This window comes from Cavia porcellus, unplaced genomic scaffold, assembly GCF_034190915.1.
Source record: "Cavia porcellus strain 051 isolate PalLab524CR breed Dunkin Hartley unplaced genomic scaffold, mCavPor4.1 scaffold_27, whole genome shotgun sequence".
Classification (NCBI taxonomy): Eukaryota; Metazoa; Chordata; class Mammalia; order Rodentia; family Caviidae; genus Cavia; species Cavia porcellus.
The window spans coordinates 12,384,353-12,528,531 of record NW_026947510.1 but is presented as its reverse complement, the minus strand read 5'-3'; the positions used below and the strand labels follow the sequence as shown (position 1 = coordinate 12,528,531).

Genomic DNA, 144,179 nt, shown 5'->3' with positions numbered 1-144,179 from the left:
GAAGACCCCAGGAGCTCATGCACTGGTGTTTAACATCACAATGAAGGCTGGGAGTCAAAGCACAGTACTGGCGCTTTAAAAAAGCATTCAGTTACTGTGGCTAGACTATTCCTCCCTTTAGTGGAAGATCTGAGAGATTGAAATTGCTTCCTGAGGACACAGTGAGTTCAGTCTTTGGAAAACTACACGCAAAGATCACAAACAAACTTTTAAATAAAGAGATGGGAAAAGAAGTTCCACTTAAACAAAACTGAAGGGTTAATCTCTGCCCTAAACAAAATCCAAGTTAACAAGAAATTTCTTAGAGAAGAATTTTAAACAAACTCCTCACAAATACATGATGGCTGAGACACAGAAACAAAATATCAGAGTTGGAAGGTGGGCGGTGAAGCAGTCCTGGACTCAGCCAGCAGTAGAGCCCTGAAACCTTCCACTTAGCAAAGTCAGAAAGGAAATCACCTGCTTCATAACTGAGAGCAAGGAGAGAGCTGAAGATACCAGATAGTTACTCTTGGAAGATGCTAAATTAGATGCTCTCAGGACTTAGAAATTCAAGAATAATTGAAAATGGTGTTTAAATGTCAAAATATCCTATTTTAAACTAAAATTTGAAATTGGCTTCTGTAATTTTAGTTTGTGAGTAGGCAAATCCAAAAGCTGTAGGGTAGGCCATTAGATAGGGCATCCTCGAAATACTGAGCATGAGCTGAAGCTGCTATCCACAGGCAGAATTAATTGTGCTCAAAAAGATGCCTCAGCTCTTCTCTTAAATTCTTTCAAGTCATTTCAAGCCTATTTATTTAAAGTCAACTCATTATAGACTCTAATCATTTTAATTCCAGTTACAAAATGCATGCACGGTAACATCCAAAGCACTCTGGACTGAATAATGGCACTGAAACTTAGCCAAGACTATGCATTAAACCAACCTCCTAATATAAGGAGGATGTACCTACAAAATGACCAGGATACTATCCTGAAGCCTTGATATGATTACCACCACCCATGGACATAGAATATTCATTGAGATTCATAACCTCACTGATTTAAAAATGACCAAAAACAAACGATAAAAATTTAAGGAAAATGTAAAACAGGAAAGTCAGAATCAAAACAAAGGAAAACTTCAATAAACAGACAAATTCAGAGTGTGTACATTTTTGTTCAAATGAAAAAATAAATATGAAATAAGACAGTGCTATTTTAAAGAAATCTTCAGAGAATTTCAAAGAGAATTTTTTGTTTTGTTTTGAGACAAGGTCTCACTGTGTAGTTCAGGCTAACTTTGAATTCACTATGCAGCCCAGGCTAGTCTCAAATTCATGGTGATCCTCCTGCCTCATCCTCCCAAGTGCTAGGATTACAAGCATGAACCATCAGGTCCAGGTAGAATGTGGTATTTTAGAATGTAATAGCATAAATTAAAAATTCAGCCAAAGATGTGGAACAATAACTAGACAGATTTTCCAAGAGATTTAAGAAAATGTCCTAAAATAGTGGAGTATGAATTTTGAAATAAACCCTGTTCTCAACACAAGTGAAAATTTGCCATACTGATTTATCACCAGAAATCTTCTGATTACCATGGATTAAAAAGGTTGTAAAAGTTTTCAGAAGAAAAATATCCACGCAAAGGATTGGTGGCCAGTTTGAAATTGGATTTGTTAATAACCTTAGAAGTTAAAAGTAGTTGTAACCATGTTACAAAATTATGAATTGAGAATAATTTCTAAACTTGAATTTGGTGTAACTTTAAATACTCAAAGTTAAGAATAGAATAATGACATTTTCAGACAAAGAATGTCATAAAACCCTTATTTTCAAAGCAACAATTTTCAAGAAGCAAACAGATACACACTTTGTGCAAAACAAGAAGAGAAAAATCAAAGGTCTAGGCTATCCTATTGAAAACCTGCTCCTTGCTCTTGGGAGACGTCTATGTGCAGGATTTGAGATTCTTTCTGTGCCGGTGTTCTGGGATCTTGTAATTAACCAATCATGCCCACGTCACCAGTCAGTTTTATGACACCCTAATCTATCTCAGTAGGACCTGGCGTTTTCAATTACACATACAGGAATTTTGCAGTTCCGTCGTAGAAACCTAAGCCAACAGGAGTGGAAGAAAGCAAATATCCTCAAAGAAAAACAAAATTGTACACCAAAACTAATTTTATCAATGAATACAATATCATGTATTTGCTAAAAATATATACATGTTGACAATATTATCAAAGAGTTGGGACCGGGAAATTCTTTCAAAAATTATAATCTCTTTACCGCTACTTGATTTTTTAAATTATGTGCAGGTATGTCTTTGAATTTTTAAAAAATTAAATTTAAAAGTATACCTGTAATACTATTCACTTGGGAAGCTGAAGCAGTAGGGTTACCATGTTCAAGGCTAGCTTGGACAAGTTAGTGGGAACATGTCTCTAAAAATTAAAGCAAGCTAGATGTCTCAGTGGTAAAGCACTTGCCCAAGATGCGAGAGACCCTGGGCTCAATACCTAGCACCTCAAAATAATACGAATAATTTTAAATTTTAATTTTAAAAGTCAGGAAAACAAGTTAAATTAACAAGTTTCTGATTTTACTCCAAATACAATTAATTTCCTAACTCTAAAATAAGAAGCTAAGCCGGGCATGGTGGCTCATGCTTGTGATCCCAACACTTGGGAGGCTGTTGCGAGTTCGAGATTAGCCTGGGCTATGAAGTGAGCTCAAGGCCAGCCTGAACTGCACAGTGAGACCTTGTCTCAAAAAGACCACACAAATAAATAAGTAAATAGCTAGCCAGGCGTGGTAGTGTACTTCTGTAATTTCAGCATTTGGGAGGCTTAGGCAGGAGAATGGTTTGCAAGTTCAAAACCAGCCTGGTCTACAAAGTGAGCTCAAGGCCAGCCTGAACTGCATAGCAAGACCCTGTCTCAAAAAGACAAAATAAAATAAAGCAAAAGGCTAACTCAAATTATTTTCTATGTTCTCAATTCTATTTATTATTTATTCTAAAGATATATAGATCTACATGTATACAAATTTATCACATAAAATCATAAAAATAATGATTTAATGAATTTATAGTGTCTTCTTTACAAAGAATTGGAACCACTGAATTCACTGTTTGAGCTGCTGCTAAGAGATTCTCTTTGCTGAGTTAATAGACTTTTCAAATCCATCTAGGCATCGTCCTCAGATTAGCATTGTTGTAATAAAGCTAATCTTCATCTCTCAATGCCAGCATGTAAAAAGCAGCATATTCTTAAAAGCTGGTGAATACCCAGCAAATTTCATGATAGGATGATCTTTTAAGCAAGAGACTATTTCCTCGGTTACTGGATATCCTATAGTTCCCATTCCTAAATTTTCCATATTCCCTCTCAGTGATTTTCATCAATATACTTTTTTCTGAATTTGTTATAGAACTATATTTTTAAAATGGAATTTTGTACTAAATCCTATTGAACAAGCAGCCCCAACTGGTTTATGACAAGATAAATTCCAGAATCAAAGAAACACGATTTGCCTTAATACAGAAAACTTTTTTCTTTTTTTATTATTTCTTTTTATTTTAAAGAGGGTAAAATAAAACATAAGAAAACTGAATAAAGCAGATCAGAAGAAAACAATGCAAGTGACCCAGGATTTCAAAGCAAGACAACAAACAGAAGATCACCTTTATATCTTATTCCATGCCCCAGAAACAAAAGGTATTGATCATGAAAGAAATTTAACATAGTTAATTCTGTTTTTCAGAAAAAACTACTGTCAATTCACCATGAATGTGAAACATTAGACTAGAAGTATCTCTGGGTGATAGAGCACTTGCCTACTTGGTCCTGAGGACTACAAAATACTCAAACAAACAGGAAATTCTCTGGCTCCCCGCTATGTTCCAGCTATAACTGAAACTTACAGAAATAGATTGTTCACTTGTTAAGGTGCAATATTTTTTTTACTTTAGTTTGAAATTATATAATAACCAGAAAAAGATGCAGTAGTGGACTACAATTTTTTCTACCATATCAAAGTAAATAATTTATACTTTTATTATCCATAGGGCAGGTCTACAAGGAGTAGGTATTAACAGTTCACAGAATTTTCAAATGGAGTTAAAAGGAACTGATGATATACACTCTTTGGGAACTAGCATGGGGTGATACGTCTAAAAATATTCCCAGTAATATTTCATATTTAATATTCTAAAACGTCTACAAATGAAAACCATAAAATTACCTCCCTTAGTTCCTTTGAAATAAAAACGATCACGTGGTTGTATGGTAGCTGTTACTTACACAGCCAAATTTATTAGCAGCTAAGGCATTTTATAGGCTGAGAAGTTTTGGATCAATGAATGGTATTTCTGACTATACTAACACATTTTAGCGTTGTAAAATACTATGTGACTCTTAAAAATATGACATTCTACAAGCTGTAATAGATATTCTGTTTTTACAATGTTTTACTTCTACCTTAAGATTTAGGTTTTTAAAATATATTTTAGCCCTGAATTAAGTGTTAATCTGATGGCAACTTGCTTTATTTTTACATTTGTATTATATATATATATATTTTTAAATATATATAAAGGGGAAGATTAAGATGAAAGAGGACATAACAACACAAGTCAGAACAGAACAATTTAAGCCACATCTCAGGATAACCCGAGTGTCTCTTTCCTTGAAATATTTGAGTATGCCTTCGAATTCTAGCAAACATAGCAAGACAGTGTAAAACCATTCAAGAGGGTAGAAAGTGCAAGATCTCAGCCCGTTGCTGAGAACACAGGAAGCAGAACATTCTTAGAACTATTCGCAGTTAACAGGAGGAATACTGAACAGTCAGACACCTGCTGATATGCAGCCTAGCTAGAGGTTGACTTGTTTACAGCATCTGCCTCTGGCATTTCATGTTCCTGGGACTGGCTCTGCTCTAGCCCCAAGAAGTTCCCGGTCGCCAGCTCAGCAATTCCTCACAGACCATTGAAAAACAAAAGACTTAGCTGTGTTGGTTACTTTTTTCTCATTGCTGGAACAAAATATCTAACAAATTAGGGAAGGAAAGGTTTATTTCTTACAATTTTTGGAGGTTTCAGTCCAAGGCAGGCTGGCGAGGCTGAGGGACTCCAGTTCATGGCGGCCTAAAGCAATACGCAAAAGCTGGGAGAACACGCATGCTTGGCTTCCTTACGTTGTATGCAGGCTCCGCCCCTGGGCGGGTGCAGCACTCACACCACCAATCCCAGCGCTAGACAATGAGCCAATCATGAATGCTAGATTCTGCCGCCTTCAGGATTCCGCGAGGGCCTCTGTCTGAACTGGAACCAAAACATTTGCTCAGTATATCATAGGGGTCAGGCTCCAGCTACTTTTTGTTTGTTTCTGATTGATTCCAAGTGATCTTTGTGTGACACAATTCTGAAACAACCACCAGAAATTTTGCAGATGCAACTCCAAGTACCCATTGTTTTGTTTTGTTTTGTTTACAGCGTATTATATATACATAGCTAATTCTCATTTTTTGCCAATAGTTATTTTCTATAAAACCACTTCAGACGGCTGGGGATTTAGCTCAGCGGCATAAGCGCCTGCCTTGCAAGCAGGCAGTCGTGAGTTCGATCCCTGGTACCCATAAAAAAGAAAAAGACAAAAAAAAATAATAATAATTTAAAAAAAAATAAATAAAACCACTTCAGGGCCGAGGGTTAGGGTTAAGCAACTGCCTGGCAGGCACAAGGTCCTGCGTTCTATCCCCAGTACAAAAACAAAAACAAAAAAACAAACAAAAAACACTGCAAATCCTGAATTAACAAATGCTGAAGCTTTGCTCATAAGAGACATGCATAAAAGGTTGTACATATAAGGTTACGGTTCTGTGAGTTTCTGGTCATGACATCTTCCTCAACCATTTAATTAAAGCTCTTGTTTTATGTATATTTGTTTTAAAAACTATCTAGTTCTTGTTCGTTCGCTATATACTTCTATACGTTGCTGACTCATGAACCCAGAACTCGGAATAAACCATATTACAGTTCAGGCCTGACTGAGGTACATCTCCATAACACACACTACAAGGTTCTTGTCCTGAGAAACACCAAATGGAACTTCAGCAGTCCATTTGGGGGCCATTCTATAAATTAAGTAACCAAGGAAAAGCACAAAAATGAAAAAACATGGCACTAACTATATCTCAAAAAGGACACCTTTTTTTCTCAGTGTAAAAGCTGAAACAATAAAACAGCATTGCTTTGTTCTAGCTCTGCTTGCAACATGTACGTTTGGGCAATTTAATTTTTTGCTACTCTGCATATTTATGCATGAATATAAAGCATTGTGAATATTGATTTGAGGATCTTCTATACATTTAACCAATGTGGCTAATGTGCTGTATTATAGCTTTCTTGTTGCTGGACCGAAACACCACACTCCTGCAATCTAAAGGGAGAGAGGCTTATTTTGACTCTCAGGATCAGTTCACAGTCAGCATCCTTCAAGATAGAAGTTTCTGGGTAAAAAAGCAAGGAGGAAAACAGAAGCTCACCGCCTGGCGGCCAGGAAGGAGAGAGACAAAGCGGGGCACCCTTCTATGTCATTCCCCTCCAGCGCTGGGAACCGCCTCAAACTCCTAACAGCACATCCAACTATGAACTCACCCCGGGATTAACCTATTGATGAGTATGAACCCCACGATCCAACCACTTTCCCAAGGCCCCACCTCTGATCACATGAGATTTGGGGAACAGTTTAGCCCCAAACTATATAACATTTGCAAATATGGCATCCACAAGTAATGACAATAGAAGTATCTTCTATCTATGACTTAAAAGTCTTTATTCAACATTTTATACCTTTTCTTGCCATCCACTATGTGAAACAATATTTTGCTTCAAATTAATTTCTCTCAAAATTTTGATACTCATTTTTCATTTGTTCCCTTCTGCTATTTTTAAAGATTTTAATAAAAATGTATGTTGCTTTTTCTTATTTTCTAACTCCATTTTGGAGAAATTAGAAAAAAACTGATGTGATGATAGTTCCCAAACATGTTGTTCTGTCTAACTAGATTTTGAGGTGCCACTTACTTTGATTTTGTCCATTTTCAAGCAACAAATTGTACACTGATAAGCTGAAATTTTTAGGCTTCTCTAAAGAAATAGCTTACTAGTGCCTAAAGCCAAAATGAGATTTGCATGATCTTGCATTTAGAGGACAGAAGCTAAGCTGGAATTGAAAACTTACTTGTGAGCTGCTTCTGCATTGCTATCTCTTTCCTTTTAAATCCAGGTGAAAGACAGAGTCAACAGATTCCTGAAATTAGAAATATGAAACAAGTACCAACTTTGAAGTGTTTCAGGCCTCTTTATATTAAAGAGATTATTGTCTTTCTTACCACAGAGTAGGAGGAGTCACAAGGAATTGGAACTTTTAAATTAGGTCTCAGAATCTATTTTAATGCCTGTAATAACTTTTTTAACCTCCTGGCCTAATTCAGTGTATGGGAAAAAAGTGAGAAAATATTTGATGTGCTAACTTTTTAGTAAAGAATCAATGTGAATTTTAAGTGTTCTATCGTTCCTACCAACCAAAACTATTTATTTATAAAGGACTATAATGATTATGTCATGTATAGTTTTGATTGCACCCTGAAGTATTGGCATTAAGAGATGTCAAATAAGAATCTTTTGACTGAAAAGTATTAACACAATTTCTTGAAATTTCTTCATAGTTCCTGACTGTTTAATAACATTCTTTAATCCTATATGAGCTTTTCGCCTGGTATGATTTCATTTGCTACTTAGTGAAACTAAATTTCTGTCATGGACAATCAGCAGCATATCAGAGTCAAATTGATGTTGCTTTATCTTTGTTACTTGTGTCTGAACTTTGGCCTAATAATCCACAGCACTAACCACAGCCATGGGGATGATCACTTTGAGGGCAAAGGTAGAGTTAAAGTTGTAAAAGATGGTCTTAAAAACAACATTAGCAGTGACTTTCATTTTATATTTTACCTCTCTGACTGGTTCTTATCAAAATGGCAGTTAACTGCTTATTACCTTGGATTTTCCATTTTTATATGATTCACTCTTTGGGCAAACTGTCTCCTTTGTTGCTAATAATTCAGTCTTGAGAATTAATATGCAAATTATTTTAATAGTGTAAGAAAACCAGGTAAATTTGAAATATGAGTGTACACTAATCTATATTATTTACTCCATGAAGTACCACAAAATTGTAAGTGTACTATCATAAGTATAGTAAATCTTAGATTAAGTCCTTTATCTTTCAGGCCCACACACCTGTAGTTTTATCACCACAGATATGTTAGCATTTGGGAACTATGACAAAATATGTGAGAAAAATTAACTTTAAGGATAAAAGGTTTATCTTGGTTCATGATTTCAGAGATTTCAGTTTATAGTTGGCTGATCCTATTGCTTTGGGACTGTATGTTAGTTCATCACAGTGATGACCATGTGTTGGGACAAAGATGTTCACCTCCTAGCAGCCAGGAAGCAAGAGAAAAAGAAAGGAGAAGACAAAGTCAATATTCCCTTCAAGGGCATGACTTACCTTCACTGGAATAGACCTCACCCCTTAAAAGGTCCAACACCTCCCAATAGCACTACAGGTTGGTGACCAAGTCTTTAAACACATGTACCCCTTGGGTTGACACTCAAGATTCAAACCACAGCATACCCAAAGAATCCTCCTGCACTGTTGTTACTCAGTCTCTTTATGACCCAGTAATCCACACGCTATGAAAACTAAAGCTATATCTGGATTTATTCACTATTATATATCTAGCTCACACAAAATGACTTTCACTGCTTAATGAATCAACAAATATGTAAAAATTACATTTGGTTTTTCTACATAAAGCATAAACTGTGATAGTGTGTCATTTCAGTCTAAATTTCTTTTGACAATTTAATATTTTATGAAGATAAAATAAGAATGAAAAGTAGATTATATAAATCTTTTTCTATAAGTTTGTAAGTGTTCTGTGTGATTGTGTGTGTGTGGGGGGGGTACTAGGGATTTAACCCAGGGCCTTAATACTGAGCTTCATCCCCAACCACTTTTTCTTTTGAGACTAAATCTTGTTATGTCACTGAATTACATAGGCTGGGCTTGTGCTTACAATACTCAGCCTCCCAAGTGCTGAAATTGCTAGTTTTTTCCACCATTCTCGGCCCATGTGTCCTTTTTTTTTTTTTTTTTGAAAAATAAAATACTAACAACTGATCTTATGCTTTCCTTTGAGCATTTATTCAACAAGTATGCATCACATATCTAAATAACACCATGCTTGATGCTCAAGAGGCTCAAAATTGAGTAAGTCACAATTGCAACCATAAAAATAAAATAATCTATGCTGGGCATGGTGGTTCATGCCTGTAATCCCAGCACTTGGGATGCTGAGGCAGGAGGGTAGCTGCAAGCTTGAGATCAGCCTGGGCTACTAAGTGAGCTCAAGGCCTGCCTGAACTGCATAATGAAACCCTATCTCAAAAAAAGGACAAAGAAAATCATCCCATGACCTTGCCCAAAATTCCAGATGTCCTTTATGCATACCATGGATACAAAGTATAAGGAAAGAATGTGTCTTCTGAGTAAGCCAAATAATAGAGTGCTGTAGGTACAAGATTTTGCCTAAGGAAAGCATGAGAACAAAGAAGAAAAAAATGGCACCAAGAGAAAAACAGATAAAAATAGTATGACTAAGAGACAAAAACAAACAGAAATGAAGACAGCCAAAAGCGGGTAAGTAGGAATGAACTAGGTGCTTCGCTATGAGCATCACTTTTAAAATCACATCTTAAAAACAACCAATCATTTCCAAAATCTTTTTCTGTAAATACTCTTACTCACAGTAATGACCTACAGTTGGCTACAGCTGCTGGGTTCTGCACTGAGACCACAGATCTAAAAGAGCGGCACTCTTACACTGCATTTAAGCTGTTGCTACTATCGCTGCTATTAATTTGCTCACTTGTGTTATTGAGCCCACATCTCGGTATTTTCATCTGAAAATGTAAAAATGAAGAATTTCCAACATTCTAACATATGATGATGTTAGAAAAACTAAATAAAATTGTGCCTTTGAAAATACAACATATACATGGCAGACTTCACCTACATTAGAGAAAACCAAGAAGTCATTATATCAGGAGAAATCTTTTCTAGTGAAAGAACCAAAAAAATCATCAGAAATACTGCATATCAAAAAAAGATTCAGTTTATTCAAAGTTCAGAAGTTTCTTTTTTGTCCTAATTCTACAAACTCCTCCCAACTGCAAACATGGATCAGAAACTCTCTGGAGGAGATATTGAAACAGAAATCCATGGTTATGAGAAATCATTCTTAGGATAACAGGCTGCAGGTATGTCTCAGAAAATTTAATGAGGAGGGAGAATCTTCTTTCGCATGATCTTTGATCAGATACAAAATCATAAGAACAAAGAAGAGATGAGTCTTGCTGGCCTCTAGCAACTTACAGAAGAAGTCCATACTCACATCAGCATTGGTGGGACAATCACTGTGCCACTGTCAGGTGACATCTTTAGACCCCAGCAACTGAAAGGATTGAACTAAAGCTGAGGTTTCATATACATACTTTAAGAACTGATAAAAACAATAGGGACAGTATGGTACATAGAAGAGATTCAGAAGTGGATGACACAGGATCAAAATGCAAAAAAGAGCAGAGATAATGTTATAGGCAGCTGAGTTAGTTAGAAATATTACAGGCAGTGAGATAGGGCTGGGTCCTCCAAGGATATTAGAAAATGGAAGGATATGCCTTGCTCTTGGCTAGGAAGAACCAACATTGTGAAAATGGCCATACTCCCAAAACTGTTATACAGATTTAACACAATGCCAATCAAAGTACCATTAACATTCCTCACAGATCTAGAATAAACACTCCAAGGCTGGGGATTTAGCTCAGCAGCATAAGTGCCTGCCTTGCAAGTGTGTGGTCATGAGTTCGATCCCCAGTACCAATAAAAAAGAAAAAGACAAAAAAAATCTAGAATAAACACTCCTAAAATTCATTTGGAAACAGAAGAAAACTAGAATATCAAAGGCAATTCTGAGCAATAAAGACAAGGCAGGAGGCATCTCAATTCCTGACTTGAAACTATACTACAAAGCCATAGTAATAAAATCAGCATGGTACTGGCAAAGAAATAGAGCTGAGGATCAATGGAACAGGTTAGAAGATGTAAGCACAGCTACAAAGACACTCAGCCATCTGATATTTGACAAAGGAGCTAAATATGCTCATTGGAAGAAGGATAGCCTATTTATTAAATGGTGCTGGAAAAATTGGCTCTCTACATGTTGAAGACTGAAACTAGATCCAATGCTATCACCATACACAAAACTAAAGTCTAAATGGATCAAAGACCTAAATATTAAAACAGAAACACTAAATCTCCTGGAAGACAAGATAGGTAGAAGTCTTGGAGACATAGGGGTAGGCAGAGAATTCATGAACAAAACACAAACTGCATGAGAAACACTTCAAAGAATCAATAACTGGGATCTCATATTATTGAAAAGTTTCTGTACTTCAAAAGAAATCACCACAGAGTGAAAAGAAAACCCACAAAATGGGAAAGAAATTTAGCCAGCAACCCCTCAGACAAAGGACTTATATCCAGAACATATAAAGAATTGAAAAGTCAGATTTGAGGGCACAGACATCTGACTCAAAGGGAGCAGGTTATACCATGGTAACTATCCTTACTTTCCCATTAACTTAAACTGAAATCCTGTATTACTTACATTGTCTTACTATGACTGATCTTAATTGAATCCGATTCATAAGACCACGGGTTTGCCTTGGCTGATTTTATTTGAATTTGGTATGCTTGTTAGTATCAACCCTAAAAGTAGAGGCAACTACTCTGAAGATGAGAGGATGTAAAGGATATCCATACTGGTATTAATTATTAACAGCTCTCAAATCCTACAATGCTTTCAAGGTTGTGTTTTTATAAAAATAGGTAATACTATGTTTAACTATATTAAGCCAATGATGTGGACAAGTCTATTGAAAATGACAAGAGAAAATATAGTAACTATGGAAGATCACCTATATTGTGGTTTTATATGTCTTATCCATTGCATGTTTTTCTGGGAATTTGTTTTGCTGTCTTGTTATGATTTGTTTTTCCCTATAATACAGAGAGGATAGATATATATGTAGAAATTCACACATGAGACTTTTTTAAAAAATTATTTATGGGAACAGATTATATAATGCAAGATGTAATGAACAGATACTCTGAAGAAGAGACACTAAGAAACCCAATGCTAATTTTGTAGCATTATGATATAAATTCTAACAATACTATTATTCACTGATCAGAATGATATTAGTCTAGTCTCTTGGGTTCAGTTTCAGCATATGTAAAGATGGGGACAGCTACCACGAAGAGAATGAGAGCTGTGATGGTAGTTATTATTGTCTTCCCCAGTGGTAGATCTTGAAGACCTGGAAAGCCTTCATCATCCTGTGATGATCTGATTAGTTCTATAATATGCAATATGTATATAATGTGGGTGAAGATGGGGACAACTATTGGTAAGAAACTAGAGACAGTTAGATAGACAGTGAAAATCTCCAGTGAACTTGCTTTGAAATCTGTATTTTTTTTTAATTTTTTTTAACTATTTTGTTCTGTTTTGAAATGTTTAATCTTACCCTCTTTGAGATGTAAAACAAGTGTGTAGGACTGATAACCATATTACTGAGTTTTTGTTCGATCATTGAGCAGAACTGTTTGCAGTGTCACTTTTTGAATGTCATTTTAAATACTTTAATTTTGTAACCTGAACAGCTATTTCTAAGATGACAATATGTAACTAATCAACCAGTGATTTCTTACCGTTTATTTTTCTGTAATTTTGTATTATTTCTACTCTTTTTATCTCCATGTATTTTTTGTTTCCTTTTCTTTAAATAAAAAAAAATTGAAAACATCAAACCCCCAAAATTCAAAGACCCTCTCCAAAAAATGGGCATCTGAGATGAGCACACAGTTCTCAGATGAAGATATACAAATGCAAATAAATACATGAAGATTATTCACCATCACTGGTCATTCAAGAAATCCAAATTAAAACAGCATTGAGATTTCATCTCACCTCAGAAAGAATAGCTACCATCAAGAAATCAACTGATAACAAATGTTGGCGAGGCTGCGGGGGGAAAAAGGAACACTGCTCTACTGTTGATGGGAGTGTAGATTGGTGCAGCCACTGTGGAAATCAGTATGGAGAATTCTCAGAAGACTAGGATTGGAAGTTCCATTCAATCCAGCTGTTCCCCTTCTGAGTACTTTCCCAGAAAAACTGAAAAGGTCATATCATAGTGATATGTGTGCACCCATGTTCACAGCAGCACAATTTGCAATAGCTAAATCTTGGAAACAACCACGATGCCCATCAACAACAGAATGGATGAAAAGTATGTGGTATTTTTATGCAATGGAATATTCACAGCTATAAAAAGGATGATCTTGAGGCCTTCATAAGCAAATAGAGACAACTTGAGGCTATCTTCATTAGTGAAATAATTAAGAATCATATTTATAAATATCACATTGTGTCTCTAGTGTGAAAAGTAATAAGAAATGTAGGAGTAATAAAACCCAAAATGTGTAATTGCTATTGTAAAATAGAGAGGAAAAGAAAGTGATCTAAAGGATATAACTGCATGTGTGTTTAAGTGTATAGGATTGATGACCATATTACTACATTTTTGTTAGACAGTTGAACAGTACTGTTTACAGTCTTGCTGTTTGAATGTCCACTTTGTATGCTTCACTTTTATAACTTGAACAACTATTTGTAAGAGGACAATATGTAATTATCAACTAGATTTCTTACTGTTTATTTTTTTTGAAATTATGTATTATTTCTACCCTTTTTCGTTTTTTTCTTTAAATAAAAAGAAATAAATAAAAAATAAACAAACCCCTACCAGTCTTTAAAAAAAAGAAGGAAAACAAAGACCCACAAAAGTGGAATTAGAAATGAAAAAGGCAAAATCACAGCCCAAAGTCCGAATATTATGAATAAGCACGTTGAGAACTTGTACCCAACAAATTGGAGAATTCAGAAAAAAATGATAAATTCTTATACACATGTGAATTAACTACCAAAATTTAACCAAGAAAATATAAAAACCCTGAACAACTCAATAATAGGCAATGAAATTAAAGAAGTAATTTTTAAAAATCTACCAACTAAGAAAACCCAAGAGCATTCTCTGCTGAGTTCTATAAAAACTTTTGGAGAGATCTGTCACCAAACTCCTCAAACTCCTGAATGAGACTAAAATGGAAGGAGGACTCCCAAAGTCATTTCTGGAAGCTTGCATTTCCCTGATACTAAAACCAGAAAAGGGCTCAACAAAATAAACAATGTCTTAGTTACTTTTTACTGGTCGCTGAAACAAAATACTTGATGCCCAAAGTTGGGAAAGGAGAAAGGTTTGTTTCTTAAAGCTTTTGGGGGTTTCAGTCCATACTCAGTTGGCTCCAAGGCAGAGTGGCCTGGTGGGGCCACAGTTCATGGTGGCTACCAACAGCAAGGCAGCAACTGGCAAGAGGGAGAGAGAGAGAGAGAGAGAGAGAGAGAGAGAGAGAGAGAGAGACACAGAGAGAGAGACAGAGAGAGAGAAGCCTCCTTCCTGCCATTACATTGTATGTTGGCTCCACCCCTAGGTAGGTGTAGCACTGACGCCATCAATCCAAACACCAGACAATGAACCAGTCACAAATGTACAATGCAAACACATGAGGCCTGGGGACTACAGACATAAACCATGACAAACAACAACAAAAAAACCTACAAACCAATATACTAATGAACATAGACCAAAAAGTCCTCAGCAGGAGACAGATAAACAGCATGCAGCAAATCATCAGAAATATACATCTTGACCAAATAGAATTCATTACAAGGATGTAGGGATGGTTCAACACATACAAATCAATAAATGCAATATATCACACAAACAGAAGCAGGAATATAAATCAATTAATTGCAATTAATGCAAAAAAGGCTTTTATAAAATCCAAATTCTATTGGGAAAAAAGACCCTCAAGAAAATGGATATAGGAAGAGCTTATCTCAATCTGATAAAACTCATTTATGACAAATCAACAGCCAACATCATATTAAATGGGGAAATGCTAAAATCTTTCCCTACAAAATCAGGAACAAGATAAGAATATCCTCCATTCTTGTTCAGTATACTTCATGAAACATTTCCAGGATGATCAGACAAAAGAAAAAAAAAGTGGGAGGGGTGGTATTTAAATAGGAAAGAGAGAAGAAAAATTATTATTATTTGCAGATGACATGGTCTTCTACATACAATAGACAAACAATTTCACCAAATAACTCCTAGAATTAATAACCAAATTCAGTAATGTAGCAGGATACAAAGTAAACACAAAAAATCAACAGTGTTCCTGTACTCTAATTATAAACCTACCAAGAAAGAAATTAGAAAAATCAATATAATTCATGCTAGCATCAAGAATAAAATAAATACTTATGAATTAGTCTACCCCAGAATACAAAAGCTCTACAATGAAATCCATCACAGTCTGCAAAAGGAGATCAAAGAGAACATCAGAAAGATGGGAAACTATCTCCTGTTTCTCAATAGGCAGAACCAATGACAAGCAAAATGGCCTTCCTTCAAAGAGCAAAAGCAATCTTGGTTATTAAGAGCAGAACAGGAGGTATCAGAATCTCAGACTTCAAATTATACTCAAAAGCTACAGTGATGAATAAAAAAAGAATGAAAAAAGAAAATAAGCAAGCATAGTATCGGCAAAAAAAATTTTCTTTAAAACAGACATGTGGATGAATGAAACATAACAGAAGATGTAGAAATAACTTCAGGCACATTCGGTCAGCCAGCTGATCTTTGACAAAGGAGCCAAAACCACATGGAAGAAAGTTAACCTCTTTTACAAACAGTACTGGGAAAACAGGCTATTCACATGCAGAAGACTGAAGAGGACCATTTCTCTCATGATGTACCGAACTAAAACCAAAATAGATCAGACATCAAAATGTTAAAACAGAAACATTTAATCAGCTGGAAGGTAAATCAGTAAAACTCCTGACAACATAGGTGTACACAAGGACTTCCTGAACAGAACCACAACTGCACAATAAATAATACCCAGAGTCAACAAGTAGGTTTGTATCAAATTAAAAACTTCTGCACAGCAAAGGAAACAATGAACGGAATTAAAAGACAACCACAGAAAAAAATTTTATCAGATATTCCTTGGACAGAAAACTAATATCTAAAATCTATAAATAACTTAAAAATGTCACCCACAAAATAAAAATCCAATCAAAATACAGGCAACTGAAATGAAAGACACTTCTCAGAATAAGAAATACAAATTTCCAATATAAGTACATGAAAAAAATGTTAAACATCTCTGATCATTAGAGAAGTGCAAATTAAAACAACACTGAGATTCCATCTTACTTCACGAAAAATAGTTACCACCAAGAAATCAAATATTAACAAACACTGGTGAGGCTGCAGAGAAAAAGAAACTACATCGTTGGTGGAAGTGTAACCTAGTATAACTATTAAAGAAACCTATATCCTCCTAAAACTAGAAATTCTACCCAACCCAGGTATTTTCATTCTAGGTATCTCCCTGAAAGAGTTAAAGAAATCATATTAATTACAAATGACACAAACATATCCACATTTATAGTAGCACCATGCATAATGATTAACTCTTGGAAGTGTCCTATGTGTATATGAGTAGACTAAGAAAATATGATATTTACACCAAAATAGTACAACTCTGCCTTAAGGATAAATGAGTCATTTGTAAGAAAATCATAACTTTCTTTAAAACATAATTTAAATGACATAGAATATAATTTTAAGTGAAATAAATCATATGCACAAGTTTAAATATCACATGGCTTTTCTTATATGAGAAACCTAAAATATAAATAAAAGCCAAAATTAAAAACGTAACAGGAAATAGATAATTTTTTTCCAAATAGTAATGAGACTATGAGATGGGTAGGGGAGGTAAAAAAAAAGAAGAGGATTTTTTAAAAAGAGCATTAAGATTGTGTAATTTCATATACCAATTCTCCATGAGAAATACCAAAATGTATACTAATAAAAATTAAAATTGCAAAACAAAGATACATGAGATCATATGAGTGGGGCTCTAATCCAATAGGGTTGCACATGCACAGAAGAAAACCTTAGTGAGAACACAGGGAAAATGTAGCTGTAAGTCACTTTCTCACCTCTGGGGCAAAATACTCAACCCTTGCAACTTAAAGGAGGAAACTTTATTTTGGTTCACAGTTTCATAGTGTGCAGTCCGTCGTAGATGGGCTCTAACACAGAAACAGCATGGTTGAAGGGCGGCAGAGAAAACCTGCTCATCCCATGGCAACCAGGTAGTAGAGAATGAAAGGAAGAGCCAGAGACAAAAATATACCTGAATAGGTTACAACTCTGGTGAGACCCAGTCTCAAAATAAATTTTAAAAAAGCACTGACTTCAATCTCCAGTGAGAGAGAGAGAGAGGGAAGAGTGGAGAACAAAAGAGGCAGAAAAAGAAGTGAGATTAGTAAAGTGGACCTCAGTGAGAATAGAATAACAGCTCTAGTACAGCACCATTAAAGGCTGGGTGAGCCAAAGGAACTTCCTGCTGGTTTCTCACATTAATAAGCCCCAAACAGGTTCTCTGAATTTACTCAAGTATAAAGAAATGACAAAAGCCAGAAGTCAGAGATTTCAGTGATAAACCTGACCTGTAGATTCTTTGGAAGAGTTATCAGTCTGGTGACTTAAATCATTTTTATAAAGTTCTCTTCAGCCTCTTTTTATAGATTATTGTAACTTCAATTTTTCGATACTCTACTAAGTTCAACTTTTCAATTTTTTAAAAAAGAGATTTCACTAAATTCCCCAAGCTTGGCTCAAACGCACCATCTACCTACCTCAGCCTCTCGAGTGACATGGATTATAGGCAGACCTCACAGTGCCAGCGAACTTTTTGTTTAAACATTTGACTTTTCCCATTTCTTGCTTTTTGTTCTGTTTTGTCTTGCTGATTATCTGTCCTTTATTAACTTTAGCATTTTCATGTGAGTTTGTAACAGAGACTATTACCTGGGTTGCTGGAAACATTGACTTTCAGACACGCAAGCTAATTAATTGACAGTCTGTACACTCTTTAATGGCACATGTATATTCTCTAGAAATCTTAGTATTTATATTAGATTGGAGCACAGCAACTGGCTAATCCTGTGCTTTCACGTTAAAAAAAATGGTCACAATGCCAGGTGACTACTAGGGAGAATATAATTTACCTATTTGAAAAACATTCAATTGATGGGTACATGCGACAGGGCTAGTTTATGGGAGGAATTCAGATAGTCTGCCTTAAGTCTATGTTCTGATAACCAGGGTAAACAATAAACAAGTAAAAAGTGTGATATGGTTGTAGTGTATGATATGTGCTCTAAAGAAAGTTCACAGATTGAAGGGACAGAGAAAGTTGGGGAAGGAAGTATCTAGAATTAATTAATGAGCAGAATAGAAGAGCAATTGAACCAAGATGTAGATCATAGGCCATGGGAGTTTTAATTTTGTTTTGAGGGTGAGGACGAATAGAGACAAATGTTGATTTAAACTTACTCTGTATGTGGAGACCAGATAGCCATGTGGGAGCAGAGATAAGCATGCAATCAGGCATACTCTTGGGAGGAGTTTGCAATCAGAGTTTATGGTGACCTGCGCAAGGCAGAAGTAGAAGAGGTGGAAAGTAGACTAACTCTGTACAAGTTCTAAAGACAGGTCTGTACGATTTGCTGGAAGATTGCCTCAGGAGCATGAGGAGAATAAAGCATAAGGATGATTCTTCATTCTCTTTCTCTCCTTCCGCCTCATCACTATATTTTGCATTTTTATGTGTTAGACAACATGGAAAGTCCAGTCTGTCACAGACATTTTCCTTCCTATTGTCTATTTCACAAAACATATCTACTTCTTCAGTAAGGAAACTGATTCAGAGAAATCAGCCCAAAGGTTAGTAGAAAATTCAAAGTTCAGTTAGCCAAGTGTGGTGGTGCACACTTGTAATACCAGCACTCAGAAGGCTAAGGCAGGAGGATAGCCACAAATTCAAGACCAATCTGAGCTGCAAACTGAGCCAGACCTTGTGAGAGACGCTGGGTCAAAAACAAAAACAAATAAATAAAGTCAAAGTCCAGATTTAGCCCCACCACCAAATCCTAAATTCTTCCCACTGTATCTTTCACTCCCTTTAAGTTACTTATTCCTCTGCTATCATGGACTCACCGTTTTCTTGAGCAGTAGTTGTTCAGCCTTCCCCATTGCTGATATGGCTTATATATAGATGTGGGGACACATGGACTCATAGATGGGGCTTCTCAGAGCTGGTTAGAGCTACAGTCTGTGATACTGAGATTAAGGGTGTGTAGTTCTGGATTGGTCCACCACCCAAAAGGCTTATAATCTGGATGGAATAAAAGGGAAAGTGAGGCTTGCTGCTTGCTGCCTGCTGCCTGCTGTTTGCTACACCATGAACTGTTTCTCTGCAATATCCATCTACAATCCTGCTTTGGAACCTTCTGACTTGTACTGAAACCTCTACAAACTGTGAACAAAAATAAAACTTTCTTCCTTAAACTCTGGTGTTGAGTATTTATTTCAGCAACCAGAAAAATAACTAAGATATTGACTGACCAAAAGCAACTATTTTATCTTTTATTTAATGAGGTTCAATGATGAGTCAACTTATGCAAAAATTTTGTGGTACAGTTTAACATTGCAGACTTTTAAATCAGATTTTTGTTTATTCATTTACCTTCTTTAAAAGTAACACTGTGCTTTTATTCATAATTATTAGGTGGCAGCCGTTTGCAAAATATTTCTACATTCTACTGGCCAAAAGTATATAGTTTTAAATGAATGAGAGTAGCAATGTGAACTGTGTTATATTTTAGTCTCCAATGCACACCAACATTTTATTTTTAATTCCCAATACCAGCAGCTGGCCTGAAACTCACAAGCAGGACTTTGTTATGGTTCTGTTGAGCATAAACAATTATATAAAGCTCATTATCAGGTAGAGACATTCTGTAACTGGAATATATCAAAGTAAAACAAGGTCACTGTTTATTTGGAAATGAGCAGAACACATACATTGGAAAGTCATGTTAATGATTAAAGCTTCCCTATTCTGGCTAATATAAGTGAATGCCTTGCCAACTCCAACTTTGTAAATATGGCTTTTTAAAGATATCTTTCATAGACTAAACTTTGCCCACGAAAATTCTTATGTTGAAATCCTAACCTATAGTAACTCAAAATGTGACTGTATTTGGAGTATGATAAAATTTAAAAGAAGCCATTGTATTGGACTGAGATCTTTCTCAAAAAAGACCAAATAAAAATTGGAATTACTCACACTAAGTGTCATGCAATCAAATTAAAACTTTAAAGAAGCTAGAAGTTTGGGTCCTGCAGCTGTTGTCGCTGGCTGGAGGACACATTGGAGTTGGGCAGAGCCCGGCACTGCAGCAGCATCAGTCAGCTCCCCCTGGCACAGAGAGGACTGGTGGAATCTACTGGAGCTGAGCTACACCTCTGGTTGGGACCCAGTAGCCAGGGGCAAAAAGGTCACAACTCTGTGATGTCCACAAGGTACAGCCTAAGTCCCTGAAGGGAATTGCCTGTCAACTAGCTCAGAGGCGAGAGGCTAGCCTGCACCATCCTTGCATCTCTGCATGTACCTCAGATAACAGCAAATTGGGGAGAGCAGCAAAACCCCAGTCAGCACACTTTGGAAAGACCCTAAGCAATACTGAGAGAGCCAGAGAACCCCAGGATACACCTGAAAGAAACCAGAAACATGACAAGAGATAGAAACAAACAAACAAAAAAAATCTCCAGCCACTGACCTTGGGAAAATAAGCCCAGAAGAGGTAAATACAGAAGAGAACCAGTGCAGTAATAATGCAATATTAGACACAGCATCAGTGGACATAAAGAAATACCTTCATGACCTCAGAGACAAATTTAAATCTGCACTTCTGATCCAAGTAAGGCAAGATATAAAAAGCTTAATTAAAGAAATGATAAGCCCCTCCCAAGAGAACACAAATGGAAGAACAGAGAAACTCAGAAAAGGAAGAGAAACCTTTGATGAAGAATATATACAAAATCTAGAATACATGAAACAGATCCAAAGAGATTACCAGGAAACTAAAAGCTCCATTGAAAGCTGGCAAAATGCCTTGACAGAAACTAAAGTTAGCCTTTTGAAACTCGAAGAGAGATTTATGATGTGTGGTTGTGAAAGAAAAGATCTCTTAAAAATAACAAGGAACCAGGAAGAAACAATTCAAAGGCTTGAAGACAAAAAAAAAAGGATTTATAACTTAAGAATAAAAAATGTGAGTGAGGAAGCAGGAATAACTACAAATGAACTACAAAGACTATTCACAGATATAATTAAGGAAAACTTCCCAAGCATAGGAAAGAGAAATGATATCCAGATAAATGAGGCATGCAGAACTCCAGCCACATCTACACCCAGACATACAATAATCAAGATTCCAGAAATCCACCACAAGAACAAAATATTAAAAGCAGCCAGAGAAAAGAAGCAGATTACCTACAAAGGACAAATCATCAAAATAACGACAGACTTATCAATACAAACTCTCAAATCAAGAAGAGCCTGGCAGGAAATAGTCCAAGCCCTGAAAGAAAATAACCTTCAAATAACACTGATCTATCCGGAAAAACTCTCTCTCAAAATTAATGGAGAAACAAGGTATTTCCAAGACAAGCAGGAACTGTAGGAGTTCATGGCCACCAACTCAACCCTACAAAAAATACTGAAGGACATTCCAGAGAGAGAGAGGAAAAAATACCAGGATTCCAGCAACAGTGACAGAGAGGCCTCAATGAATGGGGCAGACAGTGGAATGAAGCAGTAAAGTGGACAAATAATGACAGAAGAATAAAATATCAGAAATGAGGCAGACAGTAAGCTGTAATCTGTAATATAGACAGCCCTGATACACTAACAAAAAAAAAGAAACACAAGCAGAGCAGATTAGGAGGCAGGATCCATTGAGATGCTCTGAATAGGAGATACACTCAACCTGAAAGAGGTTAATAAACTGAGAGTCAAAGATGAGAAAACAATGGTATATGTGACAGGAAACCAGAGAGAAATAGGGACAACTCATCCAGCAGCCACAGACAGACTGGAAAGCTATGACACTTTTGGGCAGTGTAGAACTACACAGCTGGAAGGAAGGACAACCCTGTGACTTTAGTAAGTAAAGGAGTACAGCTCAAGATCAAGCTCAGGGATAAAAAGGTTTAGCAACACTCAGATAGATAACAGGTTGGCCCCTAATCTAAAAACTAAAAGAGCTAGTGGGACCCAAAGTATACAAAGCATTCTGACAAAGGGAAAGGTGAAGAATTGCCTCAAAAAGGAAGGCAGAGGACCTTGTTAAAAGTGTATCAGGAATTAAAAGCCATAGTAGTCTTGTTGCTCTGTTTAGCTTGATTATATTTCATTCCAGTCTGTCTACTCATAGGACATTTGAGGGCACAGACTCCAAAAATAGCAGGTTATACCACGGTAACTATCCTTAATTTTCTATTAACTTACACTGAAACCCTGTATTACTTACATTTTCTTACTATGACTAATCTTATTTGAAGCTAGTTTGTTAGACCACTATTTTGCCTTGAATTATTTTATTCAAATTTGGTATGCTTGATAGTATCAAGTCTAAGAGTAGAGGCAACTACTCTGAAGATAACAAGATGTAGAAGATACCCATTCTGCTTTTGATTATTAACTGCTTTTAAGTCCTACAATGTCTTCAAAGTTGAGTTTTTATAAAAATAGCTATGTAATGCTATGCTTAACTATATAATGCCTGAATATGTGGACAATTCTATTGAAAATAACAAGAAAAAGTATAGTAACTACTGTAGATTACCTAATATTGTGGTCTTATATATATTTTTCATTTCATGTTTTTCTAGGAATCTGTTTGTTGTCTTATTTTGATCTGTTTTTCCCTAAAATAGAGAAGGGATAGACATACATAAAGAGATTCACACATGGGAAGAATTTCTAAACTATTTACAGGAACAGATTATATAATACATGATGCAATGAACAGATACTCTGAAGAAGAAGAGACACTAAGAAACCCAATGATAATTCTGTAGCACTATGATATAAAATCTAGCAATATTATTATTCACTGTTCAGAGTGATATTAGTCTAGTCTCTTACGTTCTATTTCAGCATACATAAAGATAAAGACAGCTACTATGAAGAGAATGAGAGACATTATGGTAGCCATTATTACTTTCCCCAAATCAGGTCTTGAAGACCTAAAAAACCTTCATCATCCTGTAATGACTTGATGAGTTCTATAATGCTCAGTATATATTCAATGTGTGTGAAGATGGGGACAACTATTTGGAAGAAAACTAGAGACAATAAAATAGACAGTGAAGATCTCTGGCAGACTTGCTTTGAAATCTGTGTTTCTTTAAATTGTTTCCTTATGAACTGTTCTGTTCTATATTGTCATGTTTAATCTTACCCTCTTTAAGATAAAAAAAAAATAGTGTGTAGGACTGATAACCATATTACTAAGTTTTTGTTGGATTATTGAGCAGAAATGTTTGCAGGTCATTATTTGAATGCCACTTTGTATGCTTTAATTTTGTAACTTGAATATATTTCTAAGATGACAATATGTAACTTATCAACTAGTGACTTATTACAGTTTATTTTTCTGAAGTTCTGTATTATTTCTACCCCTTTTTTCTATTTTTTATCTCTTTAAATAAAAAAATTAATAAAGAAGCTAGAAGATCCCTAAACATACCAATTTTTCCTACATCAGTGTTAAGTAATCTGCATGATGATGAGGATGATGGTACCTAGAGATGCTCAAGGAACTCTCTTCGGAATGGATATCTTTTACATCTTGTCATCTTCAGAGTAGTTGCCTCTACTCTTAGCCTCCTTTGTCCTGTGGGCCTGCTACCTAATCACCTGGGGTGGCCTTGTGCCTTTTTGCAAAAGTAAGTCTTGCCAGAGTTTCTTGATGTCTGAGTGTTTTATTATCTACACTGACAAGTTAGTCTGCGGGCTCATTTCCAACACACTGACCTTTTTTTAAACAGTAAGGACAAAACTTTTTCTTGTGCTTATAATGGCATAAGAGGATACAGAAATAATAAATTTTAAAAGGTACTTGCAGAAACAAAGAGAAACAACAACAGACATTTGAATCACCCTTTCAGTTTCTCATATCCACAAAGATGAAATTTTTTGTTTCTTCTTTTTAAATTATTTATTATCATGATGTCACTCAAAAGCAAATAGCAAATCTATAGCCCAGAAAGGTGCAAAGCATAGCCTTGTTCATAGATTTGGAGGATGGTCACTTGTTTACAGCCCTTCTATGCGGTCCTATTCAGGCTGCACCAAAAGCTCTCCCAATAGCTCATAGCCTCAGTTACTTTCAGTGAAACAAAACTTTTCTCCCCTATGACAACCATTACAAATTTACCAAATGCACAAAGGCTTTTAGCATCAAGTTTGTCCCCTTCGTGTTTCTAAGATCTCTCTTGGATGTCACCAAAGAAAAGCAGGTATTTTCTCCTAAAAAGTATACATTTGGCAAAGCCATGGATGAGGTGTGATCAAAATATACAATGAATGAATAAATTGTGTTTGTGTTTGTATATATATATATATATATATATATATATATATATATATATATGAGAGCTAACTATATTACTAATCTCTGTTCATCAAAAAGAACAGTTTGTGCTGTCATTGCTTGATTGCTCATTTTTTATGCCTAGATAAGAAAAACCAAAATATGTTGGAAAAAGCCAGATATGGTGGCACATGCCTGTAATCCCAGCATTCGGCAGGCTGAGGCAAAAGAATTGCCATGAGTTGAGGCCAGTCTGGGGTATATAGTGAGTTCAAGCTCAGCCTGGACTACAGAGCAAGGCCCTGTCCCAAACAAAAAAAGAGGGCAGGTGTGAAATAGCTTTGCCAATGTTTAGTGAATACTACATAAAAACAATATCCTGATTTACTAATTTTTCTCAGTAATCAATAGGCTCATTCTCCATTGTCTTATTAATTCTCCCTGCATTAAGTTCTAGAATCACAGATTCAGGATTTCAATATCTGTACTCTCTGTAACCTACTCAACTGGGCAATGTGTTTCCAGTATACTCTGAGCAATTGCTACTACCCCTGTATTTCACCAGCTCTCTGCAAAGATGTCCTTGGTTGATACACTAATCTACTGAGTAACGAATGGAGAATCACAAGCTTGTGTTTCAGTGAGCCATAAGAACCTGAGAAAGGCCAAGGATACAACTCAGTGGCACAGCACCTGCCTGGCAAGCACAAGGTCCTGAGGTTGATTCCTGGTAACAAAGAAAAAAACAAAACTGAGAAAGTTCAAGAAGGTAAGCAAAGGAAACTTGGTAAGTTTGAGTGAAACACCCAGACAACCTCCTGCACTGCTGAATCCATCAGACTGCGTGGTTGAGACACAGACTTCACTGGCATTAATGTCTTCTGTGTTCACCTTTGACTTTCAAACCTGTATCTTGATGTAGGCTGTCACAAACTTTCAAAGCCAAGATTGAGGGGGCATTGATGGCAAAGAAGATCATGTGCAGCCAGGAAAGTTAAGTTTGGCCCTATAGGGGCTCTTCTCACCTCAAGCCAAACCTAAGGTCTCCTACTCAATGGGAAGGTGTCTGTATCCATTCATCTGTTGATGGACATGTAGGCTGCTACCAAGAACAATTCTATATGACACTAATTTAATGGGCACATTCCATTATACAATTTCCCACTGCACATAGAGTACACATGGCCAACAGTGAGTGCTGATGTGTACTATGGACTCTGGACAGTGACACATTGGTATCCTCAGCTCACTGATCTTAACAACTGCAGCCACGCGATGAGGCCTGTGATGACGGAGGCGGTTAGCACCTGGAGAACTCGCTGTGCTTTCTGCTCAACTGTGTTGGGAACACATCGTTGTTCTCCAAAACATACTATTTTCTTTTAAAAAAAGAAAAATGTTAACCTGTAATAATAAGTGAAAAAAATTTGGCAAGAAAGCAGTTTAATCCTTTTTGAAAAGTAGTGCATTTATCTGAACCTCTGAGTCATTCATCCTCCAAGAAGAGCATTGTACATGCAATTACATCGGAGTGAGGTAGCTCCTTTTATAATTACTGCTTTACAAATGAAGAAACAGATTTGAAGATTTAGGAACTTACTGAAAAGAGAGAAACCATAAGGACAAGCAGACTGGTTCTTTCTGAAAAAATAAATGACAGGACTCATTTAAAAATTAACTTTCTTTCCTTTTGGATTGAAGGTTATAGCAGAATTTGAGGGAATTAGAGAGTACTAGTCATAATAAACATCATGAAACTTTACATTTATTTTGCTAAACTACAAGTTGGATTGAAGAATCAAATTGTATATGGAAATACAATATTCTCAACAGAGAAACACATTGTTTTCTTGAGGATTAAGAAAACAAGTTGATACACAACTTACACTTAACTTTGCATTACCAAGGAACACCATTTCATAAGAATGTCTATTTTGTGCTAAGTAATTATAAACAAATTAAATTACCAACATTTAGCATATGATGTGATGGCGGGAAGTGTGTGTCACTCTTAGCGGAGCGAGCTTGCTCTTTGTAGCTGCCATGACACCCTGCCTTGTAGCTAGCTGAGTATGGACTGAAACCCCCAAGAACTATTCCCACTTTCCTTTTGCCTTTGAAAATGCTCACAACCAGGCCTCTCACCTGACTTAGACTATGATTCCTCAAAAGTTCAGAGACAATACCCATCTTTTTTGAGAAAATGAGATAAATATCGACTTCTCAGATGAAGAAATGCAAATGACATATAAATATGAAATATGCTCAACATCATTGACCATTCAAGAAATGCAGATTAAAATAACACTGAGATTCTATCTCACTCCAGAATGAGTGGATGTCATCATGAAATTATCCAATAACAAATCCTGGCAGGGCTATGGAGAAAAAGGGATTCTTTTTAACTGTTGTTGAGAATGTAGACTGGAGCAACCAGTGGGCAGATCAGTGTGGATATTCCTCAAAAACTAGTATGAGAAGTCCCATTCGACCCAGAAATTCCCATTCTGGGTATCTTCCCAAAAGAATTAAAACCATCATATTTGTGCCAGGGGTTTAGCTCATTGGCACAAGTACCTGCTTGGGAAGCATGAGGTCGAGAGTTCAATCTCCAGTACAAAAAAAAAAAATCATACTGCTATATATGTGCACTCATGTTTACAGCAGCACAATTTGTGATATTTAAATTTTGGAAACAACCCAAGTGCCCGTCAACTGAGGAATGGATAAAAAGATGTGGTATTTTTATACAATAGAATATTACTCAGCAATAAATAAAGACAAACTCAAGGCTTTTACAGGTAAATGGATGCAACTGGAGACCATACTTGGCCAGTGGTCTGAGCATCTATGTGAAGGATAACAATATGCAGTATAGCAGCTATGGGGAATTTCCTTCTGAAGGTGGAAATTTATTTTGTTTTAAAGCCTTGCTTCATTTTCTTTTTTTGGTTTGGTTTTATTCTGTTTTGATTTTATTATATCTGATGGCATGGGTAGCTATTTCAAAGATAAGACATACTATGGTAGCCATTGTCAATTTATTATCTTGTTTTGAAGTCCTGTATCATTTTCATTTTTATTGGTTTTATTCTGTTTTGTTTGATTTTATTGTCTTATAGAATCAGTAGCTATTGTGAAGATAACAAAAGGCATTATGGTAGTCATTATTGATCTATTATCATGTTTTAAAGTCCTTTATCACTTTCATTGTTTTGTTTTGGTTGGTTTTATTCTTTTTTGTTTGGTTTTATTCTTTTTAAATAAAATAAATAAATCAAAAAAGAGAATAGGGAAAAATAAATAAATAAACAAATAAATTACTAACATTTGACCAAAGGTAAAATTGATCTACAAGATACTTATTCAAAATTAATGACTGGAGAAGCTCAAGTCATTAGAATATTTATTATAAAGATTATTCTCTTTGTATCTATCACTTAGAATATGTAAATGTAAGTTAACAGTGGATAGTAAATTACCTCATCAGGACACACAATTCTGTACTTCCTTCCCAGAATTATAGCAAGTCTAGAGATAAGGCAAAAGGAAAAAATGGTGAGCTAAGCTTGATAAGCTTCTTTTAATGAAAAGCAACTCATTCATCAGTGGTACAGATAAGGAAGGAACAGGAGAGAACAGAGAAAGAAGAAAGGAAAAATCACTAGTTTTATCCCTCCTTGTTCTTTGCTTTTGATACTGTCTCATTACCAGCAAAATAAATTCCAAAGTCTTTAGATATTAAGCTAGTTTTTCTGTCATTGATTCCTAGGCTATATTTTCAGGCATGATTCCTAGGTTACAAAATTACTGAAATTTCCAAGATTCATTCTTTACCTCTGGCCCCAAAGCCTTGGCTCACATATCCTCTTACCTTAAAATGTCCCTGTGCAACATCTAATGCCAAAGCCATAGGGGCTGGAAAGTTTCCCCAGATCATAGTTCATTGCCCAATAAAAATACATCTCTCCTCTCTCTTCCTCTATAACCTGTGCATTCTATGTGTATAAAAGCACTCATTGCATTCTGTATAATGCTATGATTAACTCAGACTGTCCCATGCCTTTTGCTGAACTTTAAATGAGGGCAGAGACAATTTTTTATTTATGATTCTGGAGATCAAACCCAGGGCCGTGTGCATGCCAGGCAAGCACTGTACCACTGAGTTACTTCCCTAGCCTTAGAGACTACATCTCACTCATTACTCACAACACCGGAAGATCTATTCCAACACCTGAAATGCAGGAGAATCCTATAAGCGTAAACTTAGAGTTGGAAGGAAACTTAAAGATCTAACAGGAAATGTCATAAAGTGTTAAGAAATATTTATGCAAAAATGATAGAGGAAAGATGTAGGGAAAAGCCTAGGAAAAGAAAATCATAAAGTCCAATAATAAAAACAATACTTTTTAAGAGCTTATGTGCCTCATAATTCTAAGTCTTTTGCATACATTATCTCATATTGCATTACAGCAGTTCACCAATTTAAGTACTGTTATTCTTATTCTAACAGAAAACCAAACCAAGACACTGAGATGCTAAACAATTTGTGCAAGATGGTGCAGATAAAGAATGATGGAGCCACTATTCAAACCCAGGCCATCTTTTTTTATCTCATGTCTCTGCTAGTGAGTAAAAAGGGACATTTCACCCAGGGAAGAGGAACCGAACACAAATGCAATTTCCACCCTGCTAACCTTTTAATACCCATCCTGAGTTAACAGAGTATAATTATCTTAAAGTTAAAATCCTTGTCCCAAATGGTCTACCTTCCCACAATGTTATAAAACATTCATATAAGCACCTTTCTTTGATTTTTAATGCCTAAATTTCCATGAAAGCAACGTATTTAATAGCCAGTTCAAGCAGCAGAGCTACAATACAGGAAACTCAGAAAATTTAATCAAAAGCAAGTATCCCTCCATCAGGCCCTTTCATGAATTCTTGCTAGAAAAATCACAGAGAACCTTCTTTTTCTATCATCTGTCCCTAATGTAGCCTATTTCTTCTGCTTGGTAATAATTCAAAGCAGGTTGCCTGTAGGAACAATTTTTAAAGTCTATTTTTCATAACTTCAATGCTGGGCAAATTTTTCAAATGTTCCTATTCCAATGGAAGCTTAATAAAATATTTATAAACTACTGAATGTGATGGTTTGTTTTGCAATTTTTAACCAGAATAGAATAACAACAGCTCTTGAGGTCATGTACATTCTCTGTGGTCATAACTTGAACAAGATGCTAAAACTATTCAACTTTAGGGAATGCATGTTTCAGGTCAAGTTTCCCAAAACTCCTGAAACATAGCTCAGTGTAACAGCGTGGGAGCATGGAAATTGGTTTAGAAATTCCTTGACAAGAAAGCAAAGTATGCCTTCAGTCCCTGCCCCATTAAACACACATTGCCTCGATTCCTGACTCACCCTGTGTTGGAAAGTTAATGGGGATAGGGCATCGTTCACACTGCAGTCTGAGGAAATGCTGCTACTCTGGGCCATTTTCTTTCTTTACCTACAGATTCTTCCATCAAGTGGCCTCACAATACTACTATTTCCTAGCAAAACCATATATCTTACCTTTCATATTACAGATAACAGAACTAAATGATCACTTAAAGATATAGCCTTCCTGCTGGCTATAGGTGTGCACACATGTAAGCCCAGCACTTGGGAGGCTGAAGGAGGAAGAATGCTACAAGTTCCAGGCCAGCCTGGGCTACACAGCCTGAACTATGTAGTGAAACCCTATCTCAAACAAATACAATAATAGCAGTGAATAAAACCAAGATATAACCTTGCATTTTTCATTTTTATTTTTTCTTGCATTTTAACAACAAAAAAGACAAATCTCTGACAGAACTGTCAAAAAACATCTAGGAACATGCAAGCAAATCATTCTTTACAATAAGTCATCTAGATGAGTACCTCATCCTCTTATATTAAGCCAACACTTCTTTTCATGAACGCTCAGAGTCCTTAGCTGATCCGGCCTGCAGATCAACAAGTTTGGAACTCCTGGAGGAGAAACGGGGATTAAACAAAAGACATGGGGGAGACAAAAAGAGACGAAGGCAAGTTGATGTTAACCCAATCAAGCCTCCGGTTTATTGAGAAAATAATCACACCTTTTATAGGCTAAGGGCGGGAGCTGGGACAGGAAGAGGTTAAACAGATGAATACAACAGGGTTACCATCACATCCGGATAAGTGACGTAAGCAGAAGAGGATTATGGTTAATGTAGGCAGACGCAGTGCCCATAGGAGAGAGAGAGAGAGACATCTAGGCAGCAATGCCTGTCACTCGGCTCCCTACATCTCCTCCCTTTTTATATTATTTAATTAAGAGTATGGCAGGCCCTGTGAGGACAGCGTCTGTCTTAGGTCAAGGACCTCATTGCATGAACCCAACCAGGCCTTACCCGTCATGGGCTTGCAGAACAGCAGTTGGTCCTGTGCCTGTCTTAGGTGGCCGTTGGAATTAACATGCATGTCCTAGTTGCCCGTCTCTGACTGCCTGTCCATTGCCCCAGGGCAGTCAGGCCGCATCATCATATGGGCCACTCGTGGGAATTCCTTCCCTGTAGGTTTGTTGATCTGTCATCTCTAGCTGATGGTAGTGTACCTGAATGGGCTTTGCCATAAATGCGTCTATCTGGTTATTAATGAACATCATAATCCTCTGAAAAATACAAGACTCACAGAAATGAGAAACAATAGGTCAGCTAGGGGACCCAAAAGTGGGACTAGGTAAGGGAAAAACTCCCCCCCCCCCCAAAATCAAGGAGAAGGGGTTGACAGTCATTTGTTGGTGTCTCTGTATGAAGTCATTTTTTTGTGTCTTGGAGCATGTTTTGTATAACACTGGATGCAGTCTATTTGGCTGGCGTATGTTTTTTTAGACCGAGAAGAGCCTCTTTTACAGTCATGGGGTTTTGTGTATGGCTGTTAGTAGTTGTAGTCTGTTTGGCAGGGGTCAAAATCTACCATGGGTGTGGTGTGGCTTAAGAAGGCTGGTTAAGCAGCATAAGGCTCTAGGGAGATGTGTTACCTGTAAGAGAACACAGGGGATTGTGCCTCAGGAAATAACATTATTTCTGGGCGTTATATGGGGTCTTTGAAGAACTGTCTACTTGCTTTACGAGGCGTTTAGGTAGCCATCTAGCTTTTCTATCTTGTTGAGAGTAAACACACACTGAACCTCGTCCCCAGATAAGGACTGGATCAGGGCCATTCCACACATTGGTTAGTGGGTCTCTCCATAAAACAGATGCAAACCGTGTTTGAGTCTGAGTATGCCAAAACCGAGATGCTGCGGAGCAGCCTGAAGCATCTAGGGTCAGAAAATTTAAAATAAAAAGAGCATGTGAAAGGACATTTTTAGGGGACCCCTGGGTGGGGTACCATGTCTCCCTTTTTATTTTATCTATGGTGAATTTAAGAGAACGATGTGCACGTTTAACAATGCCTTGTCCCTGAGGATTGTAAGGTATACCTGTAGTGTGGAGGATATTAAGGCTTTTACAAAATTGAGCAAAGGAGGTACTGGTATAGCCAGGGCCATTATCGGTCTTGAGCTGTTGAGGACATCCCAGAACTGAGAAGGCTGACAGCATATGGGCTATAATGTGTTTAGCAGCTTCTCCCGTCTGGAGAGTGGCAAAAATGAAGCCACTATAAGTGTCAATAATGACATGTACATATTTTAGATTGCCAAACTCATTGAAATGGGTAACATCCATTTGCCATAAGGCATTAGGAATTAAACCTCTAGGGTTGACTCCTAGGTGTTGAACAGGTGAGTGGATAGCACAAGATGGGCAATTTTTTATAATTTGTCTGGCTTGCTCACGGGTAATTTTGTAGAGAAGGCGGAGGGTGTGAGCATTGAGGTGATGTAGCTGGTGGGCTTGTTGGGCCTCAGACACCTTGGAGTCCTGAGCCATAAAAACCTGTGCTCGTACAGCAACATCAGCCAAATGATTTCCTTGGGCAAGAGGCCCTGGGAGGTTGGAATGAGCTCGCAGATGACCGATAAAGAACTTATGACGCCGAAGCCATATGAAGCATTGTAATTGTTTGAACAGATTTGCAGCTGGGGAAGCATGACATATAATAGCAACAGTCTCTAATAATGGAACAGACTGAGCAAGGTAAGCACTGTCAGTATACAAATTAAATGGTTGGTCAGAGTAAGCAGCAAAAGCTGCAAGAATAGCTTCTAACTCTGTTAATTGTGCAGAGGAAGTATCTGCCTGGAGGGTAGAAACATTGTCTTGAGATACATAAGCAGCTCTTCCAGAGGATGAGCCATCAGTGAATAAAACCAGGGCACCCGGAAGGGGTTGTGAAGCTGTGACTTTAGGGAATATAAATGAGTGACGATTAGCAAAGTCAACTAGCTTATTTGGAGGGTAATGATTGTCAATAGTCCCTGAATAGGAAGCTAAGGCAATAGGCCACACTTCAGTACTCTGAAGTAGCCAATCTATTTGGTCTTTTGTAAAAGGTTGAATGATAATGTCTGGTTCTTTGCCAAAGTAACATTTTCCCTGCTTTCTACCCTGGATTATTAGGTCTGAGACAGCTTGGAAATAAGGCAAAAGTGTTCTTTTTGGAGAGACTGGTAAATGGACCCACATGAGGGGAGCTTGTTGCCAGAACACTGCTGTAGGGCAAAGCTTTGTATTAAAAATGAGAAACTGTAAAGGCTCATTGTAGTCCATAAAGGAAACAGTTTGTTGAGCAATAGCCTCTTCTACTTTACTGAGCGCTCTCCTGGCATCAGGTGTAAGCTCTCGGGGGAAGTTGGATCTATGTCTCCCCGAAGCAGTGCATAAAGGGGCTGTAAATCATGTTTAGTTAGTTTTAAAAATGGTATGAGCCAATTAATATCTCCCAATAGTTTTTGGAAGTCATGAAGTGTTCTGAGGCCATCAAGCCTCAGTTGGGGCCTTACAGAGAGTATTTGAGTGCCACATAATTGAAAACCCAAGTAAGTATATGGATCAGTAAGCTGTATTTTATCAGGGGCTATTTGAAGTCCAGCCTCTTGTAAGGCAACCTGTAAGTCCTGGTAGCACCTTAGGGTTTGGTTTTGATCATCTCCTGCCAAGAGGATATCGTCCATGTAATGAATAATATAGATATGTGGCCAATGATCTCTGACTGACTGTATTGCAGTGGCTACAAAAGACTGGCATAGTGTTGGGGAGTTGGCCATACCTTGTGGTAAAACCCTCTATTGAAATCTCTGCATAGGGGCTTTAAAATTAATTGATGGGAGACTGAAGGCAAAACGCTTTTGGTCTTTTGGATGTAAAGGAATAGAGAAAAAGCAATCTTTAAGATCTATGACAATTTTAAAAAATCCTAAAGGAATGGCACTGGGTGAGGGGAGGCCTGGCTGTAGGGGCCCCATTAAGACCATTGTCTTATTTATCGCCCTAAGGTCTTGTAGCAGCCTCCACTTTCCTGACCTTTTCCGGATAACAAAGATAGGTGTGTTCCAAGGGGAATTACTAGGAACAATGTGGCCTGCATCTAACTGGTCCTGCACCAGCTGTTGTGCGGCTGCAAGCTTTTCAGAGTTAAGGTTGTTTCTAAAGGCTTATATGAATCCCCAATTTGCCATGGAGGCACAGGGAGTGGCAGGCTGCCATCCTGGGACTTGCTGATCATGTCAACAGGTGGAAGTGGTGGCAGATCACCATGTACAAGGACCTCTAACAGGCCATCATTCTCTGCATCTGAGAAATCAGAGGCTTTAGATTTTTCTGAGGACGGTTTTGAGGTAGATTTAAGGGAGTCGCGCAAGGCAGCCTCACCCAGTGCAGCTGTCTCTTCAACCTGAGGGTCTGCATGCCTCTGGGCAAGCAGCTCAGAAATTAAATTCCAATATGTAAAGGTGGTCACAGGAACCTTTTCTGGACCGAAAACTCTATAATAATCTTTTAAAACATCTCTTACTGTATTCCACCTCTTGGTATCTATAGAACCCTCTAGGGGGAACCAAGGGCAAACCTTATGAATAAACTGAAAATACTGTAATAATTCTTGTTTTTCAACCCTTATCTCTCTTGTCTTTAATGCCTTTATAAGGCCTCCGACGAACAGTTCATGTTCGCTCAATACTTGACCCATGTCGGGAAAGGGAAATGGGGTTGCCGTTCACTCACCGTGACTCGGGCAGGACGTCAGGTAGTCGTCTGCGCAGGTCTCGGCACTTGATTTAATGTCCTGTTGCTTTAAACTTTAATCCTTGATTCAGTTTACTCATTCCTCGGCCGAGGTCTCTGGTTCAATTTGCTTTCACTTTCGGTTTAAGCCGGCTGTCTCTCGAACGGCTCCCTCGTTAACTTCTCCGTGCCAGGGGCCCCACGTTGGGCGCCACTTGATCCGGCCTGCAGATCAACAAGTTTGGAACTCCTGGAGGAGAAACGGGGATTAAACAAAAGACATGGGGGAGACAAAAAGAGACGAAGGCAAGTTGATGTTAACCCAATCAAGCCTCCGGTTTATTGAGAAAATAATCACACCTTTTATAGGCTAAGGGCGGGAGCTGGGACAGGAAGAGGTTAAACAGATGAATACAACAGGGTTACCATCACATCCGGATAAGTGACGTAAGCAGAAGAGGATTATGGTTAATGTAGGCAGACGCAGTGCCCATAGGAGAGAGAGAGAGAGACATCTAGGCAGCAATGCCTGTCACTCGGCTCCCTACACTTAGCCACTATGCTTCTGTTGGTAAACTGGATGTGTGGTATGGCATCATGAGACAGGAAGAGAATCAGACACTTTGAACTTAAGTCCACACCACTTTTTAAAAAAGGTTTTTCTGTGGTACTAGAGCAGCAGTAGTGACCCTATGTCATCATGCCACAGTGGGCTGTTAGTTTTCATGGGAAACTCTAAGAGATTTGCAAGCACTATACTAGAGGACTGTCCTTGCTAGACAAGAGCTCTAGTGCTGAGCTACACCTTCAGCCTTTTATTTTATTTCATTTAGAGACAAGAACCCACTAAGTTACCCAGGCTGGCCTTGGTCTTTGGATCTTCCTGTCTCAGCCTTCTGAGTAGCAAGGGCTGCAAGAGTATACCACCACATCCGGCCACTGTTGCTTTTTAGCCATTTTACCATCCGTAGCACTTTATTGGTGATTTTCCATTCCCTCAGTTCATACTGGTAAAACTCCCACTATAAAACAGGAATGGCGGTAATACTATCTCCTAGGGCTGTGATGAGTTTCCACTGAGTTGCCGCATTAAGCATTTGGTACAGTCTCTGCGATGCCCCTGGAATCTAACTAGAACTGTTTCAGTACCTAAGAAGTTAAATGGAATTTGGTCTCTGAAGAAATGATTCCACACCTTGCTTCCTGTTTATAAAAGCTCTGTTTTCTGTGCCCCAGCTTTTCATTTCTGTCTCCCACCAAGATGACAGGACTCCAGGTGTTGTTCCTCCTTTTTCAAATTGCATACCACCTCTGATGCTTCACTTTCAATCAAGCCTAATAGGCCCTAATTACAAACATTATTGATTTGAATGGCTCTGCTTCCTGATAAATCAGCTGCCGGCTCAGGGTGTCCTGCCATGACATGCAGATGAGCACTGAGCAAGGACAGTCACTCCACACATCACTCTTGGCACCTAGGATGCAGTGATGGTACCTGGAAGCCCCCGTGTTTCAGACCACACTGCTTTGCCAGCCACCAGTTGTCACCAAAGAACACACTCTAGCATCGTTCTGTGGTTTGCTTTTACAAAGGGTTCATTCCTAAAATAGTCTGGTTGATGCATTTCCAAGACTTTGGCATAGCACAGACCAAATAACAGAACATTTCGATGACTCTGATATGATCTGGATTGAAATTAGGAAAAGTAAAAGACAGTTTTGGCTGCAGTTTGAGAATGAGTGTTGCCAGTGTCAAAGGGTAGATACACACATGTGACTTTACAGTAATACTTTTCTTCAAGGATTCAGAGTGAACCCTTTGATTAACATTCACTCAAAAAATTAAACACATCTTTCCCACAGAATCTATTCTACAACTGTTTAAAGTTTAAGCATTAACCTCTCAACTTCACTGACATGTTAATGTGTTGCAGATGATTTCAAATAAATAGAAAGACCAGGAATGGAGAGCTGGGGCCAAATACAATAAGCTCAGCTTTCAGTGAAACTCTGGGGGAAAATGAAAATATGCCTTTGATCAAATGCATTTTATAGAACATGGATGATACAGAGGAGAGTAGTCACAATCAGAAAGGAAAAACCTGTTAAAATTGGAAGCCTTAACTGAGTCTTTTTTTTTCACACAGGGTCTAACTCTGTAGTTCAGAATGACCTTGACCTTGTGCTCCTCCTACCCTCAGCCTCCAGGGTGCTAGGATTAAGGAATATTTTCTACGAAGTTTTCTGACCAGGAGAAACTGCTGTTGTCAAGCTGAGGCACTTCTGATCTCACGGTACTTATTTGAGTTTCTCCAACGCAAAACCTCCATAAATGCCACCGTCTCAGCCTGAAGCATTTTCCATGCGCCTCTCACAAGCGAACTCCCACGTGTCTTTCAGTTCTACTCTTTCACAGCCATCATCACCAGCCAGTGTCTCTCACTCATGCTTCCTTTCCTCAAATCCCTGAACAATCACTGCGGCCCCCACATGTCCTTTACAGTGCCCTTCCCCCATGCGATGACGTTTAGCAGTGGTTTTCACTATGGCTCTGAGGCCATGATGACTGAGACTAACTCTTCTCTACCTCGGTGTCCCTGAGGCCTTACACATTTTTGGACACTGTGTAAGTGTTGAGTTAGTTGGTTAATATATGAATGAGCAAACTCAGCTTTGTGTATGTGTGCACATATGTGTGCACGTATGTGTATATATGTGTGTGTGTTTTCCGAAGGGTTGAACCTAGTGCCCTTACACTGAACTACATCCCCAGACCTTTTTAAATATTTTAGAAATTTTTGACTTATGGTCTCACCAAGTTACTAAATTGTCCAAGCTGAGCTGGAACTTGCAATCCTCCTGCCTCAACCTCTGAAAAGTGTTGGGATTACAGGTATGTACCAACATGCCTCGTGAAATCTGATATTTTGATGTACTTTTACAAGATATAAAAGAATTGACACTAGGGGACTTGCTGTCCTCCATGGAGTATTCTATCTGTACAAACCCAGGTATGATGTGGATTAAGATAAAAGTGAAACAAAACCCCCAAGTCACTTTCTGGGTTATTTTCCACTCCAGTAGTCAAGATTACAAAGGTTGCTACTCTTCAGTAATGCACATAATTCTTTTAAAAGTTTTTATTAGTGCGACTTTGTGATACAGAAGACTATTCATTGTGACAAGTTGGTACATACACACAATACATATTAATTATTTTTTTACATTTCCTTCCCTTCCTCCTTCTTCCACTATAGGCCCCTTTCATTACTGCATATGAGCTTGCTGTTTGTCATTTCCTAAAGAGCTAAGCAGTCCAACAATGTATATTCAAAAAGAACAACAAACATGAAATACCAATATGATGTAGAGATCTCAATTTAAGTAAGCTGGGCATCAAGGTGACATGAATGAGGGGAACAAACAAGTGCCACCAATTTCCATGGCACACAGTGCATCCAGAACACCCTGAGAAGTTTAGCCGGATTATTGTGGAGGATGAGGAAAGTGCTAGTCTCACTTGGGGGAAAACGAGCATGCACCAAGAACTCACCCCACATGTTGAACTAGTGGTGTTGTATCCATACAGAGAGAGTTTAGACACCTAAACAAGGCTGTCTCACCAATGTCTTTTGCATTGTGAGTCTCATCAGAATAAGTAGCCAGAATAAGACAAGATAGGATACACCATCGTAACAGACTGTGAAATGTTAGTGCTTGACACAATACAAGTTTATTTTCCCACTTCTAGCAGAGGGGGAGTATCCCCATCATCTGATGGTTTAAAGTGTAACCAGAAAGTAGGGGGAAGAAATTGACCTAAAATTGAAAGTTTATTTTCATTTAACAGTCCATAGGACAGAACTAGTATGGGGAATAGCTTATAGAGATGGGTATTAACAGCTACTATCATAGTATATTTCGGTTTGATCAAGTAATTCTGTCTTTTGACACACTGTCTGGATATTTAGCTAAAAGAATTATTTCCTTTGGAACACCTGTATTTAGCCCAGAAACTTTGAAAATACATACTCTGAAACCTACAGCTTTGTGTTTATATTCTTTGGCAATATGTTCCAGAATATACTTAAGCTATTGTATTACTTATTTCTATATAAATTATCTGGAGACTTAGCAGCCTGAAAGAGAGCAGATATTTGTTACTTCACAGTTTCTGTGGGCCGGGAAGGAGGAGTGCTGTTGTAAAGCTCTGGCCTAAGGTCTGTTAAGAGGTCGCAGTCACATTATGACTGGGGGATGATGCTCTTCCAAGTCCACTCATGGTTATTAGCAGGTTCTTCACAGGTTGCTGGGCTGAGGATCTCAGTTTTTCTCTGGGCAAGGGCCATCTGAGTTGCTTGCATAAGTAGCTCCATGAAGGGCAGCTCACACTGTGGCTGCTGGCTTCCTCAGAGCAGGATAAAGAGAGAACTGACAAAGATTGAAGCCTCAGTTTGGTAACCTAAGCACTGATGCCTATCCTTGCCATTTACATATTGTTTTAATTAGAAGTGAATCACTAGGACCAACTCCCCATTCAAGGGGAGGCAAATCCACAGAGTATGAGTAGTTGGGGGACTAGAATCACTGGGGAGCTTTTTTAATTTTCCTTTTTTTTTCTTTTTGGTACTAAGAATTGAACCCAGGGCCTTTCCTCTGAATTATATCTTCAGTCTTTTAAATATTGTTTTAAAGTTTGAGAGAGGGTCTTGCTAAGTCTACAAGCTACAAACCTACAGGGTAGGTTTGAACTTGCAATTTTCCTGCTTCAGCGAGAGTTCTGGGATTGTGGGCATGGACCATGCCCAGCTATTGTGTTTTGCCATATGTAAATTTAGAAATTCCTGATCTTTGTATATTTTCTCCACTCTAAAATGTAATGTGAATATAGATAGTTGAGCCATGTCGGACAGCACAAGACAAAGGCCCTATAAATTGCTTAAAGTTTCTTTAAAAGTACATAAAGTTTTTATCTGAAGATTCTGGCAATATACACAGTTGCATAAAGTATAAAAAGATAATTTTATAACAACACTTAGAACTCTACAAAACAGTTTTATTTTTCTGGTCTCCATGCTTATTCTAGTTTTTACCCAAGGCTAGAATACTTCAGAGTGAATACTGTTAAGAAAAATTCAGATTGTATCATTTCACCATTTACTAATTCCTTTATTTCCTCCAGTATCTCTTGAAATACTTTAAATAAAACCCAAAGTTCTTACAATGACCTAGTCGCTCGTTACATCTCCAGTTGTTTATCTCACCTCCCTCCCTGGACTTGAACCAGGCAGTGTCTGCAATAGGCAGCACTGCACTCTCCAAAGTCAAGCCTTCATGACCTTTGCCCTCATACTTTAGAAACCTTATGCTTTTGCTCTTGGTGTCCAACCCTCTGTATCCTTCCCAAGGGTCTTTGGGAAGATCTCTCCTTGATTTCACCATTATCTCTTAAAATTTTTGAAGTCTATTGAGATACAGAGAAGAGTCCCTGCTTTTCTGAATAGTGTGTATCACTGAGATTATGCCATGCATTTACTCATTTTTTTTCCTGCTAAAAAGAAATGTTCCATAAAGCAGGAATTTTTACCTACCTCTGCATCCCACCACCAACAATATAAGATGAAACACGATAGGTCAGGTAACTTTAGGGAGTCACTCAAAGTAATTTTATACGTGCTGAAATCCAAAAGGAAACTACATAAAGGAAAGGAATTCTTTCTCCAGAACTGTAATCCTCAGTCCTTAACAAGTAGTATATTGCATACTAATCTTTTAAATAAGCATCTATTGTTGAAATTGATGAATAATTTCTCAAATTGAAAATAATCACTGCCACTGATTCTTAAAATGGTTAATCTGTTTATTTTCTTTCTTTTGTTTTTTTAATGACTGAGTCTTGCTATTAGTCCAACAGACCTGGACCTCACTACATAGCCCAGTAAGGTCTCCAACTCACTCTCTGCCTAAGGGCTGAGATTATAGCTGTGTACTATAGCATCTGGATTATAGTAACATTTTTCTAAGCTAATCTATTCCAGAAATAACTAGAAGCCAGGCAGTTGAAGAGATGGTTGGGCAAACCTTCTGAAAAGTATAAAGAGATTAGAAATTTGAAATTGCTCATCTCTGGACAAATCTCTGAGCAGAGTGAAGCTGAAAAGACCTCTTAGGGGAACTAGTCTAATCCCGCAGTCTAACAACCCCCTTGCTGAATTCCTTTGAAGAACTGAATTTAAAGTCCTTTGCTATCACAGCTGACCCCAGAGGAATAGGCCAGTTTCCGGTGTGCCTGCCTGCTTCCCATCTTCCACCATGACAGAACATGCTCATCTATCACAGCACCCTTTCCCATGGCCCTGGGGCCCTCAGCAAAGCTCTCCTGGACACCATGACTTTCATGGAAACTTTTATTTGTCACTGTAGCCTATGTATACTAATCAGTCTTAGGCAAAGTTACCAGGAGCCAAAAAAGAACTCATTACATTCCTTTGTTGTCTAAAACAAGAATTATAGACATAGATTTTGATATGTGTAAACCAAAACTCAGTCAACAGAGTGCTCTTCATCTGCAGAGATAGGAACCCAAGCTATCTGCAGGAAAAAGATGATTCTTCTTAAAAATAAGATTAAATTTCACCTCTTGGATGTATCTCCTTAGATGTTTCAGGTTAAAGAGATGAATGTGACCTGTATTCAAACCAATTCAAATTCATAAGAATCTACAGGGTGTCTGCAACATTTATTGCCAAGTAGAAATAGGTTATTAAGAGATGGGGGAAAGCTGAAGTCCCCAATGGTAATTGTATTTAGAGATGACACATCATAGTATCATAAACTCTTAAAATTAAATGAGGATTGCTTAAGGGGCTGCTACAAGTCCTTTCAGACTCTGCTAATCCAACATTTCTAATAGCTAAGCCAGCTCTATTCTAAAGTTTATTTTTGAAAATTCTTTGGAAAGATGTGTAAGTAAATGTGCAGCATAGGCAAATGTGGTAGCATATTTCACCTGCATAAGAGGGTAATTTTCAAAGACACTAGGAATGATTGTTGGGAGCAACAAAGAGTCAATTAACAAGCCATCAGTCTATTCAAGATAGTGTAATGGGATGTATATTTTGGCAAGATAATCAGCAACTGATTCAAGATACTAGTATAGATTGAACATACCTAATCCGAAAATACAAATTTCAGAATTTTTTTAGTGCTGACACAATGCCACAAATGGAAAATTCCACTTTTTATCTCATGCTAGGTCGCAGTCAAAATGTAAGCACACTAAACACGGCATATACAGTACCCAAATCCAGTGCATGTGAACTATAAATAATGTGTTTACAGTTGGTTCCATTGCTACAATATCTCGCCATATATATGCAAATATTTCAAATTCCAAAAACTCTGAAATCTAAAATACTTCTGGTCCTAAGAACTTTGAATAAGGACAATCAACCGTACAGCAACTTCAGAGCACCAAACATTTTGAATCTAAACAAAAAATTTTATTATTCAAAAATTTCAGGAAGGTATCACTTTTTGTATAAAAATGTTTAAACATGTTGGTTACCAAGTAACTAAAACTTTGTGTAATGGAAAAAATTCAATTAAACAGCCAAAAAAGAGTCAACAGAGTAAAATAAAATCCTATTCTGCCATCTAGAGGACGCATACTAACTGGCTAGGAAGTAATTTACCTTGCCATAGCCCCTGAAACTTAAAAGGCATTTCTGTTTTTAGAGGGAGTCATGAAAGCTTGTATATTTTTTATGTGTTCCTAATCAGATCTCATCACAGCGAAGAAATAACTTATTTCAAAGAACATTTTTAAAAATCAGTGGAGAATGAAGATACAAAATAGAATTGATGTGCCATGTACATATACCAACTTCCCATAATGAATGCAGTCATTTAGTACTGCATACTAATCGTTTTCTTAAAAACACTGAAAATGCAATAAATAAAATGAGGCACGTACCCAGTTGAGCTTTTACACCTTGTCAAACTTGCAGCTTTCCCTGCTTCTGCAGACTTTAGCCAGTTGCAAAAGCAGAGACTCAGCCCCAGCTCCAACCCTCACACCTCAGCATGGCATTTACTGTGCCTGACGAGGGGCCAAGTTTGACTTTACTGATCCAATTGTCAATCTTTCAAACAGTACAATGGATGTTCTCACTGAATCTGCCCACCAAAAGACTCATCCCAGATTCTTTCAGCAAATCTTCAGTTTGAGCATGTATGTCCTTTCATCATTAACCTGGGTTCCTTTTCTGAAGTTGTACCCACGTTTGAACTCCTCTAGGGTTCCTCGATAAATGTCATATGGCAAGAAAATGAGAAGCAGGAAAACAAGAACAAGAACACGAACAAGAACAAGAACAAAAAAGGCATCCCTCAGCTTTTTCTGTGACAGGCATCCTGAATCTTGCCCTGACTAGCAAGAGGGCAGCAGAGTGAAGGAGACAGATGAGAGAGAAGAGAAGCAGAAGTAAGTAAAGGAGAAGCAAGATGGGAGAGAAAACAGGAGAAAAAGGAAGAAGCAGATGAGAAAGAAAACAAGACAATAAATCAGAAAACCTCTCATTGCTGATGACATTTCATGCTAATGCTTCATCTTATACTATTTGTGACTGTTTACACTGTAAACTTTTGATACATTTTAAGGTTCTCTAAAGTCCCTTAGCTAATGTATACCTATTAGCCTTATAAACTATAATGCAAGTATTTAATTTAGAAAGTATTTGCTTTTCAGTATGTATTGCATGTTATACCTTATCCCTTAGCATATCATAGTTGCTTTAAATTCAGTGTCATAATTGCAAAATGTGTCATGTTCTGATGCTTGCTTTGTCTTTAGAATTTTTTTTCTGGTTTTTATCTTTCACCATGTCTTGCACTTTTTGCTGAAAGCCAGATCCATCGCAATGGTAAAAGGAACTGTGGGAGACAGGCTTTCAGTGTGAGGTCTGGCTAGCAAGGAGGCCACATCCACCATTTTGACAAAAGCTGCAATGCCAGAGGCTAAAATTGTCCCCAAGTGTCTGTGTTTTGGTCTCTTCTTGCAGTTTTCCCAGAGGCTCCTTAAATATGTTCTCAAACAGCCAATTCAGCTCCAGGGTTTCTACCCTGGGTTCCCTGTGACTTTTTTCTTCCACTTACCCATCTCCCTCATTTGGGGGGCAGCAGTTTGTTCTATGACCTCAGTTCTCTGACGTGTCTCAGAGGAATGGTTGGCGTTCAGTTTGTGCAGCTATTTTCTTATTGTGAGAATGAGAGTGATACTTCTCAGTTCTTTGTGAACCAGAATCAAAGCTCTCCCTAGAACGTTAAAAAACAAAAAACAAAACCTTATTCCAAGGTTAGTTAAAAGACAGTATTGGGGAAATTTAAGGAATATCTAAGCATATCAAGCAGACAGCTTTGAAGGATGAATGACAAGGCTCTACAACCTTTTCAACCACTTGTTTCCACTAATTTTGATTTGTAGAGTCAGAATTTTAATATTTTTAAGCAAATCGAGTTATAAGATAACAGAAACAAAAATACAGGCATTGCTTTTCAATGTAATGTCTAAGGTTCATTTAAAAAAATAAAGCTGCAATGTTTCAAAGTCTGACGATGTTTTATTCCAACGCTGGTTTCTTACATGGAAGTTTTAGAACAATAGGACCGTCTTTAGATCCTCAAACCTCAGTCTGCTTTGGTATCATCTATAGATTCCTGTAAAACTGAACCTCCCTGGTTTCTATCATCAGACATTGATAGAAGACCCAAGGAGAGACCCAGTATCAAGTATTTTGACCAGTGACTGCCAGGTGATTCTGATACAGGTGGTCTACTGACCAATCATTTAGAAGATATGGGGCAGGGGCAAAGTGGATTTACCATCAGAACACATGAACTGAAGAGTTCTAACTTACTTAGCAACACCAGACTTGAAAATTTGGTGTCACAATGTAACATCTAATTTTAGTAGCACTTAATATACTCTAGGTAGTAATCTTTCTGATTTATCTCATTTGATGTTTACAGTAACTCAGGTGAGATTTTTAAAAAACTGAATCACAGAATATAACTTGCCCAAAGGTATACCCAGAAAGTGGGTATATAGCCCACTCTTTCCCACTAAGTGGATAATACTCCAGATTCATCAGCAGATCAGTTAACATATTTAGTAGTCCTTGGTTAACTTTGTAACCTCACTGGGTTTCCATTCCATGGTAACTATTGGGTTTACAAATTTAATTATCATTCCAATGTTGTTAGAGAAATTTATATTGATCTTAAAAGCAACTGATGCTTTATAAATTATGAACCTGTTAGAATTATGCTTTTCTAAACTGGCCCCTGAAATAATAACCCCAAAGACTTTCTGGATGGAGTACACAAAAGTCACTGAAGCTACATTCACATCATATGGCACAGTAAGCAGGAGACACATAATAGCCGAATTCAGGGTGGTGCCTGGCTCACAAAGAAGCTGTTCTGCTGTCTATTCCATTTTTTAAAAAATCACTTTAAGTTTCCACCAGCCCACTACTCATCCCAAATATACTCACACACTCATCACGTTCACACCATACACTTCTGGTACCTGGCCACAGGATACTCACCAAACCCATTCTAGGCTAATCACAGTGCTTCTCCCCATGCGTCTCCCCTTCTGTCGAGAAAAAGTTTCCTTTCTTCTCCGAGTAGAAAGCTGTCAGATTATGAATTGAGGACTGCTGGAAACTAGGATTTCTACTATTGGAAGGATAAGATCTTGCCGTTGGTGGAAGAAAATAAAATTGTGATGGCCAGTGACAGAGGCGAGAAGTGAGAAGACGCTCTTTGGTGTTCACATCTCCAAATCTGTTGTTCAGAAAACCAGACATGGTTGACTTTCCTGAGGCTTGTTTATGAGATCTAAAGATCTTTTGTTTTTCTTACAAATGTTAAGAGTTTCTGTCATTTGCAACTAAAGACACCAACACTGGCCACGGAACACATTTCTATAAAGATTGACTTGGGGAAAGTTATGACTGACCAGGAAAAGTCATCACTTCTGAATATTCTTTAGCATTTGGAGAAATTCCAAACAAGTCATTTTGGTCAGACTTACTTTCTTCAAAGACAACTGATGAAAAGTGACTTGAAGTCTGTGAAAAAGAGTAGGCTAAAATTCATTTGGATGTATGTATTAGTTTTCTATGGCTGCTGAAACAATGTATTATGACCTGGGTGACTGAAACAAGAGAAGCCTATTGTCTCACAGCTCTGAAGAATACAAGTTCCAAATGAAGGCGTCAGCAGAGCTGCTTTTTTCTGATGGCTGTGGAGGACATGTTCTGGCCCTCTTGCCTAGGCGTATGGAGTGTTTTCTGTCTTCACACCATCTGCCCTCAGTATATATTGTGTCCAGATCTCCCTTTATAAGGACACCAGTCACTGGATTACGTACTGCCAGAAGGACCTTCCAACTTGATTACTTCTGTAAAGACCGTCTTTAAGCCATGCATGGTAGTTCAAGCCTGTAATCCCAGCATTGCAAACCACAAAGCAAACCAACACACACAAATAAAAATTTAAAAATCTTCAAATAGGGTTATACTGTGCTTTAGGAACATTTATTGCTCATCAAAAGAAGTTGGACTTTCCCAGATTTTTTTTCTGTATTTCTATTGTTCCCTCCTAAAACCTAATGTCTAATTTAGGAATGTGTGCTTAGTATGTTTTTTTTTAATTGAAAATCATAGGTGTTGAAATGACTCAAAAATACAAACTTACTCCTGACAAACACAAATCTCAGGCTCTGTTATAGTTGTGATCTTACATTTGTTTGTGTTTAGCTCCCCAGAGACTGTAAACCTGAGGGAAAGGTTCCTGTTATGTATTTTTTTTTAAATCACTGTCTCCTCTGAGCTTGAACAAAACTGGGACTCAGTATTCGTGAATATATTTTAATTTTACTCAATGCCACAGATTCCAGGAAGAGGTGAATGAAATACCAATGCCCCTTTTATCTCCATTAAATTTTTCCTTATCAAAATGTGTATAACCAGCACTTTCTGTGGGTTTGAGATCAGTAACAACCAAAACCCCTCTAGGGAGCTTTTGGAGAACATGGTCTCAACACTCTAGAGCAAGGGTGGCAGCCATACACAGACACAGCCCATCTCTCAGGAGGAATACTGCATATAACAAGAGGAATACTGCATGTAAGTGGCTGATACATATGTTTTGTGAAATTGTACCCTAAACAGGGAAGTATAACATTGGTTAGAAAATAAAGAATCCAGGATAATGTCCCCTTATGTCAAGATCCTTTTTTGTCATGTAAGGTAACAGATTCACAATTCCTGGAAAATTAGTATTTCATGTAAGTTGAAGTGGAATTCTAAATGAAAATGTATCTTTCATGCCGACATGTGACCCTGCCTTCTGAATGAGCTGTAATTTTGGGTAAATTTCTACGAAGTAGTAAGCAAACCACTGCCAGAGTTGTCTAGTATTGCTTCCCAGCAGCTCTGGCATGATAAGCATACTCTAAACCATGCTGAGGTTTAAATGGTCAGAGCGCCTGTTTAACACAGACTAGTAATTACACCAAATTTCATGGGCATCAAAAATGTCTTATATTTTGATGAGTCAGTGTTTTAATACAATGAAAAATTTTTTTCCTGTTAAAAGCTATATCCCCTCTTGCAAATACAGCAAAAAACTAACTATATGCTTTCAGTCATAATAGGTCACTATCAAGCTCTTAGAGACCACTTGTCTGTCAAAGGGGGAGAGCAGGTCCTGTTTTTAATCTTTTAAAATTACACTCTGACACCAGAGTCCTCTTTCAGAAAATAAAAGTTACTCTGTGAAGTATAGGAATTTCAAGCAAGCTTGTATTAGTGATCAGAAAACATGAACATTGAAAAATTTACACATAAATTGTATGCACCAACTGTATACAAAGATTTTAGGTAAGTTAATCTTGCACTTAACCAAAACTCACTTACTGATGTGTTTAAATTTGGTCATCTGTTACTAAGGAGTTGCACTAAAAATAGCCAATGCTTTGAAGAGAAATTAAGAGAACAAAAAAAGCGACTGGAAGACAACTGCAAGCTACGTACTGATAAATCACTTGAGTTAGAATAAACAATTCCTGAAATTCATTTAAAAAGAGAAAGAAAGCAAGAAAAAAAGAAAGAGAAAGAAAGAAAGGCAAACAGAGAGACTACTACTCTAATTTACAACTAAGCAAGGGCTGCCTACCTCAATGGCAGGTTACTTATCAGCTACGCGTGAAGCCCTGTGTTCAATTCCCAGCAACCACTGAATAAATATCAGCAAAATATGTAAACAAACACTTCATGATGGTATAAGGCAAATAAGTGTCTGAGAAGATACTCACTGTCTTTAATCCTTGAGGAATTCAAGTTAAACCCAGAAGGAAGCATCCATCACAGATGTGGTATTTTACTAGTGGATTTTACTAGTGTTATTTTACTTCATGGATATGTAACACACCAAAGCTTTTCAAATTGTACACTTCAGCCATGTACAATTTATTAAAGTGTTAGTTACACCTATTCAGAGCTATTTAAAAAAACAGACAAAGTGTAATCTTTCTGGTTCCTGGTGTTTTTAGGAAGAAATCTGAATATTCTGCAGCACAGTTTAACGCTGGGGGTACATAAAAATTCTTAACTTCCTACACAAAATTTAACTCCCTATGTAAGTTTTCATGTAGATTATCACATTCCTTTATCACATTCTCAAAGGGTCTGAGAAAAGGGATATTAAAAATCATTACTCTTAGATGAATATAATGAATTGTCATCCTCATTATAGTACACCTGTTTTTATTATAAGAGTATAATTTAAGTGGGAACATTTTGTGTCGATGAACCCTATAGCTCCCTTCTCTTCTGCTTGCAGTTCAGATCTCAGCAGGTAATCTAGGCGAGTGATGGTGATTTCAATGATAACAAACAGCTGGCTGTGGCACCTGCCATAGGGTCCCCACCACTATTCTCCTGGGCAATGATGAATTATACATAACAATCTAACAAAATTCTGACTTCTACCTTGTACAAAGGGAGCTTTTATAATATAGGAGCTATTAGACTTCCACATGACCTTCCATGTACACTAGGAAACAGAAATCCAATCTAGTGAAGACTGAGAGGAACATGCGCAGAAGCAAGGTAACCTTCTGGTTTCTGCTCAGTGCTCCAAGTCTTCACATCTCTCTCTGCTGGAAATTCAGTTGTATTTCTGATCTTGGGTTCCATGACAACCTAACATATCACCCTGATAATAAAATTTCCACCTCTGATTGCTTAAATGGGAGTTTCTATTACTTGCAATAAAAATACTTAAAATACATTTTAACTTTAAAAGAAAACACTGGTTCACTTCATATTGGAAAATTATTTATTATGACAAAAATAAAACCATTGACTGAAAACAAGTGTTACACTATATTGCACCATGATTGCAAATGAGCCAAATCCTGTCTAAAAGATGAACATTCCAGAACAAACAGCATCGTTTTACTTGGGTAAGTAGGCATGCAAGCAATTCATTACAACATAATTGCAGAAATAAAAAATCATGAATGCCAGCAACCTAAATGTAACATACAAAAGCATTTCACAACAGTGATGAAGTATTAAAATCTTTAAAATGTCTTCTAAACTAGCCCACCATTAGAAGAACATGCTTTAAACTATTTGCAAGAAGTGATGTGAATGTAGAGTAATTTGCTTTTAAAATTTCTTCATTAATGCTTATACATTGGACCAATGATACAAATTTCAGTTGGTTAGCATTCAGAAGTAGTTTGTGGCAACAAAGACATTTTTCTTTTCTCTGTACAACACCAGGGGGAGAGGGCACAGAAATCCAATTCCCACGTTTGACCTTCTTAATACCTTCTTCTATTTTGACCAAGCTAATTTGCTAAGATACTGTTAGAGCTTTTGCAGAAAGAAGCCTAAAGCCTGACAGATAAAAGTCTGTATTTCAATATTTAAGAAATGAGCTTACATACAGACTTTCAAGAAGTTTTACATTTGAAGGCAAGTATTTTGAATACAGGGCCTGCTGCTTCCTCTATGTGCTCTAAAGCACCAGTTTGCAGTAGGATGGCAATATGTGATCACAATCACTACATTCTGATTAGAATAAATGCGAGGGCAAGGCCACAATTATGTTCCATAGAACAGATGATAAAATGTATAACTGTTCCAAAACTGAAAAAAATCGTAACTACTGTTTACTGTGCATTTTTGATGAAATAGCAACTAAATTTTTTAAAAATCAAAATTAAAAAGTTTTCATAACTACATTGAAAGTTTACTCCAAGAGAATAAAATAAGGGTTTTAAAGTCCCTGAACTTCCTGAGGGAAAATGTTAGGTTAAAAAGAGTACAGTCTCTTATGAACAGGATCAAAACATGCAAATAATTATGCAAGTGAGATCAAGTGGTATATATTATTCTACCAATACTGAAGTATATATATTCAACAGCATAATCTAATCAAACTCATTAAGAATCTTTTCCTTCCTTTCATTTTATATAACTAATTAAATACTGACTGAGCAATTGCTCATGTGCTTTAGTGAAAACTGTACGTAATCTGACAAATCATGTTAGCCCTGCTGGTAGAAATGATTAAGACTAAAACAAAATCCCCAAGGAATGTTATCCCTTAGGTGTAAATTCTGTGTATTTTATACACAGTTTGTATGAAGAGGGTATTCATGGGACAGAGCAACATCCCACAAATTTGAACTAAGCACCTTGTGGATTACACAACGAGGTAATTTTTAAATTAACACTTTAAAAGTTTGCGCATTAGAACATTACCATTCTTTTAGAACTTTTCTATTTCAACAGCTATGAACAGAACATTTTATTACTTCACTTTCAGAACAAAGCATAGATCACTAGTTTTTAAAGAAATGCAAAAGATGTGTCTGACTCTAATTTCAAATTTTAAAAATCTCATCAGTCTTCAGATTTTTTGGCCATAATAAAAACAAGTTAAGCTATGTGCTCTAAAAGACTAGTAATTTCAAAGGCCCTAAATGAGAGCAGGAAGGGAAATTTCTTCTTCCATTCACATGTTCTTTTACATCTTTGTCAACACATTTCTACTCCCAGTTTTTCATTTCAAGTGTTCTAAGTTTATTTCTAGGTATGTCTCTAAACTTCCAAAGTAACATTTTTTAAACATTTCACTGACTCATACACATTTTAAAATCAATTTCCAACCCAATGAAGACTTTTTCCTTTAATTTAAAACAGTAGTGAAACCTATTTTTTACATTAACTTTATCTAAATAGATAAATAGCTTTGGTCACTTAGAATTTTGGTCACTTAGAATTCTGACTGAACCTTGCTAGACAAGCACCCTATTACTGAGCCACATCCCCAGCTCTTATTTTGAGGCAGGGTCTCACTATAAGTTGCCCGTGCTTCCCTTCCTTGATCTTGTGATCCTCTTTTCTATAGCCTCCTGTACAATTCATACAATATTCTTTTTTTGGGAACTTAGCTTTTGAGTTTCAGTTTTCACAATAATATTAAATGAAGTAGTGAAAAAACTAACCCGGGACATGAAGCAGTTTCAGCTATATGCAAACACTAGTTAAATATTAACATCCTGGTCACATTATCCTTTCAACTGTAAAAAGTCAAATAGAACTAGAGCTTGGAGTATCATATAAGGCAAGAAAACGAACTAACCACTTCCAACTAATTAGTAAATCCAGAAAAAAAAAAAAAGATAAACTTTCTAAAAGAGATTATTTCCAGCACCTACTGACGCTTTATAAGCAATTTAATATTAACAATATGGCTTGTTTTTTTTTTGCATTGTTATTAGCTACCAGTTCAAATTGAATACTAGTTATTAAATGATATTTTCCTTGATTATATTTATACACTAAATGAAATAAGAATAGGAATCAAATGCTAAAATCAGTTTAATTCTATATTACATGCACACAATTTTTGGCTTTAAAAATTATTAGTAATAAAGATGCAGAAATTTAAAATTAAAAGACAGAGCTCCAACTGGCTAAATTTCCTCACTATGGAAAAAACAACTAATATGTACAGTATTGTCATTAACTGTCTTAGGTCAACTAGATAATAAATATGCAAATTCATTTCTTCAGAGAGCCAATACAGTATTTGACTAGGTATAAGACAGTATTTGTGTTTTGAAATAATTTTACTGAGACAAAATGGAAAAAGATCTTTTAGAACTAAATTAAAGTTTTACTGGTTCAGAAGCCATGGATTTAAAATTAGACTCCTAAAGATGGTCTTCAAAGATGAGTGTCAATAACACTCCTAATGCAGTCACAATACCAGTAATTTCTTTAATGTATGGTTTTAACAGTTAGGATTAAATGGGTGTCATTCAGAATGATTTCATCTAAAATTTCACCTAAGCAACTCTATCAAAGAGTTTTAAAATTTCTTTGCTTTAACATTTCCATAACTCTTCAGAGACTACTGTTAACAGCACTGTCTATGCCACTCACTGTTCCTACTGGAAAACAATTGTTTTCTCTTTATCTTTTTGATCATCAAAGTTAAATTATGCTTAATCAAAATGGCTACCATTATAGGAGGCACCGACATTTAAAAATTATTTTAATTAATGAAACTTATAGTATCTTTCCTCCAAATAATCTAAAATAAACATAATTATATCTTTTTTTTTTTTTTTTTGTCTTTTTCATTTGTCTTTTTCATTTTTACCGGTACCAGGGATCGAACTCACGACCGCCTGCTTGCAAGGCAGGTGCTTATGCCGCTGAGCTAAATCCCCAGCCCCAACATAATTATATCTTTAAGAATACAAGCAAAAACTATTTTAGTTTCCAACAGATTGTATACATTTCAGTTTTTTAAAGTTAAATTACACTAACAATAAAATGTTCAGCAAACTCCCTAAAAAAGGAACTATTCTAAAAGCGTTTTCAAAATGTTTTCAGTAAGAATTACTGGGATAAAGATGAGGAACATAATGTTTAGAATTAAGAAAAATGCCATAATTGAACTTGGCATGGTAGTTGTTATACATTTTAGTCATAACACGTCAAAAATATTCCAGTTAAAATTTAACACATTTTCCAACTAAAAATAAAATTTAGAATAATCTAAGGGAAATGTGGTGGGTTCCTTACTTTCTACTTCCTAGGAACTTTGCCAGGTAAAATGTGGAGCTGAAAGAGAGAATAACACTCTATTTATTCCCTTTTTGAGCTCGTTAGCTTAAAATCTGACTCTAAAGAGTAGGTGTAGTACAAAACTGAGAATTTATCTCAAAATGTGAATAAAGGCACTAATCACACACATTTTCATAAGATATCTGTCTTAGAAAGTTGGCTAATTTGCAACCAATGTCAAAATCAATGGTTAAGTATTAGATACTTGCTTGGGGTCAAACATTCTCTTGGAGTAAACAATAAGCAACTTTCATAGTACTATAACAGGAAAGATCCGAGTAATACTCTTTAACCTTTTAAAAAGTCTTAAACTTCTCAACCATTGGCACAAAGTCTACTTGAATGGCAATTTTATCCTTAATAAATACTAACACACATCACTTCTAACGCAAAAAAAACAGATTCAGAAAACATTGTATTTTAAAACAAACAGGACATTTCAGTCTATGCTGCTAGTTGTTTGAAAAATACAGTTGACGACAACACTTTCAATATAATGCTGATGTGGTAATATAAAAATAATCATATAATTTGATAGAAGAAAACTGAACCAGAACCACCCTTATTAGATACACGAATGCAGATAATTATTTCACAGGGAAATACTGGAGCATTAAATATGCTTTCTCAGAACAGACTTATAAGAATTATCCTTAGTATTTATGGTAAACAATAAAACCAAGGAGAAGTTCAGGCAAAATGTGCTTTAGGTAAATGGTAATAGTTCTTCAGTCCCAACCTCTCCCACCACCATCATAAACACACAGCACGAAGAAAGCATCCATATGGATTTATACTTGCTTTTCTTTTACATTCTTGATTATAATTATATTAAAAACACAATTAAACTTACCAACTACTCATGTAGAATCAGTAAGAAAAAAAGGTTCAAAATAAAAGTAAACTATTTTCCAAAGCCCAGAAGGCTTTCTTCTGGCTACTTTCCATTCCAGGGTAGGCTACTACTAAATGAAAATCAGGAAAAGGTTGCCAAGTACCACTAAATTAATTCCTCTCTATATAATACACCACGTACATCTGAAAAGAAAGTAAAATTCCTATCAATTTAGGGATAAAATATTGAAATTTACTTTGAACAAGAATTTTGAAATTCTTATGAACACTGAAACTTTTCTGTGATCCAAATGAGAAAAACACTACAAAATTGATCTACTATTCTTTTTCACATTCTTTCCCTTTCATGACAGCAAAATTTTACTTGAAATAAACAGGATTGAAATTTCAGTACTTGTCCCCACTCTTCATTTAAGTTATGTACTGTTTGGATTATTTTTCATATTAGACAACTGCCTCAAACTTTTTAGGAGTATCCAATAAGCAAGCTTTTGATAGATTATGACTTCTCCATTTTATTTTTTTACTTTTTAAGCTGTTAAGGGTCTTAAATTTTCATAGTAATATTCTACAAAGTAAGATTAGATCTAGCAGTTTGCTATGTGATTTTAGAATGCAAAGTATAATTACAAAAATACGATTGTTTTAAGCCTATTACACAACACCCATAAAAAGATTTAGGTAACTTCCATAGATTTTAAGTAATATAGCACTGATGTCAAAAATGCTGACACATTTTCTGATTTAGGTACTGCCTAAGGTGGTAACTCTTACAAATAAAATAGCTACAATTTTGCTGATAAAAGTTATTTGCAAATTAATAGTACAATATATTTTAAGTATATTTTTAGTTTTAGTATTCTGTAATAACTTGTTATGTATGCACTGAATAATATGACATTCTTAAAAATATCAGATTTATCCAACAATACCTGCTATCAAAGCTGGGTTCTCACATATTTCATTTTGATTCTTGTAGGCAGAAAAGTAAACAAGTCCTTTGCATAAGTTTACTTAATTTCTATTATATAACAGCAACTTAAGTTACGCCATGACATGCAATAATATGAGGGAAGTTTAAAGGCAAGTATTTATGATGTTTAATTTTAATCTTATTACATAAACCTTCCAGGCAGATTTCTTTATAATAAATTTTGTTCAAAAGATAGTTTTGGAGGAAATATATTTCATGCTGGAGAAGTTCAGAAATAACATCGGGGTTTCCATTTCTACTCTGTCAAACAGTAACTATCTGGGAGAGGGGCAGTAATCAAGAACGGAAAGAAATTGGTCAAAAAGTTAGAACAATACTTGTGAAAACATTAAACATATGACAAACATTTTTACAAGGCAGTCACTGAATAAGAATAACCAGTCAGAAGAGTTCTGTTGTTGAAAACATACATAATGTTCATCCAACTGAAAATTAGTGCATTTAAAAAAAGTTAAGAAAAAATCTTTTACGTTCCAGTTCAGCTGCACTTGATTCAAGTGTTGCTTATAGAGGTTTGTGTTGTTATAAATTAAACATGCTGCTGCCTTAGCAGCCAAAGATACTAGGAAAAATGTTCATGTCACAGAATAAATAGAAGAGTCTCTTTCAAGCAAAAAAGTTATCTCACGCCAATCCGGGAAGTCATCCATTCCAGACCTTGGCATAACCTAATCAAAAGAAGAAAGAAGCATTTTCAAAATTAAAAACTTTATGCTTAAAAAGTAAAAAGCATGCATATTAGTTTTAAGTCTTATTTAAAAGCATGAGTCAAAGTGCACATGTAGTTACTAGATTGCAAGTCATTTCTAACAAGAGAAAATCTAACAATTCAAGTGGTATGAGGGTAAGTAAGTTCCTAAATACAAACTGGGTAACTCACTCATAATGTTGTTTTCTCCTTAGCCTAACATCTACTTATAAACTCTTAAGAAAAGCAGAAAGCACAATGACAGTGCCTCAGCTGGAAGTACGCCTCCCCAAAGCACTCATGATATAAAAAGAGACGTCCCGTTGTATACTGTTCCCACAAGTTGGCAGCGTAGGTTTACGTCCTTGCAGAAAATGTGTAAATATCTTAAACCTTCAATTCAGGTGACGCAGTTTTCTCTTAACTGAGAAATGATTAAATCAACAGATGAGCAACCAAAAAAAAAAAAAAATCTGGATTCTGGAAACGTATTTCAAAAGTTTATTATTCTCTCTTTTTTGGTTACACATTATGTTTATATTATAAATTTTAAGGTCACTAACTTTGTTTACTAAAATGATTTCAACCTTCTAGTAATACAATATAAAAAAGCTTGTTTAAATTAAGAACAAATAATAAAAGGAATAAGAGCAAGAAGAAAACAAGTTGGTCTTAAAAAGGTGGAAGATGCTTGAAGCCATGCTTTCCTCCAGACTACCACTCACCCTTCTCCTGTTAAAGCACAGCAGGACTGAATGTGCCATGGATGATCCTTAATTGAACTAAGAGTGAGGTATTTAGAGATTTCAGCTGCAGTCATGCACCCTTTCATATCCTGTTTGTTTGCAAAGATAAGCACTGCAGCCTTCCTTAAATCCTGCAATCGACACAAAATATCTATTATGGGAAATACCAGAAATCAAATGAAATAAATGAATAAAGCACAAGAGTAAAATATACTCAGCTGGATTGTTTAATTAAAATGATCAGGCATTAATAATTTAATTTTTAAAAATGTACTGAAATAAAAATAGTCCCAAATAAGCACATTTAATGAGTCACTCCAAGAAAGATGAAGGAACATAAGCCAAGTAGTTGAAAATAATTTTCTATTTTGGGTCAATTTAAAAAGAAAATTCAAAGTGAACTCAAACCATTTTATTTTTTTTTTTTTATTTTAGTGATACTGGGAATCAAACAAAGAGCACTGTGCAAACCAAGAGTACTGGGCAAAAATTTTAACAATGGGCTAGACTACTGGTCCCTCAATCATAAAATCTAATGTACAGTATGGTAGTCGTTGTCAAATACTATAGCGTTCTCCAAAATTTAAAATAGAATGCTAGATGTGGGAAGCTGGCAATACTTTTTTTTCTTTGTATAATGTAAGCTCATTGATTAATGTTCACTGCATCGCAGCACTGTTTTTTTTGTTTTGTTTTTTATTTATTTTGGCAACTGGGTCTTGCTATGCTTCTCACAATCCTCTTAGATTCCTGAGTACATAATAATGTGAATACTAATAGAATTGACTGACTGTAGAATACTGTATTATTGAAAGAGATGAATTAAAGCTATATGCATTGATCTGGATATTCAAATGTGAAAAAAAGTACAACTAACAGAAAGACAAACAATGTTACATAAGGTTCTAAACACGGTATACAAGTATTTTGTATAAATTTATATTAAAATGTTACATACAAAATATACATGATAGTAATCTAATAGTTATCTTTGAGCTAACTCTGAGAAGTTAAAAAAAATCAGATTTAAAGATCTCCTTCAAACCTTCTAAAATAACTGGGATTACAAGCATGTAAACAACTTGCCTGGCCAATGAATATATTTGTCTAACCTTTGTCTCTCTCCAACATGTAGAATTAAGAGATCTCAAATTATTCATTAAGGAACTTTTGGGGGAAAAAAAGACATTAACATGACACATTAATCTTCTTTAAAAAAAAAGGCAAAGTCAAAGTACAGATATCTTGTTCTATTACTTTTTAAAAGATTTGCTTTCAAAATTTACCTCATGAGCCAACATTCTGTATAATTCTTCTTTCGTAATAGCTAGTCGCTCCCTGTCAATGCTGTCAACTACAAGAATGATGAACTAGAAAATAATTTAAAAGAAAAAATTGCATATTAAGAAATTGAATGAGATATTGAGAAATTTTCTGTAAAATTTGATACAGTGTCTTCATGTGGTATTATTATTACTATAAAATGATTTTTATGACAAAAGGGTTCTATAATATGGAATCATATAATCTAGTGTTAATAAGAAAATGGTAATTTATAACTTCAATAAATAAAAGCTGAATTTACTTCCTTTGAAGAAAAGTGCTGTCTAGTAATACTATGAATAATGTTTTTTAAACATGAATAACCAAAGCTAATTTTAAAAATAATAATTTAAATAATATTTATAAAACTGCAAAGTACTTTATCATTTAACAATTGGTAATGGATTACTTATTGAAGTATAAGATATTCTGTCTACTAGAAAGAAAAACAAATGCATTTTTAAAAAAAACTAGTGAACAAGTCATTTTTACCAAACAAGTAAAATAAAATATGAAGACACAAATGTGCTTTTTCAACAGTAATATGTGAAAAACAAGATGCAGGTGAAATTAGAGAAAGGCAAGAAAGCCAGAAAAACTGGAGAAATCCACTGATGAGGGTACACACGAAAAAAAATCAGACTTTATACACATCAGAAAAAATAAAATACATAAAGCCAAGCTTGTACGTAAAAATAAGATATTGAAAAAGGACTCCTAAATCAAACATCTTATGCAGAAGACAAAGTTTTACAAAGAGATTAAATAGTGGTAAATGTCATATATAGTAGGAAAGTAGTAATATAGAAAGCATAGAATCAAGTTATAGAGATGACTGTAAAATTAGGGAGAGTCAACTATAGTAAACAATATAAATCAAAAGCTTAGAGATCAAAGAGAAAAAAAAAAAAAACACCTTATAAAGAAGGAATGGACAGAATACCGGGAAGTAACGAAGCGAAAGGAGAGGACAGTGCCAGGAACTCATCACCTGCGGCTCCCTGTATCACAATGGACACTTTGTGGCTACTGCCTGACATCTCAACAGAAAGAATCTTCAAAAGCACGATGACAAGCATAAAAAAGGCGTAAGTGAAACACCACATACATTAAGTTCCTACCTGAAATCTGAGATTGTGAACTCTAGATGCCATGCTGGTATTCGGCAAAAAGTCTTTTCTTTGTAGTAATTTGATGTTCTTTTAGAAATAGTTTATTGAAAGAACATCTCATGCAAATAACATCAGTAATTACTCTCTTTTCTGGACCGAGGCTAGTCTTCTAGAGTTTGAGCAATTTCAAAAAGTAGCCTTTGAAATGTTTTAAGTATGGTGTATGTGAATCAGCCATGCTGTTTTCAAAGCTGGAATTAACAGTGAACTTTGAAAAAAGTACGTATGCTATTTAAATAAGTCATATGCTAAGGTATTTTTCTTCCCCTGCTCCACCTACTTCAAAATGGTAACTCACAGTGTAAATGTGCAGTCAGCTAACCTATGACCACGATGCTTATCAGTCTCTTTTACCTGTCCTCACCAGCTACTTAAGTAAAATAATTGCTACTACAAGTGCTGGATATCTGTCCTGCGTCATCCAGCTTTACTAGTGATACACAGCATTAGAATGTATACATGCACATATGATATTACAACACAAATTCAGGGGAATATGTTTTTAGTGTAAGAAGGCAACTTTGTGCTCTAAAACATCTTTCTTCTATACGCTCTTGCATCTTCAATTTTCAAAAGGTTTCATTTCAGAAAAAACACATGCAAATAATTGGTTAGGTATACTTCTTCCTCTTTACAATGAAAAAATCCATGGATACAACTGTATATAGTATTCTCCAGGATAAAACTCTCAACACTGCACAGTCTTAAAAAATTTGATTTGTTACTCACATTGGGTCTGAACTAATAATCAAGTGACAAAAAACTCTGGGACTGGTCTACAATTTTAATTCCATTAAAAAAGAAATGACAATTCTGAATGTTTGTGCTATTTGAAGGGGAAGAATAAATTAGGTATAATACAAGCCGCCTTCCAAAGGAAAAGCTATATAATTTCTCCTAGTAACACTTAAAAGACATTACAGAGTTATTGTGAGAATAAACAGACAGCCTAATCAAAAGTAAGCACTCAACTAACAATAGCTACCCATAAAAGTCATCACAGCATACCTCTGTGTTTGAGTAATATGTGTTCCAGGATGACCGCAGTGACTCTTGTCCCCCAATATCCCACATAAGAAAATGAGTGTTTTTCACAACTATTTCTTCCACATTGCTTCCTATGGTTGGAGAAGTATGAACCACTTCATTCATTAAGCTGTTGAAAGACAGGTACCATGAGAACTTTTTTGTAAATTCTGAGAATGCGAAGGAGCTTTTTTTTGGTGGGGTTTTTGAAGACAGGGTCTCATCACATAGTTCAGGCAGGCCTTGAATTCAAGTTGATCCTCCTTGCCTCAACTGTCCAAGTGCTGGGATTTTAGGTGTGTGCCACCAGACTGCACTTCTAAAGCAAGTTTTAGCTCTGTATTTTTAAGATGAATAAAATTGTCTTATTTATATGAATGATGATAATCATCAGCTTGAAAAATGGAAAATTGGAGAGTATTTGTGCAAACAAAGATCTAGGCAAAAGACACTGAAGAAAACTTTTTTTTTTTTTTAGTGGGGGGTCTTGCTGAGACAGATTTTTACTGGGTAGTCAGTCCATACTCTTCTTAAATTCACTTTGTAGTCCTGGGTGGCCTCAAACTCACAGTGGTCCTCCTGCCTCAGCTTCCAGAGTGCTGGGATTACAGGTGTGATTTTCGTTTTTTAATGGATTTAACTGCAGACTTATATACAGAAGAGAGCGCTGTGGTGTGACACAATCAGTTAGATGAGAAGTAGCCCTATCCCGTAATGCCAGTATCACAAAATAGTAACCACTGGATAGTAGGCTCTGAAGGGTGGCTTTGTAAGGGTGTCTAGGTAAAAAAGTTGAGACTCAGTCACAAAGCTTAGTTCAGGCATATTAAACCAGTCCTAAAAAGATAAGGCTGTGGGCAAATACAAATTTTACTTAAAAGAAACCATAAATATATTCACAGTACTGATGTTCATATCCCTTGTGTTTGCTGATAACATGCCAGTACTGTGTTGGAAGAGACGACCTCCTCTTGGGTACTTTTTTTCCCTTTTGAGGGGAGGGGGTCCTGAGGTACTGATTAAAGCGAGGGCCTTACACATTCTAGTCAAGGACTCCACCACTGAACTACATCCCTAGTCTTCTCTTAAATTTTATATATTTTGAGGCAGGATTTCACTATGCAGTTCAGGCTGGCCTTGAACTATGTAGCCTAGGTGGGCCTTAAACTCAGAGCAATCTTCTTGCCTCAGCCTCCCAAGTGCTGGGATTACATGCATGCGCCACCACACTTATCCTCAAATTTTATACATAGTTTTGAAGCTACGTGCACAAAATGACTTCAATGAAAATGAGAAGTTTCTGAAACGTTTGTATTTGATGCTTAAAGGCTAAGTCATATTAAAATACAGAATGACCAATTAACACGTTTTAAAGAAAAACAAGTGGACAAAAGATAAGTATTAATGTATTTCTCCCAAAGTTTCCAACCTCTTCTTTTTGCAAGCCTGAAAAGCACTATTAGGACTATCATTACTTTAGATATGTTTGGCTACATCAAACAACTGTAAAGCTATTTAGGAGAATAGCAGCTTCCTAGAGATAGCAATCTATTTACATTTATTTCAGTACATGAAGAACTATGTGAAACTCACTTCATCATCCTACCCAGCATTGTAATTTGCGCTTTATTTTATTTTAGTTTAATATTAATCCTTTCTTTCAAGGCCAAAAAACAGTGAGTATCTGTGAAAGCTTAGAAAACACACAATAGTCTATTCACTTTTTGGTAAATTTTGCTTGCTACAATGAAACAGTTTGTTTTTCTATCACATTATGAGTAAGAACAGTATTTCGTTCTTAATATAAAAAGTTTCAATAATCAAAACTGTTAAGTAAATACCAATACTTACAATTGATAAAGAATGGTGGTTTTCCCTGCATTATCCAGTCCCACTATAATTACTTTGTGTTCTACAAAAGAAAGCAAACCAAAAACATTTAATACTGTTGCACAATTACAATTATATGCTTTCAACAATGATTATTAGCTTGCTTGTTAATGAGAATCATTTACTGGGTACTGCTGAGCTAAAATAAAACAAAGACCTAAAAACAATAATGAAAGAAAGTCTCTTGTTAAGGACTTGGCTTAAGGAAGACAATCTATTATGACTTTCTCTATCCATCTTCTCTTATAAAGCATGTAGGAAACAGAGAACTTGGTTTGGGAGAGGAGGATCCAAACAGTAAGCTAGATGTTATGATTTAAAATAAACACCTAAAGAACTCTCCACTATGCACACCTGCTCAAAGTCTCCGCTTATGAAGCTGGCTGTATGTCAAGTTGTTTTAACATGGGAAATTTTGTCATATACCAGGATTTTTTTTTCTTCTCTTCCTTTACATAAAAACTGCAATAATTTCTCTGCCACCAAGACACACATATTCTGTTTTTTATTTTCAGTAATTTACAGAAATAAAAGAATACTTAGAATACTTAGTCTTTAATATTTATTTCTATGTAGATTCTACAATTTTCCTGAGCAGATACTGTTTCCACTCTTTGCACAATAAAAACCTCTTTAGCCCTTTGTTCCTTCTGGGCAGTAGGTAAAGCCATTCTTCTCTGTCAAATGGTACAGACTCTGAAATCTCCTTTGAATGCAGAAGAAAACCCCTCAGATACTATCTTTTCTACATTTTAACCTAGAGAGTATATGAAAGATTCCCTTTTTCCAGGGTAGAATTGCTTTAAGAAGCTACTAAGGAACTTCAGCAGCCAGTGGTAACAAAATTGCCAAAAGAAGCAAAAGCAGTCAATCTGATGCCAATAATGTGGCACATTCCATATTGGAACCCTGCATCTCTTGATGAACTGAAAGGTGACAAAATTGTGATAATATATCTCAACAAATATCAGGTCATGTTCCTGTTAAGTCTTAATAAAAGTGGGGCTGGGGATTTAGCTCAGCAACATAAGTGCCTGCCTTGCAAGCAGGCAGTTGTGAGTTCGATCCCTGGTACCGATCAAAATGAAAAAGACAAAAAAAAAAAAAAAAGTCTTAATAAAAAAGAGGGGCCATAGTACACAGACAGTTCTTGAGCGAACAATCTTTGTAACATCTAACAAACTACAAGCTATAATGCACTGCCTATGATACTGAAAAAGAAGCGCCATGGTTCTCTGGAATAGCTACTCTCACTATAGCAGAAGCTGCTTTGTAAAATAAAGTAACCCAGTACAACTCTCCTTCTCTACCTCATTTGGTTCATATCCCCTAATTTCTAAGGAGCAAATTCTAAAATATTTTGTACTTTGTTCATCCTTACAATATAAAACAAGAGCTTTCTAATCAGTCAAAGAACAAACAGAATGCCTGGGGCTAGGTATTCTAAATTTGGTAAGAAACTGAAATTCTACTGCCCAGCATCAACACATCACAGTGCCCTGAAGCAGTGAGAAAGAAGTCACTCATCCAAAGGTTGGCAAAATACAGGCACAGATACTCCTCGCAGGGGAACACACTGGAGACAGAGCACCAGAGGCTCACTGTTGAAGCAACTCAAGTGAATCCCTGAGGCTATTTTCAATTAATCCTGCTTCAGATTTTGTATTAGGTTGATGATCACAGTATTAAAGGCCTGATGACAAAACTTATAATGTATCATTTTGAAACATTGGTCACACATGTAAACTAAAGATAGGTAACATAGGGATTTCATTGAAGTTCCATAAAGTTTCAAATGTTTGATGAGCTTAAGGCATGATACCCCCCCTCCCCTACACCAGCAATGACAGGGAATTCTCACAAATAGAACAAAGCAAACTTCACCTTTGTCCCATGGTGAGGGTATGCACTGCTTTGCTTGCGATAAACTGAGACCTTACTTCTGAAGTTAAAACCATCAACAGTAATCTGAATCTGTATATGTATAACAAAACATGTAAGAAAAGGAAGAAGCTACATGCTTCATTAAAACATAAAATAACAGGATTTATTTTACAGCTACACTCTAAAAAAAATCTTTAATTATCATTGGTACAGTAAAAACGTAAGCATGTTCAAAGGCCAACTACTAAGCACCACCTCAAAAACAAAGCTGTACTTTGCTGTTCTTAGCGGCTACTTGAGTATGTCAATAACCAAAGACTCCTAATTAGGAAACTTTTAGCCTTTCAAGGAATCATGAAAAAAAATATGGACGATAAACAAAGGGTGATCAAGATATATGGCGAATATTTACTTTTTTAAAAAACCATTACCATAAAAGATACATCATCACTGATCTCCCTCAAAATACATTACTCTTCCCTACTTCAAACACACTTATCCTCTGTCCTTGCCACTTTCTGAAGCAATCCTGGACGTCTTCTTCCCTGTCTTTCAAAAATACAGTGCAGGTTGTCCTTGTCCGACAAAAAGCCCGACTTTTAAAAGCGTTCCGATGAGTCTCACCCACTTTATTCAATGCTGTGGCACCATGGAGCTTCGGGTTCTTTCCCTGATGTCAAAATGCCATGACAGGTAAACATTTTAATTGATTCAGGACATTAGGACAGCCACAAAAAATACAAAAGAAGACTTCCAGAACTGCTTTTAGAAAGAGGCAAGAGTGGTAAGGTACGTGTGTTCAGAGAAAGAGGGAGTACCCTGGTGGGAATTCATGGCAATGTCTTTTATTATAATAAAATTTTTAAAAAATCAAATATTCACCCATGCCTATCATCATGTACTAAACTAAAACCTAAATGGATCAAAAAATCTGAATATTAAAACAGAAACACTAAATCTGGAAGACAAATTGGGTAAGAACCTTGAAGACATAGGGGTAGGTAGAGAATTCATGAACAAGAATCAAACCGCACAGGAAATACTTCAATAACTGGGATCACATCTTATTAAAAAGTTTCTGCATGTCAAAAGAAATCTCCAGCATAGTGAAAAGAAAACTCACAAACTGAGAAAAAAAAATCTTAGTGAACTGTCCCTCGGACAAAGGACTTCTATCTAAAACATACAAAGAATTTAAAAAAATCAGACCCTGAAATTCAAAGACCAGATCCAAAAATGGGCATCTGAGATGAATACACAGTTCTCAGATGAATACAAATGGCAAATAAATACATGAAAAAATGTTCATCATCATTAGTCATTAGAGAAATGCAAATTAAAACCACACTGAGATTCCATCTCACTCCAGAAAGAACGGCCAGGATCAAGAAAACTACCAACAACAAATGCTAGAGAGGATGTGGGGAAAAAGGAACTCTTCTGCACTGGTGGTGGGAATGTAGACTGGTGCAACCACTGTGGAGATCAGTCTGGAGATTCCTCAAAAAGCTGGGATTGGATTGGGATTCAACCCAGCTATTCTACTTGTAGGCACATTGCCAGAACTGAAAACATCATACCACAGTGATATATGTGCACCCATGTTTACAGCAGCACAATTTGTAATAGCCAGATCTTGGAAACAACCTAAGTGCCCATCAACTGAGGAATGGATAAAAAAGTTGTGGTATTTTTATACAATGGAGTACTACTCAGCTATAAAGAATGATCACATCGAGACATTTATATATAAATGGACACAAGACCATATTCATAAGTGAAATAAATCAAACTCACATGTATAAATACTGTATCCTCTCCCTAGTGTAAGAAATGGTAAGAGTACATAAGAGTTTATGGTAATCATGATTCCCCATTACATTGCTTTGAAGCCTCATAATGTTTTCATTTATTAGTTGGAATGGTTTTATCCTGGTTTATTTGATTTTATTATCTGTGATAGCACGAACAGCTATTTTGAAGAAAACAAGTCATTATAATAGCCAGTGCTGATTTAATATCATCTTACTCTCAAGTCCTACCATGCTTTTGTTCTTCTGTTTCCATTGGTTCTATCATATTGTATCTTATTGGATTTTATTATGTGTGATAGTATAAACATTTTCTATGGAAAAATGAGATAATATAGTAGTCATTGTTTGTTCTCTGTTGTTTGGTTCTGAATGTCCTGTAATACCTTCATTCTCTTGAATAGTTTTATACTATTTTGTTATATTTGATACTATTGTATATGAAGTTATGCTCAACTATTTCAAAACAAGAAACATTATGGTAGTTACTATTACTTATGGGTTGTCTTGTGGTGAAATACTGTTTTGCTTACATTGTTCTGTTCTGATCTGCTTTGTTATGTCCTCTTTTGTCTTACTCTCTTTAAAATAAAATTTTAAAAAATCAAATATTCATTGTATTTTTCAATCACAGTGTGTATGTGGACACTCTTCACTGAAAGGAAAAAAACTGAATATGTTGTATTAAGTATTCACTAGTGTTACCTGCCTCAGCAAGCATGAGGTACTCAGTTCAATTCCTGGAACCAAAAAAAAAAAAAAAAAAAAAAAATCCACTAATGTCTAGATTTAATAAATTACTTGACAGGATTATTTTTTCTTTGACAGGATTATTGACTACAGTGATCTGTCATTTTTTTAATAACACATATCAAAAACCATAACTACTATCAGGTAGAGTTATACGAGATGCTTGCTTGTACTATAGGTATTACCCATCAATAACTTTCATTATGCTGACCTAATAGCAAAAAAAAAAAAAAACTTTGAAAATATCTCTTATGGTTCAATAAACACACAAAGGGACTGTCACAAAATGCAATTTTTAAGTTGCCATCAACACCAATCAGATAAACGATAGGCATTTAACATCATTTTTCCTAATACAGTAGGAGTAGAAGGGTTTTATTTCACTAGAATTAAAATATCTAAAGTCATAAGGAGAAAAATATATGAATGTAAATGTTTACTTCAACCAAACCTTAAGAATATGTAAACACCCATGTAAACACACTCAAACTTTAATTTGATAATAATTAAGTAGCTGATTGACTGAAATAGTTAATTTCAATCAGTGTTTTGCAGGAAAACAAATTTAGATTTTGAAGATACAGCTTTAGCAAATTTAGCATTTTTTCAAAAGCATTATTCAAGTCAATTTGCTGTCACAGGTAACAAGGTGTTCTCATGCTTTATATTTATATTGGGAGTGGGCTATGTATAATTTAAAACCTTTGTGGAAAATCAAACAATTGTTGATTTAGACATTATAATAACCAGGAGGGTTACAGTAAATTAGAATGTTTCAAAGCTAAGTCTTCACACCATGAGAGAGTTATCCAGGAATCATATTGCACTAGAAATACTTTGTGGACACCAAGCACTAACCCTTCTCCCAGTAAAGGGCAGAGACAAATTCTTCCAGTGCCCTTTAGCCATGCATCTCCAGAGCCCAAAATAAGGCATGTTTATTTATACTAAACGAAGAGAAAACAAATATTTTTAAAAACATGCTAAATGAAGAGATAAACCAATCTCTATTTATTTATTTATTTATTATTGTACCAGGAATTGAACTCAGGACCTTGTACTTTCCAGGCAGGCACTGTGTCACTAAGCTAAATCCCTGGCCAAGTCTGTTTAATTTTGATCCAGAAGTTTATCTGCAGTCTTGATTACAGTGTTAGTTTTTTTCAATTTCTTCACAATATTCGCCTTAAAAAAAAGTATGTAAGTACTAAGATGAGAACTCAATTTTAAAAATTATGAAAAAGCACTGGAGATATTAGGTCCCTGTGAAATTTCTACTTCAATCCCCAGGATCATTTAAAAAAGATAGAAGAAAAAAAACCCTCAAAGATTTTATTCATTCTACTCCACTTGGTTTTCAATAACGGAATAAAGAAACTAGTTTTATTTTGTGTGTGTATTTTTTAAACACAGTCTCACTATGTAGTTCACACTGGCCTTAAAATCACTATGTAGTCGGGCCTGGTCTTGAATTTATGGCAATCCTTTATTTAATCAGCCTCCCCATGGCTGATATTATAGGTGTACGCCATCACTCCTGGCTCTAAGAAGTTAAGTTTAATACTGAGTATCAAATAAGGCCAAACAGAATAACACTATAAGAAAAAAAGGATTAGAGAAGCCCTAGTGACAATGTTAAAAATAATTGGAAACGTCAAAATTTGTTTTATCACATTAAAATCTGATATTGCTAAAAAATGAACAAATTTTGATATACAGGAAAGATATAAGAAAACAGGTACTGCTACTGTATGTATAAGTATGTGCTCAAATTATCATGCAACTAGTTCAAAGCTTGAATTTACAAAGTATATAAATAACTATATAACCAAGAGATTTTTTAAAAAATGTCAAATTTGGTGACTTAGCAAATTTGGCATAATTTACAGAATAAATGATCACAGAATATGTGTGATATTACAATCAAAGACCCAAAGGCCTAGACAGCAACAATGAGATCCCAGGTAGTTTGGCTCTTGGAAACAGTAAGCCCAAGACTCTTATCTCTGTCTGATAGGAGACTATCACTCACTGCTAAGACGATACAGTGTGGCACACAGTGCACAACCTGTGACTCATTTATACCCTCACACTTCCATCTCCAAAGGTACTTCTGAGGGCCCAGAATTCCAGGAAAAGCACAAACTCACTGACCTGGGTCACCTTGCTTAATTGATAAATAAGGAAACTGTGGTCCTTATAAAGTTAAGTTTGCTTGAGTAAAGACGGGTAGATCAATAATGACAATGAAAGCCAAAATGTTGTCTCCCTGGTCTTTCTGCCACACTATATTAACTTTCCTCTCCAGTTCTTTAACCTTTCCCCATTGCTACTGTGGTAGCCACAATGCTGAATGTCTAATTTTTTTTTGCAACAGCAATGTAAATGAGATGATTCAACAATTCAGTATTTACTGAGTTACCTAAATCCCTTCCTGGGTGGTGTCTGTGACTTAACATGAACAAAGCTATACTTTACCCTCCAGAATCTTAGGGGCGTGTAAACAAGCACTCACAAAATAGCACCATTACTACAAAGTAACAAATGGAGACTCCTATGGCAAGGTAGTACTCTTAAAGGTAAGATTCAGCATCCAACTGTCAACGATCTGGATTTGGTGGCCCACAATATGATCCCAGCACTCTGGGAGGCAGGAGCCAAAGGATCACAGCCCAGCCTCAGCAGCAATTTAGTGGGATCTTATCTAAAAATGAAAAAAAAAGAAAAAGAAAAAAGTGTCAACTTGGTAGCACAAGCCTGTAATCTCAGCAGGAGGCCAGCCTGGGTGATACACTGAATTCAAGAGCAGCCTGAACACTCAGCAATACCCCAATTCAAAAAACAAAAACAAATAAAAGGTATGGTTGTGGGGGGTGAGGGGGTATCTCAGTATGAAAGACCTGGATTCTATCTCCAGTACCACCACCGTCAAAAATACAAATAAAAAACATTATTCTGTACTGTCACTCTAAGTGTTTTTACATACGTAATGTACTTCAATCTTCATAATCATTCTATGAGAAAGAGCCATTATTCTTCATTCTACTAGAAGAAAACTAAGTGAGGATGAAGAACTTGCCAATGTTTACACTGCTGGGAAGTAAAGACAATTCTGGCCAGGTATTCAATTCTGAAGATAAAACTCAGAACTATTAAGACAACATGTTGCTCTCCTGGTCATCTTTTAACACTACTTTATATATCTGTGGTAGGCTTGCTGTAAGTAAAACATTTAAACAGATTGTAGTAATTATTTTAAATGTTTAAAAATACTTGACTATAGAATCTGTATGGGTGTCTTTTAAGAAGTTAGAGCCTACAGGAAAAAAAATAATCACGTTTCATATCTACACTTCTCAGCTTAGTAGTAAAATTTACTACCCCTGTAATTCCAAACACTTAGGAAGCTGAGGCACAAAAACTACCGTAAATTCGAGGGTTGCCTGATACATGGTTCAAGGTTAGGCTGAGTCACATAGGAAGACCCTGTCTCAAAACAACAACAACAACAACAACAACAACAAAAAAAAAAAAAAAAAAAAGAGAGAGAGAGGGAGAAGAGAAGGAAAAAGAAAAAGGTTAGTAGTAAATATACGAAAAAGCATACTTTATAAGTAAATCTCACTTTAATTTTGGTGGATGATCTTTTAATGTGATGCTTTTCCATCTTTGGGACAAAACTGAATCTTACAGTGTTACAAAAATTTAAAAATTAGCTTATTAGGTAATAGAGAAATAACCTGGTAAACAACAGGATTACAGATAGATAAAACAAGTTGATCAAAGAGTCTAAGTAAGTCATATTTAATATACACTGTAAGGTCATAGGCCAGGCTGAAGGGAAGTACCTGAAGAAATAACAAAGCTGTATTTCTTCAATGCTTCAACAAGAGAATACAACGCATTTAGTTATCTAGAAAATTCAAATGCTGATCATCTGTAACTTATGCTTTAAAAGGTAGAAACAATCTAGGTTATTAATTTCATTTGACTATGATCATAGTTTAAAATATTTGAGATCATGACCTAGTATATGTATAACCAATGTGTCATAGAACAATGCCTTTATGAACTCAGGTACATTCAGATAGTTTCTATTTTAGAAGGCTCATTCCTATTTTATATGCCACTCTTCACAAAATTAACATTGTATCCCTGGTACCGATAAAAATGAAAAAGACAAAAAGTTAACACTGTAATTAATTAATGATTTATGCTGGACAGTTTAGGGGGAAAAGTCTAGTTTAAGAAACACAAGTTAATAAGCGCCTGCCTTGCAAGCAGGCAGTCGTGAGTTCGAACCCTAGTACTGATAAAAAACGAAAAAGACAAAAAAAAAAAAAAAAGAAACACAAGTTAGAAAAAGTAAACTCGGTGAGTACAAAAATATGAAAACAATTTTTAATCCAGGAAGACAATAAATTTCAAATAGGAAAAATACATTGGAAACAAACCTGGTAGGTACACAATGGCTAATTTCTTGAAAAGCAAAGAAAAAACAAAAGCAGTAAGAGAAAATGCCAGACTACATAAAAATAAATATGCAAATGTTAACTGGAAAAAAAAGGAGGCAAATAAATGAAAACTTTAATACACTAAAAGAAAGAAAATTCAACCTAAGATGCTGTACTCAGCAAAAATGTACTTTAAGAACAAAAGCAAAATATTTTTTGACAAAAATTAATCATGATCAGAATTACATTACAAAAATGTTACAGTACATCTGCCTGAACGACTTGTGGGGAAAAAAATCACAATCCAAAGAAACTAGAAAAGCACTAATCAAATAATAAAAGCAAATGGCACAAAGAGAAGAGATAAGGTAGTGGGGCATTCCACACAATAAACCAAACCAATAAACCCCACCAAGCATTCCAATTAAACGGGAGAGAAGTTCACAATGGATTAAAAAAAAAAGGCAAAAAGCAAGATCTAACAATATGTTCTCTATAAGATAATAAAGCACATAAAATCTGAATAAGACTGTTACCATCTTAATCATACAACACTTATAAAACATTACTCACAGGTATACAATACACACTCTTCAATAAAACAGATCTAGACAGGCCACTAAAAAGTCTCAATGACAAAGCCAGGAAGAGTGGGCACATGACTATAATGCCAGCACTTGTAAGGCTCAACATGAATTCAAGGCTGGCCTGAATTACATGGTAAGATACTGTCTCAAAACACTAAAAAAAAAAGCTTTAATTAAAAAATAAAATGGAAAACCACAGCATACATTTCCAACTACAAAACAATTATATTAGGAACTAAACTTAAGTTATTTAAATAATAAACAGTTATTTGCATAAACCATAAGTCATAAAAAAATTACATTAAAAACTAAAAAGTTTTAATTAAGTATTAAAATAAAGCACATTAAAAGGTATTTAATATACTAACGTCATATGTAAGAAGAAAACAAAAAAGAATAACACAATGTTCCATCCTTAACAGGCTAGGTAGTAAACACAAGTCCAAAGTAAATGGAAGGAGATATAGCCAGCTTAGATTCCAGGAATGGTGCGGTGTGGGGAGTCCTAAGTGGGGGAAGATATACCCTGCTGACCTAGGAACCAACTAAGCTGAGAGAAACCAACTGGAAATGCAATCCCGGCGCTACGAGGGGAACACCTAAAGTCTCAGTGCTGAGGCTGGAACCTTTGCTTGGAAACCATGGCTTGAATTTCCTGCCATGGCTGCTGCATCTGAATCAGCACAGCAGGGATAGAGACGTGAAAGCTCTGAGAGTGGAAATCGGCGAACCGAATTGAGAACAGAGTTGGCGAGGAACCCTGCATCGACCTGCGGGGAGTGAGAGGAATGAGGACCCTTCCATAGACTAGAGGGTTCCAACAGAGGACATTCTGTGACTGGGCAGACTATCCAAAACAGCACGCTGCAGTGACTTCAGTCACATATTCCCCCCTCAAGCTGGATTGGTAGGGAGCTCTTGACCTGGGTGATGCTGTGGACTAAGACCCAGTAGGCTAGCCCAAACCAGGTCCCTGCTCCTGGCAATGCACTTTAAAGCAGTGAAGCCTTCAGCATGTTGACTAGCCTGGAGGGGTGGGCCCAGCAGAGGCTGCCCAGGTCTGTGTCTCCCTAGTACACTGCAGTGGGTGGAAACACCTACCTGGTGCAATTCAAACAAACTGTAACCGACAAAGAAAGAAACTGGGCCTCCTATATATGCTTGTATGGAAGGAACAAAAAGTATGGGAACAGGCAGCAACAAGAAAGGGTCCTCAGTCCCCATTCCTGAGAACACTGATCCAGGAAAGATAAATGCAAAGGAGAATGAGGACAGAAAACATGCAATATCAGGCACGGCACCAATAGACATAAAACGTTATCTCTGGGACCTCACAGATGAGTTCAAAAGTGAAGTATTTAACCAAGTAAAGCAAGATATAAGTAGAATAGTTAGAGAAATGCTAAGCAACGCCCAAGAAAAATCAGATGGTGAAATGGAAGAACAGAATAAAAGGGGAGAATTGTTTGATGGAGAAGATAGAGAAAACACAGAGTACGTGAAGCAGGTTCAAAGAGATTACCAAAAAACTAAAAACTCTATTGAAAGCTGGCATAACACCTTGAAAGAAACTAAGGATAGATTATCTGAACTGGAGGACAGATTTGTAATGTGGAAGCATGAAAGGAAAAACCTCTTAAAAATAACAAGAAAACAAGCAGTAACAATATAAAGGCTAGAAGATGATAAGAGGATCTATAACTTAAGAAATAAGACTGTAAAGGAAGAAGCAGGGATACAAACAAATGAACTACAAAGGCTATTCACAGAAATAATCAAAGAGAATTTCCCTAATAAGGGAAAAGGTAAAGATACTCAGATCTATGAGGCATACAGGAGGACCCCAGTCACCTATAACCCAAACAGAACTACACCCAGGCATATAATAATCAAAATTCTATAAATCCAATACAAGAACAGAATATTAAAAGCTGTCAGAGACAAGAAACAGATCACTTACAAGGGAACACCCATCAGAATTACAGCAGACTTCTCAGCACAAACCATCAAATCACAAAGAGCATGGGGGGAAATAATTCAAGCTTTGAAAGACAATAACCTCCAGCAAAGATTGACATATCCTGTACAACTGTCCCTAGAAATTAATGGAGAAACAAGGTGCTTCCAGGATAAAGAGGAACTAGGGGAATTTACAACCACCAATTCAACTCTACAGAGAATTCTGCAGGATATTCTAAAAGAGAAAAATACCAAGATTCCAGAAACAGTGGCAGAGAGGCCACAATGAATGGAGCAGAAAGTGAAATGAAGAAGACAAATTGACAACTAATGACAGAAAAACAGCTCAACAGAAATGAGGCAGAGATTGGATGGTAGGAACAGCCATTTTGGAGAAAACAAGACATCATATTAGGTAGTGCTGATTTAATATCATCTTGTTTTGAAGTCCCATCAAGCTTTTGTTCTTCTGTCTCCATCGGTCTTAACAGGTTGTATCTTATTGGAATTTTTATATGTGATAATATAAACAAAAACTTTTATAGACAAGGAGATTATACGGAAACCATTGTTCATTTTGTTAGTTGGTTCTAAATACCCTGTAATACTGTCATTCTCCTGAATGGTTTTACATTGTCTTGATATGTTTGATGCTACAGTATATGAAGTTATACTCAAAGATTTCAAGGAAAGAGACACTATGGTAACTACTTTTATGTTGGGATATCTTGTGGTGAAACACTATTTTGCTTAAATGGTTATGTTCTGACCTGTGCTGTTTTGTTGTTATGTCCTCTTTATCTCAATCTCTTTTATTATTCATTTTTATCTTTTTAATCAAGGGAAAAATACATAAAAATAGCACGATATATTATAGTAACCCACTTTGATTTCCTATTAACTTGATTTGAGACCCTGTATTGCTCTCATCATCTTGTTTTGACTGATTTTAATCTATTCTGTTTTGCTTGATAGTACCAAGTTTGAGAATATAGGCAACAACTGTGAAGACAGTAAGATTCAATATGATGCCCATTCTGGTTTGACTATTATCTTCTTTTGAAGTCCTGTAATGTCTCTAATGTTTTAATTTTATTGGTTTTGTTCTTTACTGTTTTGTTCAATTATATTATAACTGATGATACAGGCCATTCTTTTTAAGATAGCAAGAGACATTATGGTAACCATTGTTGATCATCTTGCATTCTGGTTTTACATCATGTACTCTGTCCATCCTTTTGATATGACTGACTGTTTTGTTATGTCACATTTGGTTTTCTTTTCAAAAAAAAAAGTAATAAGAACTGTGGGAGTAATGAAACCCAAAATGTGTAATCATCATTGTAAAAAAAGAGAGGAAAAGCCAGGAAAGTGCTCTAAAGGATATAACTGCATGTATATTTAAGTGTATAAGATAGATAATCATATTACTAAGTTTTTATTGGATCATTGAATAGAACTGTTTGCAGTCTCACTGTCTGAATGTCCACTTTATATGCTTTAATTTTGTAACCTGAACAACTATTTTTAGATGATAATATGTAATCACTTAGCTAGTGATTTCCTGTTTGTTTTTTTTTGAAATTCTGTATAACTCATACCCTTTGTTTTTTTTCTTTTCTCCTTAAAAAAAAAAAAAAAAAAAAAAAAACTAAACGGAAGGAAACAAATAATAAGCATTAAGCAGAAAACACAAAAGTGACAAAATTAAATCTTTTGCCTTTTTCCAAAGATAAAGTTGGAGGCCTCTATTTATTAATTTCAAAATTTAGCACCAAGCTATTGTAACTGAGATGGTACAACCTGATCTAGAGATAGACATATAGATCAATATAAGCGAATAGCAAACACAGAGATAAGACTCACATTTGTATGACTGAGTTTGAAGAAAGGCTTCAATGCAATCCATTTTGGTGCGAAAAGTCTTCAGAAAGTTATGCTGAATCAAGTAGATATTCATGAAAAAATAATGAAACTCAATCCCTGGTTATATCATAATCCAAAAATAATACAAGGTGATCACAGACCTAAAGTATACAAGCCAAAGCTTAAAGGGTAGCTTCCTTAAAAAGGAGACAGAAAGCATCTTTTTTTTTGAAGAAATAAGACCAAAATTAAAAGTTTCTTCTTAGCAAAATCCCCTAACTCAGTGGGAGTGTACTTGGCTAGCACAATGGTTCCTAGCACTGGAGTGCACTATGGAGAGGTGGCACAGACTAAGGGAAAAATACACAGTAAGTGTCTGACAAATCTGGTTTCAGAGGGCTGTATATTAATAATCTCTTAAATTATACAATAAAAGAGATCTAATTGGGCTGGGGATTTAGCCCAGTGGCATAAGTGCCTACCTGGCAAGCGTGAGGTCATGAGTTCAATCCCTGGTACCAAAAAAAAAAAAAAAAAAAAAAAAAAAACCTAATTTTTTAAGTAGGCAAGGAATTTGAACTGTCTTTAAAGAAACATATACAAATGGTCAATAAGAATGTGAAAAACAGGCTGGAGATTTAGCTCTACTGCGTAAGTGCCTGGAAAACACAAGGTCATGAGTTTGATCCCCAGTACCAAAAAAAAAAAGAAAAGAAAAGGAACAAAAAAGGTGAAAAACAGCACATCCTATAGTCATCAAAAAAATTACAGCTATTATGAGATATGCATCCAAAAGAATGCCTAAACTAGGAAGACTGGCAACATCTGTTGCTAAGGATGTGGCACAAACAGAACTCAAAAAATTGCTAGTGAGATTATTTATAAAGATAGTCTAACACAATTAAAAAATGGCCTAGGGTTAAAAAAAGTAATACACACTACACCAGAAATTGTGTTGCTAATATACTCATTCTTGGAGAATGAAAAACAAGTCTACAAAAGTCAAAAGGAAATCTATAAGATTAGCAATATGTGAACGACTAAACAAAAAGCAGTATATGCATGCAGTGGAATTATAAGTGGACTCTGAAGAAAGCTTCTAATGTGAAAGGTTAATTCAAAGAGATACAGTAGAGCTTCTTGCAATGGCAAATGCCTGTAATCTCAGCACTTGGGAGGCTGAGGCAGAAAAATTACCAGGAGTTCGAGGCATAGTGGACTTCAAAGCCAATTTGTGTTTTTAGCTGATTTTCTCTGAGTCTCTCCAACGCAACTCCTCCTCAGTTTAGCCATACTGAAGCCGCTCCCAAAGGCCAGTTTGAACATGGCAAGATCCTGTCTCAAAAAAAAAAAAACAAAAAACAAAAAGAAAGAAAACCCTAAAGAGCTACAAAAACAAAATTAGAGGGAAACTATAAGGAAACGGAAGAGAAGACAGCATTTATAAAATAATAGCAAGTAAAAAATACAGTAGCTAAACCATAATATCCAATGGGAAGATTGGAAGACAGTAGTAACAATAAAAAAGACAATATACTAGAATATATTAAAAAAGTCTTTAATAGACAATTTACCACAAGAGTATTTTTCAGAAAAGTAGAAAAAAATTCTGATAATTTTTTTAAAATTTCTAAATGAGGTACATCTTTAGGCTGAAAAGATCTAGTGTGTTCATAAAAATCAAAAGAAATTCAAGGTACGCCCTGTAAAATTCCTGGGTATAAAATAGAAAATTCTAAAATATAGTAGAAAGAAGTCAAGAATGATACAGGTCTGTACCACAAACACTGCAAGTTGGAGGTTAAAATAGTCTCTTGAAAATTCTGAAAGTAGTGTTTTCCAACTCATAATTGTGTAACTAGCCCAAACTCACGTAAAAGGATAAATCAATATATTTTCAGACATTTGGAATTGCCATAAAATTTACCACTAACGGATACACTCTCAGGAAATTCTAAAGGATGTGTTCCACCAATGTTAAATATAAAGAAGGCGGAAGACATGGTTTAATGAAAGAGGAAAGGCATAGGAAATTCCTAGGATAAGAGCAAGGACAAGCAGAGAATAGCTGTGTACAGAGCACAAAAAGCTATGTTGGGTTTGGACCAGAAAGGAAGACACAGGGTGTAAAGAGGAAAGATACACAATCGCTTAGGTGTATGGTGGGAAAAACTGTTACAGGAAGGCTTTGGGATATTGTGAAATCTCTTAATCAAATGTACAAAGAAAACTGACACAATGTCATAATTGTTTACTCTGGGGAGAAATAGAGAAGAAAAGGAATATATCACACTAGCAATATTGCCACAATAATGGAAAGGCAGAGTCCAGACAAAATCAAATTTATATTAGGATAATGAAAAAAGGGTAACAGACATAAAAGCACTTCTTTTCTATCACAAGACAAACTGTTTACAATTTCCAGACAGGCATAGTATTCAAGAAATATGTACGTGACACTGAAAGAAAAGTTAAGCATTGAAAGAAATATAACTGATATACAGCATTTCAAGACTTTAGCACTTTTAGTTTTATCTGTATGTATGACTTTGATATACAGTTTTATACTTAAAAAAACTAAGAAATTGACAGAAAGCATCAAGGCACAGGGAATGCAACAGTGAATGACACAAAGATCATGTCTTAGGGAGTTTATTTCTACTAAAAGAAAAAAAAATACATAAATGTAAAATACAATTATAGGTAGTGACCAACATTACTCAGAAACACAGTAAAGACAGAATGAAAGCTAGAGTGGGAAGGGTGCTATTTTTGGAAAACTAGTCAAGAAAGCCTCTGAGGAACAGGATGTGTAAGAAATCTAAATGAATTAATGAGCTCATGGCTTACAAAAGTATAATGTTCTAGAAGACAAAGCAGACAGTGCTCTTGTTACTTGTCTGCTGTTGCTGAGACAAAATATCAGAGCCCCCAAATTAAGGAAGGAAAGGTTTATTTAGCTCACAGTTTGTGGAGGTTGCAGTCCACAATCATTAGGGCCAAAGGCAGGATGGCTCATAGCATAGTAGTAACAGTTCATGAGGATGGCAGACAGCAAAAGAGATGAGCGAAAGGAAGAAGTGCACAAAGAAGACCGTCCTTTATATTGTATGTAGGCTACCCACCCTCAAGTGAATGTAACACTCACACTCATAATCCCAGCATTGGATCATGAATCAGCCACAGACTCTACAAGCCTAACCCCATGAGGCTCTGGGGGACATCTAGACACAAACCATAACAGACAGTAAGTTTAAGTTTAATGTGCTGGAAACCAGTAAAAAGTTCAGCAGTTAGAGAATAAGCTAAAAGGAAAAATATAAGACAGTATTTGAGCAGTAAGAAATAAACGGTAACACTTTCATACAAAGTCAGGTATCAATGCCAAGGGTGATGAACATGAAATTAACCAATGAAAAAAAATCATTAGATAATAATATGAAGATGTTATTATTTGGCTATGAAAGTGAACTGCAACTAAAACCTATTTTGTTAGTCTTTCTGGATAACATTAGAAGAAACTGATGACTACTGACTACAGTCACAACACAGAAAAGGAAAGACTATGCCCATGAGACTTAAAAAGAAATTTTAAAAAAGCCAAACTTCGGAGAGATGAGTTTAAAAGTACATTCTCAAGTATGCATTTTGTAAAAACATACATACATAACCACTTACGTACAAAAGAACGTTTTGAAAGGTATTTAGATTTTGAAATTATTTCCTTCAATGATAATTGTGCCAAAGTAATTAGCCTTCTCACCTCAAATTAATACAATATTACACAAATTCTTCACTTAGGCAACACATGTTATAATACACTTATTCTAGAAAGGTAACTTATGAGTAGATGCTTGGGGCTCTATAATATAATAAAAAACAAAAAAGGCATAATAATGAAAGATTAAAAGATAAGAGAAAGAAGTCCAAAAGATAGATCAGCAGTTCTTAACACTGGCTGCTCACCAGAATCATGTTGGTATTCACATTTCACTAATTTAAAGCAGGACCCTGGGCATATTATTCCAATATTCTACCAAAACTGAGTACCTTTGGATTAGATGTGTATGGTGGTGAACAAAAATGCTAAGACTGGTAGTTGATTCTGTTGATACAGAAAACAAAAATACAAACTAAGATATGAAGCTGATCACCTGATTCTCCTGTTTTGGAAAAAACATCCAATGACCAATCTCTTTAATGGCTTTAATTTCTCTACAGAGCTTAATGCCCTGGTCAACAGTTGAGCTCCTCTACGATCTGGTCCCCAGATCCATCCTTACCAAATCTCATTTAACTGCAACAACCAAAGTAAGGCACTATGCAAACTAAACCACTATCAGCTTCCTCAAATGTACCAAATTATTTCCTTCCACTCCTTTTGCATATTAGTCCTGTCTAAAATAGTTGACACCATCCCCTCAATGTACCTCTAGCCTCCTATGCCCTATTAAATCCAAGTGTGACTTACTCTGTAAAAATCTCCCAAGAACTACCCGAGAAAAATGGTTCACTTCTTTCTTGTGCCATCACTGCATTTCTACAAACATCTGTTAAATAATTTACCTCACTCCATTTTTTGAGGTCTAATTTACTAATCTTTGAGTACTCTGAGAGCAATCACCTTTAACTTTTTGTTTTTAATCTTGGTACCTCCCATGCCTAATTTTGAAGACTAGTTAAGGGCCAGGGATTTAGCTCAGCAGCGTAACTGCCTGCCTGGCAAGCACAAGGTCCTGAGTTCAATCCTCGGTACCACCAAACAAAACAAAACAAAACATTGAATTTGAAGACTAGATAATGAACTACAATACTAGTAAATGTTACAAAACAGGAGAATAGAAATAGTAGAAAAACCACTAGTTCTAACTTTTTTAAAAGGGAAGTTAAATTCCAGGAAGAAATGGGGACTTAGGTGACCTGAACAATGACATGACTATAAAAAGTAGCCTGTGAATATCTTATTATCTTCTGTATCTTCCCTTTATCTCTTTCTTTCCTTCAAAGTCTAATTAAGGAAGCATCAAAGCAGAAAAGATACACAGCAGTGATAAAAGAGAAAGGAGAATGGGATGGGGCTCACAAAAGAATCAAACGCTTCGATGATTTTCATTTTTTAAATTAGGAAAACAGTAACAGGTGATTATTAATCACTGTTACGTTGATGTGATTATTACACTGATACTTTTAATGGTGTATTAAAATACTCTGCTACAAGAATTTATATTACAAGGATTACAAAATATAAATTGTTGAAAAATAATATATTTAAATTCATAAAAAATAGCCACAAGAAGCTGAACTCTGGTCACTTTGAAATCACTTGAAAAGTGCTATTTACCTGTAGAAACTGCACATGAGTATACACATATGTGTATGTATATGAATCTATTTTATTGCCATATATGTACAATATTTTTATTTACAAAACTGAGGACTATTGTATTGTCTTTGTCGATCTATAGAAAAAATGAACAAAGCTATTACATTCTCTTTACCACTTCTTAAGTCCAGAACAAGTGTGTATACATGAATAGTAACAAATTAGTATCGTCATACAAAAATACTTCATACACTGTGTCAGGCAAGAAGCTAGCTGAATTTAAAATTGGTTTCAACTACTAAGAAACTATTCTGTTAAGAGAACACCTAAAACTTGACTGCCAGCCCTTTTTGATCTGGGTGTTTTCTCCCTGTAGAAAACCCCACATCAAATTCATTCTGACTCAGAACAGGTTGCACAACTTCTTGGCCCTTTGGACTGGCAGCTGCCAGGTGCCTCATAACCTGTTCTAGACTAACTTAATTACCGTTACGTAACACCTTACACAAACCGAAAGCGTTTAGTTTCTTTAACATCTAGAACAATAAAAAGAAAAGAAGGCGATAGGACCAGGAAAAGTACAATGATGATTCCAGAAACCGTGTATCTCGCTAGAACTCGTCCTATGGAGCAGGTAACATCTGAAAGAACGTGAAGGTCCAGAGAGCGGCCCGGAAAACAACACCAAGTCGGTAAAAAAAAATTAAAGAGAAAACAAATGAAAAAGAAAGTTTCTCGCGGGCAAACTATAGCCAAAACTAAAGAGAAGGCGAGGAAGCTTCGAAAGAGACAGAAAAGGCCCTCGAGGCATCATTAGGTGCTTCCCGCTTGGCTTGGCCAAAAGCCCCCAGTCTGGATCCTGGGACAGCAGACTCCTCACCTATCCCCCTTCTACCCACCCCAGGGCTCCCCGGCACAGCCCTCCGGTCTGAAACACCGAGTTTCTGCTGCCCCTCCACCGGGCCACATCTCGGCGTCTTGGGCGCCCTGGTCCCCAGAGCACCGTCCTCCGCTGTCCCTGCGGGGTCAGCTCTCTTCTCCTCACCTTGATTACAGAAGAGGCTCCATACTTTAGCGAAAATCAGCCCCATCATGAGCACGGGGCCGGGCCGCTGGCTCCCTAAGCAGCAGGTGCCGCCGAGCCGGGTCCCGCACCGCGGCGCTGGCCGTGGGGACCGAGCAGGAGCCCACCGAGACGCCGCGGCGAAGGCACCGGTCGGCCGCGCACACTCGACCTAACGGCTCAGCCACAGCAGACGAGACGCCGCGCCGAGAGTGGGCCGAGAGTCCTTTGTTTCGGGTCCGCTGTGCCCAACGCCGACCCGTAGTCCCCTGGTCTCAACCCACCTACCCACAGTAGTCTCCACCAGCGCCAAGCCCCGCCTCCGCCCCGCCTCCTTGGGCTCCGAAGACCGCCCATCGCCGGAAATTCGACGCGTGACGTCATCGCACTACGTCCACCCACCCCGTCGACGTGGCGTTTCCTCCGGTCTCACTTCCGGTGGGCGGGTAGCACCTGGGAGATGCTAGGATTGATAGGGCAGTGAGAAATTTCCGCTGGTGAGCGCTCCCTCCACAGTCACCCTTCACAAAGGTTTTGAGACTCTCGTGGCTTTCTAGATCGACAGCTGCGTCCCTGGTCTTTAAAAAGAGGGAAAGACCTTAATATCTGATTTAAAGTCGCTGTCGGCAAAAGTGAGGGGGGGGCGTGATCGGAAACCAGGATGTAATACTCGGAGCGGCGGAGCTGATGATGCGCTACTGTGTTCAGTTAACCAAAAGGCACACACACAGCATTTTGTTTGATACTCTCTGCAACGTGTCACTGTCATCCAGTGCGGTATTTCCCTGAACATCCGCCGAGGACGGGAGCCTGGGGTGTTGGAGGCAAAGAGGCCGCTTCTAATTAGGCAAAACTCGAGAAATCATGAAGGGCTCCACGCGTTTCCTTACGCGGCTTGACCTGAACGGCGCGATTTCTCTGGATGCCTGGTGGTCCCTATACTGTGCGTAGCTACTCATTGTGAAGACACTGCTGTCTGCAATTTGGAAAGAAAACCTACCGTTTTCAGCATCTCGAAGAACTAAGCAAGAAAAAAAAAATGCCTGTTTTTCCTAAAATATCTTTAAGACCTGAAGTTGAGAAGTATCTTAAAGACGGCTTTATGAATAAGGAGGTAGGTCAGATTAACATATTTAATATTTGCGAAAATTTAAATATTACACGACCTAGCGAAATGGATTAAGTCTAACGGGAAATTTTTTACAGCCTTCGTTTCTTACCAGTTGTCTGTCTAAACGTGAGTAAAATCCTTTGTCTTCTCACAGATAACAAATGCCTGCTGAGAACGAGGTGAATAAGGTATACGGTGTAGGAAAGAAGAAAAACTGTCAGTGGGCATAACAGTGAAGGAGTTACAAGAATGAACAAGAAAAGATCTCTGCTCTTAACTAATATCCAGCATATGAAACACACCCATTCTCTTAAATCGCATGCTCCAGCGTTCGGGTGAAAATAATAATTTGTTGAGTGCCTCTCTAAATGCACTCGGGAGGCTAACTTACAAGGGTATCTGCGTGTGTGAGGCCAACACTGCACTACAAAGCAAGACCTTGTCTCAAAAAAACAAAACAAAAAATACGTGCTTGAAAAGCTTCAGTTAGTTGTGAGGGAAGCTGGTGGTTTGGGTCTTTATACCTTCATTTCTGACAGATAACGCTTGCTAGTCAACCAGTTTTTTTATGGACCATATGTATTTGTTACATTTTTTAAAAAATATTAAAAACTGATGTCCTGGAGGAATCTTTGGATGACAGTGAATATATTAATATTGTTTATACTTCAAATATTTTAAATGGCTCCTAAGTAGTTTGTTATTGAATATATTTGTGAACAGCTCTGCAGAAGTGCTTTGACTAGTTGACATACAAAAATAATTGAATGAGATCTTGAATTTATTTGAATAAATGTAGCAGATACTGATATTTTCAAAACTCTTTGCAGTTGAGGCAGTTTTTTTTATATGACTAAATGCAGCAAATATTGATATTTTCAAACTGTTAATGCTTTGCAGTTGAGGCAGTGTTTTTTTATAAACCAGTCATGGTCAGACATGATGTTGTTTATTACCATAACACAATTCAAGAATCCTGTGAAGTGTTACTATTTCCTTAATGTTAATTATCACTAAAATGATAACTCCAACATGAAATGGAGCTGAACAGTTGTTTCGTTAGGTGGAACAAATCTCATTCTGCTGATTATTTCAGTTTGTTTGATGAAAGAAAAACATTAACTTGTTCTTTTCATTTCAGGTTGTAAATACTTTAGGCAAAGCAGCAGCAGAAAGGAAGTTTGAAACTCTGTTGAAACATCTGTCACACCCTCCCTCATTCACAACTGTTAGAGTAAATACACATTTAACCTCAGTTCAGCATGTGAAAACTCTGTTGCTTGATGAATTTCAGAAGGTTTGTGTAAATCTTTTGTTGTATTCAATTAGATTTCTACATGCTTAGTTGTGCCTGAGTAAAAGTTGAAGAATGATATATTCTAATTTTTTTTTGTTGTTTTTTTTTTGTTTGTTTTTATCCGTACCAGGGATCGAACTCACGACCATGTGCTTGCAAGGCAGGCACTTATGCCGCTGAGCTAAATCCCCAGCCCCCTATATTCTAATTTTATAAATGAGGAAATTGAGAGTCTTGAACATTTTATTTATCGAGCTTATATATAGTGACAATACTAGAATTTGAACCATGAATTTCTGATTTTGAATATATTAAAGTTTAGGATAAATTCCCGAGTCCTCTTAGTCTTGCTTCTTCATTAAAATATATGCAAAAAGGATCATTCTGAACCTGTTATCTTGTAATCAGAAAGTAATGAGTAGGGCCGATTATATAATGTCTGGTAAAGGGAATACTTAGGTAGCTCTCATACGGTTAAATTTTTAATTGAATTAAGAGATAGATATTAAAGGACCTTGTTATCTTTAATAAAATCAGAAAATAAAACAATATAAGTAATCTATTTTAAAATCTATTTAAAAATTGTGCAGAGAGCAATTGGGGGTATGCAGGTCCATAGTTTCATATTTAATAAATTATGTGTAGAACTTGGGCATTCTCCTATACCAATTTGACAGGGATATAAGATCTCATGAACTGGGGTCAGAGTTGGAGCAGACGAGTCACTAGGCTTTTAGTTCCTTAGTCTAAAAGTTAAAATTGGATAGGAAAGCCTGGGTAATAGGCACGGGGTAAGAAACTGTGGTACAGCTGTTTCTGAATCTAATTGGAAAGAAGACTTGGGAGAATTAGACATTAAATCTTTGTTTCTCCATTCAAAATTCCACATATGTCCTATAGAGATATCTAGACTAGTGTAATATTCAGTGCTTTTTCCTCAAATTTGTTTGAACAAAGTTTTTTCTTATTTTTATTTTTCCAAATCCATTTTGTTTTGACAGAAAAAGAAGGGAAAAAAAAACTAAAAAAAATTCAAAACACATCAATCAGGGAGCAACAGTGGTATATTGTACATTGTCACCCCCAAACCATTCACCCAGAGCACAAGACAATTGCCTGAATAATACCAGCACAAATCTTTCTCTTCAGTGAACTCAGAGAAATCAGTAGTATAACTAGTTTAACTATTTTTTATGTTCATCTCCATATACATATGTTGTTCTTTTCAGCTTCTCATGCTGAGACAACATAATATTTACACATAGGTGTGTGATTTATTTCACTAATGAGTATGGTCTCAAGTTGCATCAGTTTACCTATAAAAGTCTCCAGTTTTCCTTCTTTATGGCTGAGTGAAACCCCATCATTTTTATCCATTTCTCAGTGGATAGGCATTTAGGTTATTTCCAAGATCTGACTATTATAAATTGTGCTGCTGTAAACATGGGGCATATCTATTGCTATAGTAGGATGAAATTCTACCTGCTGGGTCGAATAGGACCTCTAGTCTTCATTTTTTGAAGAAACTTCAAACTCATTTTCACAGTGGTTGTACCAGTCTGCATTCCCACCAACAGTGGAAAAGGGTTCCCTTTTTCCCCACAGGCTCTACGGTATTTGTTATTGCTTGGTTTCTTGAGGATAACCATTCTTCTGGGGTGAGGTGGACTCTCTTTGCAACTCTTGAATGACCAGTGATGTTGAACATTTTTTCACATGTTTATTTGCTTTTTGTGTTTGTTCTTCTGAGAAGTATGCATTCATCTCAGATGCTCATTTTTGGATTATGTCTTTAAATCTTGGAGGACTGGTTTTTTTAGTTCTTTATATATCAGCAAACAAATTTAAAAAATTACACATTTCATTTGGCTGGCAAGGACAGAAGAAAACTGGAACCTTCGTATCTTCCAGTTTATAATGTCAAATAGTGTGACTTCTTTGAAAAACAATTTGTTAAGTTCTTAAAATATTAAACAAAGGGCTGGGGATTTAGCTCAGCGGCATAAGCGCCTGCCTTGCAAGTACGTGGTTGTGAGTTCGATCCCTGGTACCAGTAAAAAAAAAAAAAATTTAAAAAAAGAAACCTTTAAAAAAATATTAAAACTCGGCAGCCCAGCAATTCCATTCTTACAGACCTACCCAGAAAATAGTAGACATATATCCAGACAAATTCTTTTGCTTTTAATAATGCATCTTTGCAATTCATGCAGTTTTTATTCATTTTGGGAAGTGGGTACATGTAAATAATAGAGCTTCATTCTTTCTTTAAATCCTCCCTTTCACTCTTCCCTCCCTCCTTCTGAATCCCCTTCCCCATTTTTGTTGTTGATATTTTAATCTCATGTTTATGACATGTGTAATGTTTACATTCATTTAGATTATTCGATTTCCTAAATATTTATTCTACTGACCCCCTCCCTCTTGCTGATAATCTTTTGACCCATTGCTAAAATAAATAACCCAATCAAGAAAGGGCAAGTGAAATGAACAGACACTTTACAGAGAAAGAAGTACAAGTACTAAACAAATAAATGAAAACATGTTCAACATCCCTAACCAATGAAGAAATGCTACTTAAAACAATACTAAGATTCCACCTTAAACTAGAAAGAATGTTGATCATTAGGAAATTCAAAAATAACAAATTCTGGCATGGTTGTGGTGAAATAAAAAACTTCCTACACTGTTGGCATGAATATCAACTAGTGATAAAGATTGTACTACAGTGATGCTTGCATACCAGTGTTCATAACAGCATAATTAATAGCTAAATCTTGGAAACAGCCTGTGTATCCATCAACAGACGATTACATAAGGAAAATGTGACATCTTACATGATGACTATAAAGGACACGTTTGAAAGATTTGTAGGAAAATGGGTGCACCTGGATACAATGCTAGAGAAATCAAACACGCAAGCTTAAAGAACATGATAGTTCTCATTTGAGGCAGAGTACGAACAGAGCACAAAAAAGGATGGCTAGAAAGAGACGGTGGAATCTCTTGCAAATGGGAAAGGGTCCAAGAGCATATGCCTACAAAATCTCAAACGTGAATGTTTACAGTGGCATTATTTATGATAGTAAAGAAGGGCTACAATCCAAATCTCCATCAACCAGTGACAGATAAAATGCAGACTATTCATACAGTAGGAATGTATGTGTTACAAATAATTACTCAGATGCCACAACATGGATTAACTTCAAAAACTAAGTGAAAGAAGCAAGATAAGATATACCATATACTTTAGCAGTCCATTTATATACAATATCCAGAAAATAAATTTTTGGAGAAAGATTAGTGATTACCTGGGAACAAGGAAAAGGATCGACCTGAAATGGGAGAGATCTTAGTTGGAGTGATAGAAATGATCTCAAATTGGATTTTGATAAATGTATGCATTTACTAAACATCATTAAACATTTTAAATTGGCAAAGTTTTTGGTATGTAAATTATACCTCAGTAAGGCTATTTTAAAAATAACAGAGGGCAGAAACAAATAGAGAAAAAAATATGATAATGTGTTCGATTTTATGAAAGTTTTGTTTCATCTAAATGCTCCTGATAGAAAGGGGAGGAGAAAGACCTTAGATTGAGAAGAATTTATTTCCATATGAAATGTTTCTAGCTGGGTGTGGAGGTACAACTTCATAGCCACTGGGGTGGCTGAGGCAGGAGGATCACAAGTTCAAGGCCAGTCTGGACAAAATAGTTAGACATCATCTGAAAAATCAAGGAGCTGGGGAACTAGAAAAGATCTGTTTTCTATAGTTGTTAATGTAAGGCTAGCAAAACAGAGAGGGAGGCTGATGCTGTGGACCATGCTTGTAGTTCTAGCACTCAGGAGGCTAAGGCAAGAGGATTGCTGTAAGCCTGGTGTCAGCCTGCACTGCATAATAAGACATTGTCTTCAAAACAAAACAACAGTAAACCAAAACCCCCCAAAAAATGGAGTGTGGGAAAGTGGAAGAAGGGTTTGATCGAATGAGAAGGAGCGTACCCTTTAAATTACTTCATAGCTGTGTATTAGGGATGGTTACCTTCTGAAATATCCTCTGGAAGAAGTCAGGAAAGGTGGTGACTTCACAGAAATGTAGGTACATTAAAACAAGGAAAAAATTTTTTTTTCAGAATCTTAAGTTGATAAATTTTTCTAGTCTACAGAACAGTGCATTTATATAGTTTTTGTTTTTGAGACAGGGTCTCCCTGTATAGTGCAGGCTACCCTTGAAGTCACTTATGTAGCCCAGGCTGGCCTTGAACTGGTTGTAGTCCTCTTGCCTCAGCCTTCCAAGTGTAGGGCTTACAGGGGTGTGCCACTCTGTCCAGCCCTTGGATAGTTTGCAACGAAAGTTACTTAAGGTAAACATCGCTTGTGTTTGTAAAGCCAAACTGTGGGCAAAATTGAGTGTTAGAAGTCAAGATACTTCATGTATTAACTTCTCCATTGCTGGATGCAGTATCCCTTGAATAAAGTTTTAAGGAGGGGTTTATTTGCATCACAGTAAATCCAGCCCATAATTAGCCTGGTACAAGGCAGAGAAAAGCTGTTCAGTCTGTGAAAAAGCCAAGAAGGGGAAAAACAAGGGAGGAGACAGAAACCAGCATATATCCTTCCAGGTCATGCCTCTAATGACTCATCTCTTCCAAACAGGGCCTACCTGCAAACACATGAGACTTTTGGAGGACATTTTAGATGAAAATCATAAAAGTCCATCCTTGGCCCTAAAACATGTATGTCTGTCTCCTTATTACAAAATGTACTTACTCCATTATTAGGAGTAAGCACAATCTTAACTGCAGCATTGCTGAAAAGTCCAAAGTCACCTCTGAAACTCAAAGCAAACTTTTAGCAGTACGCTCCTATAGAAATCAAAACATACAGTATAAGGTAGACATTTCCGTTCCTACAGGAAGGAATGACAGTATAGAAATGAATCACACCAAAGCAAGACCAAAAACTACTAGAGCAAACATTTAAGTGCTGTAGCTCCGTATCTAGCACCTGGGGCAAGTTGTGGGCCAAAGTGACCTCCAAAGGTCTTGGGCAGCCTGACCACTATGGCCTTGCTAGTTACAGACCACGTGTCCACTCTTGGGCTGCCTCTGCTTGATGTCTGTGGCTTTTCTGAGCAGAGAATCCATGACCTGGCATGTGCACCTACTTGGGGTCTTTATTGTACCTTTGCCTTCTCACAGCTTCACACATCAAGTGAATGAATGCTGCTCAACTCATAGCAACAGGAAGAGGGAGAAGGGACAAGAATATACCCTTTCAGCTCGTGCCCCTACATAATTAGTCTCTTCTGACTGGCGTCCACTTCTGAGCACACGAGACTGTTGGGGGACATTTTAGATTTAAACCATAACTCCTCAGAATGATAAAATGTTTTGAGATGCTTTTTTATTTCCTATATGATAAAATGAAATTGCTCAGCTCAGGCTTCCCTGTCATGGTTGATCTGTCAAGTATCAGGATCTGTAAGTTGAAATTTATCAAAAATACTGAATGCTTTATAATTCTGTGTATTTATTTTTAACAGCAGTTTAATGGATTAAGTGTTCCTGTTCTTCAGCATCCGGACCTTGAGGATGTCTTACTTATTCCTGTGATTGGACCTAGGTTTGTGATTGTTTCCTTTGAAAATTATATTTTTCTTTGTAAAAAAAAAACTATTTTAGCATCTTTTTTTAATGTTAGTAATAGTATTGAGTTCATCTATTGTTAGCAGCTTTTTATAGACAGATTCATGATACAGACTTCAAACTTTATTATGGAAAATACTCTAGAAGACAAGGAGTGGGCTCCAGTACCTTGAGCATAGTACATTTTAGACCTAAATAATGCAGTGATTAGTATTTTTTCCACTTTCTGAAAAGTTTTATTTCGTGTTTACTTGTATTTCTTATGAGATTTCAATTCTAAATTAAAACTTTTGAGATGCAACGAAACTACGAAGGAACATATTTTCTACTTTCATAGGTAAAGTGTGCCAAAGCTTTTGTTTATAATACATCGATTATGTTAAATTACTGTGCACCAGATACTGTTATACTCATTTATATATTGGTAAGGCATATACTTAAAATAAAAAATACACTTTCATATTTTAATGGAAGTTTTGTATCTAAGGAGCAATTTAAAGTTCCTAATTATGCTGTACGATTTTTTAAATTTAAAAGAATTATAATAAATATAAACATTTACATTTTGTTAAAGTTGTAGTCAGCAATAGCAAAATGATTTTAAAAATTATGATTTATCCATTATGCAATATTTTATGACCTTTACAATGAATTATATATACAATTAAGATGTTTACGATCTGCTAAGTACCCAAAGCAAATTACTGTACTTAAGGTAATTATAATCTTTTCATTAGATACAACTACGTGTTTATATTTATATGTGGAAAAAGTTTGGAAACTACAACACACCCAGCTATTAACAGTGGTTAACTGTGAGGGGGTTCAATTGAACAAAAGGGGATAAATCACAAGGAATATTCAATTCTAACATTATTGTTTTTGTCTTTTAGTGTAAGCATGTATTATTTTTGTAATCATCGATTTTGTAGTTTTTTCTTTTTTTTACTTTAAACAGAATAAAACACAACAAAGCAAACCAAAACAAAACAGAACAAAGTAGAGCAGAGTAAAACAATGCAGGTAACACAGGATTTCAGAAAAAGACAGCAGGAAATGAACAGTGGCTACCATGATGTCTCTTGTTTTCTTCAAAATGGCCATCCATACCTTCATACATGTTGGAATCAAATAATTGAAAACAGATTAAAGCCATTCAAAACCCAAGAAAAAGGCATTATTGGCTTTTGAATCAAAAATGATAGGAAGTCATCAATGGCCACCATGGCATCTCATTTTCTATCATAGTTGTTCATACTATTACACATACTAAAATCAATTCTTGTAAACCCTTTAGGTGAAATTATAGGCATATACATACACATCTATCTTTTCTATATTAGAGGAAAAAACAAAACAACAAATGAATAACTATATCTAAGGGCCAAAACAATAATAATGTAGGCTTTCAAAACAAATTAGTAGGAACACAACAGTTTTTGTTGTTTTGCATAGTTATCTTCATAACTTTTATTTGAATTACCAGATACAGTCATGCAAAATTGATCTAATCCTATGGATGTTATCTGTTTGTTCCAAGAACTAATAGAATTAGTAGTACAATATCTTAGTAATCGTAAGTATATATATGAATTTAGCTTACTTTGTTTCTGTTCCTCCTTTTCTCTTTTTCCCTATGTTATTTTTACCTCTTTGAGCAGTTTCTTACCCTTTTTCAATATTTATTAAAGACTCTGTATCTTATTTACTCTTTCAGTTTCTTATACTAGGGAGACAATACAGGATATACACAAGTGAGTCAGGTTTATTTCACTTACGAGGATGGTCTCAAGTTGCATCCATTTACTTATAAAAGCCTCAATGTGATCTTTCTTTTTAGCTGAGTAGTAATCCATTGTATAAAAATACCACATCTTTTTTATCCATTCTTCAGTTGATGGGCATTTGAGTTGTTTCCAAGATTTGGCTGTTACAGATTGTGCTGCTATAAACATCACTGTGATACGGTGTTTTCAGTTCTTCTTGGAATATGCCCAGAAGTGGAATAGCTAGGTCAAACGGGACCTCTTGTAGGCTTTTTCTATTAGTTTTCATATGGCGTACACACTGTAAAATGAAAACCTCCATAATACACAGTTTTTTTTGTTTTTTAATCGGTACTGGGGATCAAACTCACGACCGCTTGCTTGCAAGGCAGGTGCTTATGCCGCTGAGCTAAATCTCCAGCCCCTCCTAATATATACAGTTTGATGAGTTTTGCCAAATAAATGATGTTGGCTAACCATGGGCTATAACCTAAGATTACAGAGCATTTATGTCAGCTCAGAAAATTCTCTTGTACCCTGCTTCCTTCCCAGGAAACTGATATTCTGGTTTCTGTCATGTCTTTTGAACCAATGAGCTGGCTAGAGAGGATCACAATCACAAGTGTTTTAAGGTTATGTACCTGATGAGGAGGCATAGTTGTAGTTGATGAAGTTTAAAATTTGGCCTCTTCTCAGTCTCTCAAATCTCTTTTATTCTTTACTTTTATACAGATTTTTTTGTATAATTACACAGTTAATTGGGTTTTTTCCTTCTTTATAAAATGAAGACAAATTTGTTCAAAAATTAGAATTTTACATAAGCATGAAAGTATTGTGTTTCCTATCAGTCTTCCTCGTTCTGCTTCTGTAAGCATTGAATTTGAATTCTCATAGTCTTTGGGTTTTTACCTGCACACATTCAAGTGTGCATTCATTTGTACACATTTTTAGAAAATAATTTAAAAATCAAGAATAGTTCATGTTGATCTTTGCTTGTTGCCTATAATTTTTCATAGTTTGTATAACACTATTTCATTCTAGCTACATAAATAGTATATTTGATCAATGAGATGTTTCAATGTATAAAACTGTATTGATACACACATTGCTTTCTCTCATTTTCATTATTGCCAAAACTGTTGACGTGTATATCTGTGGTCTCGTGTAAGCATGTTCGCAGAGTAAATGAGTACAACAGGGAAATGTGCTTAAAGTCTGTGCTTGTTTTAGTCATGGACTCATTCAGAAGTGGCTCATTTGTCAGTAATACCTACATTGTCTGTGTTCTCTGTGCTTTTCTTGTCTCTAAGATGGAGTTTAAAAACACTTCCTAGTTTCAAGATTTTGTGAGTTTAGAATAGTGAATGACACATTATAGATACTCAGTAAATCTCAGCAATTGATACCTCTCCCTGCTTCTGGATAATGCTTTCCATTATCCTTTATTTTCTGAACTCTACAAGTTCACACTTTTTAATTTTTTTCTTCTTATACCCTTTTTGGAAGTCTTGTAGTTTCTTTGAAAATACAATGAGACATTTGAAAATTTTCCTATTTTGTACATTTTTTATCTGCCTTTGGTTTATTTTATTTTTTGTACTGTGTACATAGGGTCCCTGTTAAATGTTGAACACATCCTTGGTGCTTTTCACTCACTACTGGAAATATTTGCACCTTGATTCACAGTTTGCTCAAGAACTAGACAGAATGGGCTGGGTAAAGAGCACACCTCTACAGCTGATGATACATGTTTTCTCAGAGTACTTTTAGTAGATCTTTTCCTGTAGCATACCTTCTGTGCTGGTGAGCACAGGTGATAAAATTGAACATCTTGGTGAAGGTTTCTTGTTTACACTACATTGTACCATGAACCACTCTTCCAGTTAATACAGACATTCTTTAATGGGAGGGCTAGTACTGCTACTAGCTTGTTAAATAAATTGTTTATTAAATGATGAATTGTGTATAGTGCGTATATTACAATATTTAGAACAACAAAACAGTCAAAGGAACCTCCAACTTGAAGGCTTTGCTTTCATTTGCATAATTCTTGACATGCAGCATTGTGATGTGTAACATAAAACTATATATAGTACTACACGGTACAGGGAGCAAAATTAGTATTGTATAAATATGGTGTGCTGTACAAAACAGACATTTGAGGCTCTGTAGACAAGATGTACAGAACTGTACCAAAAAAGATGGATCATAGCTCCCAATATTCATTAAACAAGCAGATCATTAAACGAGGAATATCTAGGGGGTGTCCTCCTGTCATCTAAATTCCCCAACACTAATGAAGGGCCAATCTTTCAAAGGGTAGCAATTTAGGCTCGCTTTTCTTTTGTTGTTGTTGAGTTTTCTTCTTTGTTGTTGTTCTGGTCATTTTTTGAGACACGGTCTCATTAAATACTTTAGGGTGATTCTCCTGACTCAGCTATCCCTGGGTGCTAGGATTACAGACATATGCCACCAGGCCTAGAAAAACCTGGTATATTATCTCTTTTCTGCACAATTGTCCATTCCAGATTTCATTCTTTGCTGTCTTTTCTCCCCCCTGGTACTGGGAATCAAACTCAAGACCTCGCATTTGCCAGGCAGGTGCAATGCCACTGAGCTATATCCCTGGCTCCTCTCCTAACTTTCTTAAAATGTCACAAAACCTATTTTTAAATTTATGCTGTGTATAAGATGCAAGAGTTAGGCCAGGGATTTAGCTTGGGTGGTATAAGCACCTGCCTGGCAAGCATGAGGTCCTGAGTTCAATCCCCGGTACCAAAAGAAAAAAGAAAAAAAAAAAAGGATGCAAGAGTCTTAAAAGAAAATGAGACACAGTTGATCAGCCTAAAGGCAGGGATTTTTGGTACAAGTCACAGTGTTATGATTGCCATAGCAGAAGTATAAATTAAATACCAGTGGAGCATAGAATAAGAAGGACCAAGTACACAGAAATTCGTAAAGATTTTTTCTAAGCAGACATTCTCTTAGTTGAATGGAAGGCTGAATAGAAATTAAGCTAATAGGGTAAGGTGGGCAGAGTTATGTGAAGTAGAGAGAAGGTGTAAGTGAAAATAACAAAAATTTAAAAGTGGTGGTTATGACCAAAGTGATCAAACTTAGCAGCTGAATTAGTTTTCAGAAGGATGAGTGAAAGTTTAGACTGTGGAAGTTGGGAGAGGTAGACTGTGAGATATAAAGGAAAATAAAGGGCTTTTAAAAACTAAGGAATCCCCCTCCTGGGTAATACATGAATCATAGTTTTATTAAATGATGATTGGACCTGTATTTTAGAAATATATTGGTAATAGTTACTCATTAGTGGGTTGTAAAGTTAACTTAATGGTCTTTAATGATCATTTTCTAAAGCAAGTCAAATATTTTATGTTATTACAATTCACGTAGAGAAAGTATTGTTTCAAGGGAATGTTTGTTACAGATAGATGTATGTCCACACACATGTCCATATAGTGGATCATGGTATTAAATGAGTTTGTTACATCAGGATACAGTCAAAATTTCAACTTTTTTACAGAAGATAAATTATAGAACTAGAGGCAAGTTATGAAGCTTTTTCTCTCTTTTGGTTTCAATATAGTCCACTAAACTAGATAACCTGAAAATGTTCCTATTTTGTATACTAAGGAATGCTAAATAAACTATAAAAATGCATAGCTGAGTGATTAAAAAGTAAGTGAATTATTTAGGCATTAGAAATGAATAACCAAAAAACAGTAATAAGCATGTGAATTGATACTAGGGGGTGGGGTATTAGAAAGGAGGTCGCTGGTTGGTTTTCTAAATTTCTAGTCTTTGATTTTAATAACAAGTGTTATACAAGGGTTGAGAAGTGTCTGTCAATGTAAAGGTGTGGTGAGGAAGTGTCTCTCGGGGTTGAAAAAAAATAATTGTAAGAACTCAGAACAGTGATTCTGTACATCATACAGGTGTTAATTCCAAACTCTTGCTACTCAAATGATCTTGAAACTTACAGTCTAGGAAACTGACATAAAGATTTAGTCCCATGAAATTCTTGAGGTACTTGGCACAAGCCTAGCAAAACCATCCTGGAGTGGTAAACTTCTCCTTTCCTCCTCCCTCTTCCCCCTTCCCTTTTTAGTTCCCCCTCTCTTCCCTCTTTTCTTTCCTCTCTCTTGTTCCACCCTTCCTTCTTTCACTTCCTCTTTCTTTCTTTTCTTGTTTTTTGGAGACAGAATACACAGCCTAGGTTGCCCTTGAACTTGAAGTCCACTTGCTTCAGGTTCCCAAGTACAAACATTTGTCACTATGCACTTTGAATCCAAGCTACACACTTTCTCATTTGTTAAGAGAAATCAAATCACCAAGAGTGAAAATCAGCATGTACAATAAATTACAGAGGTAGATTTCTCCCAAAACATAAACAAATAGAGCTCTCTGGTAGTAGCCATACATCAGTTTTCTTAAATGATTAAAGACCTGAGAGGAGAAAAGGTAGAACTGATACAGAATTTATGGAAATAAAAAAGGCATTAAAATTAAAAATATTCCACAAGTTAAACTAGACCCAAATTATAGTTACTGAATTTGTTGATAACCCAGGAAATTATTTAGAATGCAGCAGAGAAAAAAATACAAAAATAAAAATCACATAGTGGAAAGAAGTTTCTTCACATTTCTAATGAGTGCCACTTATAGAATACAAATATTGGAGGGAAAACAGTAGTAAAACAATGTGATGATTAAGTATTTTCCAGGATTGTTAGAACTACTAATGTTAGAACTACAGGTCTCAAAGCAAAACAATCCATATAGTAATACTTCAGAGTGAAGCTGCAGAACACTAGAGGTGGAAGGAAAATCTGGAAACCAATCAAGGTAAAAGGAACAAAGTGTGCTTTGTAATTGATTAAGAGATGATGCAAGTCTGGTGTCAGAGAATGGGCCCAGGAGGCTGTCAGAAGGGGAAAGCATGGCCTAGTGACTCATAGAGTGTCTACTTTTAGGAATTAGGGCTTGAAGATTGTGCTGGGTATCATTCTCGCTTTTCGCTTCTCTAAAAGTATCCCTGAGACTAATTTATAAAGAAGAAATTCTGCATAGTTTTGGTGGTGAAAAAGCCCAGCATCAAGGTATAGGCACTGGTGACAGCTTTCTTGCTGTGTCCTCCAGTGGTGGAGCATATAAAGTCAAGAAGGAGGGCACACATTTCTGAAAGCCCTTTTTGTAGCAGCATTAATTCATTGTGAGCTCTCTGGTAGTGGCCATAAATCAGTTTTCTTAAATGATTAAAAATGTAAAAATAATTTTCTCCCCTAAATACCTCCCAAAAGCAACATCCCATTATTGTTGCATGGGGGATTAAGTTTCCAATCCATGCATTTTGGCAGATACCGTTAGACCATAGCTCTAAGACTTCTTATTTGCTGTCTCAGTAGATAATACTGCCTTATTAAGAATTAGGCCGGACTTTACCTTAAAATCAGGCACATTGCTTATCACTGCTCCTATTCAATATAGTACTGGAAATACTAGCCAGAGCAATTAGACAAGAGAGAGAAATAAAAGGGGTAAAAATAGGAAAAGAGGAAGTTAAATTATCATTATTTGCAGATGACATGATACTCTACATAGAAGACCCCCAAAACTCCATTGAAAGACTCCTAGATAAAATAAATTAAGCAGTGTAGCTGGATACAAAATCAGTGCTCAGAAGTCAACAGCGTTTCTATACACTAACAACAAAATTACGGAGAGAGAAATAAGAGAAGCCACACCCTTCACACTAGCATCCAAAAAAATGAAATACTTAGGAATTAATCTCACGAAAGAAATAAAAGATCTATACAGGGAAAACTAAAATACCCTGAAAAAAAGAAATCAAAGAAAATCTCAGAAAATGGAAGGACATCCCTTGTTCATGGACAGGGAGAATAAATATTGTGAAAATGGCCATTCTCCCAAAACTGTTACACAGATTCAATGCAATCCCAATGAAAATACCATCAACATACCTCAAAGACCTAGAGAAATCATTCCTAAAATTCATCTTTCACCAGAAGAGACGTAGAATAGTGAAGGCAATTATAAGCAGCAAAGGCAAGGCAGGAGGCATCAAAATCCCTGACTTGAAATTATACTACAAAGCTACTATAATAAAATCAACATGGTACTGGAATCAAAATAGATCTGAAGATCAATGGAATAGAAGTTACAACCACAACTACCAACCTATTCAACCACTTTATCTTTGATAAAGGGGCCAAACATGTTCACTGGAAAAACAACAGTCTCTTTTATAAATGGTGCTGGAAAAACTGGCTCTCCATATGCCAAAAATTAAAACTAGACCCATGCCTATCACCATATTCTGAACTAAAATCTAAATGGGCCAAAGATCTGAATATTAAAACAGAAACACTAAATCTTTTGGAAGACAAAGTAGGTAAACATCTTAAAGACATAGGGGTAGGTAGAGAATTCATGAACAGGAATCAAACCGTACAGGAACTACTTCCCAGAATCAGTAACTGGGATCACATCTTATTAAAAAGTTTCTGCATGTCAAAAGAAATCTCCAGCATAGTGAAAAGAAAGCCCACAAACTGGGAAAAAATCTTAGTGAACTGTCCCTCAGACAAAGCACTTCTGTCTAAAACACATAAAAATTTAAAAAAAATCAAATCCCCGAAACTCAAGGTCCCAGTCCAAAAGTGGGCGTCTGAGATGAATACACAGTTCTCAGATGAAGAAATACAAATGGCAAATACATGAAAAAATGTTCATCGTTAGTCATTAGAGAAATGCAAATTTAAACAACACTGAGATTCCATCTACTTCTGAAAGAATGGCCAAGATCAAGAAAACTACCAACAAACGCTGGAGAGGCTGTGGGGAAAAAGGAACTCTCCTGCACTGTTGGTGGGAGTGCAGACTGGTGCAACCACTATGGAGGTCAGTCTGGAGATTCTTCATAAATCTGGGATTGGAAGTCCCATTTGACCCAGCTATTTCACTTCTGGGAATATTCCCAGAAGAACTAAAAGCATCATACCACAGTAATATATGTGCACCCATGTTTATAGCAGCACAATTTGTAATTAGCCAGATCTTAGAAACAACCTAAATGTCCATCAACTGAGGAATGGATAAAAAAGATGTGGTATTTCTGTACAATAGAGTACTACTCAGCTATTAAGAATGATCACATTGAGATATTTACTAATAAATAGGGGCAACTTGAGACCATACTCATAAGGGAAATAAGTCAAACTCGTGTATAAATACTGTAGTCTCTTTAGTGTAAGAAATACTAAGAGTACATAAGAATTTAGGGTAATCATGATTCCCCATTGCATTGTTTTGAAGCCTTATAATAATTGCAGTTGGTAGTGTATTTGTCCTGGTTTTTGATTTTATTATCTGCGATGGTATGAACAGCTAGTTTGAGAGAAACAAGCCATTATAATAGCCAGTACTGATATAATATCATCTTACTCTGAAGTCCTACCATGCCCTTGCTCTTGTGTTTCCATTGGCTCTATCATGTTGCACTTTATTGGATTATATTACGTGTGAAAGTATAAACAAATTTCCTATGGAAAATGAGATAATATAGTAGCCATTGTTTGTTTTCTGTTATTTGGTTCTGAAAACCCTGTAATACTCTCATTCTCTTGAATGTTTTTATACTATTTTGTTATGTTTGATACTATTGTATATGAAGTTTTACTCAACTATTTCAAAGAAACATCGTGGTAGTTACTGTTAATTACGGGTTGTCTTCTGATGAAATACTGTTTTGCTTACATTGTTCTGTTCTGATCTGCTCTGTTATTTCCTGTTTTGTCTTAATCTCTTTAAAATAAAAATAAAAAAGAATTAGGCCAGAGATATAGGTCAGCGGCACAAGTGCTTGTGTGGCAAGTGTGAGATTCTAAGTTCGATTCCTCCTACCAAAAAGAAAGAAAGTAAGAAAGGAAGGAAGGAAAACAATTGGAAATATACAATGAAAAGTTTTAGGGTCATTCCAAGGATTTGAAAGAGAAAAAGTGAATACTGTTTCAGACTTGTCAAGTAATGGTGGAGCATCGATGTGTAGCTACTTGCGAGTGGCTAGAAATGCTAGTCTAGAGTTTAGAAGACTAAACATAGACTTTGTGCTTTTTTTTTTTTTTAATGCTACTCAAACTTGCAGGTTCAGGTGATCCTCTTGCTTCATCCTCCAGAGTAGCTGGGAGGCGTGTGGCACATGCCAGCTCCATGAGTTATATTTTAAATGGTTATTGAAATCGTGTCTTGCTGAGATGTAAAGTAGTACAAAGGGAGGAAAGACAGTGACGTATTTTAGAACTTGGAGGATTGTAGGCACTAAGCCACAAAGAAATTTTCAATGGCCTATTTTGCATCTTGAAGAAGTAGGCAAAGAGCCACAGCAGTACATGCTTACAGTCCCAGCCCTGATGGAGGTTGAGACAAGGTCACAAGACCACCTGCACAAATGAGCAAGATCCTGTAGCAGAATAAAAAATTTAAAATTGGTGTTGGTGTGGTTTAGTGCCAAAGTCCTGGTCCCTACTGTCTTAAAAAAAAAAAAAAGAAAGACAGAAAAGCAGCAGTGTGAATGGATGGGCCCAGGAACATCCTGCATACCATAAAGTTGTGAAGTTGATTGAGATTTGATAATTGGACATCGTGAAAGAAAATGGAACACAGTTGATTCATAATTTATCATGTAACAATTTATCACTATAGCAATATTTTTAATACCTTGTGTATTGTACTCTTTTAGTCTTTGAAAGCAACAGAAGGTCATTTTCCTCCTATGCTATTCCAGGAAAAGTAATGCTTGTTCAGTGATTAACCAATTTCTTATGCCACTCGCCTGCCTTCCCCCAGATGGACTTCTTTGGAAGTTTTCTTCTTTCAAGTGCCCATTCTCCCTTCTTTCCTCCCCTTTTATAACTATTCTTCTACACCCCCTTTTTTTTTCAGCTTTCTTTTCCTTATTTATTCATGACAATTCAGACTAATAATATTTTTATAGAGTTTATTTTGAAACTTTGAAAAAGTTTATAGCCAAAGGAAGACTCTTACTTTGTTAAATAATTTCTCTTTTCTTAACTAGAAAGAACATAAAAAAGCAGCAGTGTGAAGCTGTTGTGGGGGCGCAGTGTGGCAATGCAGTGTTGCGAGGAGCCCACGTGTATGTTCCAGGAATTGTGTCAGCTTCGAGCTGTAAGTACTGTAAGGTAAATGGTTCTCTAAAATTCTCGTGTATTATTGAATGGGAAGTTCATTTTATTTTACTGAGATGCTTTTCAGTTTTTGAAAAGGTATTTTCCAAGCTTTGCATTTAATATCACCAAGAAGGACTTAATCTGATAAGGATGAACAAATTAGGTATGCATGTAAAGTTTTCTGTAATGTGTTTTTGCTCATAGATTAATGAGCAAGCCTGACGTGCTCATCCACTATTGATGTTCTTAGAGATTCCCATTCTACTTAGAGACTACTATCCTGCCAAAGAGCAGATCACTGTAACATGATTTTCTCCTTTCCTTAGTTATGAAAGCTGGAGATGTTATTTCTGTGTACTCCGATATTAAAGGGAAATGTAAGAAAGGAGCCAGAGAGTTTGATGGAACAAAAGTGTTTCTTGGAAATGGAATTTCTGCACGAAGCCGCAAAGAAATCTTCAGTGGCCTATGCGAACTGAAGTATGTCACTGGGTGTTATGGGAGAAACAAACATGCTTTCTATGTATCAAGATTATTAAAAATAATGTAAACATTATCTGGTTGCATTGTATGAATACGTCTTTAATGTTAATTCAATAGGAAAATATTTTATCCATAGTTCCATGATTTTTGGAAAAAATCTTACCATTTTAAAAAGGGTGAAAGATGAGACTAAAAGTCCAATTAAGACTAGTCAAATGTAATTATTAAATGATTTTACTTGTCCTTTTGAATTTTAATGATTTGAAAATTTTTATGTCTTTGAAGAACATTGAAGCTTATCTTGATAGAAAGTGAATTAGATGACTCATCTAGATCTGTTTAACATTTTAGTCAGAAAAATTTATAATTTTAATGTAATTTATAATTTTAATGTAAATTAAAAATATTTGTACCAGAAAACCAACACTCATAATGTTTGGATTTATTCAATCCAAAATAAAGATACAATTACTTCTAAATTACCTCTAGCCACTTGTGGCTCTGAATAAATTCATAGATAAACTAGGTTCATATTTTACTTGTGTTAGGAATGCTGTAGACAGCACCAGTGCTCCAAGGTTAACAACCTACAAAACCATGTCAATTTGTCTGTCCAGAACTGGACTAGAACCCTGGTCACTTTCCCATGTTGCAGAGGTTTTTCTGTATGTTTCAAATTAATTCTTCTAAAGAAACAGAACATTGAATGGAGAGCAATGAGATTAGGATAGAAGAAATAAAACTAAGTAGAAAGGAGATTGGGAAGTTGAGATTTTAAAATTCTACTTTTAAGAAAAACTGTGGCTTCCAGACAAGCTGTTTTCCTGCTTCTGGAGGCCACTCTAGTTTATGTCACCCTCCTTCCATCCTAATTTAATGTTAAATTTCTAAAGGCCCTTTATAATAACCTGTCCCCAGACACTAGGTACTTCTGCAAATTGCCCTGTCCTCCAACCCAAAAAGCAGCTGCTTTGGAGACAGTATGTCCTAACTCCAAACAGCAAATCTCCACTTCAGTTCATGTGCCACAGAGGATGGCGGGCCGTGTAACCCAGCAGACTGGGAATACATGCCCTGGATCACCGTCTTGAAGGCAGCCTTTAAATGTGCCCTGCTCCAGCTGGTAGCTGCCTCATTTTTCTGAGCACCTGCACTCCACTCTTGTATGTTTACCCGTACCAGGGATCAAACTCACAACCACACGCTTGCAAGGCAGGCACTTATGCCGCTGAGCTAAATCCCCAGCCCCTTCCACACTCCATTCTTGAAAGCATTCTCTTAGCTCTAATCAAACCTTCTCTGGCCTCTTTTATTGATGAGTCCTGAAAATTCTTTTTCTATGACAGGAGTCAACAAATCTACAGAATCACTTTTAAAAAGTAAATGAGTTAAGTTCCTTATTTTCAGCCTCAGGAACCCTCAGACCCAGCCCAGTGACAGTAATACTTTATAAACAGCCAAGAACTGATTTTGTTCTTAGAAGGCTTTGTGACTATAAAGATTATGTAGCTGTTGGCTGTGTGTGGATCTGTAATAAGAACTGGTATTTTGATTGCGTCTGTTAGTCATTATTAGTGGTATACTTTTCATTTGCTTACTTGATGTCCTGGCTACAGTTACTTTGCTGAGTAGTCTTCTCCCCTTCCCTTCCCTTTCCTTCCTTCTTTCTATTGCCCTCCTCTTCCCTCCCCGTCTTTCTCTTTCTCAGTACTGGGAATTATAACCAGGGCCTAAATATTGGTAGGCAGGAGCTTTACCATGGAACTGTATCCCCAGCCACTTTGCATTTTACTATGAGCAAAATCTCTCTTTGGTTTCCCAGGCTGACCTCAAACTTGCATTCCTGCATTAGTTTCTCAAGTCGCTGGGCTTATAGGAATTACACTGAGGTGCCAGGCTGTGAATAATGTTTTCTTTGTTGGTGGGAGAAGAAAGCAGCCATTTAAAAATAAAGTTGTTGGCTTTCTCTAACAATGTGTATATGCTCTCTCTGCCCTCAGTGGTCTCTGGTCACCTCTGTGATTGCCGTGCACGTCACTGCCTCCCCATGGCCTGGCCCTTCCCTTGTTTATCAGCAACACTGCCACTCATGAAGTGGGACAGACGTAGAAAAGATCATCTTCCAATTAAGTCTGCCCTGGACAGTTACTCTATAAAAAGATGAGAGTAGTACTGTGCTTGTCACTGCTTAGCACCAGCAGGACTCTAGGAATTTTTTCAGCTTTTATACAAGTACCTAGAATAGTACCTCATAAACTCAATAGTCAAGAAATGTTTGTTGACTGGAAAGTTATTAACAGTGGTTATATGTTGGTTACTGGAAAGATTAGGACAATTCTGCAATCAGATATTCTTTACTTTTTAATTTATCCAGAATTCTAAAGAAACTCTTGTGCAAGTCAAAGTTTTGCCATTTTATCCTTTTTAATTCTGGCCTCTCCTTGAGGTCAACATTCAGAACCGATTCACAGCACTGTTCTAATTATTTACATGTTAGGTAAAAGTTATAAAAAGGCAAATCATTTTATACTTGACATGTTTGAGAAATGATGCTGTGTAATTGATGTGGGTTAATGTTAGGTTTCCTATTTTTCAGAGGTATAGGTATAAGAATGACAGAACCAATATATCTGAGCCCATCATTTGACAATGTACTGCCCGGTTACTTATTTTTACAGGTAAGTATTAAAGTAAGATATTTACGGACATTGAAACTTACTTCAGAGAATTTCCCCCCTTATATTACTGCATTTTGTGGTTTATTTATATATAGTGTACATTATGATCTATCTTTGGTTAAATAGAGAAAATACTACAAGTACTCTTTTTTTTTTTTCACATTAACTTTATTTATTTATTTGGTCTTTTTGAAGCAGGGTTTCACTGTACAGTTGAGGCTGGCTTTGAACTCACCTTGTAGCCCAGGGTGGCATCAAACTCACAAGGATCCTCTGCTTCAGCCTCCCAAGCACTGAGATTACAGACTAACTTTTAAATTGCTACTAACTGATACACATATTTGACCTTAATTTAAGTGTTCCTTTTGTAATTCTGTGTAAGATTCAAATACTTCACTGTTACCATATTTTTTTCAGCAGTTATGAATTGTGACAAACTATTTTGATGCGTATAACTCACATTTTTTTTAACAATCTGCTAGTTAAGTGATACTAGCAATATTTACAGTGTAAGATGAAGATACTATAATTGAATTTAGCCCTTGAATCCTGGTTTTGGAGCAAATAAGATTGAAGTTGACAAAACAGCAAGTGATATGGAATGACCAAATGTATGTGTATTAGAAACAATAAAAGAAAAAAATCTCTGTTAGTTGGAGAAAGATGTTCCTTAAGTTGGACATCATAGGTATTTAGGTCTTTTGGGTTTTTATACAGTTTTGGGGACTGGTATACCTGACAGAAAGCAGGATGTTACTGGGTGTAGGTAGACCTTCCATGTCTGAAAAGCAAGCTGTTGTATTTGCATTTTATTTCTTTCAAGGTCTGGCTCATTTGGTTAAAGACCCATTCTTTGTCTCTTCCACTTCATTAGATCCCAGTAGTCTATTTTGTTATGCTAATTTATTTGTTGCCAGCCCCACCTCCCTTTCTTTAACTGTTCAGGACCAGTGCCCTCTCTTTCTCAATTCTACCTCCTGGCTTGCTTCCACCCTCAACATTAGTGACACTGACTGTGGTTAGGGTACAGTGGCCAGTGAACTGTCTTGCAAACTACTTCTGCTGAGAGGGGCTATGGCTGGGAGCCAAAGAGCCCACTACTATGAATCCTATCTAAAGGTCCTGAATACAAGCCAGGAAGAGTGCTTGTTGGAGAGACTGTTTGCATCTTTAAAGCTGTTGAGGGAGAAGAAACAAATTTGATTAAGCAATTGAGAAAAGATGGTCTAAATATCAAGGCTACAAGGAGCATTAATGTTGGTCCTGTTAGGGGAGTCAGAATGTCAAATTTTAGATCCCTGACCATGATCTCTATGACTTAGACAATATTGGTGGATCTTTGCAAGCACAGTTGGCTAGTTTTTATGTTATATCTCTTGTTGTGTCAAACTGACTGGCATAAAAGCAACATTTCTTCTTTATTTGGTGTGGCTCATTTAAAGATAGTAAGTTTTATATAAGCATGTAAGTTTTTAGATGCAAGGCTATAGAAGGCCCCTTAGCTAAGCTAAGGCCCTTAGCTTAGCTAAGTAGGTAAAAGATTTTTACTGAATTTGTGGAGCTATTATTGTGGATTCTTAGCCTTATTGAACCATAATAGTGACAAGATATAGGTATAGTTGGGCAACTGTCAGCAGGGGCCAGTATATAGGACCTGGAACCCCTTGTATATTTACCCTGAATTATTATTAATATTTTTACATGGTTTGGTTCTATTTTCTGGCTGTGTGTTTAAGACCGCGTTTAAGTGATACCCATATTAATTAGAATTACCTATGGCATATATAAAGGTCAATTAAGACACGACAGGAGTTACTTTTGGAATCACATGCAGAGCCTCTTAGCTCCTCTGCCAGTGTCATCTGCCAGGATGAATTATGGCCTGTGCTCGACCACAGGACTCTCCTTGAAAGAATGGAAACATCTTTCTCTTTATGATCCTACCTCTAGCATGAGGGTTTTTTTTTTTTTTTTTTTTTTTTTTTTTTTTTTGTATTGGGGATTGAATTCACCACTTTGCTTTTGCCAGGCAAACGCTTACAAAGAGGTCCCTCATGTCTCATGTCCTTGCTGACCTTGTAAGACCAGAACCAAAATGGTTGTTTTTAATGCAGGTACATAATTAGCTTTGGTCTCAGAGCCTTTGTTGAATACCTAGGAAGTCAGTTGCAGCAGTATTGAAGTGAGAGCAACCATGATTGTCTTAGAAGTCAAAATTTTATCAAATAGTTGTAGATAGTTGGCATAATGTGTTTATAGGAAGTATGAAATCACAAGGAAGATACATTTTAGCACAGCAATTGTGTTGATACTATTAGTTATGAACCATGGGCTATTTTTTAAGCAAGTACTATATATCTAAACTTTAGATATATAGTACATTTTTGTATAGCATGTACCTTATCACAAAAAAGAGCCATAGATTATGAGATGGGGTATTTGTTTACTATCACTTCTTTAAAAACCAGATTTGAAGCTTTGTCTTTTTGTAGCAGGACTGAATCTATACAGCAAGTCCCACAGAAGTTAGGACCATCTCTCAATCCAAAGAAAGCCTATGCATAGGCTACTTTAGCAAATCAAATCAAGACATAGCACAAGAGGAGATCTATCCTACTAGCTTAAGAGACGGCCAAGCCAGTGAGGCTTAAGAGAAGACTCTTACCAGTGTCAGGTCGCTCTGGGAGATCACTGAGAGAACTTTACCTCACCGCACTGAGGAGTGCAGGTCAGGACAGTGGGCAAGTGGGTATCTTTCTACAAGGTCTGTGTTGGGCCGCTGGAGGAGCCTTTGGGTACTCACCAAGGCGTCATCCTGGCCAGGGCTGCTCAGTTGCTCCCTCAGCTTTCGCTACTTCCTCACAACCAGAGATCTGTCTTCTGAGAGAAATCCACCTTCTTCTCTGCTGACAGTACTGAGATCAGATCTGTTGGGTTGTTGTCTAAGGTCATACAACCACTTCCTGCCCCGTGTCATGTTCTCTGTCCTTGTATTGGGGCAAAGAAGATTGGTGCCAACAAAACTGCAAGGAGCAGGGAATGACTGAGTGCTTATTTATTAGTTGGGAAGAATTAGAAGAAAGCTCCCACCCCAGTGTCCGGGAGGGGGTTCATCAAGGTAGAAAAACTGTAAGTGCTTAAGTGCAGGGTCTTTTATACAGCTTTTTGGTTCAGGTGAATGTGACAGGATGCAGGGATGCCGCTGGTGGTTGCCAGCCCTTTGATGCCCAGGAAGCAGGCTGTGTTGTCTGTTCAGCCTTCTAAGGCTCCTTGTAGTGTGATTAGTTACATTTGCTCTGCCCTTTGTATTGCATTAGGCCCTCCCAGTTCAGGTAAGTTTGAGCCCTTGGGTTATTAGCTCACGTAAGCCCTGACTTTAAGTCTTCATGTTCTGTGCCCTGACTTCTTTTTACCTCCTGCCTCAGGCATATTGCTAGGAATTGGTAGTCTCAGCACAGACCAGGTGCATGTACTTTCTTCTCCAGTATTAAACCAAAAGAGATTTTACCAAGTAGCGATTCTTTCTGGGGTGAAAAATGGAAAATAATCTATGTATTGTCACCTAATTGTATAATTAGTCATATAACCAAATACATAATTTCTTAGGACTCATCTTTGGTGTGTTGTTTGCTTAGCTTTAGCTTTTTACTTGTTGTATAATCTGTTCTTAAGCACTTGTGATCATGTGATGACATAGCCTGAATCATTGTTAGCGAAATCTATACTGCTCACTAGCAACAGTGATTGCAATATTGTTTTTCCCTGTTGCAAAATAAAAGACCACATATCTGCTTATTCTATATTTAGTTTGGAAAATAAAAAATATAGTACTGTGCAATTTTTTTCTTTAGATACCCTGCAACCTATAGTAAGATCAGCACAGCTCTTCATTTTAAAATCAGCTTAATGAGGACCTCATGAAGTACACAGTGTGAGACATACTGTGACTAATAATATACTAATGTACTTTGCAGCCAGGCAACATGGCAGCGCATACGTATAATCCCAGCACTTAGGAGTCTGTGGCAGGAGGATTGCCGTAAATCCAAGTCCAGCTTGGGCTACAAAGTGAGTTCAAGGCCAGCCTGAACTATGTAGTGAAATCTTGCCTTACAAAAAGGCCCCCAAAATTAATAATAATAGTAGTATTCTTTGCCATTCTATAAAAATGACATATGACTTTACCATTGGAGTAAAACTTTTGTATTCGAGAGTGGAGCTGAACTTTTGTCCCTTCTTTTGCAGGAACTGTTTATGTAATCTATCCAGATGTCCAGTCGCTGACCAGTGAAACTTACTAAAGATGATAATGGCAGTAGTAGCTAACACTTACTTAGTGTGTTTTACACTCACTATTTCATGCCCTCCCCACAGACTTCTACTCTCACCGATAAGGAAATTGGGGCTTAAAGAAATGAAGTGCGTAGCACACAGTAGGCAGTATTTTTCAAGTGATAAACGAGTGGTTTGTTGAATACCACATCCGTAGAAATCAGCAAAGTCAAAATGTGCACCTAGATCTTTCTGCCCTGGAGCATGTGTTCCTGACTGATGTCAGTGCCCCACACATAACCCTGGGAAGGGCTGCAAAACAGGAGCAGATTCCCTGGCGACATGAACGACTCTGATCTGCCACGGAGATGAAGTGCCTTGCCATAGCTGGGCAATGGGGGGTTCCCTGGAAATTTAGGAGCTTCACTAGGTCTGAGATGGATGCTGGAAATCTGCTTTTCATTTGTGTGTATATTTTGAACTTCATAAATGTAATGTGATTAAATCCAAGTTTGTGAACCACCCTAAAAGGAAGTAACCTTTAGATTTCCCCAAATAGTAACCAACAATTGTTTAATATCATGCATTGGATTTACACTAAACTTCAAGCTTTATACAATTTAAACTTTATTTATTCCCTTAATTGTAGCAAATTCTCACTTGTCTATAGTCAACTTTTATTTCTTATTTGGCTTTTCTGTTTTCAGTTTGTCTTCAGTTGTCTAATTGTTGTACTTTGGGAAATAACATTTTCCCTGATGTGCTTCCACTATTGCAATAGACTGTGCTTTTTTAAAATTGGAATTCCATTATATAAGAAGGAGGCAGAATCCTTAGCTTTCTTATTTTGCTTTTCTTTCCCTTACTTATTGATGCTGTAGGATGTCTGTCATGTGTAGCACAAAAGTTCACAGATGTATCAGACTGAGGGCATCACGTCTGCATCACATCTGTGTGTTTCTCATTGGCCTTGTTCATTTTGGTCACCTTTTTAACATCTCATTTTTCATAAAAACATAAAATCACTTTTTTTCCCTGTGCAACTAATAGTCTGTGGGGAGACTAAAAATTATCTGAATACACTGCTCATTAAAATTTCCTCTGAGATTTAGCATCCACCTATAATTATTGCCTGAGCTAGTCATGACTACAAGATGTCTTTTCCAACTTCAGCCTACAATTCTGTCTTAGTTTTCTTGTTGCTGAGACAAAATACCTGACACCCAAAGTTAAAGGAGGAAAGGTTTATTTTAGCTCAGTTTGTAGAGGTTTCAATTCATAATCGACCAACTCCAAGGCAGGGTGACTTTGCAGAGGTACATTGCAGAGGAAAAACGGTTCATGGCAGGCAGAAGCAGCAAGCGGCAAATGACCACAGCAGTCCTGTCTTTTATATCCTGTCCAGGCTGCCCAACCTCAATCCTAGCATTGCAACCTGAATCAATCCCAACACCACATTCTTGATCCCAGCAGCACACATCCTACATTCAGCCACCTCCAAAATGCTCTCTGCTATGTTCACAAGAGATTGAGGAAGACATCTAGATATAAGCCATAGCACCTCTATATTTAACAGCCAACATTTTAATATGAGGTCCCTCACACCCTATTATTTACTAACAGTATATACTGACAAATTTTTATTTTTACATAGTCTATAATTCATTATTGTCTTTATAATTATTAAATGCTCAAAGTGTCCCAGCTTTGGCTTATTCTCAATTTAGTTTTAATCCATATCATATACAACAATATTCCTAAACTGTTTTGTGAAAATGTAATACAAATCTAGTAAAGTTTGTTAAAATGCAGATTCTGACTGTATGTCTGGGTGAATTGTGAAATGTTATATTTCTGACAAGTTCCCAGGATTTTGGATCTCCTTGGTTTACGGACCACACTTTGAATACTGAATCAGTGGAAATGTATTTAAAAGTAAACACTATTTCTACAGAGCAAAAAGTAAAAACTTAACTGTTATGTTCATTCATCTGTTACATGATCTAAGACTGCTAATTTATATAAATGTACATTATGTACACTTAGATCCTTAAAGTATAAAAACGCTACATATCATGGCTTTGTAATTAAGGAATTTTTGTCTCATGTGTCACTTATCAATTGTTAAGGTCTGATGCTTTTAAGTTGTAAGGGCTTTGTGCTATTTTTGGGATTAAATTTCTTGTAATTTATGGTATGTACAAGAAGATATCATGTTACAGTTTTTATAATAAAAAGGACAGGAGTGCAGGACAGGAGATGAAATCTCCACTTCCTTCCTGGAAGGGGCAAGCTCTTTTTAACTGTAGTGCACAGGCTGGTGTCTGGTGTGTGCAATAGCAGGCATTCTTTAAATTAAAGGAGTAAGTGAATAAAACCATCTATCTACTTTTCTGGTTCTGAATTTTAAAAACAGTAGGATTTGTATAGAGGTGGTGTATTTTGGCAGTGAGTGTTTATTACTATGATACTAGCTTGATGAGCCCTGTACATAGCTTAGACTTACTACTTTTAATAAGAAAACTAGGGCTGTTGATCCAGCTGCTAGTACCAATAAAGCCTTCCCTCACCCTAGGCCTCAAAACTCAGCTGTTGGCACAGTAGAGACCTCCAGACTAGAGACCGTTTCCTTTTCGTAGTTTTGCTCATAATGTTCCTGGAACAGCCATTTAACTCCTGTGCTTCTGGATTTTGTCATTAAGAAGGAAAATTACCCCTACCCCAGCTCACTGAAGAGCTGCAGAGGAAGTGGGGCTGTGCATACATTGAAACACTTGGTTCCTTGGGACAGAAGTTGCAACTGAAGTCAAAGTGATATTCTCGTTTGCTGCTTTCTTTCCTGTTTGCTGTGTAAAATCTGGCCAGTAGAAAAATCTGTGATGGTATTTTACTTTGATTCTGTTCCACCCTGTCCCAACTAACCACACCCAACCCGACTAACAGAGATGGACCACTGGACCTTTGCACGGAGCTATATCCCCAGCCCTTTTTTACTTTCCTTTATCTCGATTGTTTTTATTTTATTGTTACTTGGTTTTTGGAGACAAGGTCTTGCTTTGTAGTTCATGCTGGCCTTGAATTCACTATGGAACCCAGGCTGTTGTTGAACTTGGCTGATCCTCTTGCCTCAGCCTCTCAAGTACTTGGATTCCAGGTGTGTGCAAACACACCCGCCTTCCCTTTTATATTTTGAGACAGGGTCTTGCTAAGTTACCATTTGCCTCTGCGGGACGTGAACTTTTAGATCCTCCTGCCTCAGGCTTCCAGAGTGTTGGGGTTACAAGCATGTGTTAGCAAGCTCAGCTGTCCTTGGGGTTTTCAAAGTGTTTTTAAAATTTATTTTAAAAAGTTCAATCATAAACTGCATCTTCATGCAAGATGACATTCTCTAGTAATCTGTGCTATTGTTTTTTAAATTCGGTGTTTGCATGTATACTTTACTTTTCATTACTACCTGTTTGCAGTGTTTGCATTCCTTGTGTGGAGTTGGTACACACACATAACACTGATAATTCCTTTTCCTCCCTCCCTATCTCTTCCTTTCCCCTGGCTGCCTGACCTGGCCTCTAGCTTCCGAAAACTGATGAGTTTCTTGAATGTTCAGTTACCAGTGAACTTGTGAAAAGGAAGTTACACCTTGAAGAATTCATAGCTCTCGTTTGGTCACTGTAATTACTCTGGAGTGCTTTCAGTCCTGTGGTCGGTGGGCTCTTGAGTCCTCCCTGAGGTGGGCAGGGAGTGCACAAAATGAGACACAGTCAAAAGGGCGTAGTTTGTAGCAAGCGTGTTTACTCAGACACAGTACAATGCACTCTGCAGGCTCAGTGTTACAGGTCACGTAATAAATACACCCTCAAAGACCGAGAATGGGCACTGCCCAGATACGGCGATGACAGTGAGGCCGGGTCAGGTTATCTCGTTCTGTTTAGAATTTGGGCAGTGGCTAGGATGTGGTAATTAATGCAGCTTCCTTTCCATCAGTTGTGGATCTCCACCCTCTTGTCTGGAGGAGGAGTTTGTGCACCTGGTTGGAACCAGCACAGCAACCTAAATCAGTGCAGTCAAAAGCCCCAATAGAAAATACAAGTAAATGAGACCACCTGGTCAAAGGGTCACCACAACGTTACCAGGGCCCAGTGCCCTAAGGATGTGACTGGGAACAGCAGGTGTAACAGGAATCAGAGGGGTAATTTGCAAGGGGCATGATTTGCTCTTCCAAGAAGTGCAGGGACCACAAAGTCCAGAAATTTATACCGTGACTGTTCTTAGAACTTTTTCTTACAATCCAGTTTCTCAGATGTATAGGTTATTTCTGGCTGAACACATACTCTGTCATCATATTCTAGTTTAACTGGAGGAAAGAAAAATAATGCCTCAAACTGAACTCTGACTGCCTGTTTTCTTGCAAACGTTTGATTAAAGGGTCAGAGAAAGGTGGACCACCAGGGAGCAGTAAATAAATTCTGCTATCTGGGCCCTAGCATCTGAAGTGTTTCAGTTATTCCTGGTTCAGGCCTGAGTTGGAACACTGAGAAGCTTCACTGGGTGGTTTTATAGCTAAGTTGGAGATGCACTGGCTAGCCTTACTGCACAGCTAGATGCATGTTACAATCGCTGGGGAAGATTTTTGAAGCACCACTATCAACCCCATCGTTGGAAATCCTCATCTAACTTTTCTGTATGGGGACCAGATTTTTTCCTAAGCTCACCAAGTGACTTTATTGTGTATCCAGGATTGAGAACTACTTTAGAGGATGATAGCAATTTATTTGTAGAAAACTGCCATCAATTGACAATTGAATGAATGGAGTAGAAAAAGTGTCCTGTGTTTTCTTTCTTTTTTCTTTTTGTTATTGGTCATCAAACTCAGGATCTCGTGCTTGCCAGGCAGGCACTTAGGCAGCTGAGCTAAACCCCTGGACCCTGTTTTCCTGTATGGATATGTTATGCAATTCTCATGAGATCATAGTATACTCTAGGAGGAGATCGGGAGAACATGGCGGACAGACAACAGCAACTTCTGAACGCTCTCTAAAGGCTCGGCTCAGAGGCCAGGAATGATGCGGACTAAGGAGATACGAACCAGTAGAGATATGCTCTGCTGACTCAGGAACAAACTGGGCTGAGAGAATCCAACTTGGAATACAGTCCTGGCGCTAAAATAGGAACAGAAAAATCTCGGTGTGGAGGCTCGACTCCGCGCCATTAGAAACCGCGGTTTGGATTTCCCGCTGCCGCCCGGCGGCCGGCTACCTCCACAGCGGCTCAGCAAGGAGAGACGCGACCGCCGAGCTCTGGGAACGGGAGTCTCCAAACGGAGTCCCCACGCCATCGGAAACCGCGGTTTAGATTTCCCGCCGCCAGGCGCCCGGCTACCTCCATAGGGGCTCGGCAAGGAGAGACACGCAGAGGCTTGGGAACGGGAATCTGCGAACGGAGTCGGAAACGCGACGGCCAGGGAGGAAGGCTGACTGGTGGCGAGGTAAGCGAGGAACTGACTCCCTACCGCAGGTTGACTCCAGCGGAGGTTTTTCTGGGCGCGGGCAGTCCTGTAAGAGCAGGGCGCGGTGGCAACTGCAGCCGCACGTTTCCCTCTCGGACGGGATTGGTGAAAGGTGCCTGGCCGGAGGGACGCTGCTCGCGGACTCCCTAGGCTGGCCTAACCCAGATCCCAGAGCCTGATGGTGGCCCGGAGGAGCGACCGACTCCCGCGTAGGCTGCCTCCTCCGCAACTCCCTGGGGCGCAGCGGTGAGCGGGAACAACTAGCCAGCGCAATTTGATCAAGCTGTGGCTGGCAGGCAGGGAAGCCGGGCCTCCTGTGTAAGATTACATTTTATAAGGAACAGAAAATATGGGGAAGGGAAGCAACAAAAAAGGCTCCTCGACCCCCAATCCTGAGAATCAGGCAATTGTGGACACTGCACCATTATACATTAAGCGCCATTTAGAGAGCCTCATAGACCAATTCAGGAATGAAGTTATCAATGACCTGAAGCTAGAAGTATGCAGAATAGTTAGAGAAATGCTAAGCACCACCCAGGAAAAAGCAGATGGTGGAATGGAAGAACAGAAAAAGAGGGGAGAATTGCTTGATGGAGAAAACAGAGAAAGCATTGAGTATGTGAAGCAGGTGCAAAGGGACTATCAAGAAATTAAGAAGTCTACCCAAGACTGGCTTAACAGCTTGAAAGAAACTAAGGACAGACTATCTGAATTGGAGGGCAGACTTGAAACATGGGAGAATGAAATGAAAAACTTCTTAAAAATAACAAAGAAACACACAGCAATAATACAAAGACAAGAAGATGATAAGAGGAGCCATAACTTAAGGATTAAGAACATAAAAGAAGAAGTAGGGACACAAACAAGTGAACTACAAAAGCTACTCACAGAAATAATCCAGGAGAATTTTCCTAATTTAGCAAAAGGTAAAGATACTCAAATGTATGAGGCATACAGGACCCCAGCTACCTACAACCCTAACAGAGAAACACCCAGGCATATAATAATAAAAATTCCAGAAATTCAATACAAGAACAGAATATTAAAAGCTGTAAGAGACAAGAAACAGATCACTTACAAGGGAAGACCCATCAGAATTACAGCACATTTCTCTTCACAAACCATCAAATCACGAAGAGCATGGGGAGAAATAATTCAAGCTTTGAAAGATAATAATCTCCAGCCAAGATTGAGATATCCTGCACAACTGTCCCTGGAAATTGATGGAAACACGAGGTGCTTCCAGGATAAAGAGGAACTGGGGGAATTTGCAACCACCAATTCAACCCTACAGAAAGTATTGCAGGATATTCTAAAAAAAGAAAAATACAAAGAACCCAGAAATAGGGGCGGGGAGGCCACAACGAATGGAGCAGAGAACAAAATGAAGAAGTCAAACTGACAGCTACTGACAGAAAAAGAGCTCAACAGAAATGAGACAGAAGATTGGATGATAGGAACAGCTTTTTTTTGGAGAAAATGACATCTTAATAGGTAATACTGATTTAGTACCATCTTGTTTTGAAGTCTCATCTAGCTTTTGTTCTTCTGTCTCCAATGGTCTAAACAGGTTGTATCTTATTGGATTTTGTTATGTACGATAGTATAAGAAAAACCCTTTTAAAGACAAGGAGATTATACAGAGACCATTGTTCATTTTCTGTTAGTCGATTCTAAATACTCTATAATGCTGTCAATCTCTTAAATGGATTTACATTGTTTTGATATACTTAATGCTACAGTATATGAAGTTGTACTCAAGGACTTCAGGGAGGGAGTCAATATGGTAACTATTTTTGGGTCAGGATTGGCTGGTGGTGAAACACTATTCTGCTTAAATGGTTATGTTTTGATCTGCCCTGTTTCGCTGTTATGCCCTCCTTTTTCTCAATCTCCACTCCATTATTTACTTTTTTATTTTTATCCATTTAATTAAAGGGAAAAATATAGCAGGATATAATATAGTAACCCACTTTGACTTTCTATTATCTCGATTTGTATTACTCTCACCATCTTGTTTTTGACTGAGGTTCCTATATTCTGTTTTGCTGGATAGTATCAGGTTCGAAAGTTTAGACATCAGCTGAGAAGATAATGAGATTCATTATAACGCCCATTCTCGTTGACTTTTATCTACTTTTGAAGACCTACAATATCTCCAATGTTTTGGTTTTGTCGGTTTTATTCTTTACGGTTTTGTTCAATTGTGTTACAACTAATGATATAGGCAATTCTATTAGAAATAGCGGGAGGCATTATGTTAACCATTGTTGATCACCTTGTGTTATGTTCTTATATTATCTATTATGTCCACCCTTTTGACTTGACCGATTCTGTTCTGTTATGTCACATTTGGTTTTACTCTCTTCCAAAAAAGCAACAAGAACCGTGGGAGCAATGAAACCCAAAATGTGTAATAGTCACTGTACAAAAGAGAGGAAAAGAAAGTGCTCTAAACTATATAACTGCATGTATATTTAAATGTATAAGATAGAAAATGATATCACAGAGTTTTATTGGATCATTGAACAGAACTGTTTGCAGTATCATTGTTGGAATGTTCACTCTACAAGCTTTAATTTTGTGACTTAAACAATTATTTCTAAGATGGCAATATGTAATCCATTAACTAGTGATTCCCTACTGCGCATTTTTTTATTCTGTAAATCTGTATAACTTGTACCCCTTCACTGTTTTTTTTATCCTTTCTTTTCTTTTCTCCTTAAATAAAAATTAAAAAAAAATAGTATACTCTAGGAAACTGCAACTTTCTTGACTTAGTATGTTTGTAAAAACTGTTGTTACCAAATTTGAGGATACTGTGCTGAATTATCTCGAAAGTTTCCTTTACACTCTCTCATTCTGAAATTAGAATTGATTAGAGTCATTGAACAGTACTTGCATCATTTTTCTTATAGAATTTACCATCTGCTGTAGTAACTCACGTTCTACATCCTCAGCCCGGAGAGAGGGTTCTAGATTTGTGTGCAGCACCTGGAGGTAAAGCAACACATATTGCAGCACTGATGCACGATCAGGTGAGTCTGTCTCCCAAGAAAAGTCGTCAACATGCTACAGATTTCAGTGGTGAAGGTGGGACTGTGTGTGACTTGGCATCACACTGATATCATAGTCCAATTTACTTCCTGTTCAGCCGGAGTGAGGACTGTTGGGTTATGGCAGGCACTGTAGCTTAAGGTCAGTAGACAGCTGCCACTTATACCTGGGTATGGTGGCACACTGCTGTAATCGCAGACTCAGGAGGCTGAAGCAAGTGGATGACTGTGAATTCAAGGCCAGACTGGTACAAACTCAAAGGCTAAACCAGCCTACACAGTGAGACCTTGTTACAAAAAAAAAAAAAAAAGAAAAGATAATTGCCACTTATTAAGACTGTCCTGACACTTCTTTTTTGTTTGTTTGTTTTTATACAGTGTCTTCTGTAGTTCAGGCTGGTTTTGAACTCCATAGGTAGCCTAGGTAATTATACACATATGGAGCTAATATATACACAGGTGTGTCTTAAGGATCTTATAAACTGTATGATCTGGTTTAATTTTAAAGCCTGTTTCATGAGCACAGAATTTAAGTAAGCCTGGCTTTTGATAACTTTGATTTCAGTTTTACTTTGTTTGCGTGTGTATTTGCTAAGTTGTTTCCTTTTTTTTTATAGGCTAGATTTATCTATGTTCAGAAATCATTGGAGGGTTGAGAGTGTGGCTCAGTGGTAGTGTACTTACCTAGCGTGTGCTTGGCTCTGGGTTCAGTCTGAGATGAGCAGGCAGTAAACTGTGAGACCAGAGTCTAGGGGAGAGGTCTGCTTTGCACATAAAAATTTGGGAACCATCAACATTCGGACAGGCTGATGGAGAATAGAAAGGTTCCGAACAGTGAGCCATGTGAATAGTGAATACCAGCATTTAAGTTGGAGATATAAGGAATGGCTGGCAGTGTAGGAGGGAAACAGAAGAGTCTGATTACCTGGAAACTGTCTGAGGAATGGTCGAAAAAGATGTTATGATTGTAGTACTAGTGTATATATAAGAAAGTATGTAACTGATGTAAAAAACTTACCTACGTCAGACTTACAAAAGCCCCTTTGCTCTAGCTGATTTACTTGATAGAAGATACTCTCACTCTCCAAAGTGATAAACTCATTTTTCATCTACATTTGATAATTCTTAACAGTCTCAAGGGACTTGCAAGCAATAGTTCATTGAAAAAAGTAGAAATATCTACCATTAGGTTGAAGCTATATATTTCCTTTTATTAATATATTAATTTTTTTTTGAACCAAGAACTGAACTCAAGACCTTGTACTTCCCCCGCAGGTGCCATGCCACTGAGCTATACTCCATTAGTATATTAATTATCCAAAGAATATTGATGAAAATTCCCATTACACTTTAGTGTGTAACTTTAACTCTGTTAGAATTTCTGAAGATACAGTATTATAAGCAAAGGGGATAAAAATATATATATTATTTATATATATTTATATGTCTATACATTATATATTTTTACATATCTATATATTATGTCATATATATATATATATATATATATATATATATATTTAAAGATTCATATTTTAAGTAAGTAAATTGAAGGCCCAGGAGTACTATCTTTGCATTACACACACATTCACTATGTATATATGTACTATACATATTCACTATACATAGAATTTGCGGTGTCCCTGATACAACCTCAACAAGTAGCTTCAGTTTTAAGGAATCTCTCCAATAGAAAAAGATACCTGTTTAAATTTTGAGGAATCAATATGCATGATATTACATAGTGAGAAATACAGAAAAAATATACTTCAAGAATTTAGTAGCAGGAAAACCTTGATGGAAAAATGCCTTAAATGCTTGTAGTGCATAAAATGAAATACAAAGGTTCATTTTATGGAGTTGTGTTTAATACAAATCCTTTTTTAAATCTATATGGAAGCTTAAATGTAGATTGTGATATGCTTTGAGATAGTGATAGTAATGCCCTGTATGGTGTAGTTCCTTGAAGTCCTTTTATTCTCTCTAGTAAGAGGTGTTTTCAACTAGTTAGTTGACTTTAAAATGCAATGTAAAAAAATATAAACTTAGTAGCATACACATAAGTGATTGTTGGGCTCAGGAGTCTGCATGATTCAGCTGATACCTTTGGGGCTCCTGGTCAGCTCCAGCTTGGTTATGTGGTTCTGGTAATTTAGGGTTGAGTCATTCACTTGTATGGTTTTCAGTTTGTATGGCTTTCAGTTCTCTAAAGTGACTTCAGGTGAGACAGCTGTGGTGCTGCCCTGCCTTTCTGGTCTGTACTTTTTCTGCAAAGACAAGAGAGTGAGCTCACTAAGGGTAGTAGCTGGGGCCTGGTGATGGCAGAGAGCAGAGTTGAGCACTCTGCTTCACCGCATTTACCATGGCCCCCAGGGCCAAGCAAATGACAAGGCTGAGCCCCAGTAAGTGTCTGTCACAGTGTGGGAGCATTATCAGCAAATATTCTTTATTGTTGTCTATACTATAAATTTCTTTCTCTTGTGAAGCAGAGAATTTGATGTACATATCATATAAGGATGATATATGTGTACACATACCTACGAGCAACAAAAGCAAGAAAAAAGGAATCAATCCACCATCTTATTTCATAATATTGTATCGTTGTATGTTTAAAATGTCAACAATGCATGCCTATATGGTGGTGGTCTCTCATTTTTATTGACTTTGACTTAACTGATGTGTTACCATATATGAGGATTTTTGAAATATTTTTAATACTGTTCCAGGTTGTTTTGCTGTGATACAGAGCTTTTTGGCTTCTGATTTTCTGGCTTTCATTGCTAGAACTCACAGAAATTTTATGTGAATAGCTCAAAATATTATAGAGGGCTGATTTTGTAAGTGGCATTCATTTACCTATAAAGGCATTTTAGCTCAGATGTCTCATAGCATTAGTTCATGCACTTCTGTAGGTGAACAATCACATCAAATAAGTGATTTTAATGTTTGCTTTCAATGGGTGGTGTTGTAGTTAGGGGCTGCAGGGAGAACAAGACACTGAGTACACATCATTGATAGTATTATTTTATGATGGTCACCTAGATGGTCAAATACAAGAAGTGCAGGAAATCTGTCCACACATTGAGACCCAAGGAGTCCAGCTTAGGGCCTGAATCCTATAGCAGTACCCTGTGTGAGTCCAGCTGAAGCCCTAGAGCCCATGGCAGTGCCTCCCACGAGTCCCACGGAGGTCTATAGAGTCCATAACAGTGACTCCCGTAAGTCTGTTTTATGGATCTGCACTGGTAAGGCCCAAAGGTCAGTGGTAGAGGATAAAATATCTATGCCAGTGGAGTGAAGAATCTGTGCCAGTGGATTGAGGGTTCTACACTGGAGCCAAGAAGCAACGCTCAAAGTACAGACCAGGGCTCCCCCACCAAAAGTACCACAGCCATCCTCAGCCCCAGTAAGGTCTGAATTCATATCAGGATGCCAGTGTGACAAACTTCTAGAGATTAAACAGCGCTCTTCTTCCCCTCTGTAGTCAGGAAGTGATGTTAACATAAGGACCAGAGTTCTCCCAAAGTGAACCGCAGCCACTCTTAACGACAAGGTCCTGAGCTCCTCCAATGGTAATGGCCAAATTCGTATCAGGGAAGCTGGCCATGAGAAGCTCCTCTAATACAACCAATAGCTCCAAACAACACCACTTAGGAGAACCCACAGTGCCATGGTGTTTGTCTCCACATCCTTTTATGCTGGCAACTTTTATTTTTTCCACTTTGTTGAGTATTTTATCCAGTGCTGTTACTTCTCCCTAAAGAAAATAAAATTTACAAAACAAAGCATAAATCCAAAGCACCACCACCATACAGGCATGCATTGTTGACATTCATGTGATATTTTAAACATACAATGATACAGTATTATGAAATAAGATGTGGATTGATTCCTTTTTTCTTGCTTTTGTTCCTCATTTGTATGTGTACATATATCATCCTTTTATGCTGACCACCAGTTTTTATTCTACTACAAGTGCTTTTTAAGTTTGAGTAGGTTGCAAGCACTTTGAAGTTTTGATTCCTTGTTTCAAAGTAGATAGTTATAAGATTAGTTATCCGATAAGAGTATCTTTTTAAAAGAAAGACCTCAGTATTTGGTGTAAATTTGCCGTGTGTTTGTTAAAGAATACAGTGTTAAAAGTACAAATGGGACCATATTTTTTCACAAGCTAATTTTGTATTTTCATCGCTGCTTTGGATTTATGCTTTGTTTTGTGAATTTTATTTTCTTTAGGGAGAAGTAATAGCACTGGATAAAATACCCAACAAAGTGGAAAAAATAAAGCAGAATGCTTTGTTGTTAGGACTGAATTCCATCAAAGCATTTTGCTTTGATGGAACAAAGGCACTTAAACATGATATGACTGAGGACACACAAGGTAAATTAAATTTTATTTTTTTATTTAGTGTAACTGACAAATCATCATTGTGTGTATTTGTGGATTACCCTGCAGTGTTTTGATACACAGTATGTATAAACATGGCATGATCAAAACAAGCTGATTAACACATCCATTATTTGTTTTTTGTGGTATTTGAAATTTTTGCTAAGCAGTCTTCAAATACATAATTCCCATTAACTGAAGTTGCCATGCTATGTAGCAGATTTCAACAATTTGTTTTTTCCTGTCTAGCAGGAAACCTCTACCTTTTGGACAGCACCTCCCTATGCCTGGCCTGTTCTCCCCATCTCTAGTAACCCTGTGCTGCTCTCTGCTTCTGTCAGGTTGACTGTTTTAGATTCTGCATATAACTGGGATCATACAGTGTTTATCTATTTGTTTGTTTTTGGTTGCTCCCTTATTTTACTCAGCATAAGGAACTCCAGATTCATCCATATTGTCACAAATAACATAATATCCTTTCGAAAAGGCTACTTGTGTGTGTGTGTGTCTGTGTGTGTGTGTGTGTGTGTGTGTGTACACCATTCATCTATGCCGGATAGTTGAGTTGACTTCATATCTTGGCTATTGTGAATAATGCTGTAAGGACCATGGGGATGCAGGTATTTCTTTGGCATACTGATTTTAATTTCTGTGCATATATTCCCACTGGTGGATTATATGGTCAGTTTATTATTAGTTTTTTGGGGAACCATACCATTTTCCATGATGATATAACTAATTTGCATCCTAGTAACACTTGAGCTGTCACCATTATGTTGTTTTTTAGCCATCTTATCATGCATAACATGTTATCCTGTGATGGTTTTGATTAGCATTTCCATAATTAGTGATGAGCATCTTTTGATGTACTGTACTTGTCACTGTCTTCTTTGGAGGAAATATTCTTGTCCTTTTCCCATGTTTTAATTGGATTGTCTTCTTATTTTCCAGTTATTTGATTTTTTTAAGTGTTTTGAGTAGTAGCCTCCTGTTGGATGTATACTTTGAAAATACTTCTTCCCACTGTGTAGTCAACTTTGCTGTGCAGAAGCTTTTTAGTTTGACATAATATCAGTTTTACTTTTGTTGGCTGTAATTTCAGGGTCATATTAAAAAATAATTGTCTAGAGTAGTGCTGTGAACCTTCTCTGTGTTTTTTCCTTACTATTGTATTTTACATTTTCCAGGTCTTTAATCCATTTTGAGTTTATTTTTATATAAGGCATGAGATAATGATTGCTTCATTTTCCACAGGCAGATACTCAGTTTTTCTAGCACCATTCTTTTGGTTGGTGTTGTAGATGAGATTATTTTCTTAATATTTGTGGAAAATATTAATGTGTGGAAACACTGCTGATTTTTGTATGTTAATTTTATATCTAGAAACTTTACTAAAATTTTTTATTAGGCCTAATAATTTTCCCATGGAATTTTTAAGTTTTTTTCCTACACAAGATCATGTCAGTAACAGACAGATGGTTTCATTTCTTTCTCTCACCTAAACATTTTAGTACTTACAGTACTGTGTTGAAAAGCAGTGAGAGTAGACATCTTGGTTTACCCTCTATCTCAGAGAGAAGCTTTGAAGTTTTTACCATTCATTTTGTTATTATCAATGCTATGGGCTTGTTACAGCCTTCCTGTGCTCAGATATATTTCTTGTATAGCTTATTTGCTGAAACTTTTATCATGAAAAGGCTTTGAGTTTTATCCAGTGCTTTTCCTGCCCCTATTGAGATAATCAAATTGTTTTTGCCCTTTGCTCTGTTAATGCAGTACGTCACATTTATTTTGCTGATGTATATAGGAACTGTGCTTGCATCCCTGGAGTAAATGTCATTTGGTCATGTTCTAGATTCAATTTTTGAATATTTTGTTGAGGATTTTTGCAGGATTTTGAATATTTTTGAATATTTGAATATTTTCAATTTTTGAATATTTTGTTGAGGATTTTGTGTTTATGAAGGATATTGAAGTAATTTTCTTCTATTCTGGCTTTTGTATTGGGGTAATGCTGGCCTCATAAAATAAATTTGGAAGAATTCCTTCTTCGGCTTTCTGGAAGAGTTTCAGAATGACTGGTATTAGTTTTTCTCTATAAACGATTAGTAGCATCCACTAGTGAAGGAATCAAGTCATAGGTTTTTCTTTATAGATTGAGTCTATTTATTTAGATCCTTGGTTTCTTCATGATTCAGTCTTGGTAGTGGTTGCATCTAGGAATCTGTTTCTTCTGGGTTACCGAGTCCATTGTTGTATAATTGTTCGTAGTAGTTTTTTATAATCTTTTGCTTCTGTGGTATCGTTTGAATTTTTTGTCTAGTAATTCATAGATAGGCATTCCTTGAGTTGTGAGTTCCTGGTACTTTTTGCTTTGTTCCTTTGTTGGTGCCATGTTTCTCTGTTTGTTCTTAATCCTTCTGGCTATGGATTTGTGTTTGCATATTTCAAGAAGCAGGGATTTACAGTCTTTGCAAACTGGCTTTATGTAGGAATGAGCCTTCCAGCTCATCTGTCCATTTTGAGAAACTCAGATCACACTGTCTGTGAGCTGTTTTGCTGCTGGAGTCACTGGACAGGGTGATCCGATACCTTGGGTCAGCCCATGTAAAAACTGGACCCACGGTGGTGGACCTTCAGGTCAGAAGTGCATCAGTTGTTCTAGAACCTATAACAACACAAGCTTCCCTGAAGATGATGTAGAACTGGATGACTGAGCTTGAGTACAGGCTATTGCCCAGGGCTAAGATAGTCTTGGTTCCTGAGTCCACATGGGGCTAATCTGTCAGTTGGTTGGGCCTGCAGCTTTAGTCAGGGCATTGGGCAGGTCCCTAGGGTTGGCCTGAAGTTGCAAGTGACACTGGTGGTCCTAGAGGACTGACGGGGAACTTATGGCATGCGTTCCATGGCAGGCATGCAGAACCCTCTCTCAGTGTGTGAGCCAAGTGTATGAGTTGTTTTTTCTAAACTGAAACATCAGTGTTTGGGTTTAATTACAGTGTTGGGACTTTGCCACAAATATTTAAGTTTTGGGTTGCAGCTTGGACACTTGGTTTCTATAAGGTTCACCATCACTGTCCTAGAGCCTCAGTGTGTGGGGTCCTCCCCAGCATCAGAGGTTAATAGGGCAGGACTGGATTTTTTGTCCACTGGAACAGGCCTGGAACCTGGGCCCACTAAAGTGGACTTGGAACAGGAACAAACATAGACTCTGGATTTGTGGGGATCAGTCTGACATCTGCGATCATAAGTGCTCCTCTTGTACCTGAAACCATAGTGACTAAGCTAGAGTCTGGTGCTAAAGGTACTGACAAGGAGTCAGAATCCACAAAGTCTGTTTGATTCCTGGTTTAAAAAAAAAATCCACAAAGTCTGGCTTAGAGTCTGGCTTAGAGTCAGGTACTGGCCTGGTGGCTAGGTCCATAAGGTTTGACTTAGGTCCTGGCTGCACACAGCCAGCCTAGAACCTGGATGCTCAGGGTGTTCCTGTTGCTCTGCGGGAGCAAGCTGAGGGTCTGGGGCTACTTAGACTGGCCTGGAAGGTGGGGCTGTGGCTGCCTGGTACTTGGTTTGATGAGGATGGGGCTGGTAATAGAATATGCTCTTGATGACTTTGCTTTCCTTCCCCCAAGCAGAGGATTTTTCTCGATTCTGTGTTGCCTGGGGTTGAAGGACAAGTGATGTAAGTGATGTAAAAGTGTTTCTCCTACCCTCTTTGATGTGTCTTTTCTTATAATAAGTCTCAAATAGGGCAGACAGAGGATATGCCCAAATACAGACAAAAATACAAATGACCAATAAATCAAAACCACGTTTAATGAAGACTGGGAGAAATAAGTATACATAAAATTTAAGGGTAGATTGATGTAGCATTTCTAGTGGGTTTTACCAGTATATGTCCAAAAAATAATTTCTTAGGAATTTCTTCAAAAATAATAGATAAGAGAGCAAAGATGGTTACAGAGGGAGATGAGGTAGATAATTGCTTTTATCTAATAGCTTTGAAATCAGAAAAAAACAGATGACATTAGGGTGAAATTTGAAATGATGCTGTAAGTTCTATAGGAACAAGTAACTTTAAATAAAAATGTCTTACTTGTAGGGATCATATAAAGATATGTACAGACCATTTTGTTTCATGAGTTCTCCAGATCAGGAATTAGACTAATTTGCAATTAGAATAATTGCAAAAATTATTCCAGTGAATGCACAGGGTGCTCTGTGGAGGACTGAATCCAGGCTCACTGTGGTCCACAACCAGGGTGATACTGACAGCAACAAGGAGACCAAGGAACAATAGAGTGAGAGCCACTACCTGACAGACTCATTTTCTGGAGCTGTCCCCAGTACGAGTTACCAAGAGAAATCAATTCCTAAAATAACTAGAATTAATTCTGAGTCTTAGCTCTGATGAACTATGGTTTCTAAAGTAGGGAGTGTAGGATCTCATTTGATTGCATCTAGGTTTATACTATATTAAGGAAAAACCCAACAGTAATACCCATACTTTTATGGATGGCATGGTGGCACATGCCTGTAATCCCAGCACTCAACAGGTTGACTCCTGAGGATTGCTGTGAGTTTAAGGCCAGCCTGGGCTACATAGTGAGTCAAGGCCAGTCAGAGCTATATAGCAAGACCTTGTCTCAAAACAAACAAGCAAATTCCACATTTTTAAACTTTTGTTCAAACTCAAATCTATATTAAACATAAGTCAATCTTAGCTTTACTGGGTGCCTCAAGGGAATCATTATTTTTTTATCCAAAGCAATACTTTGATCTATTGTTTTGGTTTTTTTTTTTTTTTTTTTTTTTTTTTTTTTGCTTTTGGTAGTACTGGGAATTGAACCCAGAACCTTCACACTGAATTAGAGCCACAGCCTTTTTATTACTATGGAGTTTGAGACACGGTCTCCTAAACCACAGCATTAAGATCCTGGTTGTTGCTTATATCTGGAGTTTTCTGTTCTAGACCAATATGACAATTAGCAAATATTTTTATATTCGCTGTATAGAAGGACCTCCATTCTCACCAGAATCTTTTGACCGAATTCTCCTTGATGCACCCTGCAGTGGAATGGGACAGAGACCAAACATGGCTTGTACTTGGACTTTGAAGGAAGTGATGTCATATCAGCCACTACAGCGAAAACTCTTTTCTGTGGTATGTGATGATCTTTTGCTGTGAAGGATGTTGACCTTGGGTAGTTTGAAGTTTAAGCCACTGGGGGCAGTGTTCAGAGTAGTGTTATTCACAGTAGCCAAAAGGTGGAAACAACCCGCAAATCCATTAACAGAGAAATGAATAAACATATCCATACATGGAAGATTATTCACCCTTAAAAAGAGGTGAAATTCTGACATAGGCTCTAATGTGGATGAACGTTGAAGCATCAAATAAGCCAGACATAAAAGGAAAAATGTTTTATGATTCCACTTATATAAGGGCCCTAGAATGACAAATTCATAGGAAGTAAGCTAGAGGTCACTAGTGAGTAAGGGATGGGGAGTGGAGATTAGGGGGTTCCTGGTGTGGTTACAGAGTTTCTGTCTGAGGTGAGTTTCTGTTAGAGATGACGAACAGTTCTGGAGACATGTAGAAGTGATAGCTGCACAATGCACTTAATGCCTTTTGAATTACACACTTAAAATGGTTAACATGATGTTTTATGTTATGTATATTTTATTTCACACAAAAGACTGAGAATGCCTAATTTAAATACAGAGAGTTTTCCTTTGTGTCAACTCACCCTTTTTGTATTTTACTTACTTTTTAGTACTAAGGCTTAAACCTAGGGCCTTTGCACTGAGCTCCATCCCAGCACTGTGTAAATTTGTAACTTTGAGACAGGATCTCATTAAGTTACTTAAGTTGTGCAGGCTGGGTTTGCATTTGCATATCTCCTAACTCAGCCTCCCAGAGTGATGGGCTTATAGGTATGTGGAACCCAGTAGTGTATCCTTTCAAATACAAGACGATGGTGAAATTTCTTCCTGAATTATGTAATGAATTTCAAACATTGTGGTCTGTGTTTTTAAAAAAGTGAATGGTTCACACAGTTAGTAACTGACATAAAGAATTGATGCAAAATGAATTGTTTTTTATTGGGCTCCTGAGTCAGCTGATGACATTAAATGTAGAAAGTCAATGAGATGCAAAAGATTACAGTAGTGAATAGCAGCATCCAGTAAAAGGGCCATAAAAACTTTGACAATTAACTGATTTCCAGTGTGTGTTAGAAAAAACCCAGATAAAACACTCTATTTCTGTGATTTCACTGAGTATAGACACCCTTTGATCAAAGATGAATTCATTATTTCTTCTTAGCCATTCAATTATAAATACGTAGACGAACACAACAATGGGTGTACTGTAATTATTTTGTCTCTTAAGTTGTCCTTGGGTACATTTCTATGCATCTCTCCTTTCCAAGTTCACAAAAGTAGCCACTCCTTGTGGATTGTGTAACATTTTTTCGGTAGTAGTCAGAAAATACATAGAGTTAGAACAGCAGGCAGCAAACAGGAAGTTTTACATATACCTGCAAGCCACCTGGATTTAAGAGTGAAATTAAGATCCCAGTTTAAGGGACTTGGGTTTTGTTCTTTTTTAGGGTATAGCAGAGAAGGAAATTTTAAAAGATTCTAGAGATAGATTTATGATTTCAATAAAAAGGAATATCTGACCTGTGAGAAACAACGTGACTATAGCAGGTGTGCCACTGGATGAATACAAATTGAAATGGAATGTGCATTATTTAGTTGGACACATCTTGATTTGAGCCATGGCTTCTTCACCTAAGTGACTTTAGTTATGCTGATTTCAAATTCAGAGAAATGAGCATAAGGACTCAACCTAATAGGAACTGCACTGCAAATAGTAATCTTACCTCATGGTTGTTACAAGACTATCAATGAAAAGTATTTAATAAACAAATTTATACAAATAAATAATAACAAAGTTTAAATTTCTCTAGTGTGAAGAAACCACAAACATTTATGCTAAATTTTAAAAATAAAATATAGGTATTTGAGACAAATTCATGCTAGTTTAGCACTTTATTTGCTGATTTATTTGCTTGACACCGAGCGCCTGCTGTATGCAAGACATCACGCTATGATCGGTGTCAATAACACAGAAGTAAAAAAGTCGACAAACGATTCATACCCCTGTTTTCTGAGTTTTCCATCTCGGGTTGTTGGGGAGAGTGAACAAGTGAGTGAGTTGTTCAGATTATGACAGGCCCTGAGCTAGGAGCCTGCGGAGAGAACCAAAGCAAGGCAAGTGCGGTAGCAGTGCTGGACTGTAGTATTTGGGATGTCACACAGGGTGGTCAGGAGGAAGGCTGCTGTAAGGGGACATGGAGCAAAGGTGACCTGCGAAAGGAGTACGCAGTGTGGAGAAGGAGTGTCCCAGAGTTCCAGCCGGGCGAAAGATCCCGAGGTGGGGCGAGCCTTGCCGAGTTCCAGAGACAGCCGGAGGCCAGTGGCTCTAAAGCAGGACACGAGGTACTGTAGAGGAAGCCAGCGGGCAGGCCTCCGGAGGACTTGCAGCCTCTCTAAAGACTTTTGGCTTTGACGCTGGGTGGCAGTGGAAGGGCACTGGAAGGGTGTCAGGCTAAGAGGTGACCAGTGGGACGCTGCGCTGCACTCTGGCTTTGGATTGAGAATAAGTGGTCAGAAGACAGGAGGGAAGCAATAAACTAAGTAGGAGACTGTGTGAGTCCTCTAAGAAATGAGGAGGGCTGCACCAGAGTACTGGTGGAGGCTGTGAGAGAACCTACAGGATTTGGGGACGCGTGGCGAGTGTGAGAGGCATGAAGTAGAATCTGGGCTGGCGCTGCCCACCTCGGAAGGATGGGAAGACTTCCACGATAGGTTTCGGAAGCCGCTTCAGACAGCGGCTCATTTTGGGACATGAAGTGTTGAGGAGGCAGCTGAATATGAGTGTGGAATTCAGAAAGAAGGCGTGGCCTAGCAATGTGAACTTCCCAATTTTTGAAATAAGGTTGCTGTCTGAGTGGATGAAACTCTGGTGTTTGAGAATCCTGGTCCAAGTGAAGCACGAGAGCGCTAAGGCGGGAAATGCAGCTGATCTGGGATGCAAGGATTGTGCTCTGCTTACTTACCATGGAGAATGTCGTTCTTCGTTTTATTTCTCAGCTACTTGTAGGTGTCACCCTTTATGCTGTAAAGTCCCTTCACTTACGTGGCCTTGTGGTGTACAGGACTGACTTAGTTCTCTCTAGGCAGCCCAGCTGCTGAAGCCAGGAGGCATGCTCGTTTATAGCACGTGCACTATCACCCTGGCAGAAAATGAAGAGCAGGTTGCCTGGGCCCTCAGCACATTTCCTTGCCTCCAGCTTCAGCCCCAGGTAAGAGTGGTTTCAGTTTTTCTCTGTGCAGAGTGACAAATCACAGAAGTGGAAGTGTGGTGATAGGCGCTGGGTGTTACATGCTGAAATATGTGAAGTAAAACTTATGAAACAAATACCTTAGTAAACAAGAACATTTCTCCTTTTAGATCACTTTTAGATGGCCACAGGGAATTTGCATGTTGGCGACAGACTGTTTTCCCCTTATGTTTTGCCATTATGCTGAAATGACACAAAACTTGGGTGATTTTTGTTACGTGTTTATTCTACTAATAGCTGTCTTTCATAGGACTTGGCATTTGGGTTTCAAAGTTGTTTTTCCTCATTTCTAATCCCATATTTTTCTCCTAACAATATATATCAAGTATTTTTGTCTCAGGTCACATCTAAGCCCAAACCTATTTCACTAACTGGAATATCCAAAGACCAAAAAGGCCTGTGGAGAAGGGGAATATTGAGGATTATTGCTTTTTTATAATTTGTTATATAAAAACCTAAGCTTTAAGCTTTCTTGCACTTGGCACTAATCTAATTTTATGATTCCGAACACTACTTATGATTCAATTTTAAGCCATAGAAATAAGTAATCCAGAAATGGTTTCTAGACTCAGAAGCCTTAGATGAAGGGAAGACTTCAGAATTCACTTAGAATTCATACTGAAATGTCAATCTGTGTTCTTAAGTACATATCTGAAAACCTATCTTTATTAATACATAAACGTGTGGCTGTGAGTGATGACTCAAGTTAGTTATGGATCTTTTGTACTTGTGCTTTGCAAGGACCACTGAATTTGTTTGGATTCCATATAACTCAAAGCTAATGGATATAGCCTTAATTTATTGATCCTTCACTAATACGTGTTCTCCAAGGACATGTAAAACCAATTGGATGGGTCAGAGAAACGCATTTTTGATATTTGAAGAACTTTTTTCAGAAGTGTGAAAAGAACTAAGTAAAGCTGACTTTTATCTGTTACTTTATGGATAATAATGTTCCATTTACTGCATTCTCAGTGTACCCCAGGCGTGATGCCATCTCTCTATTTTAGTTCAGAACTTAGCATTTTATCTGTTTTATAGATCTGAAAAGTTGGGTTTAGATAGAGTTACCTACTTAAGATCACACAGCAAAAATTTGACGGAGCTGCAGTTTCAGTTCAGGGTTTCTAACTGGAGTTCAGGCCTTTTACAGTGTCACCCAGTACCTGGTAAGCATGCAGGACGTAAATGGTCTTCCTTTCGTTGCGTGAACACATAGTACCGCTTTTCTGTTCTACCACTCAAAAGCATCATGTACGTTCCACAAAGTAAAAGCATTTACTGTTCTCTGTTTTGGACGATGTGATAGGTTTAACTCAGTTTGTCTCTTTTTTTGTTTTTGTTTTGTATTTTTGAGACAAGGTGTTACAATCTAGCCCAGGCTGGCCTTGAACTCACAGTAGTTCTCCTGCTTCAGCCTCCAGAGTGCTGGGCTTATAGTCATGCGCCACCACCCCCCGCTTTTAGTTAATCTTTTAATTTAATTGTTAACATGTGGCAGGGACAGCATTCATCCACCTGGTTTTCTCCTAACAGGAGCCACGGATTGGAGAAGAAGGGATGATGGGAGCTGGCTTATCACTTGAACAGTTGAGACAGCTGCAGCGATTCGATCCATCTGCTGTGCCATTACAGGACCCTGACCAGGATGCTCTTAGAGATACCACAGCAGAAGACATGATCCGGCTGGCAAATAAGGATTGTATAGGTTTTTTTATTGCAAAATTTCTAAAATGGAAAAGCACATCAGAGAAGGATCCTCAGAAATGAAAATTCCACATCCTTGCTTTCTGTTCTATTCCCCTCATATCTCTTAAACCAGAGTGACATCAGGCCACCTAAGGATAGTATGGTTGCCAAGGAAACAGGAGATGGCCGGTGGTTTCACCAGGACTGCCAGTGGTTTCATCAAGACAGAGAATTGTGTGTATGGGTGGGGGTTGTGAAATTATGTTCTGGATTGAAAAAATGTTTTCTAGGATTCAGTAGTGTATAAAGCAAAGGAGCTACTTATGGATGCCTGTAACATTTTCATTTGGGGTCTTGTTTTAATTAATAAAGAATAATACTAAAAATTAGTATTTAATATGGTTATGAAAAATTATTTTGTGTTCTCAAGTTTCTAAGTAGTTATTTCCTTAAGAACTAAGGCTTGGAAAGTATAATATAATATTTACCATGTGCCAATAACTTGAGGTAAGTATTTTACTTGACTTTTTATTGTACATTAACCCTCTTTTAAATGAAGTCAGGACCTCTTCTAAATGATAGTCTTGAAACCAGAAAGTTGAATATTGTCCTTAGTTGTACATAAAAGTGAAAATCTTCCACGTTTGGGTACTTTGAGCCTGTGCTGGAATGCCGAGGCAAGTTGCTAGAAAATACTCAATGAGAATGAGAAAACCAGCTTGTGACACTCACAACTGTCCCGGCACTCTCACAGCAGGGCTTGGTGTTCGTTTCTCAACAGTGCCAACCTCAGCTATGATGACTGACTATGAGAGATTAAAATCTAAGTGCAGACAAACCAAGCACATCATCCAAGCAATAAAGGGACCAAACATCCCTCCGTGGTGGCCAGTGTGTCTGTTTTTAAAACTTAATTGTAGCCTCATGCTTGTTCTTTCCTTTTACCTGCTTTTTAGGTAAGATCTGTTAAAATATCCAGTGCAGCTAAGATTAAAGGCTATAAACACCTCAGAGTACGTTGTTGGTTTTCATTCAAGTCACCCAACTTACTGGGCCTTGGATGTATGAAGTAGAAAGTCAGAATCAGTTACCTAATACTAGTTTAATTTCCTCTTTTCCTCATAGGTTTTCTTTAAGAACTTCTCAAATGACTTACTGTTGCCAAAAGATCAAAAGGTCTTGTACGTGACGTAAGATTCTTTGAGAGCTTTTCTGGTACACTAATCTCTGAGCTTTATTTACAGCTTTGGTACCCGTATCTTCTCCTGTCATGCCCCTTAAGACATTGTTCACCAGTCAGGCTCCTGGAGTCTCACCACCATGCTTCGAAAGCATCCTGGACGCAGAGAGCTTTAGTTTTCTATTTTTAATAGCATGAGAGAAAAGTTCCTGCGAGCTTCATGAGATTCCGATGGTTTCTCTGCATCCTTCATCCTGCCTGTAAATCTTAATAAGTGTCATTTGACTAAGCAGAAACTGTCTACCTGTGGGCACTTGTGTTTTCAGAGCTCAGCCTACTTCCTCAGATTTAAATGTCTTATAAGAAACTGCAGAATCTCTTTCCTTTTATGTGCTGGGCGAGGATGAAAACAGTGGGAAAGCAGCCTGGCAGCAACTTTGCGTTGTTTATTTTGGGTAAGTACCAGCAAATGTGAAGATATGAACAGTGATAGCGAACAGAAAGAGTTTGCGCATTTAAAACAAAAGAAAAAGACCTTGTTGAAATTTTTTCTTTAACATGCTCAATTTTCAGTGAGTTTCATCGCCATTTTTAAAACAGCAGAACCACAGTAGACACTGCTTCTCTTTGATCAAATGATACTTGCAGGCCTGAGACAGAGTGAGAGACTCAAGTAGTCACTTGCATCTTTTACAGCTAGAAATAGTTTTTCTGCCATAGAATCTGTTGCCTGCTCAGAAATGGTGACAAAAAGTAAACAAATTGGAAAATAAAACACGTACTCATGGAACACAGAAATGTAAAAACAAGTGCATTAAAGAGGAAAATCCAGTAAATGCGAGGAATTAATGTATGTCTCTACATTGTTTTAATATTTGTAAGAAAGCAAAAATATTTAAATTCAACAGTGAATACATTTTATTCAACTCCTTGTGTTACATTTTAGTTTTCTTTTCCTTCCTTCCTTCCTTCCTTCCTTCCTTCCTTCCTTCCTTCCTTCCTTCCTTCCTTTCTTTCTCTCTGTCTTTTTGAGACAAGGTCTTGCTATGCAGTTCACGCTGGCCTTGGGCTCACATTGTAGTCCAGGTTGGTCTCAAAACTTGCGTATGATCCTCCTGTCTCCACCTCCCAAGAGCTGGGATTGCAGCAGTGGGCCACCATGCCCAGCTTGTTACGTTTTAAATAGCAAAGTGCAGCACAAATAAAAATATACTTTGGCAGAAATTAAAGCTGGCCCAGAATCCATGGTAGTTGCCTGTTTTGTTTAATAGTATGCTCCTACTTTAATGGCATCATGCATCCCAAACTAGTAACAGTACATCACAGAACAGAGGGGAGAGGATGAGCTGAATGTGTCACTAGGATGGGCTTCATTTTAAAAATGAAAATTCAAAATATGAATAATTGTTGCACAGATAAGGTGGAACACGCTTACTGAAGCTCATATTTTTAAAAAATCTTTTGTTTTCCTTGAGTTCCTTTTTTTTAAGTCAGCTATGAGAAGATTACTGAAGGAACATCAGCTGGTTATACGTGAGATGAACCACCAGTCGTAGGTGCTGGGAAATATGTCACATTCTGAATCTAAAGGTCACTCCTTGAGAATTAATACTACTAATAAACAGTGCAGAAGGCTCTTTATTCATTTTACGTGAGTGACTTGAAACCAGGTTTGTTAAACAGCTCACTGTAGCTGACAGTGAATGTTTAGCAGGAATGTGTACCAGGCTCTCATAATGTTGTCCCCAAGTACAGTATGACTAAGGCATCCTACATTTAGCAGCACCTCTTTCTAACATCAAGTTAAAAGAGAAATAGAGAAAGAACGTAGGAAGAACTGCAGTGGTTTTGACAAACGATTAAGTACACTTCTACAAAGGAGTATCTGAAGAGTAAGCCTTTGCCCTGTGAAGACTGTGTGTCATTCCACATATGCTTGGGGTCATTTCTTCTTTTGTGGGTTCACTACGTCCTGTTTACACACTGACCCACTGGTAGTCTTCACATGCTGGCGTAAATGTTCTGTATCAAATCCCTCATGGAGTTATTTGGTGAATAGTCTGGTTTGCACTAACACATCTGCAGTAATGTGAGAAACTTAAGAATCAGGCACAAAATTAAGAAGACGGACTCTTATTAGCACTGTCTGTGGCTGCTTTGCTTTGTTCTGTTTTTTGGTACGGGGACTCACACTCAGGACCTTGCACTACCGGGCGGCCGCTGTGCCCCTGAGCTGTATCCCTGGCTCTTAGCACGGCCCTTTGAAAGGGGTTAATGGTAGCAGCAAGGAGGATCCATACTGGTTGTATTTAGATGGGAAATAACACATGAGGAGAAGGGTTGGACTGATGATCAACATCTTATGGTGAGAGTTTACGCAAAATGTTATATAAAAGCAATTTTAGTTGAAATGTGGTTACAGTTTTCTGATGAGGTAAAATTTTGCCAGAAATTAATGACTGTTTTATACTCTGTAGTCGTATAGACAATAGTGAGATAACTGGTTCTAAGAGAAATTTTTCATATATTAGCTTGTAAAACACTATGTATAACTTGCTTTTTAAATTTTACTGTCTTCAGTGTGGAAAAATCATTAAAAATGTGAAACTTTTACTTTTAAAAGTCCAACAATATTGGACAAGAACCTGGGGCGGTCAGAGTAAGCAAGACATGGTGACACCAAAAGCAGTTATTTGAGGAATGGAGATGGTGTTCTAGGTTTCCCTTCAGAGTAGATGCGTGATGTTGGAAAATATTATTTGACTCACTCTAAGTCTCCCCATTTTGTCCTGGTACCGCCTGAAGAGAAGAAATGTTGGTTAGAAGAAGCACTTCTGTGTTCTTACAGACAGGGAAGCTGGTCAAGCTGGTGATGTGGAGGAACAGCAGGTAACTGGGGGGTGCGCAGCAGTAACAGTAGGCAAGGTTAGAGAAGGGGCTGGGAGGAGTTAGGAAACAATTCCATAAGCGTGTAAACGTCTCTTACTAAAACAAATACTTGAACACAAAGATTGTACCTTTCCAGTGAGACCCTCACGGTACAAATCACCTGTAGTTACACAATAACAAGGAGACAGCAGATAAACCTTCCTCATTACCTGTGGCAGAAGGCTCCCTTGCATTCTCTGACTGCTCAACAAGTTGGCAAAACAGCACACAGCACAATTACGTCCAAAGCCAGGAGGGCGGAATTCTAGATTTCAGTCTCTTAGTTCTTCATTAATCTTCAGCATTCCACTTACACACTTACGCACAGACACACATGCACGTGCATACAGTGGGGCCAGTGCTGTGACTATCAGGCACTAGCTACTAAGAACACATTTCTCACAATCAGTGTGAAATGCATGGAATAGAACAATCTGAGGAGTTTGGTTATATTAACGTAATGTATGGTTAGAATTATAAACACAAGGATGGTACAATGTTCAGAAATGGAAACTTTTCAAATCAAGCAGTCACACATATTTACAATATGTACAGGCTTTCTAGTGGAGCAGAAAGAATGTCTAGGCAATGTTATTGCAGATTTTCTGAATGTGGGCATCTCTAGTCCCTGTAATTCATAAAGTAAATCTGCTGACTTGGCATTAAGACTAAAATAGTGTGATCAAATATATATTGAATTAGGTTTGCAGAAATAACATTTACAAACTGTACAGTACACGTATGAGGACATAGAAAATAGATTCTAACTTTATGATCCCATTTATGTAAGGCAAGACTGAATCTGTTCCTAGTTTAGTCAGCCAGAGGTACAAGCAAGAAACAGTGGTCCATGAATAAATAAATGAATATGCTCATCAGGTATCTCAGTATTAAAAATCTGGAGAAACAATTTCCACTTTTGATCTGTGTTACTTCTCGATTGCTGGATACACCTATATTTCTTGAAACACTAACATTGTTGGGATGGCAGGTTTTTCCCAAGTAACAGCTACCCAAACCAGTTTCTGAAGGGTCTAGTGTAAAACCAGAGGACTGCAGCTGCACCAGGCAAATGTGTATAGCACTTAGGAAAATCAAAATGGAAATTAATGCTCTTAATTTCATGCCATTGCTATTGAAGCAACAGCAATACAAAATATACAAGACGGGTCACATGACTGAGGGTAGACTTGAAAAGTTTTGTTTGTGCTATTATACAAGACTCAGGAAAAAGCACAAAAAGGCGAAGGTCATTGGCGGACTTAAACATCCCTATTTGGATTTATGATGGCTCTGCAGTTAGTTGCACTCATTGTGGTCCTGCTCTCGATCTATGTCCCTGGAGCGGTGTCGAGATTCTCTGTGTCTGTGGTCACTGCTCCCGTGGGTCTCATCTCGGTGGTTGTGATCACAATGTGGGGCATAGTGGTCCATGTGTTCACGGGAATAATCTTTTGGCTGCATGTAGGCAGAGTCTTCACTCTCCTGAGTTTCAGAGTCAAATGTCTCTTGCCTGGAGAGGCCTTGACTCATACTGCTGCGATGCTTGTGATGTGGGGCTGAGGAGGAGGAATGGAGGTGGGATTTTGACAGGTTCCAAGCAAGATTCTTCTTCAGGTTGGGAAGCTGACCAATCAGGAGTGGAGCAATCAGTCACCTGATCACCTGGAGAACCCTGGTAACAAAAGGAACATAACTGGGCTGACCTTGGGCTTAACCAAGGTCAGAGTATAAAGATCTAAGTGGTCATCGTGCAAAGACATTCAAGTGTAGTCCTTTGAAAGGATCTAAAATGCTGAAATGAAGTCTAGTGTAGCTCAGTTGCTTAATTCCTTTAATATCCAGTGGCATCAGTACGGTTTGTATTGTGTTATATTGGGCTTTATTAAGTGCCTGAAACTGATAGTAATCAGTTTATTTTATTATTAAGAATAAGTGAAGAAGGGTTACTGCTCTATTACATATTCTTTTGTTGAAATACACATGCAAGAGATTTTTCTATACGTGAACATAAACTTTCCTACCTCTGCTTGAACATAGATTAACAAAAACCACAATTAAAATAAAATACATGTGTGACACTTGATGGAACATCACTCCTCCAGGACCTTTACATACACTGTTTAATCCAGTAACCTAGGAGATAAGGTGATCTAAAGGAAAAAAAAGACAAAAGATGTGACAGTCACAACAGATTTTAATTATTGCTAGGGTATCCTTACTGTTCTTAAGGCCAGCAAGCCAAGAAGTAAGTTCACCTGAATTGTACATGCAGTTTCAGGTGGATCCAGGCCTTGAATGCAGACAGTTAACTGTCTCAAGGACCACACAGTTAGTTTTAAAAGTCTGTAGTATCGGGCTAGGGATTTAGCTCAGTGGCATAAGTGCCTGCTTGACAACTGCAAGTTGTGAGTTTGATCCCTGGGACAAAAAAAAAAAATTCCATAATATGTTGTATTTATTGTGCTTTCTTAGATGTACAACACACTGTGAACATTTTTAACTAAGTGACTCATGATGTGAGCCATACTTTCAATACTATTAAGATACTGGCGCATGCACCAAGCTGGCTGTCTGGGCTTGGAACGCAGTGGTGTGACCTGTAGCTTCTCTGTGAAGATTAAGAAAGAACTGCCCTTGCCTGTGAATTAGAGAGTAGGGGGGCTCTGATGGGCAGAGTTGAAGTGGCTAAGGAAAGGACTGGGGAGGATGCTGCTGGGAGGGTGGGTGGCCTTCCAGTAGGCCTCCAGTTAGTTGGCCAGGTGCTCACAGGCGTCCTCAAGCTGCTTCTCATCCAAAATCACATCAAACAACTCCTGTGCTGGGAAACACTGCAGGGGCACACTTAAGGCCAGGACCTGCCCCCTTACCTCATAAAAGAGGGAGAGGGTCCAGGGGTCATGAGCTACCTTTGTTTTTACTTGCCCATGCTTATGTGTCCCACTTTACCCTTTTCTGTTATCAGACTGTCTTGGGCAGCTTTTAAGTGTGTGTTACCACATGTAATCGTTTTGAGCGCTGATTGCTTAACCAGAAAGTGAACAGGTGTCAAAATTAACAGGTGTCAACCAGAAAGTGAACCGGTATCACTAAGGGCTTGGCAGTGCAAAAAAGAATTTCAGGGCTGAAAAGCATTGATGGTCTGGTAGAAGAGATGTCAAAAGGGATAAAAATCTGTACAGTACAGGAAGAAGCCTGTTCTCAAAAGTTAATGAGGCACAGTTGGGACATGAAATTTGGCAGAGACGTCTGAAACTTCTGACAATTTGACATGGTCCAAGCTTCACAGTAGTTCATTAGGAAGTGACTCACTTTTCAAGACTTTTTGTAAAAAGCTTATGATAGATTTTAACATACTTCAAGACAATCAGATTGATAAAAATCACAACTTTTATAAGATGGTGAGATGACTGTGCTTGAAAAAAAGTAGTATAGGTTAGAAGTACAAGTGTGTTCAGAGGTAAGGATTTGAGTAACTTACAGTTCAGAATTTTTACATGGCCCTCAGTCAATTTCTTAGATAGTGAATATAGGATGGGCAACTTGCTCCCTGAGATTAGAAGTGAATATAGGTCAGCTTCAAGGAGATTCATCTTATAGATCAAACAAATTTAATGGTTAGGTGTTAAAGTGAGGACAGCACAGGGTACATGCGGAAGTCACCATTGTCTGGCCCACTCGTGCTCAAAAACACAGGACCACAGAAGCAAGCAGGATGATTTACTTGTCTGAAACTAATTCCCCTTTAAGTGATGAAGATTCTGTCCCCTCACTAGCACTTGAATTCTTCTTATATGTTGGTATTCAGGCCAGAGAGTTCTAAAATTGATTTTAACTAGGATGTTGTTCTAGAAAGGCAAGTCACTGATTGCCTTCTCACAGCCTGCCATGACTAGGGTCCTTTTATTTACCTGGATATGTTTAAGAAGTCAGGGGCCCAAGTATGAATGTTCTATTCACAAGTCAACATAATCTTAATCATTTATTAATTTTTCTTTCTTAGTCCTCGGGGCTGCCAGTAGACTTTTAGTTCTCTGAGAGAAGACATTTCTATTTTACTCCTTTTCCATGCCTATCATGAATTATGGCACTGCGGCTAAGGGCATACATATGTATTTATAGCGCTACCTCTATACTGATATCTCTAGATAGATATTTATTTAGATACATAGAGGTAAACATTGAATACTTTCAGTTTGTCACCATGGATGGTTCCAAGCAGAGTTTTCAGTCTATCACAAGGATGTGAATGGAAGAAGTAAAAGGAATCCAGAGCATTATTCTTTCATACACTGCAAAGAATTTCCAAAGGTGCATTCTAAACAAATTCAAGGAAAGCCTTTGCAAAGTACATGCTGACATACATGGATAGATACACTGTATGTTGTGTTAATTCAGTAATCTGCTTTCATCGCTGCTCTAGCTGCTGTGATCTTAGGTAAGTTCAGAGTTCTAGTGATGAAAAGTTATTCAAGTTTTAATGTGTTTCTATTACCAGTTTTTTCACAATGTTTTGTTTTTAGAGCAGAGTAACAAAGTGTTTTGCAAGGATCAGTGAGAGCAGAGAGTGGTGGGTGAAAACTTTCAAACTAACAATCAGGGTTAACCATCACATTGATTTAATCACCTGTGGCCAATAAGATTAAACCAGTCATGGCAGTAAGATCACCTCTTTAAAAATCCCAAAAAGTAAAGTTCAGAGATCTTCCAAGAGTTGAACACCTTGAGGTGGTGCCCCCAAGAGGGAGAAGAAGGAAGTGTCACATTCTTCCACGTGGTGTTCTGGAGTGGTTACCCTTTACAAAAACTGGTGACCTAGGCAGTAAACTGTGTTCTTTGAGCCATCCTACAAATTATCAGGTCTGAGGAAGGAGTTGTAGGAACCTCTGATTTACAGTCAAGTCAGACAGAATTTGTGGGAAACCTAGAAACCCACCAGACAGCACTGGTGTCTGAAGCAGAGTCAGTCTTTTGATCCTGAGCTTTTCAACTGGAAAGTCTGTATTATCTCTAGGTAGGTAGCATCAGACTTGAATTAAGTTGTAGGACACAGTCCTGTTACCTATAGGAAACTATAGAATTGTTTAGTGTGCAGCAAATCAAAATCTGGTGCCAAAGTAGCTAACATATTAGGACAGTAAGAGTTAACAAGAGTTTTTCTTCTAGCTCTGAGCTAATGAAGCCAATCCTCAGTTTGATTTTTCAAGACAAGTTGGATACTTGTCACAGTTTAGATCTCAGATGTCCCCCCAAAAATTCACACAGAAGTGGGGCTTTTAGAAGTAACTGACCAGGTGATCTCTAACCTAATCATTGCATTAATCTATTGATGAGATCATAATTTAATGGCAATGCTGGGAAGTGGTGGAAACGGGAGATGAGGATGACTTGAAGGGAGCGGACACTACAGGCATGACAGTGGCATGGTATCTGGTTCCTTCCTCTCCTCTGGCTTTTCCATCTCTCTCTTCTGAGCTGCCATGGTGTGAGCAGCTTTCCTCTTCAATGTCCTTCTGCCAAGGTGCTTCTGCCTCCCTGCATCCCTAGAAGCAATGGAGCCATGTGACGTGGACTGAGACCTCTGGGACCAGGAACCAAGATAAATCTTTGAGTTGTTTATGTCAGGTATTTGGTACAAGGTACAAGAAAAAGCTGACTAACCTCAGTACTACTACATTGTGTTTCACAGCTACAAGATGATCCACTCCAGCCTTCTGTCCTATAAGCCATTGTAAGATACACGAAGGAGGTGGTCACAATTCCAGAAAAACAATTCCTCACCTCTGCACAGCCTAAAAACTCACACTGACTAATGGCATCTGGTTTTATGAACCCAAGGAAGCATTGGACTTGCTGCCAAGAGTGAGAGGACCATGGAACCAGAGTCTGCAGTCCCAGAGATGCCTTTCCTCTCAGGCTTCTGGCTTCCTTGTATGTTAGATAAGGAATCCACAGAGTGCCCTTCCATTCTAACTGGTCATCTCACAGGTTGCATTCATGTTCACATTTGCAATAATCCCCTACCCCACCATGAGCGCTTCTTATCTAAAAACATAACTATATCTTCCCAGAAGGCCCTTTCTCTATGTGAGCAATTTCAATGAAATATCTTGAAATATCCTTTCATCTTCTTGACTATTGGAACTACAAAAATCTTTGGCAAGAAAATCCAGCCCTTTCATTTGAAAAATGAAACACTGAAGCTTAGTAATTTTGTGCCTTGCTCGAGGTCACAGCAGCAGTTCAGCAAGGAGCTGTGCCCAGGGCTCCCAGCTCCTTGTCCAGTGCGTTCTCCAGTTACACCTGACCCTGGCTTCACACATGAAAGCCCAAGTGAAAGCTCTGCAAATCACTTTTAACTTTAGATGGCAGCTCTTAATTGATATGCCACAGCCAGAAAAAGATAAGCATTTTTAAGAAGTCAGAACAACTGTAACAGCAGTCCCCTCCCCCACTTTAGCTATTTAAGGCAAATTACGTCAGTTGGCTGTGTGCCTGATAGGAAAAGGTACCCATTTCCGACATCAGCTGAGAATTGCCTGTTGGGCTGAGACACTTATAAGCCCATAGTCTTTCCCTAGGAAAATGCATTGTGTGTGTCATTAAGGCTATTTTTAGCCTTGCTGCCTTGAATTGAATGTAAACCAGCAGTGGTGATACTGAATTTAAGTGTGATTTCAGGGAAGGATGGAGAAAGCATAGCATTTTTAGGATTTAGATCATGGCAACATGCTTTCAAAGGCAGTGATAAATCCATAGACTTTTTTGAGACTTTCTAGAAGTCCTTTGAATAATAAATGAAATATTACCTTTCCACTCATCAGTTGATGTTATGTTAAGGAGAAATAATTCTGCTGGAAACATGCACTGATTGTGATTTCAAATACCATGCAATACTGCTGGGTATATGTCTGTCCAAAAACCTGTGGCCCTCTTGGAAGGTGGTGGGAGGTGTAAGAGGTGGGGAGGGAGGGCGGTCATGGCACCAGCACTGAATTCTCAAGGCCGTTACCCAACTGTGCTCAGCACTTTTTGTTTAAGGATTCAGGAGAGCATTATGTATGCTTCCATGGATTTTTTTTTTTTTGAGACACTCTCTACACTATGAGTTCAAGCTGACCGTCAGCTGAATTTGTAGCCCAGGTTGGCCTGGAACTTGCAACGATTCTCTCGCCTCAACTACCCAAGTGCAGAAATTACAGATGTGCACCACCATGCCTGGCCCACCAAAACACAAAATGTATTTGTTAACAGCAGTCAAGACCAATTATCTATAAATCTCATTTCCAAAGCACCTAAATGAAATCTTGTCTACCTCAAGCTTGGCTATACACTATCTTTAGAACTTGCATTATTATTTTATTTTATTGGCAAAAAGAATTGAAGCCAGTGTCTTCACACTGAGATACATCCCTAGCCTTTTTTATTTTTTATTTTCTTGAGACAGGGTATTGCTAAATTGCCCAGGCTAGGTTCAGACTTAGAATCTTCTTGGCTCTGCCTTGCAGAGCACTGAGATTACAGGTGTGCACACCATACCTTGCTTTTTCTTTTCTTTTTGTTTCTTCTGAGTTCTGGGGATTGTTGTACTCTAAGAAAGTAGCTTCATCATTTTGTGTATTATAGCAAACCTGTACCGCGGCTTACTAAATGTTTTCTTTTCTTAACTGATATGTTAAGTGACCCAATTGATATGTTGAGCAATACTCTCCCCTGTAAAGAATTGCAAGAATTTCACTTAATTGAGATGTTAATCACGGAGCGGCCCTCTACAAACAAGAAGAGTGGTGCTAAAACAAGCTAACAAGGGCTGTTAATCACGGGTAGGCGCCTCTAGTCTTCGCTAAAGAACTAAAAAAGACAAGAAGGCCCACGTTATAACATTTGGGGGCTCGCCCTGGATGGAAGCAAGACTCCAGACTCATTTCCGAACATCTGAAAGTAAGTGCTCTGGAGGTTTTGTTTGGGCCGCGGTCAATTTGTAATTTTGAGGGGACGCCCTCAATTTGGGAGTGGGAACCACCCGAGGACAGAGTCAGTTGGTTTGTCGGACAAATTCTGTCCATCTGTGAATCTGCCCCGGGTGAGGAACCACTCCGTTCGGAAGGGGACGCCCTTAATTTGGGAAGTGAAGCCCCCGAGGACGGAGTCAATTGGTTTTTGCCATTTGTGACTCCGCCTGGGTGGGGAACCACTCCATTAGTTAAATTTGTTAATTCCTCCAGATCCCAAAATTTGACTAATTTTTGAGCAAAGGCCATTCTGCTGCAGCTTGTCTTGTCTTGTCTCGTCTTGTGTGTCGGTCTGTGTGTTCATTTGTTCTAATTGTTCCCCTTTTTGGTCACCTAACTCTAACAGAGCCTTCTTTCTTAGGAGCTCCTTCCTGGAATTCGGAGCGGGCAAAGGTGATTCCGACCGTTTGCCTAGTCTCTGTAGCTTTTCTGTTTAACCCTAACTTTGCCTTTTAAGTTTTTTTCCAGCAAAACCAGCGACACCACCAGCTATGGGTCAGAACGAGTCCATTATGGGTCGGAACGAATCTGTTCCCAGCACTCCCCTTAGCCTTGTCATTGACCACTTTAAAGAATTCCAGAGGCGAGGTGGGAGATATGGGGAAAAGGTTCGCAAAGCCAGACTAACAACCTTTGTCACACAGGAGTGGCCCCTGGGGACCCAAGGAGTCTGGCCCCCTTTTGGGTCCTTTGATATGGAGACAGCTCGAGCGGTCCGCCAGTATGTATTTGGGCCCCCCGCTCACCCCGATCAGATTGTCTATATCCAGGCTTGGATAGATATAATCTATGATGCTCCCCCTTGGATTGGGCCACCTCCGAATGGAGTCCTAGCAGCCCTCAAACCGAAATCCAAGGCTGAAGAGGAGACCTCCAAGCCCAACGCACCTCCAGTCTTACCTCC

General features: G+C 37.3%; 2 protein-coding genes and 1 pseudogene across 10 annotated transcripts; 1 reads left to right on the top strand and 2 right to left on the bottom strand.

Annotated features, from left to right (window-relative positions):
- Positions 1-49,410: 49,410 nt before the first annotated feature.
- Arl5b (ADP ribosylation factor like GTPase 5B) lies at positions 49,411-81,959 on the bottom strand. Its single transcript, XM_063237892.1, has 6 exons — positions 81,620-81,959; positions 61,902-61,962; positions 60,033-60,180; positions 57,816-57,899; positions 56,509-56,660; positions 49,411-55,763 (listed from the first exon to the last, which is right to left on the bottom strand). The coding sequence occupies exons 1-6, from the start codon at positions 81,666-81,668 to the stop codon at positions 55,715-55,717; spliced, it is 543 nt and encodes a 180-aa protein (XP_063093962.1). The 5' UTR covers positions 81,669-81,959; the 3' UTR covers positions 49,411-55,714.
- Positions 81,960-82,085: 126 nt separating this feature from the next.
- On the top strand, positions 82,086-131,552 carry Nsun6 (NOP2/Sun RNA methyltransferase 6). Of its 9 annotated transcripts, none has more exons than XR_010043739.1 (12): positions 82,088-82,751; positions 83,890-84,045; positions 89,590-89,669; positions 100,562-100,671; positions 101,000-101,153; positions 103,753-103,834; positions 116,528-116,647; positions 120,902-121,046; positions 126,068-126,216; positions 128,382-128,561; positions 129,216-129,427; positions 131,003-131,287. XR_010043739.1 is itself a non-coding variant. In XM_063237885.1 (12 exons), the coding sequence occupies exons 1-12, from the start codon at positions 82,677-82,679 to the stop codon at positions 131,234-131,236; spliced, it is 1,608 nt and encodes a 535-aa protein (XP_063093955.1). In that variant the 5' UTR covers positions 82,088-82,676; the 3' UTR covers positions 131,237-131,552. The 9 variants fall into 9 exon arrangements, 7 of the variants coding, with proteins under 7 accessions (XP_063093957.1, XP_063093955.1, XP_063093954.1 ...); XM_063237885.1 differs by having other exon boundaries at positions 89,593-89,669; positions 129,302-129,427; positions 131,003-131,552; XM_063237884.1 differs by having other exon boundaries at positions 82,089-82,751; positions 129,302-129,427; positions 131,003-131,552.
- Positions 131,553-136,535: 4,983 nt separating this feature from the next.
- Positions 136,536-138,265, bottom strand: LOC134473444 (voltage-dependent L-type calcium channel subunit beta-2-like; annotated as a pseudogene).
- Between the last annotated feature and the right edge of the window lie 5,914 nt (positions 138,266-144,179).

Bases quoted from the DNA above. Each gene is read 5' to 3' on its own strand.
- Arl5b (XM_063237892.1), bottom strand. From the start codon at position 81,668: ATGATGGGGCTGATTTTCGCTAAAGTATGGAGCCTCTTCTGTAATCAA. The intron at 57,900-60,032 runs GTATGCTGTGAT...ATTATTTTCTAG, and splicing joins CATATTACTCAAACACAGAG to TTCATCATTCTTGTAGTTGA. The intron at 55,764-56,508 runs GTGAGTGGTAGT...TCTTTTGATTAG, and splicing joins TGTGCTTTAACAGGAGAAGG to GTTATGCCAAGGTCTGGAAT.
- Nsun6 (XM_063237884.1), top strand. From the start codon at position 82,677: ATGCCTGTTTTTCCTAAAATATCTTTAAGACCTGAAGTTGAGAAGTAT. The intron at 89,670-100,561 runs GTTTGTGATTGT...TTTCTTAACTAG, and splicing joins ATTCCTGTGATTGGACCTAG to AAAGAACATAAAAAAGCAGC. The intron at 100,672-100,999 runs GTAAGTACTGTA...TCCTTTCCTTAG, and splicing joins AATTGTGTCAGCTTCGAGCT to TTATGAAAGCTGGAGATGTT.